This window comes from Panulirus ornatus, chromosome 39 (genome assembly GCF_036320965.1).
Source record: "Panulirus ornatus isolate Po-2019 chromosome 39, ASM3632096v1, whole genome shotgun sequence".
NCBI classification, from domain to species: Eukaryota; Metazoa; Arthropoda; class Malacostraca; order Decapoda; family Palinuridae; genus Panulirus; species Panulirus ornatus.
Genome location: NC_092262.1, coordinates 7859221 through 8003399, shown reverse-complemented (window position 1 = coordinate 8003399; position 144179 = coordinate 7859221). Strand labels below are relative to the sequence as shown.

General features: G+C 40.1%; 5 protein-coding genes and 1 pseudogene across 23 annotated transcripts in view; 1 reads left to right on the top strand and 5 right to left on the bottom strand.

The window, feature by feature from the left end:
• Positions 1-4420, top strand: part of LOC139761093 (interleukin enhancer-binding factor 2 homolog) — a 41552-nt gene extending 37132 nt beyond the window's left edge. For all 11 annotated transcript variants that reach the window (XM_071684961.1, XM_071684956.1, XM_071684965.1 and 8 more), the window contains one exon: positions 1434-4420. In XM_071684961.1, coding sequence (XP_071541062.1) covers positions 1434-1582 — 149 coding nt within the window. In that variant the 3' untranslated portion in view covers positions 1583-4420. The remainder of the gene's footprint in view (positions 1-1433) is intronic.
• Positions 4421-27000: 22580 nt separating this feature from the next.
• Positions 27001-49690, bottom strand: Tasp1 (Taspase 1). Its single transcript, XM_071684954.1, has 10 exons — positions 49131-49690; positions 44782-44849; positions 44314-44431; positions 39887-40040; positions 34708-34787; positions 33985-34094; positions 30750-30906; positions 29813-29956; positions 29310-29461; positions 27001-27992 (listed from the first exon to the last, which is right to left on the bottom strand). The coding sequence occupies exons 1-10, from the start codon at positions 49156-49158 to the stop codon at positions 27789-27791; spliced, it is 1215 nt and encodes a 404-aa protein (XP_071541055.1). The 5' UTR covers positions 49159-49690; the 3' UTR covers positions 27001-27788.
• An 8054-nt stretch (positions 49691-57744) lies between these two features.
• Positions 57745-91124, bottom strand: LOC139761088 (uncharacterized). 4 transcript variants are annotated; one of them, XM_071684945.1, is made up of 12 exons: positions 90926-91065; positions 90196-90343; positions 87800-87912; positions 87336-87451; positions 86691-86873; positions 85642-85840; positions 84012-84181; positions 79450-79526; positions 78916-79003; positions 75123-75298; positions 66882-67386; positions 58052-58309 (listed from the first exon to the last, which is right to left on the bottom strand). In XM_071684945.1, exons 2-12 carry the CDS (start codon positions 90321-90323, stop codon positions 58172-58174), a joined length of 1893 nt encoding a protein of 630 aa, XP_071541046.1. In that variant the 5' UTR covers positions 90324-90343; positions 90926-91065; the 3' UTR covers positions 58052-58171. The 4 variants fall into 4 exon arrangements, with proteins under 4 accessions (XP_071541048.1, XP_071541046.1, XP_071541047.1 ...); XM_071684946.1 differs by having other exon boundaries at positions 90196-90371; positions 90926-91058; XM_071684944.1 differs by lacking the exon at positions 90196-90343 and having other exon boundaries at positions 90926-91096.
• Positions 91125-92450: 1326 nt separating this feature from the next.
• On the bottom strand, positions 92451-101017 carry LOC139761089 (pancreatic triacylglycerol lipase-like; annotated as a pseudogene).
• An 8981-nt stretch (positions 101018-109998) lies between these two features.
• Positions 109999-140324, bottom strand: LOC139761087 (uncharacterized). 4 transcript variants are annotated; one of them, XM_071684939.1, is made up of 3 exons: positions 139928-140324; positions 123537-123641; positions 109999-120735 (listed from the first exon to the last, which is right to left on the bottom strand). In XM_071684939.1, exon 3 carries the CDS (start codon positions 120185-120187, stop codon positions 116285-116287), a length of 3903 nt encoding a protein of 1300 aa, XP_071541040.1. In that variant the 5' UTR covers positions 120188-120735; positions 123537-123641; positions 139928-140324; the 3' UTR covers positions 109999-116284. The 4 variants fall into 4 exon arrangements, with proteins under 4 accessions (XP_071541040.1, XP_071541042.1, XP_071541044.1 ...); XM_071684941.1 differs by lacking the exon at positions 139928-140324 and adding an exon at positions 134233-134387; XM_071684943.1 differs by lacking the exon at positions 139928-140324 and adding an exon at positions 129750-129829.
• A 150-nt stretch (positions 140325-140474) lies between these two features.
• Positions 140475-144179, bottom strand: part of l(3)neo43 (cytochrome c oxidase assembly protein COX16 homolog l(3)neo43) — a 9317-nt gene continuing 5612 nt past the window's right edge. For all 3 annotated transcript variants that reach the window (XM_071684951.1, XM_071684952.1, XM_071684953.1), the window contains exons 3-4: positions 143454-143568; positions 140475-140958 (exon numbers count right to left, since the gene is read on the bottom strand). In XM_071684951.1, the coding sequence (XP_071541052.1) occupies positions 140830-140958; positions 143454-143568 (244 nt within the window). In that variant the 3' untranslated portion in view covers positions 140475-140829. The remainder of the gene's footprint in view (positions 140959-143453; positions 143569-144179) is intronic.

Sequence of the window (144179 nt, the reverse complement as noted above, 5' to 3'; positions counted from 1 at the left end):
CGCTGGTGGCTGATTCATGTGAGAAACTGCAGAAGCTGGTGACTGAGTTTGGTAAAGTGTGTGAAAGAAGAAAGTTAAGAGTAAATGTGAATAAGAGCAAGGTTATTAGGTACAGTAGGGTTGAGGGTCAAGTCAATTGGGAGGTGAGTTTGAATGGAGAAAAACTGGAGGAAATGAAGTGTTTTAGATATCTGGGAATGGATCTGGCAGCGGATGGAACCATGGAAGCGGAAGTGGATCATAGGGTGGGGGAGGGGGCGAAAATTCTGGGAGCCTTGAAGAATGTGTGGAAGTCGAGAACATTATCTCGGAAAGCAAAAATGGGTATGTTTGAAGGAATAGTGGTTCCAACAATGTTGTATGGTTGCGAGGCGTGGGCTATGGATGGAGTTGTGCGCAGGAGGATGGATGTGCTGGAAATGAGATGTTTGAGGACACTGTGTGGTGTGAGGTGGTTTGATCGAGTAAGTAACGTAAGGGTAAGAGAGATGTGTGGAAATAAAAAGAGCGTGGTTGAGAGAGCAGAAGAGGGTGTTTTGAAATGGTTTGGGCACATGGAGAGAATGAGTGAGGAAAGATTGACCAAGAGGATATATGTGTCGGAGGTGGAGGGAACGAGGAGAAGAGGGAGACCAAATTGGAGGTGGAAAGATGGAGTGAAAAAGATTTTGTGTGATCGGGGCCTGAACATGCAGGAGGGTGAAAGGAGGGCAAGGAATAGAGTGAATTGGAGCGATGTGGTATACCGGGGTTGACGTGCTGTCAGTGGATTGAATCGGGGCATGTGAAGCGTCTGGGGTAAACCATGGAAAGCTGTGTAGGCATGTATATTTGCGTGTGTGGACATATGTATGTACATGTGTATGGGGGTGGGTTGGGCCATTTCTTTCGTCTGTTTCCTTGCGCTACCTCGCAAACGCGGGAGACAGCGACAAAGAAAAAAAAAAAAAAAAAACTTTAATTCCTGTTTACAGTTATTAAATATATGTCAAGCAGAAAGAGGTCTATAGTAATAATTAGCAAGTGTTTAATACTCCCATCCCTCGCTCTATGCAGGGGTTGTGTTCTGCAAAAACTTCGCACAGAGAAATTGCGTGTAGCAAACCAATAAACATTGAGAAAAAAATGGGATGTGGGCTGCAACTTCGTGGTCAACACTGGGAGTTTCTCCCATTACCTTGACATTGTGTTGCTTCTGACATCAAATAATCTTATCGAGCCATCCTTCAAATGCTTGAAATTACTCTGGCTCAGCCGCATTGTCTTCTTAGCATAAATGCTTATAAATCTTCCATGCATTAGATCTTTGTCTCATGCTCCATCTTTCTCATATGTAGATTTCTCAATGTGAAATTTTGTCTGTGGCTAAAGCCTCCAGCATATGAAAAAATGCATGTTTGCTTCATCAGTTGTAATGATGTTACTCTTTCCAGGTATAGCAAGTGAAATGTCAGTTTGGGATGGTGTTGTTGTATCAGCATTGGAAAAAGCATATGAAAAACCACCAGAACGACCCCCTCAGGATGACGACACTGATAATATGGATGCTGATGATGATCCTATGGAGACCACAGATAATTAGAATGAAGAACCAAACAGAGGATTCCTCTCTAATATTTAGAATAGGTAACTCTCTTTTAAGATATCTTTGCAGGGTTTGAAGTCATGGGCTAAAATTTCAACATGTTTTAGCAGTTATCAGTTAAAGATTATGCCTTTGAACAGTAGTGAAGGCCATTGCTGAAATAAAGGGAATGCATCAGTTCAGCTTTACTGATAAAGCATCTAAAGCTCTTGACTTAATGGAAGATTTGATACAAAATTATGGTAAAATCAGGAATATGCTGGATAAATTTTGGTAGAATAAAATCCTTTTCACCCACAAAAAATGTAGCTGTGGTGTTGCTGGTTGCCCTGTACCACAGACTCCCTCCTGGCTTTAAATGAATTTTTCTTCTCGGCATCTTCAGTCATATCAATGTCTCACCTGACTAAAGTATTATCCGTATTAGAGGGTCATAATGCGTCATTTGAAGGCATTTTATTTAAAAAAAAAAATTAAGAATCAGCAATGTATTCAGAGTTAACATGGTTCTATTTTTCATTTAATGTTAACCTCTTTATTTAAGGAAGTTGTTGTTTTCATATGATATAATTTTAAAATGGTTAACTACATGATAAACATGTTGCAGTTCCAATTCCTGTGCCCTCTGCTGTGTACATTTATTTAGATTCCACTTTTGAGGAGGAGTCTTTTATATTATCTTCTGCATGTGTGTTGAGAGGTCAAGAGTGTGATGTTGTGTGTAGTTCAAATTGTTAGTCATCTGTGAGTGAAATTGTTGTTCAAAAGACATCCTTTGTTGCTAAAATATGAGAATCCAAATTGCTTTTTAAACTGTGTATAATCCTTGGGGTTTTGACATGCTGTTTTAAGATCAAATTTTGATGCAGATACTTCTTATAAGTTGACTTCATTAAAGACCCATGGTTGAATAGTTTATTTTTAGATTAATTTGTCATTATCTTCTGTCAAGTAATGCAAACTTCTGGCTCAGACTTTTGTGACGAGGCTTATCCTCAGTTGTTTTGACAATACTTTACATTTAATTTTAATTAAAAATCTGTTGAACTCAAAGTAAACGTATTCACTGTTTGGATTCTGAGAATTTGCAGTTCGGTATCCAATCTCGAATATTAATGTTCAGAATTGTAGCTTGGTGGGCCACATTCTTATACAGTTGTCAAGGTACTGTGCACATGCCATTGGAAGTTCACTCAAGAACATTAATATCCAAGTAATGACAAGATTGTATGGAATTTGATGCTCATTTTTAAAAAGGGTGATTCGAGTTATTGCCAAAAATATATTAATTGTATTGAAACATTAGGTAGGAGTAGTAGTCAAAAGGAACATTAGAGAGGAACCTATGCAAGCACTGTGCCAGAGTTGCCTTCTGCCACTGGCCTGTTGAGGGTGTGGCACTGAAGGTTAAGAAGCAGCACTGGAGTTCACCAGTTATGGAGACGATTGCTGTGGCAACCCCCTTGAGGGAGTTTCAGTTGGGAACAAGCGTCAGAGATATAGATAGTGAATTTATTAGCACTTGTACTGCCTGTGCTGTCATTCGGATTCTGAATAGAACTTAAGTGGGAAAAAGAAAGTGGTTTGCTTAAATAATTTTGTAACAAAATATTTTGGTAAGCTGTTAATAATTGTAAATGGGTAGTTCTTGTGAATCATCACTATTGCTGTGTAAACATAAGATCTCTATTATATCAGGGTGGTCATTGTCTGTAATATCCCATATTTCAATACTATATACTGTTAGCTATTTCTCACTAACAAGTATTTGAAGAATTTTGAATTTCATTATAGATAACTTTTATTGCAGATTAATTGCTTATTGCATAGTTTTCAGTATATATTTTGTGAACATTATGAAAAAACAGAGCTTCGTCATCCAATTAGTTTATTATAGCTTTCAAGAGCCTCAGTAAAAGATTTTCCGTTGAGGTTTTGTAAATTTGATAATAGCATTTACTACGCTTCTCAAACAGCCTATTACTGTTATTCAATAGACAATTATTTGAAGGTGATGAAAGGGATTGAAATAGGTTCTTGATGGATTGAAATAGGTTCTTGATGTTCACTTCCAGTCACTGTGAATAGTATAGAATAACAAATTGTGATTATATGGGTTCACTTTGATGAACATTAGTGTCAGAAATAGGGCTGTTATATTTGCATTACTTTCTTTTTCTTTTAAACTATTCGCCATTTCCCGCGTTAGCGAGGTAGCGTTAAGAACAGAGGACTGCATTACTGTGACTGGTAATATATAATTCAGTACATATAGGTTAGTTACACAAGGTGATTTATTTAAAATCATCTGCTGTGGCAATAACTGGAGTCATGGGTGAGCATATAAGTTGAAATTGGTAAAGCTGACTGTATGTACTTCCGTTTACATGTAACTTTATGAGTAAGAATTCTTTGGTGTGTGGCTTTCATTGAACTATAATTTATCCGAACATTATGTTCAGTTTTTATAAGTTACTTCTATTCTTTGCGAAAAAATGCACAGCAACTGTGTAGATGGAGTTCACTGAAATGATATCACTGCCACACCCTCTGTTGATGAAGAGGGACATGAGTTGCATTAGTGTGTGTATTTCATAAAGGATGTTTTTTGGTGGAGATTCCACTGTCGAATGAATTGAGAAAGTTGAGCATGTAAGTCTTGTGAGCGTGTTTGGGAACATGATTGATACTTTAATGCCGTGCAGTTACACAAATGACAGTAAAGAGTGGAAAACATCAAATGATTTATGCATTACATAAAGTTATATTTATTTCTGTAAATCATTTTGCCACCTATGGAGACATCTGTTCCATATGAATAAAACGAGTGTTGTATATATGTTTCTGTGACGAACTCATTAATTGGCATCATTTACCAAGTATTTAGATGGTTAATTTTTCTCTTTTATGTATTACTGAAATATCTAACACATTACTTCTCTTTATATCTCCAGTCAACATACAGAGCTTGCCTAGTATATATTCTGTACAAACCTAAATATCAAAACATTCGCAGAGAAAGGATGAACTGCCTCTTCATAAAAGCACAAACAAAACGGTGTTTGCTCATAGCATTACTTCCACATGCAGATTCTGTTTACACCACATGCATTCATATATATCTCTGGGAACTCACTCAAGAGAGTGGCCATTGTAAAGTGTATCCATAACTGGTGAACCCTAGTGCTGTTTCTTAGCTTTAGTGCCTCACCTTTAAGAGGCCACTGGCAGAGGGCAACTCTGATGCAGATTCCAGAGGCTCCTACCTAATGTTTGTACCTTCTACTTTTACTTGTTGCTCCTATCAGGCAGGTAGTACCAGTAATATACCTAATTGGTCAGTGGCTGCAATATCCTTTGTCACCAAATCTCAATATTCCACTTGCACAAATTTGTGAACATTTTCACAGAATACTAAAAGCTTTTTCGAATATATATTAATCATGACCATAAAAGAATTGTACATAGTAGATGGTAGGCAATCACCAACCAGGGAGGTATGTCACCAGTAATACCCACCTGGGTTTTGGGTGGGCTAGTGATGGCTGTGTGTAGTGAGCCAGCACTTCAAAGGTCTTTCAAGTTGCACTGCTGTGACCCAGGTAGCTCTTTCTTTCTGCCTCACCTAGACTACTGGCATTCTGTCCTTAAACATAGTCTCTCTTTGTCACATATAACACTTAATTCACACAACTCATTCTTTGCAACTCTAGATTTTCCTGCTGCAAGTACGATGTGCTAACCTTGCCTTTCAGCAAAATGGTAGGAGCAGTAGACAGAAGCAGGAAAGTTAGGAAGAAGTAATAGCTGGGAGCATTAGGTGTAAGGTAGGAACATTAGATCATGGTAGTTGGTAGAAGCCTTCTGCATACGGTGTGTTAAGAGTTGCCCCCTACCAGTGGCCTATTAAGGGTGAGGCACCAAAGGCTAAGAAGCAGCATTGGAGGTTACTAGTTATGGGGACTCTATCGCTGGGGTCTTCCCTTTGAGGTAGTTCCAGAGAGGGAACAGGCTTCATAGATAGATAGATTCCTGCCATAATACTTCAACAAATGGTAGTAGCTGGTACACAGCCAACACTCAGGGAGGTACATTATTGGTACAACCTCCCTGGGTATCGGGAGGGTTAGTGAGGCTGTGTAGTGAGCCAGCACTTCTCCAACCTGGGTGTCTTTTCTCTCTGCTTCACCCAAACGTAGGCTAGTGGCATTCTGTCCACAAGCATACAATCTACCCTAGTCACACATAACATGTAACTCACACAGCTCATTCTCCATAACTAGATTTTCCTACGGTGAGCACTGTGTGCTAGCCTTGCGTTTTGGCGAAATGGTAGGAGCAGTAGATGGTAGTAGTAGGTAAGAATATAAGGCAGGAGCATTAAGTAGAGGTATTAGGCAGGAGCAGTAAGTAGTAGTAGTCAATGGCAGCATTAGGTAGGAGCCTCTGCATACACTCCACTAGAGTTGCTCTCTGCCAGTGGCCTGTTAAGGACGAGGCACCAAAGGCTAAGAAGTGACACTGGAGTTTACTAGTTATGGAGAGACTATTGCCACGGCTACCCCCTTGAGGGAGTGCTATGAGTAAACAGGCATCAGAGATAGAGACATAGATTAGGTAGTAGTAGTCTATCTAGTTAAATATATCATCTAATGCCTGGATCCAATTAGAGTTCCCCCAAGCGGGTGGCCACAGCAATAGAATCTCCATAACTAGTAAACTCCATTGCCACTTCTTAGCCATTAGTGCTTCACCCTTAAAAGGCCACTTGCAGAGGGCAACTCTAGCACAGTGTTTGCAGAGGCTTCTACCTAATGTTGCTACTGAATACTACTACCTAATGCTCATGCCTAATGTTCATACGTACTACTTCTGCCTAATGCTCTTACCTACTATGTCTATCTGCTGCTCTTACCATTTCACCAGAAGACAGGGCTAGCACATAGCGCTCACCACAGGAAAATAAAGTTGCAAAGAATGAGCTGTGCGAGTTATAAGTTGTCAAGTGATTTGTAACAAAGAGATACCGTATGTTTGTGGACAGAATGCCAGTGGTGCAAGTGTGTGTGTGTGGCAGAAAGAAAAGACAGCTACCTGGGCCAGAGGAGTACAACTTGACAACCACTGAAGGGATGGCTCAATACACAGCTGTCACTAACCCTCCTGATACACAAGGTGGGTAGTAATGGTATTATACATACCTGGCCATTAGCTGCCTCCCAACTACCACCTAACTAGGCAGGAGTATTAGGTAGTAATATTTGGTAGGAACATTAGGTAGGAGCCTCTGCAAACACTGCACTAGAGTTACCCTCTCCAATGGCCTATTATGGGGGAAGCATAAAGGCTAAGAAGCAGCACTAGAGTTCAAGTTATGGAGACTTTTGCCATAGCTACCCACATAAGGGAGTTCCCTTTGAGCATCAAAGATATAGACGGATAAGTAAATGAACAACAAAGATCACTAACATACATCAAAAAATCCATTGACACATTTATAACAAACCAATCTATGCTGTAAACTAAATATATATGTAGACAAGTATTGCTGACAGTGTACAATTATACTTTAAATATCTGGTACAACTGAAAATATTTAACACGGTGGATTTTCTCATCTTTTATTTTAAAGCAAATGCAAAATTGGAAAAATCACAAAGTATAAAAAGAAAAAATACAACAGAACCAAATATGGCTTCTACAAAGAAGACATCTATAATATCTACGGAGACATCTTTAGTAAACAAAGACATCTACTCAGTTCTGACCATCCAGAATCTGGACTCTCAGCACTGAGGCAGAACAGATGACGTACAAGTAAAGACGAGGTGAAGTAAATCAATCCATTCCAAAAACTGACATGTATGTAAAATTCATATGCAGTATAAACAGTATGGGTACTCAAGAATCAACAATTCAAAAATAGCATACACAATATTTAAGGGTAATCATTACAATTTCAATCATGATCCTATTTCTATTTTTTGTTTTTGCAAGATGGATTTTTTTTAAGAATCTTTTGAAATACTACAATACCATCCTTCTGTTCTACCTCTGAACTTAATCATACATAGTTTACATGACATAGTTTACTTGTGACCTAAGTCCAACAAATTACTGTACATACAATGTCAAACAAAAATATAGGCTCATTAAAGAATTAAAATGCATCCACAACGAAACAAATTCAGATGCACTAAGTGGCACAAATTAAATGGCAAATGCAAACTGACTGTACAAATGTAAAAAACTTTGGTCTATGGGCACGAGGATAGATGCACAGCCACCAAGAGGATACAAAGTTAGATTGCAGATAACTGAGTTCTGCTCCAGTTTCTGTACTTTCAAGATACATTCATTAATGATTAACAAGTGTACAAAAATTATCTTTTTCAAGATATCCTAATCTGTTTTACTTGCAATTTTATTTATTAGTCACAAGACTAGAATATTTAGTATAAGCAATATATTTGGTATTAAATTTACTATAAATCATCCCCTTTAGGTGGCTGTGACATCTACCATAAAAAAATGGTGGGACATGGATTGTCAAGTTAGCTGGTGTGTGTGGTCTGGCTCGGTAAGGGACTCGGTGCTTGAGGATAACCTAAATACAATATTATTTGTAAGAATATTGTAATAGAAAATGTTTTGGGACTTACAAAGTAGGCTTTCACTTCTGCAAAATGACAGAGACAATAAGCTGAGCATAAAAAATGACATTCATAACAGTTGATGAATGAATTTTATTTGGATAGGATGAGAATTTCTATCCTCTCTCAAGTATATCATTATTATTAATATTATACAGTAAAACTCGGGATCTCATTTATGGAACTTCCACAGCTTCAAGGCTGCATTCCACGCAGATGCAGGGAAATGATGGATTCCTGTAGAGCAAGAAGTTCCTTCATGAGACTAATCTTTTTCATCCGCTGACAATGATGCAACCTCAATGAAGGTGACTTCTCAATCACAGTTTAACCCTTGCAAAGCAGTGTTCCGTTACACCACTTGTAATGACCTTCCAAAAAGCATCTCTATCAACCCTATCACGTGCCTTCTCCAGATCCATAAATGCTACATCTAAATCAATCTTTTTTTAAGTATTTCTAATACATTCTTCAAAGCAAACACCTGATCCACACATCCTTTACCACTTCTGAAACCACATTGCCCTTCCCCTATCCATTCATATACACACACACATATATAACAAATGGCCATACACGCGCATATACCCATCAACATGTACACACGTACATACACAAGTACATACTCATGCTTGCCTTCATCCGTTTCTGGTGCTACCCCCTGCTCTAGCAAGGTAGCGCCAGGAAAACATACAAAAAAGGCCACATTTGTTCACACTCAGTCTCTAGCTGTCGTGAAATGCACCGAAACCACAGCTCCCTATCCACATCAAGGCCCCACAGACCTTTCCATGGTTTCCCCAGACGTTAAATATTTGGGGATAATGGAATAGAATACTGCCCTCATATTCCCTGCATGTCTTGTAAGGTGAATAAGGGGTGGGAGAAGTGACTGAAAGTCTTCTCTTCCTGTATTACTATCCAAAAGAAAATGCAGAGCAAGGAGCCAAGTGGGGATTTTTCTCTCTAAGGATCTGTCACCTGTTCTTGACGTAACATCTTTCATAAAGGAAATGGCAAGCATGTAAGAAAAATTGTGTGTGTATATACTGTAAACCCTATTCTAAAAGACTTTTATGTATCGAAATCTAACTTCTAACTGGCTCTCAGGACTCTTAAGAGACTGACTAAGTTTCAAATCTACCAGAAAGTTCAGAGAATATCCAATATATCACAAATTTAGTCCAATATTGCAATGACTTTGGGATGTAAGAGACTAGTATGTTAGATATGGACCCAAGTCTGGAAAGCTCCTCGACTGCTGAACAACACTATTCTATCAGTTCCCGACCTCAATCCTGGATGCTTTATAAATGTCACCAAGATCACTTCTTAGCTGCCTAACTACCATCAATATTCAACACCTACTAAACAAACAAAACTATGTCCAGTACCATCTCAATATCCTTGGCAAGCTATTCTTTGCAAAGTACATTACATGAAAATTGGAATGTTACAGAAAAATCCATTAAATACAGACTTAAATCTGAGCCCTTAGTCTACTCCTTGGCTTACTAACAACTACATTACTTTGTTAGTTCTTGATGTCAATCCAATCCAGGACACCCTCTATATTTTTAAGTGCTGTTAATGGACTGAATGAGTGCATGTGAAGCCTCTGGGATAAACCATGGAAAGGTCTGTGGGGCCTGCTTGTGAATAAGAAGCTGTGGTTTCAGTGCACTATCCATGACAGCAAGTGAACTGACGTGAGTGGACGTGAACTTTCTTTGTATGTTACTGGCATTACCTCACTAAAGCAGGAAACAGCAATCAAGTATGAAAATATTTATAGTGTGTAATATAGATCACTCCTTAGTTGCATTACAAACCACAAACATTCAACACCAGCATAACGAAACAGAACTGTCTTATACAATCTTACCTTGATATGATTGGCAAGCAGTTCTTTAAAAGTGAGCTAGACAGACCTCCCCTCCCTCCTTTATAACCAACCACCCTCGTATATAAAAAAGTTCACTTTGCTGTACATTTACCAGCCTATAATTAGAGATCCTCACATCTGAAGTACACACAACATAAAGAAAACATTCACATTGTAGTGACTTCAAAAGGACTAAACAACTGCCCTAACCCAGTCTTAAAAGATCATTCAACTAGAAATGCACCCAACTTGATACTAAACTCCCCACGCAAAAACGAGTTACGCATTATCATCAGTGGTCCGGACACAAACCATCTATCCAACATTAGAAACACTATCACAAGAACTTTCATGCAAGATGCACTTAAACACAATGGTATCATGGAACAATTCTTAATTGTCCCACTTTCGCTCCACAAAGACAAACATACGTTTAACACACTTCTTGACATGTGGTCCAGCCAAGTGGGTGTGGTAATCTTCCTGACTGCTGTGGGAGCTCCACGGAAGAGAAACCTGGGACATGAAGAAAGGGTAAGTTTAGATCTAATAATTATTATTATTATTATTATTATTATTATTATTAGTATATAACTCTAGGACCCATTTATGGAGCTCCTGTGACTTCAAGGCTGCACTAAAAACAAGAGGAAGGAAATGATGGACTTCTCGGAAGTAAGAAGATCCTTGAAAAAACTACTTTTTTTGTCCATTCATGATACAGCCTTGCTGAAGGTGACTTCTCACTCATGGTGTTACACTTTCCATTAAGTCCAGCAACACCCCCACCAACTTTTTTTCATACTGGATTGTCGTTTCCCACACTGGCACTGACACAGAAGGGACGGCAATCAGGTGTGGGGGAGAAGAGGAGGATGTATATGTTATTTTTTTCTTTTCTTTCATGCTGTTTCCTGTGGGGCTGGGTGGCATCAGAAATGGATGAATACATACGTGTATATAGGTAGGTGTATGTATATGTATGGATGTTCATGTAAGTAAATACATGTGAACAGATGTCTTTTTTTCTTCCATTTCCTGGCGCTACCTTGCTAATGCAGGAAATGGCGATCAGTTATGAAAAAAAACATGCTCGTCATCTTCTGCATTAGTGGGGCAGCACCAGGAACAAACAAAGAAAAGACATCATTCACTTGCATCCATTCTCCAGCTGTCCTAACCCATGAATCACTTCAATCTGATGGAATTTTCATAGTGCTCAGGCACAAGGCCACTAAGCAGTAAGCATTCAGTGTCAACAATGTGGCAGTTGCATCAGAGGCATGAAGGGACCAGAGCATAAATGGTTAAGTGTGATTCATATTTGTCTAGGGAGTGTGGCTTCAGATGGGTGTATGTCTGGTGGTGTGGTGTTTCCAAATGAGTTGAGAGGAAGGTGGTTTTGAGTTGATCTGATCATTTCAATGTGTATGTTTTATCAATATAATGTTTACTGATGGTAGGGAGATTTGTGAGTGATGTAGGGATTGGCTTTTTATTTATACCTTGGGGTAGGTGGATGGTTATGAAGTGGCTTGGGCGGAAGGGGGTCTGGTGCCATTGCAAAGAACAGCGAGTGCTATGCATGTCGAAGAGATAGGACTGTAGTAAGAGGATCCTTGTTTGCGTGTAACGTGTTTGTGGTTGATAGGCAGATTATGTCTGCAAGTGGTAACTACACAACCAAGAAGTCACTTCTGACAACTCTGTACCAATGTTAGAGGACAGATAAGAGAACAGCACTGTTTAGGGCCTTTTCACCCTAAAGAAGTCCACCTGATGCTGCTCCCATGTGAAATGCAGACTTGAAGCCACAGAGGCCACATAAATGGAATCCTTGAGGTATATAAGAATAATAATATAAAATGTGTATAAATATGTAATATTGATGACCTTACCTGCATTATAAATAATGTCCCACCTATACTTTTGTACTGGACACACCATAGAAAGTATTCTGAAGTTTAATGATAATTTATCCTCCAAATAATTATATATTACCAGAACTCATAAAGACATACTATTGAAAATATTCCAGTACCAAAATAATGTAATATACTTTTGAACACCCTTTCACTTTCAAAGATGAGAAAGCAAAGGTCGGTATGAGGTCCAAACATTCGTCACCTCCTTACATACCAGAATATCTAACACCATATCTGTTCTCTTTGGGTTTAGGCCAAGTTTTGGGGTCTCATGGACTGTAAAAACAGTGGTTCTACATTACCATGGCAGCCATAAACACTTCTTTTTGTTTAAGTGGTACTCACTGAATATATCCTCATGACAAGATATTAACTAGTAATTACCAAAATAGTTTAGTCCATTTTCCAATTTAAGTACACAATAACCAATGAACTGTGTGTGAGACTCTACATAAGGTCTTGAATCCACAGCTTCCAACAGTCCACAAAGTTTACCATATTGACCCCCAAGAAAACTTATGTAGAATCATATACTGTCATCAGCAGAAGTGCTACATATTCATTAACTGACAAACTTTTCCTAAAGCTAAACCTACCTGAACCGAATCCCCCACACAGCTTGTATAGATCCACCAGCATCCAGCTTAGAGGAGGCTTCTGGAGTTGCATTGTTACATATTCTATTTTATTCACATAACAAGAAGTGGCAACAACCTACCATATAAGAATAGTCTCTGGCCAAGCAATTACATTACCTATTTACTTGTTCCATTTTCAAAAAAGAAAAAAGTTCTTATAATGATGAAGACAGAATAACAACACTGTATCTATCATACATTACAAAACTTAAACATTCACAGAATCTATTAAGTACCAAACTTATCCTGATTATATATTGTACACCTTCAAGGAATATGTTATGCAAAATAACAATTGTACTCACAATTAGCAAGCACTCATTAACTCAACTTGCTATGTCAAATGTTCAGCTGAAGCAACAACTGACCTTGATAGGTCATATGCTCTCAACAAGACTTACAATCAAACTCAGGCAACTAGACTTTGTAAGTTAAACATAATATTGGCCAGTCCTTAGGAACCATCAGCATAAGGAGTTCACACATTAGCTTTTTACATTTGAAGTACAGAGGGTAACTTTTCTCTCTTCCTATAACTTTCAACCTGAACTGCAAATCAACTATCAATATACAGTAAAAGCCAGATTTGTTTCCACCTAACATCATGACACAATATTAATCATTGTTTTCACAATATGTTTAAAGAATACACTTTATCTCTGATGTGAAGTGATCTCAAAATACGATAGAGAACCATTACTCTAATATTTAAAACTCGATTCCTGGCATATACACAGAGGGCTGAAAAATCAAAATTTTACAATTGCTTGTAAACTTATACAAATAAGCTTACCTCTTGCATGAACATCTCTAGAGAATATACTACACTTCTGAGAACTGCTTAAACACCATAATCACCTTAAGTACAAATAATATATTCTTATCCATTTGTGCTGTCTTAACTGCCTCACCATGAGATACTAAAAGGGTCTAAGGCATAAAATTTATCAAGTTTTTCTGTAAATGATGGAGAGAACAGTATTTTGAGTTAACCTTTAACATAATAATTATAATAAGAAATGGAAAAACTTTTTTATTAACAACTTATGGTTAACTTTGTTGGAGAAAGTTTCTGTACATATACCAAATATGTATAAACGACAAAATTTTTGCATAGCTGTGACTTAAAAGTTGACAATTAGTACATCTAACACAGGACCAAGAAATTTCTGTATCTAACTCACAGCATATATACAGAATATTTCAAATATGTTTCTGCCAATTCAGTTATAGAGATGAAAATCTGCTAACATAAACAAAGGCATAGAAAATCAGGAAGCAACTAACAGAATGAATAACAATCTATTAACGTCTAATTAATGTGGTATGTATTTGTTATAGGCAACTTGCATATCTACAAAAAGGCTATTAAAAGGAAGACAGGTGGTAGTGTCAGAAGGAATGGAGTGTTAAAGTACCTGGAAAATGAGTGGTATCACTGACAGTAATGTAAAAATCAGAGAGCTACTTACTTGTACAGATGATGCTTGCACAAAACCATTACCCTGCAGATAAATCAGATTAAACAAAAAGAAAAAGATGTGTTAGTCAAGCCTTCAAGTTTAAAGAAAAGATAAATCCTCTGGCAAATACAAGAGTTAATCTAGAACAAACTTCAAAGCCATAATACTGCCAGGATGAAATTTTCTGTTCGTCGTTATCCTTTCCACATTAACAGCATACATTATATTTTTGTCCTCTATAAAAATAAATCAGTATTCTTAACATGTAATGATGGAAATATTCCTTTACAAATGCTGTGAAATGATTTAAGTCTACAGCATATAATGAAACCATAATCTGTACCCAAATTTTGCTTGTATGAAACTGCTTACTTTATTCTTTACATACTGTAACACAACATTCATTAACAAACAATCAATGTAATGCTAATGAAGTTCATAATCAAAATATAGATAAACAGTAATAAGAAAGTCTGAACACCGCAATGAATGCCCGTAAAAGTGAAAACTGAGCCATATATTGAGACAGGTTGTGCTTTAATACCTGTAATTCACAACGAATATTTCAAAAATACTGACAACAATCTACAAAAAGCCTGTCTATCATTACTTGAGTCGTAAGCCTCAAACAGCAGATAATATCAGATCCTACACTTAAAGCATCATAAATCATCAGATCCTACACTATGTGAATGTTGCCATTGCTCATCTACCATTAAGGTAGTCCAGAACATTCACTTCTTACAATTAACACTTCCATACTTTGTACAAAGGAATCCCCCAATATACATAGGCAACTTGATAAAAATTCATAAATATCCTGTGTTCTAAAAGATTATGTTCCTTCTGAGTTTAATGTGAACTAAGCTCACGGCTAATTAACACGTATGAAATTTTACAAAAAAATCACCGTGAATTAAGAAATGAGAACAAAAAAATGAAATCTAAAGATCAATGAAATGTAAAACCATTCTCTATAATTACAGAAAGCTTCAATCCAATACTTCATGAAAAAGATGAAAAAATATATGAACAAGGGAAATGACATTATGATAACATTTAAAGCTAGTGAGAAAGTGGTCTTTCCATCTTATTCTTTTGTTACTCTAATTATTTCAGTGTAATTGAGGAGTTTCGAAATTCCTGCCTCATGGCAGAAGGAAAAGATGGGGGTAAGGGTAGGATAAGGTATATGGCTGTTTAAAGCACAGAAAAATACAATTCAATTCAGACCCTCACCTATGAGCTTATAAGCTACAATCATTCATCCAAATCTCAGCTCAAAGTTTAATTTCTTGTATATTAAACACAAAAACCTGTAGTACACTAATACCATTACTGCACTATATCAGTCAGCAAAAGACAAACAGAATAAATAAAGCGATGACATGTTTCTAAAGCTTGTTAACAGATGAGAGCACCCTACTTCCATAACTTTCCTATTGAGACTGCACCTGATCAGGCAATATGAACTATAAATATAAAGCAGTGGGGGCTGGTTAGTGCATCTAGGATTAGAAATGAGTTCTTGGAATTAAAATCCATTTACAAAATAAAAAACAGAGCCAAGGTTTCCAAACCTTACAGTCAAATGGTCCAAATTCAGGGTGGAAGCAATTCATGGTTCCTGTTTAGTATCAGCATTTCGCACAAACTGGTACACTTAAACATGTGGTCTATGGCCTAAAAGTTTTATACTGAGATATATAACTTTAGGAATTATGGAAAAAAGGGAATATAGGAAAGATGAGGAATATTCAACATAACCAGGTAAGATACTTAATAAAACACTCAAAAATCTGACACCCTTATTCTGTATGATCAGTCTGCAAATCTTGCATCGCGAACATACATTGTAACCAGTTGAAATAATGAAATTAACAAGAGGAAATATTACCCAAATTAATTTCCAGATAAGATACATATTTTTTTTGTCAAAAGGATGAGTCCATAATATTATTATACTTTTTTTTATTATACTTTGTCGCTGTCTCCCACGTTTGCGAGGTAGCGCAAGGAAACAGACGAAAGAAATGGCCCACCCCCCCCCATACACATGTATATACATACGTCCACACACGCAAATATACATACCTACACAGCTTTCCATGGTTTACCCCAGACGCTTCACATGCCTTGATTCAATCCACTGACAGCACGTCAACCCCAGTATACCACATCGCTCCAATTCACTCTATTTCTTGCCCTCTTTTCACCCTCCTGCATGTTCAGGCCCCGATCACACAAAATCTTTTTCACTCCATCTTTCCACCTTCAATTTGGTCTCCCTCTTCTCCTCGTTCCCTCCACCTCCGACACATATATCCTCTTGGTCAATCTTTCCTCACTCATTCTCTCCATGTGCCCAAACCACTTCAAAACACCCTCTTCTGCTCTCTCAACCACGCTCTTTTTATTTCCACACATCTCTCTTACCCTTACGTTACTCACTCAATCAAACCACTTCACACCACACATTGTCCTCAAACATCTCATTTCCAGCACATCCATCCTCCTGCGCTCAACTCTTATCCATAGCCCACGCCTCGCAACCATACAACATTGTTGGAACCACTATTCCTTCAAACATACCCATTTTTGCTTTCCGAGATAATGTTCTCGACTTCCACACATTCTTCAAGGCCCCCAGAATTTTCGCCCCCTCCCCCACCCTATGATCTACTTCCGCTTCCATGGTTCCATCCGCTGCCAGATCCACTCCCAGATATCTAAAACACTTCACTTCCTCCAGTTTTTCTCCATTCAAACTCACCTCCCAATTGACTTGACCCTCAACCCTACTGTACCTAATAACCTTGCTCTTATTCACATTTACTCTTAACTTTCTTCTTCCACACACTTTACCAAACTCAGTCACCAGCTTCTGCAGTTTCTCACATGAATCAGCCACCAGCGCTGTATCATCAGCGAACAACAACTGACTCACTTCCCAAGCTCTCTCATCCCCAACAGACTTCATACTTGCCCCTCTTTCCAAAACTCTTGCATTTACCTCCCTAACAACCCCATCCATAAACAAATTAAACAACCATGGAGACATCACACACCCCTGCCGCAAACCTACATTCACTGAGAACCAATCACTTTCCTCTCTTCCTACACGTACACATGCCTTACATCCTCGATAAAAACTTTTCACTGCTTCTAACAACTTGCCTCCCACACCATATATTCTTAATACCTTCCACAGAGTTGATAGTTGATAGAGTTGATAGAGAGTCCATAATGTCAAAAACAATTATCCTAAGAACATGGCATAGTGCCTCAGCCTTAGCAGTTATCAAAAAAATAAAACAATCTTACCCGGCAATGTCAGAAAAACAATAATTAATCATCTGTAGACCCTGTATATCAGTACTAATTATAATATTTTACTTATTTAGCAGCTATTCAATTAACTGTTTAAAAGAAAGACTGTAGAAAGATGAAGCAAGATGAAGTATTTCGAGGGCTACTGAACAATTGTGCGACTGAAAGGTTTGGAAGAACAATCTGAATGAGAGAGTTAACAGGGGTGTGCTGAAATGGTTCAGACATATGAAGAGTACAAGGGATAAAAGACAAAGAGAATCTACATGTCAGAAGAGGAGGGAGCAAGGAGGCGGGGAGAGGGAGACTAAGAAGATGGGAGGTTTGAGTTAGAGAGGCTTTGGGGCAACAAGCCCCAAACATTCAGGAGGATGAAACTCGTGCATAGACTGAATTGGATCAATTAGTTATATGGAAGGTAGGGGGCACCATGCTGTAAAAGGAAACCCACAGAATTGTTTCTGTGACTTAGCTGTACATACTAGACTTAGATTTCAGTACATTATACATGACAGTTACAGAATAAATGTGTGCAAATGGGACCTTTGCTCATTTGATCCTGATGCTACCTTACTACGGCAGGACAAGCAATTTGGTATAAAACAACAAAACAGATGAAATATAAAATATAAGTAAACCACTAAAAGGTCTGTGGGACCTCGATGTGGATAGGGAGCTATGCTTTTGGTGCATTACACAACATGACAGCGACAGAATAGATGTGGGCAGACGTGGCCTTTCTTCATCTGTTCCTGGTGCTACCTCTCTAATGCAGGAAACAGCAATCAAGTATGAGCAAAAATATGGTCTTTCCCCAGCCTCTTCAAATGCCCAGCTTCAGTTCATTGACAGTATGTCGAACCTATTATAGCACAACATTCCAGTTCACCCTCTTGCATGCCCCTCACTCTCCCGCATGTTCAGGCCCTCACCCTCCTGCATGTTCAGGCCCCAGGCAATCAAAAGCTTTTTCAATCCAACCCTCCATCTCCCAGAGGTGGAAGGCCAAAGCACGAGAAGCCTTGAGTGATTGAGACACACACATTGGGAGGAAAGCATGAGGCATGCACAGGACAGAGCAAACTAGAGTAATGTGGTACAATGAAGGTCATGTGCTGTTAACAAGCTGAACTGGGCTCATACAGCAGACCTGTTTTATGGGGCTCCTGCAGCCATAAGACTGCACTGCATGCAGGAGCAAGGAAATAACTGACTCCCTTGGAGTGAAAGTCTTTGAAGATACTGTACTCCTTTCTGTGTACATGTCTAGTGGAGTTAGGTGGGTGGCTGTTTAAGTTCTTTATGAGTTATTACGAATAGAATTTTGTTAATACTATGTTTGCTGAAGATGGGGTATATGTTACATTGTAAGGTATGAGTAAGCTTTCCATTTCAGCTTAAATGCTAATAGTTGGCTATGAGGAGGTTCAGTGGTAGGAGTCATGAGCTGGTCAAAGAAGTGGGTGCAAGGAACGTTGTAATAGTACTATCAGAGGTAATTCTATTTTGCTGTCCCTGGATGTTTGTGATTACTAAGCAATCAGTGATAGGTTACAGTGTTCTGTTTTGTGTGGTCTGTCGCTTTGTTTCATTTGTTTTTGAAAGGGTGGATAATCAGGCAAGTAAGACAAAGTTTAAGGAGAAGCCAAATTATCTGTAGATGATACTGAAGGATTCTTTTATTTTTCTGAAGCTAGTGCTAAGAAGGGTTTCAAGGGCAATTAGTTTGTTTATGGCCTTTACGTTGATGTTGTCTAGGGTGAGGCTGGTGGTATCAGACTCCACATACACATAGTGACACATGAAGTGAGAAGTCACCTTCAATGATGCTATCTCATTATCAGTGGACAGAGGAGTATACAGTATCGCTGAGGACCTTCTTGTCCAGCAGAAGCCCACCCTACCTTCCTCCCACACATGAAGCAGAGGCCCATAATTGAAGAAGCCCCATAAAAGAAATCCTATATTGAAATAATAATAATATGATGATAATAGATACACTACTTTGCATACATAACTGCCACACTAAAAAATTCTGAAAATGTTTAACACTGCTGTATAATATCTGACACTCGGATGTTCAAAGCTCTACAAAGGAAATCCTGCAAGCATCACCTTGCTCTGAAAACGATAAATGATAAACACAATACAACATAAATGTTTATGAACGAAAATATGTATATTAATAAGACTTTATACTTGCATGCAGTACATCAGGCTGAAATCATGCTTGACTGCATTAACCATTAAACACTGAAGCTGAGAAAGCTAACAAGGTTCCTATAGATTTTCCTTCACTAGAACTGAAAAGGCAGTCTTTATCACATGTGCTCAGTACTTACTCCTATACGTGCTATACTACTTGTCATCTACACATCTTAAATCATCCTTTAGTTCTATCAGCAATTCTAAAGAACAACACACTGACTCACTTATCATTATGAAACTCCGAACTGGAACTCAACTCTGAGTGTACTTCAAATCTCATGGTCTTACATGCATCAAAACACTGTAATACGAGCAGCCTAAAACCTGCATTACAGAAAAATTAATCAAAATTACAAAAAGAAAAAAAAAACACAACAGCAAATGACACTACATTAGACATCAACGATTAATACATCTCCACTAAGAAACTTTGCCTCTAAGCTGGTATTGTCTATTACTATTGCTGACTGATTGAGGTAGCTGGATTCAACAACATGGCATGGAATCATTTGGTCAATGGTTGAGCAATGTGGGTTCACAAAGCCTCTGAGGAAGGGTTCAGGAAGGACAGTAATAAAAGACAAACTCTTCAAGGATCAGTATAAAAAGTTTTCACTTTTTGTACAGCTTGTGAAAATCTTGTTAAGGTACTACTCTAATGTGAACAGTAATGTACTGTTCCTTTACCCTTGTCTAGTCTGGCATATAAAACTGCCCTCACTGACCCCTTCACATGTGGCTGGCTGGCCATTGCTGCATGTATAAATATGTATGACAATGAAAGAAACATTACAGATTAATATATTTTTGAAAAGTATACACTTTTTGCTTTACCTATTATAATGAATTGTAGCTCCAAAAGATACTGGGTGGTCTTCCACGAGACAAGCTCAAAACAAGCGACCTAATAAACAAAAAATAAATCATATTTAAGCTGCAGGCAGCACTATATTCCCTGCCTCTCAGAAAATGCTTCACTGAATAAGCCCATTGCAGCTTCCAATTCCTTTTCTTTAAGAAGTAACTTTTCCAGGTCAATAATGAACTGTTCCAGTTTTTGGACCACAATCATATCTTATACTGAATGGTTTTGCACCTCTGCATATCTCACATAAATACAAGTTGGTGACTCAAAGTCCTCATCTATTAGCTTTATCTTTAATGATCTAATTCCCAATGACTGTAATTATTCTGTCGATCTATCTATCTATATCTGACACCCATTCCCTCCTGGAACTCCCATCAAGGGAGTGGCCATGGCAAAAGAGTCTCCACTTACCCCTGTCCTTACATGCCCCTCTCGCATACACCAACCTATGCATTCCGCCCCCATTTCTCTCCCTTCAGTAATATTCTATTCCATTTTCCTATGTCACGAGAGATCTTCTAATTACAATATCAAACCCTCTCCTTGTAAACTCCCCATCTTGCATTCTTTCCACATACCCAAACCACTTCAAAGAAGTACATTCCATATACTCTACAATTCATTCTCTTTCGTACCATATCAAATCTCTAATATCACCCCTCATTACTTTCTTCATTCTATATAGTCATACCAGATTATGGAAAATAATGTTATGGAGCAATTTTTAAAATTCAACATATATTCCCTTCCATGAAAATAATAAAGAAAAAATTAACACAAGGATTCCTACTTCAGGGTAGGGTATCCTCAGCAACCAACTTCTGCATTTCCAAAAATGTCCGAGTTCATTTATCATTCCTTCTCAATACAAAGCATCATTACAGATACCCTAGTCTACATGAATGACAAACTCAAGATATGATACAGTAAGAAAAGAAAAGTGTAGGTGTTGATCAATTTCAGAAGAATGTGTACCACTTCTTACTTGCCCATCAAAAATCTTTCAATTCATTCTTGTATCTGCTGTGACATACTTTTGATTTTAGTTTAGTGAAACGAGTAATCTGGAAGAACCTCTATATCTAAAATGTTACACAAAATTTCCAAAATTCACATGAATGCTATCAATAAGGTCAGAAACTGAATTTTCTCGTCATGGAAAAGGACTCAAACTGGAGTCAATCATGACTGACTAATAGTTTAGTATTACTAATAAATGGATTCTATACAAGTTGTTACTAATATTAAGAAATGTCCACCATTTATTATGATTAAATGCTTCCTAGTAATGAGCAATTATGATCCATATGTACAAATTACATGCAACAGTTAAAAATTTTGCAATAGCCAGCCAGCCCTATGATAACTTAGGCTACTAAGAGTATGTCTATTACCATTCAAAATGCACCTAAAAATCATTTCCGAGTGTCTAAGAATCACATTTATTTTCTAAGCTACAGAAGTAGCACCCCAATCACAAAATGAAGTTACCTTACCCTAGTCACTGACTGGAGTTACCTTACTGCAGTTACAGACTGGATTTACCTTACTTGTCACTGACTGGAGTTACCTTTCCCAATCACTGACTTGAGTTATCTTACCCCAGGCACTGACTGGATTTACCTTCCCTCAGTCACTGACTGGAGTTACCTTACCTCGGTCACTGACTGAGGTTACCTTACTCATCACTAACTGGAGTTTTACTTATACATATACACTTGTACATGATGAAGCACTCACTCTATTTCAACATCTATATCCACTATCTTTTTTTTTTTTCTCAAAAAGACTGGCATTCAATTCTGCATCATAATCTTTCTGCACTTCAATGTAATTTTATGCATTTCTTAAAAGTGACATTTCTGAAAAATATCTACAGTTTATTATCAGCTACTCAAAGCAAAAATATGATAAACCAACATCAACTGAAAATATAAAAAGTTCCAAATCAAAAGTAGTGCATCAGAATGACATTTTTAAATTCATTGCTACTGCATAATACACGGGCAGCTTCTTCTTCACCAAAGTAACCTACATCCTGGACTTCACTGATTCTACATAGTGTACATATCTCCAAGCACAAAAAGCCAGAGAAAAAAAATAAATGCAAAAAATTGACAAATTTTCTTTTTTCAATTTTTCTTTCAGAGGGTTAAGCATAATCAATCAAAACCTATAGTACATGATATCAGTTCAGGATAAAAATGCCAGTAATTCAAATCACCATGCATTTTACACGAGACATCACAAATTCAAGGATGTCACCAGTACTACAAACATGCTGAATGGTAACCGACACCTCTTATGGCAATTATTGTACAACTGCCTCACTCTTTGGATGTGTGTGATATGATGGTGGGATATTGGCCAGAGCTTTTGATGCAAGCCCACTGTTTTGGCAATACTGAATGCTATTGCATATTTGATTACCTACCTAGAAATAATTACAAGAGAAAGTTCACCACAACACCTAATTTACATTTCTATATCAAAACATTATTCTTCACTTGTCTCAAATGAATGATGAGACAGTCCTGGAATATGTTTATATGAGCATTCACTGCTACAGGTTATACAAATCTTCTGAGCATCAAGTACAAAATTTGGGGCACTTTCTCTTGGAAGGCATCAGCCATATAACACGCAGAACAAGACTTCAAGCAATGCCTGAGCCTTGGGTTACTTTGAACTTCCTTGACACCTTCTCACATACCTATTACAAAGAAATTGGGCCATGGCCACTTATGTTAAGATTAAAGTAAGCATAAAAATAAGCTCAAAATCTACAGATACAAGCTACAGTTACAGCTATACCCAACAGGGCAAAATAATAATTAAGTTTAAAGGAAGAATGTCAAAAAATACTTAATATATAAACACAGGATAATGTATGTTGGTTGGAAAAATACAATGCTTCACACCAGTTACTACTGGTTAGCATTCCTAAAAAAGGATTATGAGTACTGTGAGTAAGAATTGTATGTTACCAACCATAACTTATATGAGAACTACTGTGGGTAAAATGGTGTGGAGGTCTGCCATTCCCTTAAAAATTGAACAGGTAGCCTCACGTAGTTCCTTACAGGCAAAGACCTCCACCTATGATTGGCTAGGTACGGGCACAACAAAACTCCTGATATGGGTCCACTGGAATGAGTTACTATGGAGATTTTTGAGGTATAGTGGTTCGACAGGCACTTGGTGGGGCTCAGGGTGTGCAAGACTAGGAGGAACTGTAAACTGTTGCTGCTGCTCAGGCTGCAGATGCATAGGTACACATACACTGACATATGGGGAACATATCAATAGAAATGTGCATCGGCAACACATGGAATGTATGAAAAACATGACTATGATTAATTAGTCACTAAGGGGAAGCAATAACAGCTGGCAGTGCTGGTCATCACAGAATCTACAGCTGTGATAAAGCAAGCCATCCAAGGATGGCTTATACCATGACACAGACAATGAATATTATCGTTCTTGCAAGAAGGTACTCATTAACCTTTTAAAATCTTAACAGCACAAGTAAAACTCTTTCAGAAAGGGATAAAATCTTGAATATGGATTCCACACTTAACTGTAATAAGAGCACAGGTAGTAGCAGCATGAGCAAGAGAATACACCATTAACTGTCGCAAGCCCACCCTGAGCAGGTCAGTCCCTCAGTGGCCATTAAACATACATCCAGAATAGCTGCCTACTTTTACCATATAATAACAATATTACCATTTGCAATATGCCGTAACAACAGCAGACTCATATTTAACCAACAGCTTAAAGGTGACTCTATGGACAAATGGTAATACAAAACCTATATATGTATGTACATTAAGATGGAAGTAACCATTTCTTTCAACAACTTTGTGATGAATGTTATATGGGCAGTGAGGGACTGTTGGTTGGTGGCACAACTGAGGTAGTGTATGGTTCCTGTGTGGCAGTTAAATTGCCTGTGGTACCTGAGTAAGGTTCAAGCAGTTTCTGCTAAGGTCATACACTTCATACACAATCTTTCTTAAGTCTCTCTAGAGTGAGCTTTGCCCAAGTAGGTATGTGGCAAACCTACAGCTCCTACATTGCATGAAATACTGTGTTTGTGTTTGTGTGTGTGTGAGTGTAAAAACACACATAATATATATATTGCCTATTTCTCTACAATTGTTCCAGGACACTTTTCTCAGAAAGGGTCCTGGTATCAACACAGGATAATGTTAACACCCTTTTCTAACAAAAGATACCAGGACTTCCCTTCCACAGCCTCCTAAAGCCTAAGGCTGGACTACGTCCTGCAGCAGGGCAAAGATGAATTCCTTTGGAGAGAGGTTCTTTGACGAGACTGTACTCCCAATGATGCAGCCCTGCCGAAGATGTTAAGTAATACTCCATCCTTACACAGGTGTTACTAATTTTGCCTGTTCACAGTCATATCAGTCACAAGGCTGAATCATTGGGAGTAGAACTCACCAAAGATCTCTTCACTTCAAAGAGTTCATCATTTCCCCACAACTGGAAGTAAAGCAACCTTGGGGTGCAGAAGCTCCTGGAAAGAACCCTTCCTTAGAAAATGATCCAGGGACAATCATAATAATAACACTGTAATGAAAAACATCTTTACAAGCTGACATTTTGAAACTATCTTATTTGATCTTCACATAGTGTAAAGTAAAAGAAAAATTTTTGACAAAAGCCAGTAGAATAGATTTGATGGTAAAAACACAGAAAACCATAACTAATGCTTGATATACGATTCTGTTGAGGCTACTCATGAAACCTAATGTTTGTTTTCCAATAATGGGTCATACATGTAACTCGTTTACAGAAACTCTAAAATGGATAAGACAATCCATTAAGCATAAGATAAAACTAGAAACAAGTACAAAGATAAATTGTATTTATCTTACTACTGTATAAAGATATCTATGAGACCATTCCAAGGCAAAGAAAGTACAGGAGACAGGGTGGAAGGAAAGAATGTCATAGATGAGAGCAAAAATGGGTATATTTGAAGGAATAGTAGTTTCAATAATGTTATATGGTTGCAAGGCATGAACTGTAGATAGGGTTGTATGGAAGAGGGTGGATGTGTTGGAAATGAAATGTTTGAGGACACTAAGTGGTGTGAAGTGGTTTGATTAAGTAATGAAAGGGTAAGAGAGATATGTGAAAAATAAAAAGAGTGTAGTTGAGAGAGCATAAGAGGGTGTGTTGAAATGGTTTGGACATGTAGAGAGAGTGAGTGGGGAAAGATTGACAAAAAGAATATATGTACCAGAGGTGGAGGAAACAGGAGATGCGGAAGGTCAAATTGGAGGTGGAAGGATGGAGAGAAAAAGATTTTGAGCAATATGGGCCTGAACATACAGGAGGGTGAGAGGCATGCAAGGAATAAAAGTGAATTTGACAATGTGGTATACCATGGTCAACAAGCTGTCACTGGACTGAACCAGGGCATGTGAAACATCTGGGGTAAACCATGGAAAGGTGTGGGGCCCGGATGTGGATAGTGAGCTGTGGTTTCAGTGCATTACAGATGACAGCTAGACTGAATGTGAACAAATGTGGCCTTTTTAATCTGTTTTCTACCACACTTGATTAAGTACAGCAACCACTGGTTATTTTACAAATAAGTTTTTATAGAATTCGGTAAATCCCAAGACAAGACATGCAATTACCCACATTGGCCTACAGGCACTGTCAGTGACTTATCCCTCGTTTGGGTTGCCATCTATGGCCAGCAACAATGCACACAGAATTCAACTCGGGCAGGAAATTATGTGTGCAGTTCGTCATTCACTGCAATCTGACTTTTTTATGAGCTGCGTACACAACCCATTATTGGAAAAAGTACACTGTATTAGTTTTTCCCATCAGATGTGCATAAATGTATCCAACATCAGCTATCTACTTATAATTCTGTACATATACCATCAAATTTGACACAGTGGTATCAAACAAAATCTTCAGGCACTGAGTATGCAACAAAGTTTTTCAAAAGTTACCTGATAAATTCTTTTCATTACAATGGCATTTATTTTCATAATCTGACTGTACTTTTCATTAAAAGTCTCTTTGTTTATATATATGATGTGTACTGGACAAGGAGTACATGATAACAATTTACCTACTGGCAAAGATGATTTGCCCAAAGGTAAATCATTATCATACACACACACATACATGTGCGTGTGTGTATGTGCGTGTGTGTATGTGTGTGTGTGTGTGTGTGTGTGTGTGTGTGTGTGTGTGTGTGTGTGTGTGTGTGTAGTGTGTGTGTGTGTGTGTGTGTGTATGCATGAGTATGCAATTGCGTACAAAAATGTATACAAACACAAAATACACAGCTGCACACACAGACACATACACACATACATTCATATATATATATATATATATATATATATATATATATATATATATATATATATATATATATATATCCACAATGACAATCACACTTATGCAATATATGTAAACAATATCAAGAATTACACAATGTAACGTGTTAACACAGTATAGTATACATCAATCAAAACTGTAAAATCTAAGTCCCCTTGGAGGCATATCTATACATTCAAGATGAATATTGCAACTTTCAGTTTGCAAATGCTGGGTCTGAGGTATGATCTGTTCACCCAGCTACCACAGGCTTGTAATGCACTCTCCGGAAATAATTGTTACTATGGAAATGCTGGGAAAATACTGGTAAGTGGCTGTGCACGTCTGGCAGTGACAGTTGTGATGAGCCTTAACTCTAGTGATCTGAAATGCTAGTCTGCCAATAACATGGCATTTACCCTGAAGAGCTAAAAAATTATCTTAAGAACACCTAATTATAAAAGGTTCTGGGCAGTGGTATTATCAACATCACAATGCTATAACAAAAAAAGTAAAAACCTTAGTTATAAGGAATTTTCTCTGACTCTGTGAAGCTCAATGTCTTACCCTGAATGAAAGCTGCAATACACAATATCATTACCATGGGAACATCATTATATTTCTTGATCGTCATATCCAATATATAAAGAGAGGCTTCTAATTTCTGACTTCCTATTCCTCAAAAAATTTCAGAAAATAATGTTCCCAATAAAATCACCTAATCAACAGAGAAAGCAGCTTTGTTTACTTTAGTTCAATACTTGCAAAAGAAGGATGAAATAACTCTGAATTTTGTGATTCAATACTTATTCCTACTTCCTCAAACTGCGCACTGCTCATCTCCCTCCTTCCCTGTTATCCAGGTTCTTCTTCTTCATCACTGGAGTCACTTTTTTCCCTCTCTTCTTCTCCTTCCATGAGGCCAGACACCCCTGCATGTGATGGACCAGGCTGCATCTCCCCAGCTGTTGTGACAACTGGGGCACCTCCTCCAAATGATTTACTTTGGAGGTTAACTGAGATCCCAATCTTTTCCTCAGCAAGTTCCGAAAACTGAGCCTTTAAAATCCATGGAGAAAAAAGGAAATTCTTATATCACGAAAATTAATCACTCTGGTTCCTAACTATATATACACATCCAGAAGAGTACCTATCTATGATTAGATTTTGTTATCATGCAGAGTTGGTGCAGAATCACATCATACAAAAAGTTGCACAATACTATTAATCTTTGCTGGTGATCAAATTGCATATCTGTTAATCTTGGTTTTGTCAATCTTGGATTCACCTGGAAGTATTTCTAACCCATATCTACTCTTCTTTTATCATACTTAATTGCTGTTTCCCGAATCAGCAAGGTAGCACCAGGAAACAGACAAAGGATGGTCCATCCACTCATATGTTTCTGTCCTCACAAAATGCACCTTATTTCACTGAGCAAATATTAAACTTTTTTCATCTTTCTTGCTTGGTTTTTTATACATACACATTTATATACATATATGCACATACCCATATATATACATATATTCATCTTTTCTTTCATACTATTCGCCATCTCCCGCGTTAGCAAGGTAGCGCAAGAACAGAGGACTGGACCTTTGAGGGAATATCCTCACATAGTCCCCTTCTCTGTTCCTTCTTTTGAAAAATTAAAAAAAAAAACGACGGGGGAGGATTTCCAGCCCCTCACACCCTTCCCTTCTAGTCGCCTTCTACAACACGCAGGGAGTACGTGGGAAGGATTCTTTCTCCCCTATCCCCAGGGATAACATATATTCATACATCAATATAATATACAAATGTACATATTCATACTTGCTAGTCTTCATCCATTCCCAATACCACCCCAACCAACAGGAAACAGCATCACCATCAGTGGGGCAGTGCCAGAAAACATACACAAGCTATATGAAATGCTTGGTGCATTTTCTAAATTTTCCAAGACAATCATTGACTGAAATAATGTTTCTTTCATGTTGATTAGTTGCTAATTCTAGTACGTTCACTGCACTTCCTTCAATTTGTTGGTGGGAACAAATTATCATATATCTTTCTCCTCTTCTAAAATACATACTATAGTTCAAGTTTTCAACTCTTATAAGTTTCAATATTTTGCTCCTTTAATTCTGCACTAACAGTATTTCTGAATTCTCACCACTTTATTGGTCTCACCTTACACTAAATATACCAATACTCAGTTTTGCTTCTTGAACAAACAATGAACATTTTCGTAATCAACTTTTTATCTCTTAAAAGTTCTCCTTAGAGCACCACCCACAACCTTATCAGCTAGCGCAGACATACATGCATATATGAGCAACTCTATAGCCTTAGATTATACAGTAAAAAAAAATACATATTCCTAACACCCACCTGTGGTTTGCGATCACTGGTGGTCATGTAGCAGACACCCATTGTGCGTGTGGTGTGGAGCCAGTAAAGGTCACTGACAGCTCCTTGGGGATCATGTCGCAAGATAAGTGCACCTGCCATTCTTGGATGAACACCCTCTAAAAAGTCAGATTCTGCAATACAATCAGTTAAAAGGTTTTCCTCTTTCCATATTGGCTGAGAAATTTACGTAAGTCATTTCATACCTATTTCTAAGAAAACATCTAATTTGATGAGGCAGTATTTTCTTTTAAACATTTCAAACAATGTAAAGGTAACAAATTACTGGTTAATAACAAGTTTTAAACTTTCTATTCAATCAGTTTACAAAGAAGTACTAATATTACTTTATCAGAGTACAATTTACATGCACAGCTACAATCCTTAAATTAGGATGGGACACAGAAACCCACTGAAAAATACAAGTTGTTGGCAAAATATCTATAAATTCAAAAGTTTTTTGGTCATAATCATAGACCTCTTACCCAAAAAATGGGTGGTGACAGCATGAGTGATATTACTACCAAGCTCAGGTGAAATGGCAGCACGGGCACAAAGTCTGGCGAACATGGTCCGGATCAGGTGCTCCCCACAACCTGTCGTGCTAACTCCTATACTTACACCGCTACCTAGCACAAAGCAATCCACGTTAGTCATGAGCATATTCAAGAGACATAATGTACAATACATAAAATACAGATGAATTTCAATGATTTGGAATGTAAGTGAGGCAAATTTCTTCATGAAAACACTTTTTATAAACAACTGCAAGATATTCAGAATTATATCAAAAGCTTTGAAAGCGTGAAAAGTAAATCGATAAAAAAAATCTGTTACAATCACATACAGGTTAAACAGGCATGGTGACAATAAACTCCCTTGCCACAAACCCATCTGCATCTGGAACTACTCACCCTCCTCTCATATTTACATACACACCTTTCTTAATAAATCTCCTCTGATTCAGGTATATATGCGAAACAAATCCATATATAAAAATGTACAATGAATAAAACTTTGTGTCAATAGCTGAAGCTCTATATACCATTAAATTTTATCCCTTATGTCTTCTTTTACAAAATGTTTAATTTTGCAATATAAATCCTATGTGCGTTACCACTATAGAAAGGCATCCTATAAATTACAATCATCATCAATAAGCGAGGTGAGGGAGCTGTGGTCTTACATATGTACCCTTTAATTTCATTCATTACTTAATTCTAATTTTCTTTTTACATATTATCAAACCATCTTTCCACTAAAAAAATAGCCTCCAAAGCAACATGAACAGCACACCACCAGCATAAACTTAAGCAGAAATTCAACAGAGGAAAATGAAAATAACAAGGTGATATAATCAGCCCCTGTTGACCTAGCAAGGACTTGGTATACACAACAGAAAGAATACATGGCCATACATACCATCACAATTGTTCTCAGCCCAACATCCACAACCATATACCGCAGCCTGTCCAACTCTCCCTGTGTGCTTGAGGAGAAGACCACCACTTGACACAGCACTAGCAACATGGCCAGAACTATCAACACACACGGCACCAACTGTATCTAAAAGTCCACCCTGAAAAATGACCATTTTATGTTAGCTACATGGAACTCATTTTATCTAACCTTATAAGAAAGAATAGGAGCAAATAGAAAAAGATAATGAAGAAAATGAAATGAAAAAACAAAAAGAAGACTGATCTAAATATTGGATAAGGGAGAAAGCCACCACTGGAAGTAATGAAGATAAGAGGCCATCTAACTACAAATGCATTATAAGAGAAGAGGTCTACAACAGTGTTAAACACAAATCACCTCCTAAAAATCAGAAGCGACTTCATAAGAGGATATAAAAGCCTAAGCAAGTAAAATGTCAAGGGGGATGTTACAAAACATTTTCTCTGGAATGTGTGAGAAAATGGATAAAATGAAGACATGCATATAGCACTGGAAATTCAATCGTCCGCATAACAGAAATGTAAAGTTTAAGATATGGGGACCCATGTGAGTAGAGCTCTATCCCCATATGTAAAAAAACAAAGTGGCACACCCACACACACATATAATCATGTAAGGAGGCATCATCCAACTTGAAAGACACACTTGGTCAAGATAATCCAATGATGGGCAACAAAAACTGTATCTGTGGTTAGAGGGTTATGTTGCAGGGAAGACACTAGCAATACACTTGTCAAAGTCAAAAAAGAAAAGGATGGAGAGACACGATCCAGTTATAGCTTTCAAGATCTTCAAACAATCTGACTTTATAGATAATGAGCAGATTTTTGAAATAATAAGGAAAGAATCAACTAGATGACATGACAAAGCTTCTAAAAGAAGTTTGGAAAGATGTGGCATGAGACTTCAATGTGTCACAGAAGTGGACGAATATATATAAGAGGATATGGCACATGCTGTCAATATAAATCTCAAGAAACTGTATACCTGAAAATGAGAGGAAATATAAAGGATCCCACAAGAGGGACTTCCTTCCTGTGTGCACAAACATGTAATCTTTATCTGTCTGTCTAACATGCAATTACAAAACCTACATATAGCAGGAAAAGCTGAAGTTCAGAGCAGTCTTGTGAGGTTGAACTGGAGGTGCACTGTGGGCTCTGGTAAATAACCAGAATTATTTACACGTTCAGTGTGAGGAATAATCTCGCATGATGGACTGCTTTTTACCCATAATGCACGGATGAGTTTTTTGTGTTAAAGCCAATATAGCGAATAATGCAGAAATTTAGAGATGGACAACTTTTATACAATAGTATAGCTGGAATTAGAAAGATCGAGGGAGTTTCAGGTGGGAACAGGCATCAGTACCTTTAGACAGACAGATAGATATATGCCACACAAAATTTTTTATTATTTTATTATACTTTGTCGCTGTCTCCCGCGTTTGCGAGGTAGCGCAAGGAAACAGACGAAAGAAATGGCCCAACCCCCCCCATACACATGTATATACATACGTCCACACACGCAAATATACATACCTACACAGCTTTCCATGGTTTACCCCAGACGCTTCACATGCCTTGATTCAATCCACTGACAGCACGTCAACCCCGGTATACCACATCGCTCCAATTCACTCTATTCCTTGCCCTCCTTTCACCCTCCTGCATGTTCAGGCCCCGATCACACAAAATCTTTTTCACTCCATCTTTCCACCTCCAATTTGGTCTCCCTCTTCTCCTAGTTCCCTCCACCTCCGACACATATATCCTCTTGGTCAATCTTTCCTCACTCATCCTCTCCATGTGCCCAAACCACTTCAAAACACCCTCTTCTGCTCTCTCAACCACGCTCTTTTTATTTCCACACATCTCTCTTACCCTTACGTTACTCACTCGATCAAACCACCTCACACCACACATTGTCCTCAAACATCTCATTTCCAGCACATCCATCCTCCTGCGCACAACTCTATCCATAGCCCACGCCTCGCAGCCATACAACATTGTTGGAACCACTATTCCTTCAAACATACCCATTTTTGCTTTCCGAGATAATGTTCTCGACTTCCACACATTCTTCAAGGCCCCCAGAATTTTCGCCCCCTCCCCCACCCTATGATCCACTTCCGCTTCCATGGTTCCATCCGCTGCCAGATCCACTCCCAGATATCTAAAACACTTCACTTCCTCCAGTTTTTCTCCATTCAAACTCACCTCCTGATTGACTTGACCCTCAACCCTACTGTACCTAATAACCTTGCTCTTATTCACATTTACTCTTAACTTTCTTCTTCCACACACTTTACCAAACTCAGTCACCAGCTTCTGCAGTTTCTCACATGAATCAACCACCAGCGCTGTATCATCAGCGAACAACAAATGACTCACTTCCCAAGCTCTCTCATCCCCAACAGACTTCATACTTGCCCCTCTTTCCAAAACTCTTGCATTTACCTCCCTAACAACCCCACACAAAATGTTCTACCTAAATCATCACATGGGAATTAAAAATATACATAGAAATTACTAATAAAGTATATCATTGACTTCTTACTCAATTTCCCATTGAAAAAAAATTACCCTATTAAAATTTTGTATAAAAAAAAATCATCACATGGTATTTCTAAACAAGGTAACTTCAGCTATTTTCGTTCCAGTAACAGAAAATAAAGAAAAATATAATATTTCAGTGTATTTATTATCATATTACTGAGTTAGGTGAAGTGAAATCCCTTGTCTTTCCATAAAAGTAACTAACTTAGTGGATCACACGGTAAGCAATAGTCTGCTTTGCAACTAGATTAAACTATCAGTCTCAAGGTATGAAATCAGCTCATTAACTTTGAATCTTTCGCATAACTCGAAAATTCCTTTTTCTTGTCTCCCAACATATCACTTGTCTCCCATCATATCACATAATACAACAGAACACATAAACAATCACATACAACAATACAAACATACAGGAAAAGTCTGAATGATTCCCTAATGGAACAGGGAAAGAAAAAGAAAAGTAACTGAATATTCAAGTGAATATAAAAAATGAAGAAAAAGGGATCAGGTGCATAAGTCCTAAATATATCATATCACTTTCAATAACATCTCTTATCAAATACAAATGTTTACCTTAAAGCCTGACAAATTTCTCCCTAATAATTCATAAAAACTTTCATCTGAATTTCTTTACCAACCTGCATTTCCTCCTCTTCCTCCGGTAACGCATACCTTCGTCTCTTGGCGCCACCCTCTTCCAGTCTTTGAATATTTCGTAAACTTTCCTCGTGTATTCGCTGAGATCTCTCTGGAAGAGACCAAGTGATATCAATAGCACCATTAAATTTATCATATAATAATACCAGCAGACCCTGAAACTTAAGTTTGGAAGATAGAACTACATAACTGAAGAAATATTAAGGTGTGGAAAGGTGAGTATGACAAGATCATCCCTTACAAAATGGTCAATGACTGAAAATCATCTGCATATCTACAAAATAAAGCTATGTTTAAATGCAGCATGACTTTTCATAAGCATCACCACATAATCTTTACTGATCATCCCGCACAGGGTGGTTACAGTACATGCAAAATGATCTTAAAACATTAACAAGTCATAACTAAACAACATTCACCATCAGTCCAAAATGAAAACCTGTAGCCAAAATATAACCCAAAGAAATACATATGAAGCAGTAGCCTTCACAATGTATATCATAAAACAAGATATTTACAAAAGGAAAGGTTCAGCTATTACATGCATACACATACACATGTACATGTTCATACTTGCTCGCCTTCATCCATTCCCAGTGCCACCCTTGTATCAGTGGGGTAGCACCAGGAAACAGACGAAAAAAGGCCACATCTGCTCACACTCATTCTCTAGCTATCATGTGTTTATGTGTATGTCTTCTTACCAGCAATCAGGTCACCAGGTTGACAAGTTTCCACATTATTTGAGGCTGCCCAGATCTGTGCTCCAGGACCTGCCAAGAAACTGGAAAGGAAAGGAAAATGATTATAAAAATAGTCAGAACTTGATAAACTGCAAGCACTGATCATGTGACCTTCTATAATTATACTGATAGTTATGCAAAAAAATGACAAAACAAAATTATTTAAAGCAAACTACTAAATTGTTGCCAATGAGACGGAGGACTCAAGCAGTAACAGCACCAGCCCCTCCAAAAACTTTGCTCTTCTAACAGATCTGACTTTTTCATTTCACGAATATTCATAATTTTTCCTAAGAACTCAGTTCTGTTAAAACACCTTACTTTCTATGAGATCCATCTTTTTAATGATGTTCTCCCTAATATGAGACTCATCTATCCAATGATGTTCTCCCTAACCTTTTTCACAACTCCAACAAAAGAACCTTCACTCATAATTCCATTTAAAAGGAGGAATCCATGCTTATGCAAATATCTTCATGCCTACTGCATGCTTAGTGGACTCTGAATCAAACTCCAAAGTCATTTGGTTTATGATTTATCTCCCAACAAAAATTTTCCTGTTTCATTATCTGATCTCTTAACTCTTCAAACTTTAAATCTTTCTTCAACTAACTAAATTCCTCTAATTACGAGACTTCAACAAACACAACAGGGAATGGATGAAGTGAACTCTTCCCATACAGATAGTGGGGCTGCTGCATCCTAAAATCTTCCATTTCTAATGATCAAAAGCATAACATTAGCTACCCTATCCATATCAAAGTTCATCACTCATAATTACATGAATCTGTTTTTTCACCATCAAACCCTCTACAAATTGGGAACAATCTAGCCCTGAATTGCTTCACTTGACTGCAGTCATGCAACTGTATCTTTATTACCTGCACTTTATTCGCCAGTTATCCCTTACAAATGCAAATACTGTCATTCCAACAGATCTGACTGGACTAACTTTCAACATTAATTTTCAAACTTTCCAAGATAGATTCTCTCTCCTCTAGTGATATACCCATCAGATGAGCATGAAGAAGCGTTTGTTGTCAGACTGGGAACGACATAACCTTACTTTCATTCAAATTAACCCTCATCTTTCTCCTTTTACACACACTCCCATACTCAAACAACAGCCTCTACAGTTTCTCATTCAAGTCTGAGTGGTGTCATCCTCAAACGGCTACTAACACTTCCAAGTACTCCCCACAGCACACTCTGAACACACTCCTCTCTCTAAGACCCCTCACACTTACCTCTCTCACTACCCCACCCATAAACAGAATGAACAGCCACTGTGAAATCATACCCCTGACACAAACCCAGCTTCAGCCAGGACCACTTGCTGTCGTTTCTACATGCATCATGCCTTACTCTCTTGCTGTTTCTAGCTGCTTTCTACCCACACCATATATTCGAAGCACCTTCCACAAGGCATCTGTATCAACCCCATCATACGCTCTCTCTAGATCCAAAAATCCATCTCTCTAAGCATTTCTCACAGACTTCAAAGTAAACACCTAGTACAAACATTTTCTACCACTCCTAAAGCCACACTGCTCCTCCCCAATCAATGCTTGTTAATGCCTCCATCCTCTCAATCACTCCTCTCCCAAACTACATATCTGGTACAAATAATACTATACATATGTAATTCAAGCATTCACCTTTGGAAACACTGTTTTATAAAATGGTACTATATAGGCATTCCACTAGCTCTCAGGCACCTCACCTTGAGCCATTTACACACTCAAAATCCTGACTAACCTATAAACAATGTTGTTATTCCTTTCTTGAGAAATTCAACAACAATACAATCCACTAAAGCAGCTTTTACCAAACTTCATCCTACACAAGGCTTTCACCACCCTTTTTTCATCACACCATTCATCATTATTCTCTCTCCATATACAGTAATTATCTGTTCTAATCAACTATGGTATACTCTTTATGGACCCTCTGGATCCCACCAAACCAAGTTTGCAATGTAACAGAAATTTCTGTAAGATCACATGACATAAATTTAATTCTGTCAGAAAAAGACCCATTGGACTGAGTAATCCAGTTGGAAAAAGACTGACTGGACTGATTCTGCAATTTAGTACAATAAGCCATTCATTCATGACCTCAGTCCAGAACGCTGGGCATCAAGAGAATAAAACAGTGTGCATCACCTTAGTGCATTTTTCTTTCTTTGCAAACATCCTGTGTTATCCGTGCACAAATACATATAGGTTTACAATGATATACAAGAACATTCCATTGAATGCTGATTTGCTATAGAGCTCTTGGTTTTTCTATAATCAAGAAAAACTGCAAATTCAAATAAACTGGTCAAATCCATCATTTCATTTACATTTGCTCAGCCACTGACAAACAGTGTATGTATGTAGAGCACTCTGAGCCAATCAGCACTTAGCTTCTTGCGTTTCTCACTTTACACATACATACATCCTTGATCTCTTGCTTCATTCATCACTTTAAAGAACATCTGTGAAATGTCTGGGAAACGGTCTACAAGTGATAAGCACACCAAAGCTGATGTGAAAATGGATGTACTCAAAGGTAAGAAATGATGCTGTCTGGAATGTATCTCCATATCATATATGTTTTAGTGACCCTACTGAAGGCTGCTTCATTGAAAACTCTTTTGCTATGAATGCATCTTGAGTATCCATGTATGGTGTAATACTATCTCTTGTAACTTTACACCAACGAAAATATATTAAGTAGAAATCTCATAGACAAAACAAGATCTAGCTTGGTCACTGAATGCTGCGAGATCATACGGTCAACACATAAACCCAGCACCCATGCCCTTATGCAACATTTTTGTTCTTTGTGTACAAAGGCCTGTCTTTTTTTATCAAATCAAAGTACATAATAGTGTTATCAGTGTTGCATATGCCAAGAGGTTTAGGAAACAGCAATGTTGAAAAGCTTAAAGTGACTGAGCACCACGACCATTTCATCTCATGCATATCATGAATGCTGCATTTCTGACCAGGAAGTGATTCAGGTGACTCCACATGACCCTGAAGCTATTTCCTTCTGATTCACAGTAGTCTTTGCAACATCGTAAACATCTCCAGCCTTGAAGGAAGAAGGTAGATTTCCATTACACTTGTAATATTTCATTTATCAAAGTCTCCTTCAAAATAAAAATTGGGATGGAACAGAATTTGCCTCGTGCACACTACTCTTTCTCCTAATTAGTCCCCTAAAATAGGTATTGACTGCACCTCTATGTCTTAAACACTCCATATCTGCTACCCTATCATCGAACACATTCAACAGTCCTTTAATATGTTTACTCAATACCCTCTTTAACTCTACTTTGCCTGTCTTTCCCTAGAATATATGTTATAATTTTGAATTTTCTATCATTCAAAATCTCTACTGGGAGTACCTATGGGGTAGGTGCGAACCTTCTGCCATGTATTCTTGAGTTCTTATGCTAACAAGAATATGTCAACAGACATATGATGTCTCATATACACTACCTGTTGTGGCAGGACTTAAAATGCAAGGACTTCACTAAATAAATGCAGTTCAACTGCTTCTGATTAGTTCTATGCTTTCAGGTCAACATAAAACAAAATATTTGATAAAAATCTTAAATCAAATTCACTGCACACTATATCATATGACTGAACAAACACAATATTCTACTACGAAGATTACAGCTAGATCGTTTAAGGAGAGAATATGGATGGTGAGTGATAGGAAAAAACCCTGATGGACATCTGTGTTGACAGAGTAAGAGCAGAGGTATCACTCATTCACTGACTATGCTGGAGTGACGAGCGGGAAAACTATGCATTTGAGAACAGAGAGGAGCAAAGGGGCAAAAAGTAATTTAGTAAGCAAAGCAGTGTGCAACACCCTGTTTAATGCTTTAAAGATATCAACAGTCATAAAAAACCCTTCACCAAAGTCCATACCATATTCATTAAACATTCTGTGCATTCATGCTTACACAAAGCAGTACAAGTCCCGTCAAGACCAGATAAAATATGCGTTTTGATTATCCACCTACACAGGGCAGGTTAAGGGTACAACACTCACCTCTAATGTTTTGCTTTCAATATCATACTAAAGGGTAAAATTCTAAATACCTTCATGATACTAAACCAAATGGCAGTAGTTACATCTGTACTGCAATTTCAACTTTTATAATTCTATCAAGGATGTTATGGGTGGTCTCAATTAATAGAAGGGTGGTTTCAATTAATAGAAAGGTGGTCTCAATTAATAGAAGGATGGTCTCAATTAATAGAAGGGTGGTCTCAATTAATAGAAGGGCAGTCTCAATTAATAGAAGGGTGGTCTCAATTAATAGAAGGGTGGTCTCAATTGATAGAAGGATGGTCTCAACTAATAGAAGGGCAGTCTCAATTAATAGAAGGGTGGTCTCAATCAATAGAAAAGATCCTTAAATGTCAGTACAGAATCAGCGGCAAGTTCAACTTTGTAGATCCTTTAATTCTGAGCACAAGTTCTGTTTAAGGGTATGTCCCTGAAGATAGTAGTTTTTAGTATGTTTGGGACTGAAATGTTAAGTTATTGTGTTTTCCAGGGGATAATTTATATGTGAAATAAGTCTTACTCTTGGTTACTTATGACGGCACATTAGAGTCCCTCATCCATTAACTGTTAGGTCTCTTATATTGTTGTTGCTATTATGTAGGGCCAAATGGCGAGTGCTACCACTGGCTGCTGTGACTTGTTGGGATATTTTATCAAGAACCACTTAAACTACAGGGCTACACCTTTGCATTTCTCAACCTAGGAGTAAGCTGGAAGTTTCAAATATTTGTTGGGACTGACTTAAGGTCCACTGTCAATAATAATGTTCAGGTTGTGAAAGTTAAGTTCTAATGATATCAAAGGTTTATTTGTTCTAATTTTAAGTTGATATGCATTACTGTGCTTTCCATTACAAAACTGTTACTCTTAAGTGTAACAGAATAGAAGAAAAGAAAAATAAAGATAAAGGAATGGATGAGAAGGGGAAGAAGAGAAATGTACTCTGAACTAGACTTTTTTTTGCATATCATTTTGCTGCCACCACTACAGCTAGGAGATACCTGTCTCATTACTAAAGTGAAAGAAAAAAATGATAATCGCACTTATGAAATGGTCTCACCTGGGAGGTACAAGGCCACCTGGTAAAGGCTGTGACTGTGCATCGAGAATCTGTCTGGCCAGCAGGACAGGGTTCCTTACACCTGGTACGGCTCCTACTGCACCGTGACGTAGCGTATGTCCATCCATTACACTTGCGTCACACTCTACTCCACCTGGCATTCACAATACTTAGGAATCACTTTCTTCATTAATCACATTTCTACTAGGAAACCTGAATAATGGGGAACTTTCTTAACACCATTTACACTTATCTTAATCATGACGAGGAACCATAATTGTTTTCTTTCTAATGTATATATCACACAACCCAGCATGCATCCCAATACACACGGGGAAAAAGGCAAAGAAGTTGAGGACTGGGCTTCTTAACAACGAACAGCATTAAGTTCAAGAAATAATGGTGGATGGCCCATTCAAACAGTACTTAATGGGAACAGACACTAGAACAAATTTTGCAAAAGGTGTTGATAATTAATGATTCTCAAACACATTTTAATGAACCAGAACAGTCTTTACAGATAACAATAAAGGAACAAAAAGGATGGTGCAAGAAGTATCAAGACAAGCACTACTCAGAGATGGTAAAGTTACAACAATGGTATAATTCCATTATATACACACACACACAGATATATATATATATATTTTTTTTGTATATACATGTGTATGTGGGTAGGTTGGGCCATTCTTTCGTCTGTTTCCTTGTGCTACCTGGCTAAAGCAGGAGACAGCAACTAAGTATAATAATAATTATAATAATAATAATAATAATAATAATAAATATATAAATATATATATATGGAGGGAGAGAGAGAGAGAGAGAGAGAGAGAGAGAGAGAGAGAGAGAGAGAGAGAGAGAGAGAGAGAGAGAGAGAGAGAAACAAAAAATTGAACCTAATGGGGATAGGAGGCCACGGAGATGCAGGTTCTTTGAGTGCATACAGAGATACCTTGACTATCATCCAAGATGCATTCCTGATCACAGACCATTAATCAAAATATCTGTTAAACAAGGAAATTGTAAAATGACTCCAACAGAGATGTGTCCAGACTATGATAATGCTTATAGGTGATACAGTATTAGATTGTGCACACAAAAAATGTATCAAATAAATTTCTAAATGATAATCAATTTTCAAAGATAATAACATCATAAAAACACCAAAAGTTATAGCACATTACTTACCAATGCATTTAGTCAGAGCAACATAAAATAACCACTGTCTGCATGCCTTAAAATCTGCATTTTCACATCTAAACTGATGGTTTTTCCTTGAATGCTAGTCCACATTTCCAACAATAACACCAGCAGGCCTATTTCCACACATTATGGGTTCATTGCAAACTTAGTAGGTAAAAATATGAGAAATAAACCTACAATGGTGCTGTAAACACAAATGTGAGGTGTCTCATCTTGCCTTTTAAACTGCAATTTCATATCTAATGTGTCAGTTTCTTTTAAATGCCCACATTACCAACATCAGTTGGCCTTTTTCTCAATACTTTGGTCTCTTGAGCACATAAAAGTGAACAAAAATAAAAAAAAATATATCTATCACACTGCAAAAAATATGGCCACTGGGAGTGTTCTAAAACTGGCAGCTCAAGGCAAATGATCTGCTGAATGCTGATCAAAACATGCTGTTCCTATTGGTTGAGTTTGCAGCCAAGAGAAAAAGAGACTGATTTGTGTTGCCTTTCTTAAGCGTGACTTTTGAACCACTAGGTAGATCATAATTTCTTTATTCTGTTAAGTGCCAAAAATTACTGAGAGAGCAATGCTAGGCACTGCAGCTTTAATCAAGGTATCTCTGTACAGAAAAACTTTTTGCATCAACCAGAGGGGTTGATACACCATTACTAGATCTTATCATTACACAAAGCAGCATGGAAATTGAAAATATAGGTACAGTGCACCTGGTAAAATAGATAATGTAATGCCTGAGTTTGATTCGGTGTTTAATGAGGACATAAAAATATCATGAGGAGAACCACACACAAAGAGGATATATAATCAAGGAACTAAACAGAGCTATACAATCAGCATTTCTTTAAAAACATGAATTGAGTAACAAAAGTTCTGAGGGCATATTACAGACCACTGTTACAAAAGATTCTGCAACATCTACAGGCAAGTTAGAACATGGGTACAGTTAGGTAAAAACAGAAGGGGAAGATTTGAAAAGAGACTCATAGTACAATAAAAGATGTCAAAAAGCAGAGCTTAGGGACATACCATGTAAGATAGAAGCAGTAAAACAGCTGGACAACAGTAAACAGGAATAAGAGAGCATGGAACGAATACAACAATATTAGGAAGAAGCAGAGAAACTTTGAAAGGAATAATGTGGACAAGACAGGGGATACTCCAAAACTTTTCCTTAAATTCAGAAAAAGTAAATTATTGGTTAAAAAGCATCTCATCAGGCTAAGAGATTCAAAGAAGAGTTGTAGAAGACAATGTAAAGATATGCATGGAAATAAACAAGTTCAAAAGCGTTTTCAGACTGAAAGACATTATTGCCCAATCATAAGCAAGATGGGATGGGAAAGAGGTCTTGGAAATTATTGATATAGCTAAAAAAAAAAAGGGGGGACGTAAGTAATAACTTCAGGGCCTTGACCCATACAGAGATTTTGTAGTTTCTCCTGTATGTTCTTAAGTGTGCACATACATATCACAGGCTGTCTGAATATTATGCAAAGAATTGCTTGAGGAGACGGAAGTGGAAAGAGAATGGAAGGGGGCAAATTCTGTTCCTACTGTTGAGAAATATTGGGAAACGACACAAAACTTAAGACCAGTCTCTCAGATGGGTGATGTCTATAACACTGAAAAAGACAATTAGATAGCAAATGGACAACAAATTGCATAGGATACTCAAAAAAAAGTACTTGACACTAAACCATGCAAGTTAGTAAATAAGCTTGATCTTCAGGCAAGAATAATGGGTAGACGACTTCAACAGATGTCAAAGGAACCTCCTCAAAATGGTTTGGAATCATTGGGTTCAGCCTAGGATCAATGCTCTTCTTGAGCCATGTAAATGACATGCTAGAAAGACTGGAAAAATATCTGAATATGTCTATGGATGATGCTAGAGTCAAGAGGGAAGTAAAGAAAAATGAGGACTGCTTTAACTTACAAGAGGGGACCTTGACAAACTCCAAATCTGGCATGATGAATGATTGGTGAAATTCAACCTAAGAAAATGCAAGGAATGGGGATGGGACAAACAAAAAGAACTCAATAAAAAAATCATCAAGCAGGAACTTTTTGACAGAGGGACTTGGGAGTCAAAACTGTACCTGACCTCTCCCCAAAACTCCAGCAAAAAGAGGGACTGTAAAAGGAAACAAACTGTCTTCTGGCATATACTAGAAATGCATTCAAGTAAATGGATATGGATATGTTTAAAAAACTATTCAAACATATAATAAGCCAAAACACAATGATTCTTATGTACTTAAAATCAGCACATTAAGGTAGCATAAGAGACAAAGGAGGGCAACAAAAAAGAAAAATCAAGCTAGAGAGAAGTCGTAGGACATAAATATCCACACCATGGGATAGGAAAGAGTAAGAGGTGACCTGATTACAACTTTCAATTTTCTAAACCTGTCTGATGACGATGAGTGAAAAATTCTTCAGAAGTTGCACTGATAGATCAATCAGACATCATAACAAGACACTAAAGAAGAAACTTGTTAGTAGAGAAGTAAAAAAGTAGAATACTTTTAGGATATCAGAGTACTGGATGAATGGAATAAGTCATGAAACTTCATGTGCTGATAGTATCAAAAATTTTACATAAAAAACTATATGACAGTAGAGAAAGTTTATGAAGGGGGCCCATAAGTGCAAAACTCCCCTTCCCATACTGTAAAAACAGACAGTTACAACCACGGAATGTAAGCAACCATACAATCTACAGGTCTTGTAAAAAGAAATGTTTAGGGTTGTGCAGAGGAGGGTGGAGGTGTTGGAAATGAGATGTTAGAGGACAATATGTGGTGTGAGGTGGTTTGATTGAGTAAGTAATGAAAGGGTACAAGCCTTTCACAAAGGCTCTATCTACAAAATTTAGCAGATATGAACAAAAAATTTGCAGTTTATGCATCCTATTGAATCTTTTGTACATTTTCTTGTATAAAATCAAGGTTTAATTAATATTCATCTGTTCCTGGCACTACCTCACTAAAGCAGAAAATGACATATAAGAATAAAAAAAAAAGTAGGAAATCCCCGTACATGCATAATTCTACATCCATGCCCAATTTTTGAAGCCAGGGTGTAATGAAACTCCAAATAGTAACTTGGAGAACTTAGAATGCATCATCCCAAAACCCAAGAAATTCACTGAATACTGCCAAAGCACTACTGTACTTAATGATGAGCCATCCATGTTAACTTGATTAACTTACCGTCAGCTGTTAGGGATGACCCAAATCCTGCATTGGTTCGAGGCGAGTCTTCCAGTACTTGTGTTGCTGTGCATACAGCATCTACAGCATTCCCACCCCCCCGAAGTACTTCTATGGCCTGGGCAATACCAAAAGGATTTCATAATATTCTCATCAAAAGAAAGTGTACACAGTGAATCTACAAGAGATAATTCACAGATCATATCAAACACTACTTCCATAATACAAGCAGTAGCCATATGATTTATCTTTTATTCAATACATACATAAATATAAAAAACTCCTTTACCAAGAAGAGACAAGCCTTAGAATCCAAGCATTTCTCAGCAGGTAGAAAAACACTTCTGCATATATTCAAAACATACTTGTACAGTTCTTCAATTTCTTAAGAAATGCTACTGGTTGGAAATGAATCCTTAAAAATGTGCAAACCATAAAATACTTTACCACCAAAGGATAGCAACATACCTGATTGCATGCTTCCTTCATTAATTTTTTATATTCGCCTTTGAGGGACGAGGAGTGACTCCCAGCGCCTGCAGGGAAAGTCTTATCAATATTTTATCCTAAACATAAAGACCTCACAAATAAAAGAAAGATAGTACAAACATGTAATTCTATATTTTACATTTCTGAGACATTAGGAGCTTATCTACAATGTGTCATCCAGTTACCAACAAAGAATTACGATTTCACACTGCAAGCTTTGCAAAGCATATTTTTTTCACAAAGTTACTAAAATGACTGAAAGGTAGAGACATGCTGACCTTAATCTGTTCTCTAGTAGACAAAAATAAATCTCATGTTAACCAAACACAGTCCAAGAGAAGCATATTTACTCATAATGAGAGTCAACCTATACATGCTTCAAATATCGTGGTAACAAACATTTTTTTTATGATCTTTGAAGTCTATTAACTTCGGTCATTAAAAGATCAAGGAAGCTATCAATGGATATAATATATTTCCAAGAGAACTCAAGTTAAACTCTCTACCCCAAATATTGTATGTTGCAAAAAACTCTACACTTCAAATCTATATGTAACTGCTCTTCCCACCTTAGCATGGGAGCAACAGGATCAAACAAACAAAGGCCTCATTCACACAAATCCATTCTTTAGCTGTTACGTATAATGTACCTAAACCAGAGCCCACCATCTACACCCTAGCCCCACACACTGATCATGGTTTCCATATTTCATACATAATTACCTAAGATCTGTTTATCAATAAATCTTAAAAATGCCAAAATCATCTTTAGCTAAACTCAGCATTCAAAAGGGGTTAAAATGAATAAAATTATCATAATTCTTAATTTCCTGTGCTCTAAAAAACTGTCTCAAAACAGATATCTTTATATCGCTTGAATCTGTCCTACGTAACCCAAGATGTAACTGTTTGCAACTATAACATAAATTTCAAAAACTTTATTACCCTGTACAGTACATGTAAGTACAATTTATGTACAGTGAACAGAGATGAAAAGCACATGAAAAAACAAGAATCCTTGCATTTTTGTTACATAAATAAACAAATCATAAGCTACAGAGTTTGCCTTTAATCCTGGTAAAAAAAAACTGAGAATAATTAAGAATCTAATGAATAAGAAATCTAATACATCTTTAGCTCATTTTTCTCCTTTCTGTCACCTGTTCCTAAAACTACATTGCATGTAGAGATATAGAGCACACTGTAAAAAGATATAAAAAATAAAATTCTGTACTGAATAAAATATCTGTATATTACAATCGCCACAAGGAATTATAATAGTACTCATAACAACAATTATAGTCAACAACAGTAAGTCTTGCACAGTGACAGTATCAAAACCTATGAGGTTACGAGGTGCTGCTACTATGGTTCGGGCTCAAAAGTTGGGAAAAGTTTTCTGAAGTATTCAAGCTCATCCCACCTCCTTGGGTAGACCTCATTATTACACTTTTAAGGGTGGAACAGAAGAGGAAGGCACTGACCAATTCCATCAGAGAAATATATTTTCAAATACAAACAAACACTTGAGGTGTGTTGGAGTTTTCGTTTCTCCAAGAATTTAAGAGCCTCACAACCTCAGAGAAACACCATGCTGCAGTTGGCCTCTCAAGGGTGAGGCACAAAAGTTTAAGAAGCAGCACTGGAGTCCACAAGTTATGTCAGTGAGTAAAAGGAACGGGCAATTGAGGGTAATAGCTCTGAAAGTAAATGGGATGACTGATGAGAGTAAAAGGAAGGAGATTATGGAGAAAAAGTCTGGATATGCTGAGGATTGGGGAAACCCAGATCCTTGGGCAGGGTGTATGGTGTATGGAGTGAAAATGGAAATGATGAATGTAAGTTACAAGATGGCACAGGAGGAGGTGGTATGAATGGGAATGAATGAAAATTATCATGGAAGAAGGAAAGAAGGATGTGCAATGGTGCTACCACCAAGAGTATGGAAGAGTGTTACAGAATATAGATGGAATTGATCAAGAATAGTGTGGGCAAAAGAAAAGATTGGAACTATGGAGTATGTATGGGTATGCATAAATGCACCTGTGAATAAGAAAACAGTGTGAGGTAAGGATGAAATGAAGCATTTCTATACTAATTTGAAAGACTGTATTAAACCATTTTGAGAAGGGGAGGAAGGTGGTTGTAATGGTTAATATGAATGCAAAGATGATGTGATGAAATTGGCAAGATATTTGGAAAATGGGGAGTGCCTAGAGTAAATGAGAATGGAAGTTATCTTGTGGATGTCTATGTTAAGAAGGGCAAGAAATTAAAACACACTAACATTTTTTTTCCGCGATTTCATGATATCTTGTTTTCTGGTTCTCACATATCAGCCATCTCCTGAGAATGTTTTTTTATATCAAAAGTGGTTTTTCAAGAAGTATTCTACTTCATAATAACACAGAGAGGGCTGTTGATGTACAATTGTTGAAAAAAAGGAAAGTTGCAAATCTTTCATAACCATAAAATACATCATTAGCGCTACTGCATTCTCTCGGTTATACTTAAACAAAATTTTTGGTATTTATCAATGCACAATTCTAGTTAATATGGTACAGCTTAAACAGAACATAAATTGAAGTTCACATACTTGTTTCATCTATCCTTCTTACTAAGCCATACATATACAGCTTGCATTAATTTAGACTGTAAATTAACAGTTTGATTTCAAACGACTATTCACACAAAAATGTCAAAAACTGCTTAACATATGTCCAGACCTTTTTTTCTTACTATTTCTGAACATTTGGATCCATACTTTGCGATTAACGTAAAAATATATCCTTACCACAAAGAAAAATCTGACATCTGCCAAAATCAATAACTACATTAGATTTAATTCTGAGAATTCAATCACTATTGTTCTTGGTCAGGGCCTATTTTAAGTATACAGTATCATGAATAATTTTTACATAAAATGGATGATTCCTTGATGTAGATCAATACTGCACATCTAAATGTTCTCTTTCCTTTTGTCTGGATATAATAATTGCAGTAGTATGACTGCTATGATTTTTTTTCCCTTACACCTCATTGTCAATCGCACTTCAGCTAGATATCATAAACAAAGGAATAAGGTCATTTGCATATAATCACCCTTAAATCTGATGCTGTTTATATTGTCAGCATATAAAGAAGCACAAAATTTTTAATGATAATTATAAAGTTCTAAATACGGTACCCCTTGAATATATAACTGAGAATACACATCTCACCTGAGCCGAATAATTATTTTCATTAACAAATAAATCAAAGCAATAGCAGTCACCAACACTGAAACTTAGTATAAAGAACTAAATGTCACAATCAACAAAATAAAATTATTTTTCATTTACGGACATCTTTTTATATTGCAATACTGTAAAGGTGTGCTTATCTTCTATTTGAATTTTCAATATAAAAATGATTTAAGGCAAACATAAGACAAACTCAGGTTTCAACTTGTTAGAATCCACTCCTATAATTTTCTGTAAAGCAGTGAACTATCAAACATACGGATAAAGTGTTATAAATATATAGCCTTCCAAAAACTGGATTTATGAATAGTAAAAGCAGAGCCTGGAACACCAGGACTAAAAGAACAAATCAGACACTTAATAATCCATCACTTGTTGCTACAACCAACAACCAGAGGCCATAGTCCCGTAAAAGCCACAAGGATGCAGTTCTGATATCCCAAGCTTGGCAAACAAAGAAGAACCACCAAAACACCTCCTACAACTAACATCTACAAGAAACACTACTTACTTGACATCTCAAACATTTCGACAAACTGTGCATCTGAACGACCATATACCCTAGAACTCATAAAACAAGACGAAAATTACCCAAAATTATGAATTACCCGCAGAACTGCTCACTTTAAAAAGCCTTTAAGATCATATTTCTCAAGCAGGGCCTAGTCTATGAAACGGCCCACTACTAGTGATCCCTGAACATCCACTTACCTTGCATAACATTTCCAGCAGGGGAAACTAACCATTAGAAACAGAACTCACGTCATACTGGAGGGGTAATCCTAAATTGATAGGCCTACCCTTCTTTTCACTCGCTTCTACCACAACACTACATCTCTAACCGGTCACACTACGGCACTCCACACACACAGGAGTGGTAAATAACCCACAATGGCCCTTAAAAACAGTAAGGCAGGTCCTTCTTTCACCCTGGTGTCGGGAAACAGGTAATTCGGGGGGACCCCCCAAAGTTGTAGGGCCATGCAGCCCTGGGGAGGCGAAGTGCCCAGGCACCCGCCAAATCCCGCCGCTTCATTTCCCGCTTCCAACACACACTTTACACTTACTCTGGGAGTCCTAACTCACCTACATGCACCGCCACCACCCCTGACATGACTGGTCAACTACGCCGCGAGCTGTGACATGAGGTAGATGAAGATTGGAAGGGAAAAGACGAGAAGGACGCAGAGCGATTTTTGTTTACATCGCGCTCCGTAAACAGAAGACGAGCGGAAGCGTCCTTCTTAAAACATTTTTTTTTCGGGCCTCTTCTATTTTCCGAAAGGCACTCCTCTAATCGGATCACTTGGGGGATTTTTTACGGTAATAATCGATTAAATTTGGGAGTTTTCTCTCGGTTTTGAGGTATCGTTTCTCTTATTGGGTGTATGGAGTGAGGGGAGTGAGCGAGAGAAGCGGCCTACACTAGAGTACCCGGCCTAGGACTGCGTGCATTGATCTCTTTGACTTACAAACATCAACACTGGAGCCATTACTTCTTCCTCTCCCCATTCTATCTTATACCTTCTGGCGTGTAGGAACATCTACAATAACGAAATATATTCTACTCGGGTTATCTAGTGGGTTTAGCCATAATAATACTATGGCAAGTTATAGATTCTGAAAATGTCTTGCAACCACCCACTCGTCGCATGCCATTAATGCCACAGCGATTAATATCAACTTTGAACTCGTTTGCGGTTGAATTAAAGCATGACATTCAGTTTTCATTGACAAGATTAATATTGCTCACGTCCTTATTAACTGGTAATGCCGTAGTTAAAAATAAGTTACTATGTGATCAAGCGGCATGGTGGGATGGGTTCCTAGTTCACTATTCTTCGTAAGATATTGTAAATGTACACGTTTCGAGAGGTCGCTAACTGCTACTCTCTGGCCAGGGTTCACATTCTTAGCTCATAACTCATAAATATACGCAAGTGTGGGAGGGGCAGTAGAGCGTTGGGGTCCCTTTCCCCCTCCCAAAACTGAAAATGCTCTATCGATTTCTTGAGGGTTCTTTTTTTTTGCCCCCAGAAGGTTTGAAAATTCCTTGGAATACTAGCGTCCATGCAGGCATTCCATGCCTCCAAAGTTGAATGGCATTCCTTATGTATAGCATTACACTGGAGGGATTCTAACCCGTATTTAAATTCAAATGATAATGCAACCGAAATGTTTCTTTAGTGTGATTCATTTCCTGGGTGTTTAGGGTCCCGGGATATGATTCACTTGGGTATTTCATCTCAGTAACGTTTTTCTCGTATGGTAGTAACATTTCTGATTAATGTGCGCTGGGGTCTGAGCTGTGGCATATTCATGACTCGTCCTCATATATTATGGAGAGTCTACTCTCGTATATTTCTTAGAGAAAGAGAAAAAAACACACCATGTCGTGAACTTCAGCGTCCTCTGCCATCCCGCATTTTCAATCAGTTGTCAGTCGTGGCCGAGAGTGTAACCATGTTCATTTTTCCCCCCATTTTTTCGTGTGCTAGGCCATGATACAAACATCCTATCATTCAACGGTATCATGAACAAATAAGTTACTCTATTTTCCTCCACGGGCTGATAGAAGGTTGAGAATAACTTTGAATCTAATAATGAATGAGGGTCATTCACCCCCCACCCACCCCCCCAGTGGGCCCCTGCCGTTGGAAGTTCGCCTGCTTCAGAAATCTTCAATAATGAATGAAATCTTTCGGGAAACAAGAGGATTAATTAGTGCTTTCATACACAACCACAGAGTACGAATGCACTCTCATTTATCAATTAAATGCTTTACTATGGATTTTCGCTCACACAGTTCCCTTTGGCAGCCATGTGTATTATAATGTGGCCACAGGACAAAATTCAGTGCATCTCGCGCACCAGACACACTCGTATACTCAAGTAATTTACAAAGGAATTTATCATCTAACTGAAGCATGGATAGTTATCAGAAGTACCACTGAGATTATTCTACTCCATTTACTACTTTGGCATTCATCAAACAAGATTAAGACTTGAACTTGACGCCTATACGAGGTAAAATGTCCAATGCAGTAGTCTGAAAGTTCAGGGAACGCAATATGACTGGAAAATCATAAGATGTGTGGTGGTGCAAAACTCTAATGAGTGAAAACTAAGTTTATTTTACGAGTTAGTGAAGTACAGTAGCAAAGGGGGGGAAGGGGAGGAAGTTATAGGTCTATTCCTGTGGATATGATGGTACATTATACTATCATCTTTAAGTATCATCACTTTACGTATAAATTACTGGCTGTCAAGAGTCCATGGTGTGTTAATGGCTTACATTGTGGTACATCACCTTCCAACCAGCATTTGCCTTATGGAGAGTGGAAATAAAAAAAGTATTACAGTTTGAGAAGAACATACGAAATTCACAGTCTCAAATCATTCATAATAATACGAAGAATAATTGATTTCGTACCCAAGCGAGAGTCACACACATCAGATAGGATACTGACCTACACAGAGGTGGAGGGTGGGTCATCTTGGATGGCAAGTGTGTACTTACGGCATTCAGTATTTTCTCGTGGGGGAATAAATATGAATGGTTCCCAGTGTTTTTTATACAGGGATTACTAAGGTCCTATAAACTCAACATATTTGAAAAGTTATTTTACATTTGAGAAGCCCCCTTTTATCTTTATGAAGTTACACACTGGTTTCGCCGCATGCCACGCATGTCAGACATTTTTGCTTCTTGCCAAGTGTCTCTTGTTTACTATTACACTACTGTCTAGGTGGAGCTTAATTCAACCCGTCTGCTAAGGTATAGAATCCTCCAACAGACAAAGGGTTTTCGTACGAGTACGTTAACGGAGTCAATATCTGTCTGTAATCAGGAGGATTCGAAGGTTATAGGGTTTGGTTTGGCTATGGTTGGAATCCATGATAACTTGAAAGACTGCCTTAGCTGGATGAGGTTCGGCTTCGGGCGACATATTCAGTGAACCTTAGGGCGCCACAAACCATCGTATATATATATATATATATATATATATATATATATATATATATATATATATATATATATATATATCCTATGAGTCCACGGGAAAAATGAAACACGAAAAGTTCCATTTTTCCCGTGGACTCATAGGAATATCTTGATCACGCGCAAAATTGTGATCCTTTCCAACACACACACACATATATATATATATATATATATATATATATATATATTGAAAGACTGCCTTAGCTGGATGAGGTTCGGCTTCGGGCGACATATTCAGTGAACCTTAGGGCGCCACAAACCATCGTATATATATATATATATATATATATATATATATATATATATATATATATATATATATATGAGACTTCCGATTTCGTTTCTTAATGGTTGAAAAATGTTACAAAAATCCAGAGGATTTTACATGGTTTGCTTTGGGTTTCGTGTATGGTTATGTCGTCCGCTATCATATCTTCCAGGGAGTAACATAACATCTATGTGCATGTTTATTTATCTTTAATGCAGCTGTTCTCTTGTTTTCCTGATCATATGTCATTAAATACAACCTGTCACTCTCTCAGAGCTACGTTATGGTGTGTTGCTTACGTAAAAAACACCTATGCTTGTATTTCTCGGTTGTGTATGTTCGTGGTGGATGAGGAACAGGGGTGTGTTGCTAGGACCTCCCAGGACGGGGTACTGCTAGGACGCTGAGACCTCCAGGACGGGGTACTGCTAGGACGTTAAGACCTCCAGGACGGGTACTGCTAGGACGCTGGGACCTCCAGAAAGGGTACTGCTAGGACGCTGGGATCTCCAGGACTGGGGTACTGCTAGGACGTCCTACTATCTAAACCACTCAAACTTCCCCCCCCAGATATTTCACGTTCGTTATCACACTCCAAACCAACCTGTCTTACCCCTGTGAAACCTAATCCCCTTCTGTCTTTTCACATTAATAACACACAACCTTCTCCACACACACACACACTACCTCATACTTTAACCACCAGCTTCTACAGGTTCTCACTCGAGTCGCCTCCAAATTTGTGTCACTTCGTAAACAGCAACTGATGTTTACCCCGCCCCCCCTAGCCTTACCCCTATTCCAAGCATACGCTAATCTTTCATGCCAAAGGCACAGCAAACTTTCACACTCGCTCCCATGAAGAAGTGAGACCAGACACCACGCCAGCTGCCCCTCTCATCAGCATCTTCACATCCAAACGTCTCTCCTTTGCACGCCTATCAATAAATACATACGCTTTTAATACTAACTCTACCCTCCAGTCACCCACGTAGGCATACACCTTTTTTTAAACCAGATATTTCCCATCACTATTTTTTTTAAAGCACAAACTGACATCTGTTCACCATTTTCAGCTACACTTGAACCTAAATGTCCACTAATTATACTGTCCATTCTCACATTAACGGCTCTTTCATGCAAATTTCTGAGCGCAAACTCGATGCCTTGATCCAAATGACTGACGCATTTCGTCAGCTTCACCTTTCAAAACACCTCAGCTCTCTTCGTCACTTCTCTCACTGATAACCACATACCCTCCATCATCCACTTTCAGTTCACCCACATCAGTATGGAAACAACTCACTCTCTTTTCCATTCTTTAACACAGTGCTACAACTCCTTCAAGTGCCACCCCCCCCCCCCCACCCCATTTTCTTTGCTCTTGCCCTCACCCAGACTATGCTCCATAGATATTTTTGTAATTCTTCCCCTTGGACTGTGTTTCATTCAGAGCCAGAGCATCCAGGTTCACCTCCATCAACATACCACTTATCTCTCCCTTCTTCTCATCCTAGTTACATCAGGCACACTCCGACAACCCAGTCTGATCCTTCGAGAAAGATGAACGCGCTTCACTTGGCTCCTTTATCTCTTCCTAGTTCCAGACATCCTCGCAACACGCAGGAAATGCGAGGTTACTGCCATTTCTCCTCGAAGCTCATGGATACACACAAAGTAGCCCCGACGGTCCATGAAAAAGTACGGAAACCGGTGGATGTGTTGGAACGAAGTGTGTGCTGGAATGGTTTGGACATTTTGAGTGGATGGCTAAGAGGATGTACACGTAGAGAGAGAGTGTGTAAGGAAGAAGGAAAAAAAAAGGGGGGGAGGGGCCTGGTGCCAAGTAGGAGGTGGAGAGATGGAGTGAGAGATGCTTTGAAGGTTTGGTGTCTGGACGTGCAGGAGGGTGTGAAGCGTGAATGGGATAAATGGAACTGGAGCGATGTGGTATACAGGGGGCGACGTGATCTGTGGGCTGAAACAGGGCATATGAAGAGGTCAGGGAAATTACGGAAAGATTTGTGGGGCCTGCTTGTGAGGAAAGGGGCACTGCTCCCGCTGCAATATACAATGACAACTGTAAAGTGGCACTACCTCCATAAGGCGGGAAACACGGATATATGTGTGTGTGTGTGTGTGTGTGTGTGTGATTACGTACATGTTAGGAAGACCTTCAGTCATTACACCAAGCGGAAGTAAATCGAGAGTTTGTTATTCGATTCAAACCAGACAAACAGTGGCCATCTTTATGTATTTTGAACTGCAAGAAGTCGACTTAACTTCGCCTCCCCCCCCAATTGATATGTACCATAACCGACCGATATTCTATTTTCTTTCTGGGCTTGTGCCACGCCCAGGTAATACTATAAATCGATGAGGGATGGGGAAAGTAATCCCCGTGTGTGTGTGTGTGTGTGTGTGTGTACCAACGGCGAGGATGGGAGACACACACAGGAATCTCCCGTAATTTCTGCGCCTCAGTCAGCGACCCCCGCCCGGAGGGAGGAGGAGGAGGAGGAGGTTGGGTAGTAGTAGGGGTGTTGCCAACACGAATCCCTCTGGAACCTTCTCTCTCTCTCTCAACATAATTCAAATCAAGTTTTTTTTTCTCACTCTCTCTCTCTCACTCTCTTATCAGATTCAAAATAGCTAACGGTCCGCCATCATGCTGCCAAAAGTCGGGTTCGTTTTCTTTTGTTTATACCACCTGATTCAATATGGCGGGCGGTGTGTTGTTGCTTTTAGAAACATTAGCATTTAACGGAGCGAGCGTTAATCAGGGTCAGAAGACCAGGCCATCGTACCTAAAGGGTCGTACCGTCATCCTGAAGGCACTAGTAGTTCAGAAATCCAACTCATGTGTCCACAATTACGCCACACTTGTGGAAACTTGCGTCTACACAATGCGTATCGTAGTAATATATGGGCGTCACACATACCCCTATTTGAGACTTGCAGTTTCATTGACCTAACCATCATATGGGCTCACGCGAGGTATATAACTAATTTATATACTTGCTATACTTTATAATTATTGGATCCCTTGAGTATAACGAGTTCAATCTTTCGACCGCAACGACTTAAGGGTGTACAACAACTTACTCCGTCGAGTACGATAGTTTGAATTCGGTATCCACTCCGTCGACGCACCACAACCTCTTTGGTGTAGCATCACCTCCCTTATTTTTCCCCAGTTCGCAAGAGCTGGGGGACCTCGAGACTCACCAGTGGAGACGAGTCCTCGTCAGCAGTGGGTCAGGCAAGGGCACATCCGGAAACTTTGACTTTAAAACGCTTGGCTTGGAAGGCGCGGGAGAAGCCTTCGGGGTACTGTAATATGTACTCCCCGCTGGGAGGGGGACATGTCGCTCCTCCCCTCGAGTTGGTACAGCCAGCCTACCCTGTGTTGAAGACATAGGAAGCGGCGGAGCCCCCAGTACTCTCCTCTGGAACTCGCTAAAACCCTCACTCGCTATTTATCTTGTCAATTTTAACACCTTTCGTACCGTGTTGGGTCGCTAGTGCTCGAGGAGTGGGTGGGTGGGTCTGCGTCTCGTGTGTGTGTGTGTGTTCAGGCCTCACCAATTAGACCAGCACGAAAGGTGCAGACCTTGGCAAAGGGTGGTTTGGTATTCGCTCTGACACTTCAAAGATGAGGTCAAAGGTCAGGTCGTCATGTTCAAGGGTCGTACCGTCGTGTTCAAGGGTCGTGCCGTCGTGCTCGAGTCGTACCGTCGTGTTCAAGGGTCGTATCATCGTGTTCAACAGTCGTACCGTCGTGCTCAAGGGTCGTACCGCCGTGTTCAAGGGTCGTAACGTCGTTGCTCAAGGGTCGTATCATCGTGTTCAACAGTCGTACCGTCGTGCTCAAGGGTCGTACCGCCGTGTTCAATGGTCGTACCGTCGTGCTCAAGGATCGTACCGTCGTGTTCAATGGTCTTACCATCGTGCTCAAGGGTCGTACCGCCGTGCTCAATGGTTGTACCGTCGTTGCTCAGTGGTCGTGCCTTCGTTGCTCAAAGGTCGTACCGTCGTTGCTCAAGGGTCGTACCGTCGTTGCTCAAGGGTCGCACCGTCGTGTTCAATGGTTAACACACATCTACCTAGGCTACCATTCGTACCTCCATCTACCTCTAACCCCCATACAGTTGAACCCATCACCCTGTTCCATCTCTATACCTAACCCATACACCTCATTCTCTATGTCTCACGTCCTCCATCACCATATAGAGCAACTCCCTCCCTCTCTCTCTCTCTCTCTAAATCAATCTTAAACTAAGCTCTCGCTCGCTTCCATGTCTATGGCTTCCTCCCTCAACTCCTTTAAACCCTGAGCATCGCTGGGGGGTGGGGGTCAAACCCCGAACCCCCTCTGTCCTGACAGCGCCTGAGTCGTTCCCTCAACCTCCCATGTTCAATCATTCACACAACACACTCCTCTCCCTTCACCGCTTTTCCCTACCTACCTGCTTCCCAGCCAGCCAGCCTACCTACCCACACCTCTCTCTCTCTCTCTCTCTCTCTCTCTCTCTCTCTCTCTCCAGCACTAGTAAGGTATGTAAGAGTAAAGTGAATGACCCCCCCCCACCCCCGCAAAAATAAATAAATAAATAAATAAATACATGAGAAAATCATTTAGAAAAAATATCAAATACTGAAGAAAAAAAGATACATCGGATGTAAACATTTTTCGAGATTCAAAAATTCTGTAAATCACAAAAGAGTTGTTGGCAAGGTCAAGAGAGGCTGATGGTAGAAAAAAATTTACATTGAAAAAAAATAGAAAATTTACACTGAAAAAAAAAACCCTGAAGGATTCCACAAAAAACGACTGAAGGGGTATTGTAAAAACTATGAGGATCCTGAAAAAAAAGGGAGGCATGTAGTTTAAATTCTGATGGCTACTGTAAATGAAAACAATTTAAGTAATGTCACATTGTAAACATCTCCACAATATTACTACAGTAATAGAAATGTAGTAACCCTGTAGGATATAAATTCATTGCTGTATTTCTACTTGTATCTTTTTGTCATCAATACGATTTTTGTTTTTGGCTCAAAAGAAAACCAGACGTGTTTTTGTAGGTCGTAATCCTATGTGTGTATGGAGACTGATATACAAAGAACGTCTTGTGGTGCCTAACAGACAGACAGAGACAGACAATGCCACAGACACAATGCACCCTGGCTTATAATGTCTGTATCCTTCCTTACCCTGTCAAACTTTCGAAATCTTCAAGTCTTTCCTGTGACCCTATGACCGATGACCTGGCCCAAAAAAAGGTATGTTTCCCTCTATCTTTAAGAATCACTGGAGTTTCCAAACATTTATCAAGTTGCTGCTCGACACATCAAAATGTTTTGGTAGGGACTTTCTCAAGTGTGTACAACCTTAAGAAATAATGTCATATGAAAGACAAATCATCAAACATGAAATTTACTTCAGGCACAGAATTGACATGTCAATAAACTCTATACCGCAAGTTTATATCACAACATCGGGGGTCAAAGACGCCTCATCCTCGTATGTACGCCACCTCATATTTATCTCTGTTATTGTTTTCATCTCTTGACGATTGCCAGTGTGTGTGTGTGTGTGTGTGTGTGTGTGTGTCTTGTTGCCCAGGTCGATACTCGTAGGGCAGGTGTTCTGGCCCGGCGTGGCAGATGTGTGCATGCAAGATTCCCAAGCGAGGCGCAACCTCTGACATTGCTAAATAGCGTCACACACACACACACACACACACACACACACAGACTCCTCCATTCATGAAGACTGTGCCTTGCGAACACAGCTGGAGATCAGGGTGGTGGTGATGGTGGTGGTGGCTTCTTCTTCTTCTTCTTCGTTCACACCGGAGGCATGAGATCGAAGCCCGGCGCGGACTGGGAGGCGCGGGCGTGGCGGGCGTGGGGGCGCTTGGGCGTGAGACAAGGCGCGGACCCAGCCCAGTACTCCAGCAAAGTCTCCCAATCCACGTCGCGAGTCTGAGAAAGACAAAATGTCAAAGATGAGGAAGCCTCCAAGACTCCAAAGACGTCTTCCACTGATCGCCTCTCGTTCAACAAACGTTCAAAGACGCCTTCCACTGATCGCCTCTCGTTCAACAAACGTTCAAAGACGCCTTCCACTGATCGCCTCTCGTTCAACAAACGTTCAATGACGCCTTCCACTGATCGCCTCTCGTTCAACAAACGTTCAATGACGCCTTCCACTGATCGCCTCTCGTTCAACAAACGTTCAAAGACGTCTTCCACTGATCGCCTCTCGTTCAACAAACGTTCAAACTGCGCGTCGTGAACATTGGCTGAACTTCCGGTGGTGAACGGCAAGTCCAGGTCATTCGTGACTTCTTGAAGTTTTAAGTCACTTGAGTATTAGTTTCGTGACTGAAGTTGCCTCCTTCGGGATCTACTAAAGTTGGCTCCTTCGGCATCTACTGAAGTTGCATCCTTCGGGATCTACTGAAGTTGCCTCCTTCGGGATCTACTAAAGTTGGCTCCTTCGGCATCTACTGAAGTTGCATCCTTCGGGATCTACTGAAGTTGCCTCCTTCGGGATCTACTGAAGTTGGCTCCTTCGGCATCTACTGAAGTTGGCTCCTTCGGGATCTACTGAAGTTGCCTCCTTCGGGATCTACTGAAGTTGCCTCCTTCGGGATCTACTGAAGTTGCCTCCTTCGGGATCTACTAAAGTTGGCTCCTTCGGGATCTACTGAAGTTGCATCCTTCGGGATCTACTGAAGTTGGCTCCTTCGGGATCTACTGAATATATATATATATATATATATATATATATATATATATATATATATATATATATATATATATATATATATATATTCTTTTTTTATGCTATTCGCCATTTCCCGTGTTAGCGAGGTAGCGTTAAGAACAGAGGACTGGGCCTTTGAGGGAATATCCTCACCTGGCCCCCTTCTCTGTTCCTTCTTTTGGAAAATTAAAAAAAAAAAAAAAACGAGGGGAGGATTTCCAGCCCCCCGCTCCCTTCCCTTTTAGTCGCCTTCTACGACACGCAGGGAATACGTGGGAAGTATTCTTTCCCCTATCCCCAGGGATAATATATATATATATATATATATATATATATATATATATATATATATATATATATATATATATATATATATATATATATATTCCTGAGTCCACGGGGAAAATGAAACACGAAAAGTTCCCAAGTGCACTTTCGTGTAATAATCACATCATCAGGGGAGACACAAGAGAGGAATATAGCAGTCAGTTGATATACATCGAAGAGACGTAGCTAGGACGCCATTTGGTAAACATGCGATTGTCCAAGACAGAGAACGAGCGTATCATAATCTTATCATGTGGACCAGAAGGTGGATTGTTTACAAATCTTATCAACAATAAAGTTATCCAATTTGTAAAGACCATCACTAATATTAAGATCATTATTCTTTGTGTATTTAATAAGAGAAGATTCAATGCTATTTCTCGTGGTACTGGAGTTATTCATAACTGATATGACTTTTATTTCTCTCTTGTGTCTTTCCTGATGATGTGATTATTACACGAAAGTGCACCTGGGAACTTATTGCGTTTCATTTTCCCCGTGGACTCTTAGGGTAAACTTGATCATGCGCAAAACTGTGATCCTTTCCAATATATATGTATATATATATATATATATATATATATATATATATATATATATATATATATATATATATATATATATATATATATATATTGGGGCCTTTGTTGTCTTTTCCTAGCGCTACCTCGCACACATGAGGGGGGAGGGGGATGGTATTCCATGTGTGGCGAGGTGGCGATGGGAATGAATAAAGGCAGACAGTGTGAATTGTGTGCATGGGTATATATGTATGTGTCTGTGTGTGTATATATATATGTGTACATTGAGATGTATAGGTATGTATACTTGCGTGTGTGGACGTGTATGTATATACATGTGTATGGGGGTGAGTTGGGCCATTTCTTTCGTCTGTTTCCTTGCGCTACCTCGCAAACGCGGGAGACAGCGACGAAGCAAAATAAAAAATAATATATATATAGATAGATAGATAGATAGATATAGATAGATAGATAGATATAGATAGATAGATAGACAGATAGATAGATATAGATAGACATAAATAGATATATATCACCGCACATAGACCGTTTCAACAGACTCGGACTAAAAGCTGGGCCACCACTGGGGTGCGAACCAGGGAGAGCCAGAGTAGGCAACATTGCCTCGCTGACACGAACCCCTACCTTACATACGTTTTGGCTTCCATAACATACAACCCACACAGTCATCATCACGTGGACTTTATAAATTCATTATAAATCCCCACGGCTAAATCAGGTGATAAAAATACATCTGAAATCACAAAATTTCTCGTAGTTTTTCGTCAAGTCAAATTTGCAGACTGGGGTCAGACATGTTTAGGGCGGAACCGTTAGTTTGACAATGGACGGTAGTCTGTTCGTCTGCAAGTAACAATTAGGGTTTTGCACTACCCACAGGCAAAGCGGCTCACCAACGAAACGCCATGTTGCTCTCCTATGCACGACCAGGGCATAGAAGAAAGAAAGAAAGAAAGAAAAAAAAAAAGGGGGGTCACATGAGCAAAGAAATCTTTTAACAGGACGAGTTTTTTTTTTTTTTTGCCCAGCAGCAGCTATGGCACACCAAGCTGGACAAGGAATGGTTGAGGTGACAGGCCATACATCTTGTTCAAAAGGGCGCCCCTGCCACCACGTCAGCCACTCACATAATTACTACCATTATGCAACGCGACGCCATCTCACAAAACCTACTTTGACAACGAGGGAATTCTCATGAAACTTTATCCCACTTCTACTTCGCCACGTTACAGATCAAATAATATACATAAAATAAAAAATTCACAGAACTTACGGTGATTAAAATACTTAAAAAAAAAAACCTTTCAAATCAACTTCATCTTTAGCAAATTCTAATAATTCTGGGATTTGTCATACACATCATTTAAAGAAAGAAATAAAAAATCGTATTTTGCTATGTACGATTAGAAGAGTCGTATGCATCGAACACACCAGCTACGATTATAAATTCCCACATGTTCAGTGGTATAATGACTATGTGATACCACTTGGGCCATAATTCCCTCATCGGTAGCTTGATCATACTATTAAATACTACGAGGTCGACTTAAAACCCTGAGCGGTGGTGGTGTGGGCCACGCTGGGCGAGACCATGAAAACCTCAGCCAAACCTCCTCCCGCGCGCGCGCGCTGTGTGGTTGGCAACACGTGGTCGGAACATACATTAATACCATATATTCGTAGTATATCAAACGAATTTTTGGGTTATTTTCTCTCTCACTGTCTCTCCACCTAGTCGTATATATATAAACTTGAAGTGAGGAAGTTCCCGACATGGTGCGCTGTGGGATGGCCAGTGGCGCTGGGTCTCGTAGCGACATTTCAAGTCCAACCGACGCGCTAATGTAGGGGTGTATGGATGAATGGCGGAGTGGGGGGGAGAAATGGGGGGTGGAAATGGGGGAGTGAAGAAGGTTGCCAGCTGCTGGTTGTACCTTCAATAGTATACTGTATCACACGCTCCCCGCCCCCCTCTCTAAACTCCCCATACCCCCCCACTAGTACAGTACTACACACACACACACACACCTCCTCCCTGCCTCCCATGCCAACCTAACGCTCACTCCCTAGTTAGGTTTCAGCGTGGGTTTTCGTAGGTCAATATTTAGGGAATAAATGGGACTGGCGTTAAATAAATGCCATTCATAGTTTGAAAACTAATATGCTAAACAGATGCACGTTCTCCTAACACACAGAGTAGTGCTCTGAAATGCGTTTTCCCAAGACGAACGTTAATGCTATATGTTTAACCACAGATGTTGCTACAACGTACGTATTTCTAACGTACGTGTCACTAAACAAGATTCGTTAATGCGAATTTGATTTAATCGTTTCGCCCGGGCAAAAGCAAGGCGGATAAAGAAATACTACGAAAATGTATTCGTTTTAAACTTAGCTGTTGCTGCTGAGTGTATTACAGGCTATAACGAAAAACCGTAATTATAACGAAAAATTAGTTGAACATGGAAGCTGAATGACATTATAGAAGTATCGAAGGAGGAATAGGAACGGAAAAAAATAGAGGGTAACGCTATAAGGATACAGGGAGACTTAGACAGGAAGGAACAGAGAAACATGGGAGAAAAAACGGGATGGAAAATGGGCAGCCGGAGGGAGAAGGGAAGGCTAACTCGCCGGGAGGAAAGATGCCTTGCAGCCCCCCCGGTGGTGGTGATGCCGGGGTTAGACCAGGTCCACCATGTCACACGTCACGATTCCCGTACAGCGTACAACGAAGACGGTATGAAGACGTGAGGTAAAATGACGGAGAAGAAGGTAGTGAATTATAGAGGCCAAATGGAGGCGGGTGGGGCGACAGATGGATCAGACGACAGGAAATAACCCAAGGTACAGGAATATGTGGGTGCAGGATGAGGGAAATCATACACTGGCAGAGAGGAAACACAAAAAAAGGAAAAAGGAAATAACAGGAACGAAGGCAATGTGGTGTTGGTTTAAGCGACAGGAAGCGCGTACTAAGACGAGGATGGTAAAGACGTAGAGAAAACACGTACGTACGAGGGAGATGGTGTCATGAGGGAGAAATGTACGGAAAGAAGATGATGAAGGAAGAAGATGATGAAAGAAGAAGAAGATGAAGGAAGGACCAGTTTACGGAGGTTGCTGCCTCGCCTCCAACCCCGGTAGTGGGGTCGTGAATGGTGGGGAGGTGGGTCGTGAAGGGAAGGAGGGAGGGATGTGGAGGTGTGGGTAAGACGATAGAAATGGTCCCAGCGACTTGCATAGCCGCTTCCTTCCTTTGCTTACGACGGCAGACGCACGGTGCGCTCGTGCAACGTCGCAATCTCTACAAACCCTCCTGATGTACGACGCTCTTGCTTCACAACCCGGCTTCCCGACACTGAAGTTCCCTAACACCAATATGGTCTTACAACACTCCACAACTTTACGTTGATGTAAAGTTAAAGTTTCGCAACGCTTCTCCGCACAAATTCAAAACTCGACAGCTTAAATTCACAATCTGGTAATGACACATCACAACACTGCAATACAATATTTCGCACAACACTACATATATATATATATATATATATATATATATATATATATATATATATATATATATATATAAAACATCTCTTCACAATTCTTCCCACAATGACGTAACTTCCCACTACAGGAGTTTTACAACCCCTACAACTCAATACTTCAGTTTCACAACACTACAAGTTATCGAAGCTTTCTCGATCTAGCGAAATGACATATAATGCTTTAACTTTTACTGTGACAATATAAAAACTTAAACAGTAACTAAATTAAATCAATACACCATAACATTCTACAGAAAATTTCGTTTTGAAACTTAAAAATATCACGAAAACGAAAGGCGTCAGAAATGAATCTACTAAAAAGGCATTCATTCGTAACCTTAACTTTAAATTATTAGTATAGATATAAATAATCTAATTTGTTATACATGGGATGTCGACCGGGGCTTAGGGAAACAGACTATGGTCCTCATGGCTTCCTCTTACCTATTTTTGTGCATTTCCTTCCGCCTCCAGGTATACAGCAGATGGCCAGACAAGAAATTATAATTCATGTGTGTCTAGTGAGTGTAGTTTCAGGTAAGTGTATATCCGTTGGAGTGGATTCTTGTGTATGTTTGGTGAGTGTAGTTTCAGGTAAGTGTATATCCGTTGGAGTGGATTCTTGTGTATGTTTGGTGAGTGTAGTTTCAGGTAAGTGTATATCCGTTGGAGTGGATTCTTGTGTATGTTTGGTGAGTGTAGTTTCAGGTAAGTGTATATCCGTTGGAGTGGATTCTTGTGTATGTTTGGTGAGTGTAGTTTCAGGTAAGTGTATATCCGTTGGAGTGGATTCTAAGACATTATTTAACGCTTGTCGATTAATAACAGCACGAATTTCTCTGTTCTGTTTACTGACGAGGTGAGGGACAGGGAATATGCTGGAGTGAAAGGCGTTTACACGGTGTGTCATAATATGCTTTTAGTGGGATGTCTCATGTTCAAAAAATTGTCGATTATGATGAGGCACGCTTGCACTGGGATATATATATATATATATATATATATATATATATATATATATATATATATATATATATATATATATATATCATCCCTGGGGATAGGGGAGAAAGAATACTTCCCACGTATTCCCTGCGTGTCGTAGAAGGCGACTAAAAAGGGAGGGAGCGGGGGGCTGGAAATCCTCCTCTCTCGTTTTCAATTGTCCAAAAGGAACAGAGAAGGTGGCCAAGTGAGGATAATCCCTCTTAGGCTCAGTCCCCTGTTCTTAACGCTACCTTGCTAACGCGGGAAATAGCGATATATATATATATATATATATATATATATATATATATATATATATATATATATATATATATATATATATATATATATATATATATATATATTCGCCAAATTCTTTTAATAAAGATCTTGTTGCGAGAGCCGCTAACGAGACGCATTTCCAGGGTACAGAGTTGCGTAACGCTGGACCCCGAACCCGTGGCTCGGGCGGGTCTGTTAAAACTCATAGATCAAGTTGGTCTCTGCTAGAAGCTGCAGGTCGGCCAGGCATGTTAGCAATGTGAGGGTACACAGTGTGGTCCGAGAGAAAACAGCTTGGGAGTGGCGGGGTCTCTCTTGCTGGCAGATGCAGTTCGACCTGACGTACGTCTATCCCAAACTGCACAATTAGTTCGGTCGACCTAACGTGAAATTCGAGGCTCAGACAGCACAGAGGGTAAAGGTCATTATGTCACCTGGGATTTAGGGTTATCTGTCCTCTGGGTCACAAGAAACGTTCAACGTCAAGTTAAATATGACTATAATCGAATCTTTTTAACACTACAGAGCACTGAATATAATTATCATCAAACCATCTGCACTGTGTCCCGTAGGAGTCATTATTATCAAAACTAATATGGAAGATTAAATCCACAATTACATTAACAAAAGCAGGTATTTATGGCGGTAATATAATATACACGACCTTCCTTGCTAACTTAGATTTCTGGACACGACCTTTCTTAACTTTAAATGAAATTTCAGATCTTTAAGGTTTTCGATTCTTTTTTTAATAAATGAATTAATCTTTTTCTTTCCTTTATGAATACAGGAATATTCTCAAGACTTACGACTGCTCTTCAATTGATTAAATCTTTTTCCATGACTTAGTGAAGTCATTCCCAATTTTCCATACCACAGTTGTCCAAGTTCGAAATAGATTTCCATATCAACATTTTTCCGTTTTCTACACCATGATGACCATAATATTATTCTCAAACGAAAACCTGTGAACAAATGTTATTCAAATATATCCCGAGATTAAATAAGAATTCCATAACGCATATCACTCATTTTAGTTCAGTTATCAGTAAATCAGACACATCCTTCGTATGTAAAGGGAAAGGTTGCATATTTGAATAACTCTCGTTTTCATAACCTTATATCAATCCCCACCTCAAATCCGTTTGCAGAAATTCCAATCTGAATTCGAGCAGTTGAAGATTTGACGAAAATATTAACGGGGAGAGAGAGAATCGCAGAATTTCTATCCCTCTTCGAATATTCGGTAAAGGATAATATTCGGGCAAATACAATCTCTTTCAGCATTGCGACAAGAGAACAGCCAGGACCATTCACAGATGTAAGACCTGGTGGTCTGCTCGTACACGTAGATGCCACCATTAAGCAATCGTAGTAAAAAAATGACCACAGGAAATTCTATGGCAATATATACGAAATTACCAGCTTTCTTTTCCCCTGTTTGATTGGATAGTGTCTGATACAGCCATTTTTCCGACTTCGACCGTGAACTAGATTGTATATTGCAATCCCTTGTGTAGAATCGTGTCAAGTGGCAACTACGTAAACGAAAAATGGTGTGTTTTTGAAGAGAAATGATATTGAAAAGCTTACATTTGGCTGCTCTCTGTGTGTGAATGTTGGCCAGGGAGTCAAAGAGGTATATGAACAAAAAAAAAAAAAAATAGGGGGTTTACTTGACGTGTGTTTCTGGAAGCTACAGGAGCAGGTTCAATGGAGGCGATGCGAGAAGTCAGTTTTTGCAAGGCGACGGTAATACTGTTCGTGAGGTCCCAGTCCCGGTATCCCACCAGTGGGACCCACACGCGAAACCTTGCCCGATATCAAAAACCTTCCGTCCGACGATAATAATATTTGCAACTGAACCAACACCTGTTGCTGATCCTTTTCTACTCTCGCCAGGTTCTAAGTGAATTCAAGGCACGTCGGTTCGTCTATGGTTTAGAGAGATGCTATACGTTCGTCCATGAGAGAGAGAGAGAGAGAGAGAGAGAGAGAGAGAGAGAGAGAGAGAGAGAGAGAGAGAGAGAGAGAGAGAGAGAGAGAGAGAGGGATGGTAGGGTAGGTGTGTAGGTCGGTAAGAGCGTGGTACTCACCGCCAGGGGCCAGAACCTGATCATAGCTTCCACCAGCGACCGCTCTGCACCCCACCCAGCCACGTACCGCCACCCAACCATCTCCTCGGCCACCTCTCCCGTCTCCAGCGGCTCTGGATCCTCTGGAACATTCTCGCGCCTTCCTACGCCAAGTCCCTCACGTCTCCCTTCACCCGGCTTCCCCAGTGGGTTCCCTCCGTGGTCAGCAACATTCCCAGTGGTTCGATGTCTGTCGTCTTCCGATCCAGTTTGGCTGAGGTCTGCTGGTTCGTGCCGGGCGTCCGTGGCTTCGTCAACACCTCCCGAGGAGCGGCCGCTTCTGGCGAGCCCAGGCCAGATCACGAGGGGCTTCGCAGAACCGAGTTTCTCGGTAAGGTCGTGTCGGCGGAGGAGGAGAGGGTCTGCAGGAGGGAGGAGGGCTGGTGGTTGGTAGTCCCCGTGGATGCTGTTGACACACACCCACCGCTGGCTCCCGCCCACCGCCCGACGCCCAGCCGACATCCACCTGTGGAGCGAGAAACACACTACTCACTTAGATTGCCGCCCCAACGCTACGTTTATTTACAATCGTAAAAAAAAAGATGGGAATTTTTTGTTGGCAGGACTGAATGGGTAGGCTTTTGTTTTGGATGTTATTTTTTGTTTGTGTGTAGCGCACAAGGGAAGGATGCCCGTGTTTGTATGTGTGTTTTACTATATCTGTTAGTCCTTTGTTTAATGTCTTTGTGTAATTACTTGTTTGCGAAGGGGGGGGGGGGGAGATGTTTGATATTCTAGGGGCAACGTCTCTCAACCTCTCTATTCTGTCGCATAGCATGAAAAAAAAAATATGTCAAAGATGAATAGATTCGTCATTCCATCCCCTGCTATGACCATATACCCACTACTATACGAATATGTCTTCCCAATCGAAGGTTTCCAAGGATAGTCTGTTTGCTTGGCTCCCATCAGAGAGCTGGTCAACATGGGACGTATTTATACCGAACGAGCCACAGTCATGTTTTCCCTCTTGGGTTTAAGTCCTTGGCTGTCAGCCTCCGTGCAGACAGCCCAGCTTCCTTACTCGAGGTTAAAGCTTTAGTTGGCCATAATGGGTTCCTCTGCCACATATCTGTAAGTCCTCGAGCGACCCAAACACCGAAAGAACACGGATAATCTCGCTTCAACCTACGTGGTAAACATTGTCCTCAACACTTCTTTCTCCATCATTTTCTTTTTCTCTAAAGATAATTTTGGCATCATAATTATTTACGTGTGTAGATGTCTCATTACGTCGTGTTGTTCAGGTATGGCCGCCACATTAACTAGTTCTTTACAGTCCGATAATCGTCAAACTTGTCCAGGGAAGTGATTTCGTAGCCTGGCCCCCCCATGTCATTCTGTCCCATACCTTCATCCCTTTACGGCTACTAGCACTTCGCTTTCGTTCTCCATGTATCTGACCTGTTGCTGGAACCTCTTTAGGTCCATATATAAATTTAGTAATCCTCCGAACCAACCCTTTATTTCTATCTTAAGAATGAGGCCATCTCGCCCGACGGTAAATAATAAACTGAATCTTTCTCGGAAGTAATTGAAACTGGTCACAAACAGTAGAGGACCCCATGACTGATCCTTGAGGAACGCCAGACGAACTCGGGGTGAATAGGCATCTCTTGACATGTTCCCTTTTGCTCCCTTACACTGAGGGTCATTTTCGACCACCGGAGGGTTATACCTTATGTGTGTGTGTGTGTGTGTGTGTGAGAGAGAGAGAGAGAGAGAGAGAGAGAGAGAGAGAGAGAGAGAGAGAGAGAGAGAGAGAGAGAGAGAGAGAGAGAGAGACACGGCAGCCATTTCTTGTCCACGTTCGTCCGTGACTCCTTCCTTCCCTCGCCCGGGCTTCCTGTGGTTCCCTTGGCTGGTCAGGGTTTCAGGGAACTGGTCAACACACCAACCATCCCTCTCCTCCTCACCTCACCTCACCTCCTCCTGCTCCCACGAGAGATAATAGTGGCTGATCATGTCTCCTTGATCCTCCTCGCCTCCCACTTTGGACACTTCAATGATCACCTCTCGCTCATATTAATACATACGTCCCCAGCTAATCCCTCACCATTTTTCCAGGATTTTCAAGGATTACCTCCCGCTCATCCTAATACATACGTCCCCAGCTAATCCCTCACCATTTCCCCTGGATTTTCAAGGATCACCTCCCGCAAAATGGCGCCAAAATCCTGTCTCTTCGTGAATGCATGACAAAGAGTCCCAGATGCGTTTTCTACTTGTGGTCGAACATGACTCACGACCCATTTTTCTTGAGCTTCTTTTCCACGTACTTGAAGATCATCACTGGTGACGACCAAGGATGTAATCTACATGTCTGTTCCTCACATGTCTGTCTGTTCCTCACATGTCTGTCTGTTCCTCACATGTCTGTCTGTTCCTCACATGTCTGTCTGTTCCTCACATGTCTGTCTGTTCCTCGCATGTCTGTCTGTTCCTCGCATGTCTGTCTGTTCCTCGCATGTCTGTCTGTTCCTCACATGTCTGTCTGTTCCTCACATGTCTGTCTGTTCCTCACATGTCTGTCCCTCTTTGTGATGTGTTACAGCGCTGACTCCAAGATCTCTCTCTGTCGTGAGGTTAATTACGTATTTCTCTCCCATTTTACGACGGCCAGAATCTGGTCTGCTGTCACCCTTTTACATCTTGGTTTATTTTCCGAGTTTTGAGGATCAATTTCCATCATCTACTTGTATGATCTATGCTCCATTTTCCTGGGTCACGAAGCAGAACCCCCCCGGTGCATCGTCATTCGTGAGTTGGGCCAATATCATGAAACACAATGAAGTAAGACTCGATCGAAATATCCTAAAGGTATTCTACACAGATTAGAAATACTAGTGGTCCCCAACACCGCGCCCTGCGGAACCCCATTTCTTACTGTCAATCAACCCTGAGAGGGCGGTTCTTACATCAGTTCTCCGGTGTGTAGCAGGTAAGTAGTAACCTTCCACTCCATCTAACAAACCCTCCCCGTTAATCTATCAGCAGAAAGCCTTCTGGCAGACCGAATTACACAGTTCATCCTACCTCGAGGGGAAAAAAAACGTAATGATTTCTTTCTTATAGAAACCCTTTAAAGATTTGTTACGCTTATACTTTTTCTGAATCCCTTCTGTTGTTAGTATCTGATTACATATGTAGTAGTCTGTACACCACAATGGCCACACTGTCAGCCCTTCAAGCCACATTATTTTCCCCGTGTGATTTTTCTCGACCTCTTCCTTACTACAATTGTTGTTATCGTACTTCAAGGGAAGTCATCGTACTCACTAGGGTAAGTCGTCATTGGGGTAATGGGTTAGGGGCTGTCTAGTGTCTGTGTGGACCTCTTCATAACTACAAGTTATCGTACTCAAGGGAAGTCATCGTACTCAGTGGGGTAAGTCGTCATTGGGGTAATGGATAAAGGGCTGGCTAGTGTCTATGTGGACTACATCAGCGCACGAACACGCCAAACGCCGCACTGGAGACTAAATAAACAAGTAACTTATAAAACTGAACGAATCAATACTTGTAAATATAAACGAACTATACTTGATACCTACCATTACGGAATGTTACCTAACATGGCTACCTCTGTTCCCCCATGAATGCCACACACACACACACACACACACACACGGACAGTCGAATTATGTAACCCTGCCATGACTGAGGTGGGAGTAAACATGTGTACGTAGCGCCCTGGCCTCTCAGGTACACAAGTGATGGAGCCCCCACTGCCGCCGCACACCCGTAACACCTTCCCTGGGGCTCCACACACACACACACACACACACACACACACACAGTGGAGTGTGTCTCTTTAATGACCCCCTCCCCCCTCTTACCTACACATCACGCTACCGTACGAACACTACAGCCTTCCCCAACACTTCCAGCTCGTGCATAAGAAAGAATATAAGCCATTTTTCCCCTCCATAAACAAAGAGTTCAAATTTAAACTCAAGTATGCGGACAATATGACGAGGAACCCGACGAGCAGAGAGGGAGAGTAAATCACGGAGCATACGGGGCAAAAAAAGAAGAAAAAAAAAAAAAAAACCCTTCCAGATTCTGTCTTGGGGCCCGCTCGGGGTGGACTCTGGTTCCACAGTTCCTACGGGATAACTATTGACACATGACAACGCTGCCGAGTCGTATGCTTCCATACATGACTGCCAAAAATAAACTCTGAGGTCCTGCTAATTATTCTAAGACGATATAATATGGAGGAAATCATTTAAAAAAAATTACACATTCCTATTAATCCGGGTCATCAAAGATCTTCATATCGAAAGACAAAAGGTTAATTGTCGTCTTTCAATCGGAGTCAATCAACACAACACAGTGGTGTACGAAGGCGCCATATTTATAGACGAAGTGACCAATCTGAATTTGTCTATAGGGAACGTAACATCGCCAAACATCTCTCGCAACCATGTCAAAATCACCATAAAATGTACTAAATCAAATATTTATCCAAACCTATCCAGGCGCAAACTAAAGAGATGGGTACAAATCCATTTTTTTTTTTGAGAGGGGTCTGTCTTATTACGAAAAAAAATTCGTTGGCGCTTCTTAAGTGTGACTACTGTAGGCCAACAGGACAAGAACCATTTCCTGCCTTACAGAAACGACTGAGAAGCAACAGAGCGACGCAAACAGTAGTGATTACCGCACAAATTTGAGGCTTCCCTTGGTTCTGGGAGGAGGAAATGTGGCAAAAGTTCTCTCCAGTATATGGATCTGGGATCGCCACACTTCATATTTGGCTTCAGGTTACTCTTTCAGATTTCTGAAGACTCTAACTATTTTACGATATCAGTAATCTTCCTCAGTCGATCTTTCTACTTCTAATGGTTAAATAAGCTATACTCAGAATTTAGAATTAAATAAACTATTCTCAAAATAAGGTGACCCCTATTAGAGAGCCATACACTCCCATACAATGCACTGCCTTGTGAGAGCTGGACGAAAGAACATGGGAAGAAATGGAAAAAAATAATAATACTGAAGGCTTGCCAAAACATGGGACTCGGAGACAGAGGAGAGGCAGTGTCGCTGTCAGTATATACAAGGAGTAAAACATGAAAGAATTAGAAATGAGTTCCAGGAAGGGAGAATATTACACATATCTACCACAACTCAGTTTCCCGCCTTCTGTAACTTCGTGCGGGAGACGGTAGCCCGTCCCTTTTATATATGTATATATGAATATTATACTGAAGATCTTATCCTCTTCCCATAAATATCCAGCACAATTAAAACAGAAAAAACCATCGACTATATTCAATAAATGACGTAATGCAGAAACGCTGAAACCAAAGCTATTGTTCACGGACCGCCTTGATATGTGTTGCCATCACCTTTTTTTTTTTCTTTTCTTTTACGACATGAATTAAATCTATTTTACCCTGTCCATTCACACATGATTAATAAGATACATTTATCGTTTTCTGGTACAAAATCTACACTGTATTACTTAAACTGGTGCGTATATTCTTTGAAAAGCTTATGATTTTTAAGGGTAATTTGGGTATTGGCAACTGTCCACCTTCGCCATCAGATCCACTCATACAAATCTATGCACATTTTATACCCCAAATGGCCATATTGCCTCTAATGGTACATAGAACTCTATCATTCGTCTTACTCTACATATATCTACGAAAGAGATTAATTGCCAAATTAGACACTATTCGAGAAGTATTAGTCTTCCGAATCCACGTGAAGTTTAAGGAACTCGTAATACGTTAGCGAAACTCGTAATACGTGAGCAAGAAAAGAATGTCCTCCCACCCCTTCACGTCTTTTTTCACTACATGCATTAATAATGTGGATTTCTTGCCCCTCTCCCCCCCCCCCCCCCCGGTGCGCCGTCGTAAAAATGTCGATATCATGTTCTAATTAAGCCATTAAACTGTCGGGTTTGGTAATGCGAGGGCAAGTTCTTAAATGGCCAGCGTTCTCGCCCGTCATTTCCATGGGTTTAATAGAAGACTACCTCAGGAAATAATTATATGTATATATATATATATATATATATATATATATATATATATATATATATATATATATATATATATATATATGTATTATACTTTGTCGCTGTCTCCCGCGTTAGCGAGGTAGCGCATGAAAACAGACGAAAGAATGGCCCAACCCACCCACATACACATGTATATACATACACATCCACACTAGCACATATACATACCCATACATTTCAACGTATACATATATATATATAAGTACACAAACATATATACACATATATACACATATATATATATATATATATATATATATATATATATATATATATATATATATATATTATCCCTGGGGATAGGGGAGAAAGAATACTTCCCACGTATTCCCTGCGTGTCGTAGAAGGCGACTAAAAGGGGAGGGAGCGGGGGGCTGGAAATCCTCCCCTCTCGTTTTTTTTTTTTTTTTTTTTTTCCAAAAGAAGGAACAGAGAAGGGGGCCAGGTGAGGATATTCCCTCAAAGGCCCAGTCCTCTGTTCTTAACGCTACCTCGCTATCGCGGGAAATAGCGAATAGTATGAAAAAAAAAAAAAAAAATATATATATATATATATATATATATATATATATATATATATATATATATATATATACATTCTTTCTTTCTTTTAAACTATTCGCCATTTCCCGCGTTAGCGAGGTAGCGTTAAGAACAGAGGACTGGGCCTTTTTTGGAATATCCTCACCTGGCCCCCTTCTCTGTTCCTTCTTTTGGAAAATTTAAAAAAAAAAAAACGAGAGGGGAGGATTTCCAGCCCCCCGCTCCCTCCCCTTTTAGTCGCCTTCTACGACACGCAGGGAATACGTGGGAAGTATTCTTAATCCCCTATCCCCACGGATACCCTGGGGCACGATGGTGTACGACTACCCTGGGGCACGATGGTGTACGACTACCCTGGGGCACAGCAGTGTGGGCTTTCTCAATACGACGACCTGGCCTCTGATCCGACCTTATTGAGGGAGGAGTCAGGTCAAATAACATGGCCATCGTAACCATGTGTCGGAACGCTGTCGTAGCTTCAAAGGTCGTACCTTCGTTCTCAAGGGTCGTACCTTCGTTCTCAAAGGGTCATACGTTCGTTCTCAAAGGGTCGTACCTTTCTCAAGGGGCTGTACCTTCGTTCTCAAAGGGTCGTAGCTTCGTCCTCAAGGGTCGTACCTTCATCAAGAGTCGTATCTTCGTTCTCAGAGGATCGTTCCTTCGTTCTCAAAGGGTCGTACCTTCGTCCTCAAGGGTCGTAACATCGTTCTCAGTGCTCGTACCTTCGTTCTCATGAGGGTCGTTCCTTCGTTGTCAAGGGTCGTACCTTCGTTCTCAAGGGTCTGTACCTTCGTTCTCAGAGGGTCGTTCCTTCGTTGTCAAAGGGTCGCACCTTCGTTCTCATGGGTCGTAGCTTCGTTCTCAGAGGGTCGTTCCTTCGTTGTCAAAGGTCGTGCCTTCGTTTTCAAAGGGTCGTAGCTTCGTTCTCATGGGTCGTAGCTTCGTTCTCAGAGGGTCGTTCCTTCGTTTTCAAAGGGTCGTAGCTTCGTTCTCATGGGTCGTTCCTTCGTTCTCAGAGGGTCGTGCCTTCGCTCTCATGGGTCGTTCCTTCGTTCTCAAAGGGTCGTGCCTTCGTTTTCAAAGGGTCGTACCTTCGTTCTCAAATAGTCGTACCGTCGTGTTTAAGGAGACGCAAGTTCAGGGCTTCTAAGGTCGTCGAGGAATATCATATATACTCAATATTCGCCCTTGTTTTCCACTACGTCATTGTCCATCAGAAAACGTGAGCAACGTATTATTGTCGCCCTGAGGGACGCCCGTTTTCTATTCTTATGTAAACCCTATACCGGGGGCAGGTTTCGGTCCCCCCCGGACCCGTCGAACTGAAGCTTCGAACGCGCGTCTCGAAGCGACTCGTATGTTCGCCCTTAACTTGTTTTCCACTACGTCATCGTCCGTCAGAAAACGTTAGGAACGTACCATTGTCGTCCTGAGGGACGCCCGTTTTCTGTTATGTAAATCGTATTCCGGGGGCAGGTTTCGGTCCCCCCCGGACCCGTCGAACTGAAGCTTCGAACTCGCGTCTCGAAGCGATTCGTATGGAGCCATGGCCGACGCCTCACACGTACATCGCCTGTCATATATAGGGTAAGTCTCCAACCTCCACACGCACGACCTACCTGTAGAAGGTGGGGAAGACCTCCATGTCGTCCTCCAGCGTGATGATGAAGCTCGCCCTCGGCTTGAGGATGAGGGTGGCCCTTAAAGCCGACTCGTACAAGCGCGACACATGGAGACCCAGGCAGTCCGATGCACGACCCGTGGCCTCCAGCTGTACCCCGTGGCTTTCACACACCTGCCGGTCGTCATGATAGCTGTAAGGGATTGGGGTAGAGGGGGGGGGGTCGTACCGTCGTGCTTAAGGGTCGTAACGTTGTGCACAACGGTCGTACCGTTGTGTTCGAGGGTCGTACCGTTGTGCGCGCAAGGGTCGTGTCATCGTGTTCAAGGGTCGTACCGTTGTGTTCAAGGATCGTACCGTCGTGCTCAAGGGTCGTAACGTTGTGCTCAACGGTCGTACCGTCGTGCTCAAGGGTCGTACCGTTGTGCGCGCAAGGGTCGTGTCATTGTGTTCAACGGTCATACCGTCGTGCGCAACGGTCGTACCATTGTGCTCAACGGTCGTACCGTCGAGCACAAAGGTCGTACCGTCGTGCTCAAGTCGTACCGTCGTGCTCGAGGGTCGTACCGTCGTGTTCAAGGGTCGTACTGTCGTGTTCAAAGGGATCAGAGAGACCACGACGATTTTCCTAACGTACGTCAAACCGAGCCATGGAGCGACACCTCGAGGGCCATGGTGGAGTGTGGAGGCGGAGGATGAGGGAACCACAACCACCTCCTCCACCACCTCCACACTCCACCACATACTCCTCGTCCTTCACACTCTACCACCTCCACACTCCACCACATCCTCCTCCTCCTTCACACTCCACCACCTCCTCCACCTCCTTTACACTCCACCACATCCTCCTCCTCCTTCACACTCCACCACCTCCTCCACCTCCACACTCCACCACATCCTCCTCCTCCTTCACACTCCACCACCTCCTCCTCCTCCTCCTTCACACTCCACCACCTCCTCCTCCTCCTCCTCCTTCACACTCCACCACCTCCTCCACCTCCACACTCTACCATCTCCTCCACCTCCACACTCTACCATCTCCTCCTCCTCCTCCTTCACACTCCACCACCTCCTCCACCTCCACCGACAGGTGCATGTGGACACCAAGCCACTCCTCCTGCTCCATCATCCCATCTTCTGCCAAACATTACAGTGGCCGAGAACAACACGCCATATTGTTGACGTCATGCGATGCAACATGGCGCTTAAACTCACCATTGTCAGAACCCATTTTTTTCCCCCATATGAATTATTTCCTTTCCGCCATTATATTTCACTGTTTATTTCTTACGCCAGCCATACCATATTTCACCTCCATCTTCCCCTCCCTCTCCTTTGCCCTCAATCATAACATCTGATCCTGATAGAGTCAAATATATAGAGGTCATAACATCTGATCCTGATATATAGAGTTCATAACATCTGATCCTGATAGAGTCAAATATATAGAGTTCATAACATCTGATCCTGATATATAGAGTTCATAACATCTGATCCTGATATATAGAGTTCATAACATCTGATCCTGATATATAGAGTTCATAACATCTGATCCTGATATATAGAGTTCATAACATCTGATCCTGATATATAGAGTTCATAACATCTGATCCTGATATATAGAGTTCATAACATCTGATCCTGATATATAGAGTTCATAACATCTGATCCTGATAGAGTCAAATATATAGAGTTCATAACATCTGATCCTGATATATAGAGTTCATAACATCTGATCCTGATATATAGAGTTCATAACATCTGATCCTGATATATAGAGTTCATAACATCTGATCCTGATATATAGAGTTCATAACATCTGATCCTGATAGAGTCAAATATATAGAGGTCATAACATCTGATCCTGATATATAGAGTTCATAACATCTGATCCTGATAGAGTCAAATATATAGAGGTCATAACATCTGATCCTGATATATAGAGTTCATAACATCTGATCCTGATATATAGAGTTCATAACATCTGATCCTGATAGAGTCAAATATATAGAGGTCATAACATCTGATCCTGATAGAGTCAAATATATAGAGATTCCGATCTTAAACCATTTCCTCTGCTCAGTGTAATGGTGTCTATACACAGCGTAGGGTTGTTTACTGCCGTGAACCATCTAATTGTCGTAAGTTGTTCCAATACGAGTGGATAAAGTTGCCTATTATATCAAGAGCGAGTGATTACTATACGAGGTGGAAGTGGAGTGTGGAAAGTCTATGGTGAACTCCCGCCTTAAACAAAGCCAATGGTAGAGATCCATTGAACACAATCTTTGAACACGAGGGCAGAACCATTGAACGCGACGGTACCATTGAGCTCATGGCTCGTACCGTCGTGCTCGAGGGTCGTACCGTCGTGCTCAAGGGTCGTATCGTCGTGCTCAAGGGTCGTACCGTCGTGCTCGAGGGTCGTATCGTCGTGCTCAAGGGTCGTATCGTCGTGCTCAAAGGTCGCACCGTCGTGCTCAAGGGTCGTACCGTCGTGCTCGAGGGTCGTACCGTCGTGCTCGAGGGTCGTACCGTCGTGCTCAAGGGTCGTATCGTCGTGCTCAAGGGTCGTACCGTCGTGCTCGAGGGTCGTACCGTCGTGCTCAAGGGTCGTATCGTCGTGCTCAAGGGTCGTACCGTCGTGCTCGAGGGTCGTATCGTCGTGCTCAAGGGTCGTATCGTCGTGCTCAAAGGTCGCACCGTCGTGCTCAAGGGTCGTACCGTCGTGCTCGAGGGTCGTACCGTCGTGCTCAAGGGTCGTATCGTCGTGCTCAAGGGTCGTACCGTCGTGCTCGAGGGTCGTATCGTCGTGCTCAAGGGTCGTACCGTCGTGCTCAAGGGTCGTATCGTCGTGCTCAAGGGTCGTACCGTCGTGCTCAAGGGTCGCACCGTCATGCTCATGGGTCGTACCGTCGTGCTCGAGGGTCGTACCGTCGTGCTCAAGGGTCGTATCGTCGTGCTCAAGGGTCGTACCGTCGTGCTCGAGGGTCGTATCGTCGTGCTCAAGGGTCGCACCGTCATGCTCATGGGTCGTACCGTCGTGCTCGAGGGTCGTACCGTCGTGCTCAAGGGTCGTATCGTCGTGCTCATGGGTCGTACCGTCGTGCTCGAGTTGTACCGTCGTGCTCAAGGGTCGTACCATCGTGCTCAAGGGTCGTACCATCTTAATGAACCCAGGGACCTGATATCAGAAATTTCTTTGAAAAAAAAAAAAATTTATTTCCACAATTGGAATCCTTACATTCAGTCAACAGATCTTAAATCTACTACGGTTTTGCGAGACTGGGCGACCTGAGCGTAGAACCAGTTTGGGTACGGAGGCAGCGAGGAGGAAAACGAAGCAACAGCGAGGAACTCTCAGGTTCTCCCTTCTCCTCAACCAGTTCCTGAGACGTTTTCGAGCACAATGAAATTCTTGGCTCCTGCTCCCCGTTTTCTTTGCTGCCATTTACCCCCTTCGCCGCCGTATAGAAAACCTAACCCCGTCGCAAATCAAGTCGCAATCACCTCACCGTTAACAAAGTTCATTTTCTTTTGAGATTGAAACCTTTTTTTTTTTTTTCACATTTTTTGAACAACAAAAAACGGGTGTACAGAGACGTACATGGGAGACTTAAGCATATTTTAGTAAGCTCATACGACGGCTCGTTAGTAACTACGAGGAACGAAGAGGGTCAAAGTTAACAAAGTCCATTTTCTCTTGAGAATGAAGTTTTCTTTTTTTTTTTCACAATTTTGAACAACAAAAAACGGATGTACATAAGCCTACATGGGAGACTTAAGCATACCTTGGTAAGTTCGTGCGATGGCTCGTTGGTGAATACGACGATGGAGACATTCTTTCCACCAGCAGCAGCCGCCAGGGACACCAGTAACCTGAAGGTAGCGTACACATCTGAGGTCACCACGGCTGTTTGGGTCATGTCACGTGACCTCTAACCACCACCCCCCCAACCCCCCTGCCTCACGTGACCTTCGTTAATCATGTATCGCGTGACCAGCTCTGTTTGCATGACCTTATGGTAGCATAAGATTGATCAAAGATTTAACATCCTAATATCTGAGATAGAGGGTTCCAAAGGCAAATACGCACGCGCGCACACACACACACACACACACACACACACACACACACACACACACATAAACACCCACACACAACACACACACACAGACACACACACACACACACACACACGTACATAAACACCCACACACAACACACACACCCACACACACACGCACATAAACACCCACACACACACGCACATAAACACCCACACACAACACACACACACACACACACAGGGAGGGCATCTCACCTGTGTAGAGCGTCAGGTCTGGTGGCCAGAGCGAGCGTCACTACGTCGGTCAGGTCTGGTGTTGTTGTCCCCTTGACCTGAAGAATGGTCACACATCTTCATTACTCTGTGCTCCAGCCAGGATCATCATATTACATATAACACATCTTACTATTACATTACCTTCCTTCATTATGCATAATTACAATGATAAAACTTCAAAATCGACTCAGGAATACCTCTCCATTGTTTATATAATATATATATATATATATATTATCCCTGGGGATAGGGGTGAAAGAATACTTCCCACGTATTCCCTGCGTGTCGTAGAAGGCGACTAAAAGGGGAGGGAGCGGAGGGCTGGAAATCCTCCCCTCTCATTATTTTTTTTTAAATTTTCCAAAAGAAGGAACAGAGAAGGGGGCCAGGTGAGGATATTCCCTCAAAGGCCCAGTCCTCTGTAATTAACGCTACCTCGCTAACGCGGGAAATGGCGAATAGTTTGAAAAAAAAATAAAATATATATATATATATATATATATATATATATATATATATATATATATATATATATATATATATATATATATATATATATATCTTCTTATTGAGTAAATATAATATGATAAATGAAATAAAATACATCAAAGAAATACCTTATTTTCATATATATATATATATATATATATATATATATATATATATATATATATATATATATATATATATCTTTTTTTTTTATTTATTTTGCTATGTCGCTGTCTCCCGCGTTAGCGAGGTAGCGCAAGGAAACAGACGAAAGAATGGCCCAACCCACCCACATACACATGTATATACACGTCCACACACGCACATATACATACCTATACATCTCAACGTATACATATATATATATATATATATATATATATATATATATATATATATATATATATATATACACAGACATATACATATATACACATGTACATAATTCATAGTCTGCCCTTATTCATTCCCATCGCCACCTCGCCACACATGGAATAACATCCCCCTCCCCCCTCATGTGTGCGAGGTAGCACTAGGAAAAGACAACAAAGGCCCCATTCGTTCACACTCAGTCGCTAGCTTTCATGTATAATGCACCGAAACCACAGCTCCCTTTCCACATCCAGGCCCCACACAACTTTCCATGGTTTACCCCAGACGCTTCACATGCCCTGGTTCATATATATATATATATATATATATATATATATATATATATATATATATATATATATATATAATGTTGGATGAAGGCCTGCGTGTCGTAGAAGGCGACTAAAAGGGGAGGGAGCGGGGGGCTGGAAATCCTCCCCTCTCGTTTTTAATTTTCCAAAAGAAGGAAGAGAGAAGGGGGCCAAGTGAGGATTTCACTCAAAGGCTCTGTCCTGTGTTCTAAACGCTAACTTGCGAACGCAGGAAATGGCGAATAGTATGAAAAAAATATACATATACATATTACCGACTTTGTCTTGAATTAAAGTTCATATATATATATATATATATATATATATATATATATATATATATATATATATATATATATATATATATATATATATATTCGACCACTATTGAATGAGAGACAAAAGCTACTGAAAAAATTCCTAAATAAAATTCAACGTTCAAAATAAATAAACCGTAAAATTCAAGAGAACATTGGCAACCCAACCTGCATCCCGAAGGGCGGGCGTCTGCTGGCGGGACGAGCCGGGGCGGGAGGGAGGGAGACGAGACATGGAGGGAAAGTACATGACCAACGACGAGAGAAAGATGGAGGGAGGGAGGGAGGGAGGGGAGGGAGGGTGGACGGTGGGTGGAGGGAGGGGAGGGAGGGGGAGTGAGGGGTCGACGGTGGGGAGGGAGGGAGGGTGAGGGGCAGACGGTGGAGGGAGGGAAGGAGGGAGGGAGGGTGAGGGGCAGACGGTGGAGGGAGGGAAGGAGGGAGGGAGGGTGAGGGGCAGACGGTGGAGGGAGGGAGGGGGAGTGAGGGGTCGACGGTGGGGAGGGAGGGAGGGAGGGTGAGGGGCAGACGGTGGGGAGGGAGGGAGGGAGGGTGAGGGGTGGACGGTGGAGGGAGGGAGGGAGGCTGTGCTGACCCCCCCCCCCCATTGTGTGGGCCGGGGACACTTACAATAGTGTATAAAGTAGCGCTCAACACAACCTCCCCTCCCTCCCTTCCTCCCTCCCTCCCTCCCTCACTCCCTCCAGGCTAACAATAGCGTGAAAGTGCTGCCGGAGGAGGGGGGAGGGAGGGAGGGAGGGGGGGTGAGTTCTACATGGAGACTAGGGGGGTTGGGGGGTCTACAAGGAGGCAGGGGGATTCTACAGGGAGGCAGGGGGATTCTACAGGGAGGCAGGGGGATTCTACAGGGGGTTGGGGGTCTACATGGAGGTAGAGGAATTCTACAGGGAGGCAGGGGGATTCTACAGGGAGGCAGGGGGATTCTACAGGGAGGCAGGGGGATTCTACAGGGGGTTGGGGGTCTACATGGAGGTAGGGGAATTCTACAGGGAGGCAGGGGGATTCTACAGGGAGGCAGGGAGATTCTACAGGGGGTTGGGGGGTCTACATGGAGGTAGGGGAATTCTACAGGGAGGCAGGGGAATTCTACAGGGAGGCAGGGGGATTCTACAGGGAGGCAGGGAGATTCTACAGGGGGTTGGGGGTCTACATGGAGGTAGGGGAATTCTACAGGGAGGCAGGGGGATTCTACAGGGGGTTGGGGGTCTACATGGAGGTAGGGGAATTCTACAGGGAGGCAGGGGGATTCTACAGGGAGGCAGGGGGATTCTACAGGGAGGCAGGGGGATTCAACAGGGAGGCAGGGGGATTCTACAGGGGGTCGGGGGGTCTACATGGAGGTAGGGGAATTCTACAGGGAGGCAGGGGGATTCTACAGGGAGGCAGGGGGATTCTACAGGGGTTTGGGGGTCTACATGGAGGTAGGGGAATTCTACAGGGAGGCAGGGGGATTCTACAAGGAGGCAGGGGGATTCTACAGGGGGTTGGGGGTCTACATGGAGGTAGGGGAATTCTACAGGGAGGCAGGGGGATTCTACAGGGGGTTGGGGGGTCTACATGGAGGTAGGGGAATTCTACAGGGAGGCAGGGTGATTCTACAGGGAGGCAGGGGGATTCTACAGGGGGTTGGGGGTCTACAGGGAGGCAGGAGAATTCTACAGGGAGGCAGGGGGATTCTACAGGGAGGCAGGGGGATTCTACAGGGGGTTGGGGGGTCTACATGGAGGTAGAGGAATTCTACAGGGAGGCAGGGGGATTCTACAGGGGGTTGGGGGTCTACAGGGAGGCAGGGGGATTCTACAGGGAGGCAGGGGGATTCTACAGGGAGGCAGGGGGATTCTACAGGGGGTTGGGGGGTCTATAGGGAGGCAGGGGGTCTACAGGGAGGCAGGGGGATTCTACAGGGAGGCAGGGGGATTCTACAGGGAGGCAGGGGGATTCTACAGGGGGTTGGGGGTCTACAGGGAGGCAGGGGGGTCTACAGGGAGGCAGGGGGATTCTACAGGGGGTTGGGGGGTCTACATGGAGGTAGAGGAATTCTACAGGGAGGCAGGGGGATTCTACAGGGGGTTGGGGGTCTACAGGGAGGCAGGGGGATTCTACAGGGAGGCAGGGGGATTCTACAGGGAGGCAGGGGGATTCTACAGGGGGTTGGGGGGTCTATAGGGAGGCAGGGGGGTCTACAGGGAGGCAGGGGGATTCTACAGGGAGGCAGGGGGATTCTACAGGGAGGCAGGGGGATTCTACAGGGGGTTGGGGGTCTACAGGGAGGCAGGGGGGTCTACAGGGAGGCAGGGGGATTCTACAGGGGGTTGGGGGGGTCTACATGGAGGTAGAGGAATTCTACAGGGAGGCAGGGGGATTCTACAGGGTGAGAATAGGGCACTGTATAGAGGGGGGAGGGTGTTTTACAAGATGAAGACTGCTACATGGATAACGGTACGACCCTTGAGCACGACGGTACACGACCCTTGAGCACGACTGTACGACCCTTGAGCACGACGGTACACGACCCTTGAGCACGACGGTACACGACCCTTGAGCACGACTGTACGACCCTTGAGCACGACGGTACACGACCCTTGAGCACGACGGTACGACCCTTGAGCACGACGATACGACCCTTGAGCACGACTGTACGACCCTTGAGCACGACTGTACGACCCTTGAGCCCGACGGTACGATCCTTGAACACGACGGTACACGACCCTTCAGCACGATGGTATGACCCGTGACCACGACGGTACGACCCTTGAGCACGACGGTACGACCCTTGAGCACGACGGTACGACCCTTGAGCACGACGGTACGACCCTTGAACACGACGGTACGATCCTTGAACACGACGGTACACGACCCTTCAGCACGATGGTATGACCCGTGACCACGACGGTACGACCCTTGAGCACGACGGTACGACCCTTGAGCACGACGGTACGACCCTTCGTGTGGCAGTTACCCTAGAGAGCACTCACGCCTCTACCACACACACACACACACACACACGCACACACCACTCGGTCATACCCACCGTGAACGCTGGCGCAGACTCCTGGCCAGGCCAGGGTTCGATTCCCGTGGTAGGGGGGCAAGAACACCACTCGCCATAGCCATCATAGAGGCTACACAGCTCCACCCGCGCGGCCCATCTTGTGTCGTCCTCGCTGGCCGGGCGTGGGGCCCCCGCGCACCACGGGGTATCTGAGGGTAAAAGAGACATGAGTGCCTATAGCATAGTCGGGTCAGGACAACAACTACAGATTTGTATATGAAGGTAGTTCATGCAATATATATTATATATATATATATATATATATATATATATATATATATATATATATATATATATATATATATTCCTATGAGTCCACGGGGAAAATGAAACACGAAAAGTTCCCAAGTGCACTTTCGTGTAATAATCACATCATCAGGGGAGACACAAGAGAGAAATATAAAAGTCAGTTGATATACATCGAAGAGACGAAGCTAGGACGCCATTTGGTAAAAATGTGATTATATATATATATATATATATATATATATATATATATATATATATATATATATATATATATATATATACTCTAGCCTAAGCCAGGTACCCAGTTTATCGACCAACCCCTCAAGGTGGATGAACAGCTGGATTAACTGTGGACCGACTGTCGTAAACAGGATTCGAACCTATGCGCTCGACCCTGGGCGGCCCGCGAATGCGCCACGGTCCCTTGCTCACCCTTTGAGCACGACGGTGACACTCACGACCCTTAATCAGGGGTCAGGTCAGGTCAGGTCACTGTACCTAACGATCGTCAACACTTTGTTCTCAAACGGTCGTAACGTCGTGGTCAGCTGGTTCAGGGGAAAACAAGACAGACCTCTCTCTGATCAGCAACATGTAAACACACCGACACCAACACACATTAAGCCCCGCCCCCCCAACACCTCCATACGTCCCCCCCATCTTTAGAGGGGGAGGGGGGGGTCCCCACAAGGGGGGGAGCCTCATTTGCATACATGACCTTCTCGACCGCTGAATATATGCGTAAGGCCGACGCCTCAGCAAGGGTATGGGAGGGTAGGAATTCCATTGACACTTCACTTTGGACGAAAAACATGTCTATGTATGGATAGACCTGGGGAAGCCATCTTGTGTGGCTGTAATAATAATAATACTAATAATAATAACTACACCCACACACACACACACACACACACACACACACACACACATATATATATATATATATATATATATATATATATATATATATATATATATATATATATATATATATTCTTTTTTTTATACATATTCGCATTTCCTGTGTTAGCGAGGTAGCGTCAAGAACACATGTATATACATAAACGCCAATACACGCACACATACAGACACAGACATATACATACATACACATATACATATCCATACTTGCTGCCTTCATCTATTCCCGTCGCCACCCCGCCACAGATGAAATAGCATCCACCCCCAACCCCCTCCAGCGAGGCAGCGCCAGGAACAGACAACAAAGGCCATATTCGTTTACACACACCCAGTCTCTAGCTGTCATGTAATAATGCACCGAAACCTAATTACCACTTATATTCTCCAACACTTATCTCCACCACTGCCATGTTCTCCACCACAGTCAACACCAACTTACCTGGTACCCTGGGCAAGTACAATTCCAAATGGAGCTTTCGCCTGGTCCCGGGAGGCAAGACACCGCCCACTTGTCCTAAGGTGGACCCGCCCACCACGCCCACCCACGCCCACGCCACCCTACTCATGGTAGGTGACCAAGGTATGGTGACCCCGAGGTCACTCAGCCATGACCTGATGCTTGGGTCGACCTCGAAAGCCTAAAAAAGGAAAACAAAAATTTATAAAGTATAAATTACTTGTTCAATTATGCCCATGAACTACCAAGGGTCATTAAAGTCGACTAATTAGGGCAGTTTTTATGACCATATATAAATTAAGAACTTACAATTCTCCCTCATACGTTCATAAAAATCATAGCACTGTATTCACAGACATTTTTTTGATCCTTTTAAGAAATGTTATAAAACAAAATTTATGTTAAGTGTAAAATTAACAAATTAACTTTATGTTAAGGTACTAATTAATACTAAAAAAAAATCTTGGGTATCGCAATTTTTCTTTTAAAAGACCACTAAAATCTTTTAGGCAAGGGAGTACGACCCTTGAACACGACGGTACGACCCTTGAACACGACGGTACGACCCTTGAACACGACGGTACGACCCTTGGATATGATGACATGGCCTTTGACCTGGCCCTTAATTAAGGGGCAGGCCATTCATCATTACCCACAGGTCGTACTGTCGTGTTCTTAAGAAGGTCATAACACGAGTAAATTTCAATAGCCACACATCACCAGGGAAAGGCAATATAAAATCAAAGAAAAAAAAATATTACAAAATTACTTCTAATCGAGCAAGAGAAATACGAAATATATCCCAACAAAAAATATATATGTGAAGCAGAAGTCTGGTACAGATGTCTATATCAAATTCTAAATTCGAGCATTCAAAAGCAGTACATATCATACAAGGATGAATACTGAAAGAAAAAAAAAATGTAATTCTTAGATTTTTCAATTAATTCAGTTACCAAATTAATATATAGAAATATATATAAAGGCTTTAGAAGAGTTAAATATTATAGGAGATTTGTGACGGGTCTCACCGTGCCAGCAATGAGGACCAGACGCCCATGTTGGAAGGAGGCCATGAGGGCGCGCAGCGGGCGCGCGCTGGCGTGGGAGGCCACAAGGTACCGGCGGAGGGCGCGCCCGGTCGTGGGATGTACCACCACCACGATCACAACCCCAGCAGGAGTGCGCAGGTCCGCGCTCCTGTACAGCTCTACCTGCAGGAGGAGGGTCGGGTGTGAGGGGGAGGAGGGATGTGAGTGAGGGAGGAGGAAGCTGGCCTCCCTCACACTACACCTCATCACCATTCACCTGATATGTTCCGTAATATATATATATATATATATATATATATATATATATATATATATATATATATATATATATATTTTTTTTTTTTTCTCTCTTATCACATCAGTACAATGTACAGTACACTGAACACCCCCTCCTCATAACTCATAATCACCCTAGAGCTCCTTCCTCATAACTCATAATGCATTATCAATAACCAATACAAGACATAAAACTTTTTACCTAAAAAAAAAAAATAATAGAAAATGCCATCTTAAGTTATATGATACAATGAAAAATTAAACAAAAAAGGTCATGAAAACATTCAATGCCAAAAAAAAAAAAAAAAAAAAGGAATTTGAGATCATCGTGGATCATAATATACCGACCGGGACGCCGTTGAGGTAGGCCATGGCTGCGTGGCTGGCCATCTCCACCATAGCGACGATCTTGTGGCTCGGGGGAGGGCGTCCGTCGAACAGGAATTTCACCACCTTCTGTATATCTGCCGAGAAACATGGCCTAGCTCAAGCATCTTCAAGTTACCCTCATGTCAACGGAAGTACCTCCACAACAACTTTATGCCAAAATAAAGTATTCTAGCACAAGAGAAATAAGCATTAATGAACACTGTGTATATACATCGGTGCGTTCAATAGCTGGATGGGGTATAAATCCATTAACCACAAGAGTATATATATGACCCTTGCTCACCACGACGTGACCTTTGACCATACTCTTAAGAGTCAGTGTAAAGGTCACACACACACACACACACACACACACCCTCATCATAACATCGAATGATCCACACACACACAAAAAAAAAGAAAACAAGAGAAATAATCCATACCAGCTTCTTCCTTCCTGGGATCAGCGTTGGCCAACTTATTGGTGCACATCTCGCTGTCTATATGGAGGCTCGAGCGACCGCGGGCGTCCGTAGACGCGCCCCGGAGCTGTGACCTGTAGACGAGGGACTGTGGTCATTACTGGATGGTCGTACTGACATTATAAACTGACTGGTTGGTTAATTAGGCTACAACGGTCATTACTGCAGAGGTTAGAATCACCTCTCGAATATACTTGAAGATATTGCATCCTGAAATACAATGTTTTTGTGCTATTGTAAATATATATATATATATATATATATATATATATATATATATATATATATATATATATATATATATATATATATATATCTTTCTTTTTTCTTTTAAACTATTCGCCATTTCCCGCGTTAGCGAGGTAGCGTTCAGAACAGAGGACTGGGCCTTTAAGGGAATATCCTCACCTGGCCCCCTTCTCTGTTCCTTCTTTTGGAAAATTAAACAAAATAAAAACGAGAGGGGAGGATTTCCAGCCCGCCGCTCCTCCCCTTTTAGTCGCCTTCTACGACACGCAGGGAATACGTGGGAAGTATTCTTTCTCCTCTATCCCCAGGGATGCGATATATATATATATATATATATATATATATATATATATATATATATATATATATATATATATATATATATATTACATTTAACGAGCTTAAAATGAGATTAAAATCATTAAAAGAAGAATTCAAACCACCGGATCAATTGCATGTATTGATACAGGTAATCCTAATGTGAATGTATGATGCGCGTGTGACTGAGGTAAAAATAATAACACGATTCATATTGGAAATGAGATAGATCGAGGCCGTAAACTCCAGTGTCATGCGAACTACCACCACCATGAGCACGACGTAACGATCATTGAGCATGATGGTGCGACCCTTAGGGTTTGACGTCCTAGACTTTGACCTGAGCCAAAAAGTTGAACTTAGAAAACTGCAAAAACGGGCCTAACCTACCACAGTCGTGCGCTAACCAAAATTTTTTACCCTAAATAATGCAGAATCAGGTGTTTTTTTTTTTCACAAATATCTCTTAAAAATATGACTTTGTAAACTCACCTTTGGTTCCTCCTGTTCATAAAGCAATATTATTCCATGAAACTATATATATATATATATATATATATATATTGGATGATGCGATTAGTACACGAAAGTGCACTTGGGAACTTATCGTGTTTCATTTTCCCCGTGGACTCATATATATATATATATATATATATATATATATATATATATATATATATATATATATATATATATATATATACGTAAATAGTGCATATGAACGCGCACTACCCTATAACACCCTAACCTCCAACGCCCAGAAGGTTACAGGAAGATGAACTATAATAATTTGTCATCATAGTTTTCAGTTCTGATTTCATTCTCGATATCAAGTGAAGTTGCCAGCTCTGTGATACACAGTAATTTTTTTGGGGGGCTCCTTATTGGGTACACCTACGTCATGGCTTACTTGGTAGTCCGGAAAAATCTTAATATGAATAATAAAACTGTCTTCGTAAACCATAATGTCAAAGTGATTCCAATTCCCAGAATGGAAGTCGTGGGGGCTGGCGCGGGGCGATACAATTGTTGTTACCTTACGTGAGAGGGGCGTAGCCTATATTACCTTGGCCCTCCCTGATTGCCTCAGATTACAAAACTGGTGACCTCTACCTGATTTTCAAATGGGTTATAACTTAAGTTATGTACAACAGGTGGGAGATCTTTAATCTACAGTAGGTTTAATGGTAAAAAAATGACGTCTTTGGGTTATATTTTGCCTCTGCCATATATATATATATATATATATATATATATATATATATATATATATATATATATGGACGTGTATGTATATACATGTGTATGTGGGTGGGTTGGGCCAATCTTTCGTCTGTTTCCTTGCGCTACCTCGCTAACGCTGGAGACAGCGACAAAGCAAAATAAATAAATAATAAATATATATATATGCACTTACATTCAAAATGTACTGAGAGGGGAATCTAATACCAGGAACAAAATATACACTCTTGTCATAAAACATTAATAAAAAAAAAAAAATCCAGAAACTATTTTCACGAATAAAAAACACAAAAATGGCCCAACATACTTAAACAAACTATTACAGTTAAGGGTTGACGTTCCAATATATATGCAGTCAAGTGCACAGCCAACGATCACATATATGGGATGGGCCATATCGGTACAGAAAGAATGTTCATGGTTAATGATTTTGAACACCAGAGGGATAGTAAATTTCTCCGATGACGACCTTATGGAACATGCCATCGAAAAAGCTTAAATTTCAAGCAAAAGACGAAAAAAAAAATAAACCATTTATGTATACGTACCTAAGTGAGGGTCTAGGAGATGCTGGCGTATCCCGCAGACTCTGCACAATGGGGTGTGGGGTAGCCGGGTGCCTTACGCCCACTCCGCCCATGCCGCCCACGCACAACATCCACCACCACGCCCACATCACTAAGTCCGGCGATCACACTGGAGGCATAAACCCGCTAGCGAGTTTCTTTTTTTTTTTCCGTGAATAGTTTACGTAACAGTTTGATAACAATGATCTATCAATAGTGTGTTTTCTGCAATTGTTTCACATTTTCCCTAAGGTAAAGTTCGTGTACGACTTGACGTATAACCTTTGACATAACCCTTTACGGTTAGGTCAAAGGTCAGGTCATTAGAGCCATGGGTCATGCCATCGTATCCAAATGGGTTAAATATTAATATATTCGCGACCCCGTCTTGTTCCCTCCAGCTGACACCGACCACCCAGGACTTGCAAGTTAGCCTATTACCCTCCCACACAACCTCCTGCGGAACAATGGAAGCCCCCTCTATCGTTAGGGTCTTTATTTCAGCCCCCAAGAATCACAAGTAATAATCTAGTTCTGTCATTCACTGTACCATGGGATTCCGCCATTGTCTAATGCACACCAATTGTCTTGCAATGTCACATGAACATCTGTCAGGAAATTCCACACTCTCCACGCAACTTATCCTGCAATCTTCTTCACTACACACACATATTTAGGATCAATATCTGCAACACGCGCTGCTAGCACCTACCCAAGGTTCTGGTCCATAAAAAGGACAAGAATAAATGATTGCTGGGAGCCTCCACGGGAATTAAAACAGTAGGCCAACCTCAGACCAGCCATTCGGCATCCAACGTCCACGTAACCTAACCCTCCCCCACCTCCACCGCCTTCTCCAGGAAACTCAGATATAAAATAATTTGTTCCACTTCCCGCCATTTTCCTCATATCAGAGCGAAATTATAGCGCGGAAAAGATAACAAGCAATTGTTCCTTCTTATAAAATGTTGCATTATTTGTCATTCAGGAGTAGCATATATAGTATTGTTTTGTTTATAGCTAGGCACTTATAAATTCCCGTTTTTTTCATTTGTTTACCAAATTTTAAATGCCAGTTTGACACAGTTTTTACACTTTAATGTCTTTTCCATTATTTCTAGACTGATAAAGTAACTGTAAGCAAACACAAATTAAAGTCACTGAATAATTACAACATTGTTTGTAATGCTAAACACGAGTAGAAGATACGAGAAAGAAAACTTTATTGATTTATATTCTGATCACATTTGAAAGTCAGGAAATAGAAATATTCTCTTGAAAAGCAATTCAGATGTTTCCTTCCAGTTTTAATCGTCCAACCCTTAAGGATGGGCTAGTTAAAGCAGACTCTAATACAAAAAGCAGAATACCTATTACACATAAATGACAGTGACGAATTGGAACAGGTTACGACCATTTATAAAGGTTAATGACCATTCTGATACGAAATTGCCATTTAGAAGATCCGGTCGCCATACAGGAAGTCCTGTAACCATTCAGAAAAAAATTTTTTTTTTTACCCAATGGAAATTTCACTTATCACTTCTGAAATATCAAATATTAATCAGTAAAATCAGGCACGAAGGGAACTGTTGTTCAGCATCAGGAGAAAATGGGCATTAAGTAAAAATTAATTACCATTAGTATCAGATGCGATAAAGCTAATTATAAATGATGGTGGTAGCTTAAATAATTACTGGTGGAAGGTTAGTTAGGTAAATGGTAATGGAAGGTTACATAAATACGGGTGGAAAGTCAATTAGATACTTGCCGGTGCAAATCAATTAGATACACAAGGGTGGAAGCCTAATTAGGTAATTACTAGTGGAAGCTTAGTTGAATGTTAGTTTTGGTAGATAAATACAAGCAGAAACTAGGGGATGCTTTGTCAGATAAATATGGAAGCCTAACATTAAAAAACAGTAATGGAAGACCAGATGACGTAAGCTTTTAGTCTGTGCAGAAAAGTTGAATGACTTTACAAATGTATAGACTACATATCTAATTGGACCGAGTACAAATACGAATTGTACATTTAGATTCTTTCGTCTGTAAGTCATCTAACAGTTGTTTTAAACGTATATAGAAACGGTAACTTTGCAGGACACTGTAGAACTCAGTAAAATCTTGCCAGGTATAGGTAGCCTAGGATTCTTCATGTCTACAAGTGTCCAGAGAATAGAACAAGGTTGGGACAGGCATGTATGTAGTGGAGGTAATATAAACATGCATCAGAATATGGTTTTCCAATGTTTATTTCCTCGTCGTATTTCTTCAGCAGCGATGTCTAGGTTCCAAGGGCATCTCTCAAATGTCCAATAACATACGGTGTTCAGCATCACTTGACCTGAAACTCCTATAGATAATTTCCTTTTCTGTATCATTTAACTGTAAATGACCGGCACTGCATTACTACCTTAAGTTTAATGGCCGTTGCAGACGTTATCAAAGAACTGACTTCAGAAATAAACCTCCAGCTCTTAAAATCATATGAAATAAATAGACAATATAGTCTTCTGGGCCTCCTGTTTACGAAATGTAATAGGTGAGTTTATTGGGAACTGTAGGTGGTTATAGACAAGGGTTACAAGTTGAAGGAGGGCTTCCATAGCCTACTTCACACTTCGACGATGCGACTCCGGGAGCGAGCTATGCCGGGGCGTGGCTACAGGGACCATTCCTGACATATTTCCATGGCTACGAGATTGGCTACGCCGCCCGAGGGCACCATGGTGTTTTGCAGCCCACCACACAGGAGCCTGGTGTTGGCCTTCCGTTTACTGGGTGTATAAATAAACATTTAACACCTTGATCATGGCGCTACGATGCTTGAGGTCCACGGTACGACCCTCGACTACGAAGGTACTATCCTATGGGTATGATGGTAAAGTCTCTGACATGTCCCAAAAGGAAATGGTCAAAGCTCCGACCATCATACCCAGGGGTCTGTACTGTTGTCCTCAAGTGTCGTAACGTAGTCCTCATAACTTAGTCTAGTGCTATAAATTAGTCTAGTTTCCTATCTATGAAGGTAAATGCAAAGAATAAATTCTCTAAAAGAAGTTTAGACAGTAATAAATATCAATTATCTAGAGAGTGAGTTAGCTGCTAATTCTAAAGAGACATATCCTCTACATTTCTAACATGGTGAACAATACTGGAATTCCTACGGAAATTCACAATACTTTTCAGAACTGACAAATGGTACACAAAGGTAATAAGCTGAAATAGATGTTTCAATTAAACAGTCAACTCAACTGTATGAATATCGTTTGGTGTAAAGATATGGTAATAACAGATGCAAGAAAGGTGATTTTCAGGTTCAAGAATATATAAAAATATCCTTGGAGAGGATGAATATAGTAGCACCAGCAAGGCTTATGGGAAACCTAGAGAGAAACAGAGAGGAGGAATTGTGTTTATGTGATATATGAGACCGCAGTGTTGTCATATAAAATGGGCGGTGAGAAAATATATTGAGAAAAGCTAAAGCGATGTAGAATAAACTTAGTCACTGTAGTGCGTGTAGGTTAAGACCGAAAACTTACCAGTAATTAACAAGAATTCGAGGATAACGAGTTAATTAATCAAACCAGTGAACATTTTGTACCTTTCTGGGAGGTAATTGATGGGGGAGACCTTGAGGGTATGGATGTAAAGGTTTGTGTTGCACTTCCGGTGATGACACGGGCTGAAGAGGCTAGGATCGAACTCCCACCTCACCAGCACCTCCTGCACGGCACCTAGGTCCTCCTCCATCACCAGGACCCAGCCTCGGGACTGTCCATGGTTTAGCAGGATCCGCTCCCTACAGTACGATATAGATTCCATTACTTAATTCCTTTCTTAAACAAGTAATCCATTTCATTCACACAGACAACTCAAAGCTGCATGCCTGCATTTTCTTTTTTGTTTGATTCGCTACATCTTGTCTTACAAGCTCTCTGATATGGACAAAATTTTCCCAGTGATGATGTAGTAGTAGTAGTAGTAGTAGTAGTAGTAGTAGTAGTAGTAGTAGTAGGGGTGGGGAACTTAATCTAGTTACCCCAAAGCCTTTAAAACCCTAATTTTCCTTCTAACACTTCTCACAACCCTCCCTTTTCCTTTTAAAAACTTTCTAAGTCCACGATCTATCATCGTGTACAAACCTGGTATCATCGTACCATGTCTATACTGTTGGGTAATGAACACATCTATATTGAGAAAATATACCACAAAACGACCAAGAATCATTGAGGCTCACCCTGGGATGTTGGTGGTGAGGGAGGAGTTCTGGCCCTTAAGTGTGAGGTACAGGTAACCCTCGACCGCATCCTCAGCCACTTGAGGGTGGGCAAAGTTGAACCAGACGAGGTACGGTGTAACTGAAGGAAATAAAAAAAAAATTACAATTATCCCATTTCAACTTACAAAATCATATTATCAAATTATTGGAATAACTATAAATCACACTAATACACTGATGACATAAAGTTCTAAAAATATAGCTGATATGAGTCTTCCTGTCATCTTTATTGAATAGGTATTTCTTAAGAGCTACGTTAGTTTTACTAGTGGCAGAGGGAGTGGTTACCTGAGTAGGGAGGATCGCCCGAAGTGATCAGGTGGAGCGGAACGCGATCCTTTCCTTGGCTCAGGAACTCCTCAGCCCTCATGCCCAGGTACCCACACTGTGTGTTGGGCTCCCCGCACGAGATACACATACCCTGAAGGATCAAGAATTACTGCCTCAGGGTCACACGTAAGACATAGATCTTTAATTCTACCTGCAGAACTGTTCAATTATGACATTAGATTTTAGTCTAGGTTACTATATTCAACTCCTTTTTCTTCTCACGTTGGCATATAAGTATTCATCGGAGCACTGGTGTCCGAGAAAGCAGTCGGGACATGTAAGGGAAGCCAAGAATAAGTCCACCGCACGCAGTCTGCTGCATTTCTCGAGGATTTTCATACCACTGGTGTTTCCCGTCGAAGATTCTTCGTTTTCTGTAGCGCGTCTTGTGCACCCGGGCTGCTGACCGCCACCGTTGGGGTAGAAATCAACGGTGCCACATCCCTGCGAGTAGCCATGGCCTGTGGGGATACAATGGGTCGTGCTTGGTAAAACACGAGACATTGTGAATCATGGCTGATATTCAAATTCAGTGGATAAACATCACCTTGTTTCGCTCAGCAGTTTTTTAAGAGGGGTTGGAATATTTCGTATGAACTCTATATCACTGAATTCGTCCACATTTTTTTAATATCTTAATATGATCGGGAATATATGTCAGTGTGTCATCTACATGTCTTAATTCTAAACGTCACTGTGACGCTAACTCAATATGGAAATATCACAGAACCTAAGGGGAAACTAGTCTTACATAATAATTCACACACAACCACCTTCTTTCTTCAAAATGGCGGGAAAATAAATAAACCAACCGTCAGTATTGGTATGGACGACATCAACAAACGAGGCGTCATTCTCGTCCAGGCGCACCAAGGGCGGCAACCCTTCGAAGTACAACGCCGAAGGTGATAGTCCCGTGATGCGACCCGCGCCAGCCACCCGCTCTCCAACGTACGCTGCAACACAGGTTTGACAGGGATCGTAAAGCTACCTTCTTGGAGGAGCGAATACCTCAATTTCCGGTTTATTTATATTAATTTATTTTACTTTGTCGCTGTCTCCCGCGTTAGCGAGGTAGCGCAATGAAACAGACGAAAGAATGGCCCAACCCACCCACATACACATGTATATACATACACGTCCACACACGCAAATATACCTGACCCCAGAGACTAGGCCGGTACACCCAGTCGTAAATTTGTCCTCGGTGTGTTTATATTGATATATCATCTACATACTAATAGACATCCAATGCACGTTCGTATTAAGCTGATTAATAAGCTTCACAGTACACACGATATTACAGTCCTAAGGATGTCATGTAATTGGCAAGAAGCAGACTTGCAGGTAGATTTAGACTCACCAGCAACATGGGCCCCGAGGGCGTAGCCAATGATGTGCACGGAGCTGGGCGAAAGGTTGAAAGTGGCCACCTATGTTGTTGAGGAGGTACGCGGTTTGAAGACCAACCAACCTAGCATTCGCCACCGCCTGTAGAAAGGGCGATAACTTCGAACAGTTGTGTACAAAATTATGGTAATTGAGCATCATCTTTAAGTATGGTTTTTGTCTTTGACCTGACCTTCATCACACCCTTGGGTCGTAAAGTCGTACCCAAGGGTCGTTATGTCGTTCTCAAGAGGGTGATAGTCTGTCCTCCTGAAATCTGTAGTCGGTATGATCATTTAGGTATGATATTTACCCCTGACCTTTTAGTTCAGCCTAAAGGTCACGTAATGCCTTAAGTGCCTGAGGCTCGAACTGTCGTACTTAAGTAACAGCCTATCCGCTATACATCTCATACACAATCCTAATTGTTGCGTGATCTGCTAAACTACCCTTGTGTTTCTCTGCACTAGCCTGTTGCTATGAGCGGGGGTTCGTGACAAAATGTAATTTGTTAATATACCAGCTAGGGGAGCCGCAGTGGTAATCTACAGTTAATGAAAAAGAATAAGGCTAACCCAGCGAGATTGGGATAACTTTCATTCTACGATGATACGGTAATTGTGGTAAGGGTTATGTACATGGAAAATAAATGAGGCTGAAGTAACATTAAGTAGAAATTAACGGAAACCTATGAAAACCTCACCTAACTTCTAATAGTGTGCAAAATTTCCCTTACATTTCAGTTTTCAGGCCCTGTATGTATTAACGACTAATCTACAGACATAGCAATGAACTCCTCCCCACCCACCACTTCCTCTACTGGTCCATAAGAAGATTATCTGTCGGGGAATAGCACCCATGGCCTAAATTCCTTATCTCCCCAGATGGAAACAGGGTAGTAAAGCAGTTGGCTCCCACCACCCACCATTCCCTTAGGCATATGGCCACTGCCCGTGGCAGCTTGGAGGCATGAAGTATTATAACGGATTACCTGTGTATAAAGGGCTTGGCAGCCGCCCTCCCAGTTGACGACAATGATGTTGTAGTCACCGTACTGCTGCAGCGCCTCCGTCAGCTCCTGTGGAAGATATGTTGTTACCACAGCACTCACAGAGAGGGCAGCTCGCTGCACCCCCAAGTTTCTTATCCACGAGCACATCTTAGTTAATCTAAAGGTGTAATTAACGGTAATGTAACCTCTTGATTGCACGAACCACAGAATTTCTCTATTTACTTGGGATAATTCATAAACCTAATACAATTCTCTTTGGATAATTCATAAATCTAATACAATTCTCTTTTTTGATGATAATCATACGGTGAAAAAATGGAGGCAGACAACACTAAAACTATTTCCCTTTTGACTTACCACGACCCATGGAACCTGGGCGTCCTCCCGGTAGCCATGGATGATGACTTTGGTTGGCTTGGTGGCGTCCAGCGGCGACAAGGTTAGCGACTGCTTGCTGAACGGGTCAAGGCGGACGATCCGGCTCGTCTCCTGTTAAGTTAGGAAATACCACAGGTTACAGGGTCAACACGAATACTGTTTGCTTACTAGACTGGAGGCAGGTATTCGTAGAAATGATAACAAGACAGGGAAAACAAAATAAGGATTGATAACACAAAGGAAATGGTGTCGTACGCACATAATTGTTGATGCTACATGTACGAAGATAAAGTCTTCAAATATGTTGCATAAGTTACCGACATTATTAATCTTTAATATACTTCACTGCATCACTTTGAAATTTCAGGTTAAAGTGTTCAGAAGAACCCGGAAGCATTCATTGCGTTAATCCATGAAGATATTCACCTACCTGAAGTACCCATTGAACTAACCTTTTTGAGCGAGACCTTACGACCCTAGAGCACGACGGCACGACACGTCGTTATCTTTGACGCTAAAGACCAAAGATTACTCCCACCACACCCTAGGGTCATGGCGTCGTTCATATCATTGTACTAAAGCGTCAATTTGTTATAGAGCTTAATTACGCACGGATCAAAGAAATCTGATTGGGAAGATGTAGACGAAGGAAATGCTATGCCAAAGTTACTGTCCATATCTCTTCAACAGTGCCTAGAGACTGTTATCTTATATCTTTACTCTCCGTTTATCTGATATACCAAGTCTAATCATACTTTAACTTCCAGAGGTAAGGATGCCAATGGTCCAGGGAACTAGAGAGTTTAATTAACAAATTATCTCGGTGTTATCAACGCTGTTCTTAAAGTTTGTCAAAGTTATCACCACCAGCCTCTTCAATATGCCTATCGTAAAAACTTCAGCTGGAGATATTTTTACTCTGTAATGTTTCTCTCGAACTGTTTCTGTTTCCTCTGTGAGTGTGTATATGCCTTATGTAATAATAATAATAATAATAATAATAATAATAATAATCATTATTATCATTATAATCAGTGTCAGTTACAGTAAGTCAAAATGATTGCAGCGAAAGGTTGAAAACAAAGAAATTAGATATATACATCACATAATGTGCCACAGATAAATAGTTACTCTGGACACATACACTAGGAGTAGGTAAAGGTTCATACATAACATACTGGTTATCGAAGATGTTCACAAAAGTTAAGGATGAGGCTATTCTTGTGGTCGGGTGGTATACGAGTGTTGGAATAGCGACGTTCTGTATGCAAATTTGCTGTTTGTGGTAACCTCTATGCCTGGCGTAGTGTAAGTGTGTGTGTGTGAAGAGAGACCATCAACTCCTGAGTGAGTGCGAGAGAAGACCTTATCTGTCCGTGCTGGGGTGTGCATGAAGAAGGTGGTGTTGACCACCGTCGGGTCCTGTGGCCAGAGGTTGACGGGTCGTAGGAGGGGATCCCACCAGCTGTCGTCCAGCACCAGGCATCCTACCTCACCGTAGCACCGTTCCTCACTACCTGTGCACACAACACATCTGTATATATAAATACTCTATCGACCATGCTCCCGTTTGCCTTATATCAACAATAATAGCATTATTTCAGCCAATGGCGTTATTTTATACGTAAAATCGAAGTCTAAGTTTCCTACAAACTGTTATATCTACATTATCCTTGTTCATCTTATCTCTGCTTCTGATATACTCCATTCATACCAATTTACGCTCAATTTACCCTAAAAATGCGTCTTAGTTCCACTGCCTCAACACAGTTCTTGCTACACTTCCTGTTGTCATACGCATTCTTGTCACACACACCATATGGACAGCCTCATACGTGCATTTCCCATATTACTACATGCAAAGAATTTTTTCCTTCAGGCGATAAAACTTTCATAAGCTATAATAAACGCTGGTATCTAAAAAATTAGGTTTTCAGGACGGAGCGATATTTTGCCCACTATTTATTCATTATATAATTATAGCCTATGTCAAAATGCAAATGGTATACTTCCATAAAGTTACATTACGATTAAACGTGTCAGCTTGCAGAATAGGCAAAATATTTGAGCCAAAAACCTTAAACCTAAAGCACCATGCTATGACTCTTGGGTATGATGGCGTATATAGCCTTTGAACTGACCCTTAAAGTTCAAGTCAAAGGCTGTGCCGTTGTGGTCAAGGGTCGTAACGTCATACACAAGATGTTAAACATTAAAGGGGTCGTCTTAGGGTAGTTATTCAGTTATTACCCGTGAGGAAGACCACTTTATTATATAACGAAACGTAGCTCAACCGACGCCAACCTATCCTTCCATCAAGAAGTTTGTAAAATTAGAAAGCCAAGTTGGATGATGTAAATGAGATAATGCATTCTTATTTAGGTGGTCTACTTTCATTTGTTTAAGTGTGGACAAGGTTAAAAGTTCGTTTCACTATATCAAGCAGGCTCTCACAATATATCTATGTTTATCAGACATTTGTATCTGAAAGTCGGATAACAGACGGATACCTCTTCTTCCTGTCGATAAAATTAGAGAAAAAACCTGGAAACTTTTTCGTATGAACAACCTCTACTACCCTAACCAGAGTACGACCCGCCGCCTGTAACCACAGTAAGGTAGTTAATGCCTAACGATTCGTGCATTGCCAGACATTTCTGAATGATATACTTATATTGGCAGCAGTTAAGCTCGATTTTCAGACAACACAAGGAAACAGATTTAAACTATGGTTCTAACTTATTTCTGATTTCTACTTTTCATCTAGTCTTCATTTTTGATGTTCATCTCCATAACTTCAGGTTTCAGTTTATCTTTCTGTGACCGTCTACTGTCCACCATTTCCCATTGTCTGAGACAAGCTACATGTGGATGAAGAAAAATCTGTCTTTTACAAAGCAAATACGTTGAACCGATTTATTAAGAATTAATGTATCCATACCAGTAAATGATGTGTGAAACGCTTGTTTCTCTATGCTATTACCAAGCCAAAACATCGTTCCAAAACATCTGTTTGAATTACTTATAATGAAACCTTGTGGTCGAATACGACAGGCCTTTGTCTTCAGCTAAAGATACATACACTCAAAGAAATCAATTTACACTTACCTCTTAAGGTCTTATCGCCTTCAGAAGCTACCAGAGTCGCTCCCAAAATCAAAAGGAAAATGTTAAACATCTTCGATAACCAAAATAATCAGAACTCTCTCTCCTCTTCGTACACCCAGCGATAGGTATACCAAACTCAGTCTATTTTCCTCTCCGTACACCCTAAGAGATATATGTACCAAAAAGCTCAACTTTCTTTTTTGCTTTAACGATAAATATTTTCCTGTGTGGAGGATGTGAAAGCGAGCGCCCTCGGACGTCTGTCTCGAGGTGTGCGATCCTATGATCTGGCTGCTCTAGCGGCAAACACTTACCCTCCTTCAGATAAAAGCATTTTTCTTGCAGGCTGCAACGATAGCTGTCGTCGTCATAGTCTAACTATTTATAAACATGAGTCAATACACAAGACAGAAACAGTGCAAGTCTTTTTTTTTTTCTTCTTTTCTCGTCGTAGTCTTCCTGTTTATAAACATAGTCAATACACAAGACAGAAATTGCAACTTTTTTTTTTTTCTTGCTTAACCCCCTGAGCGGTAATCATAACTAACTGGCAGTAAGATCCTCAACCATGACGGTAATCCAGCTGTACAATTCTCGAGAAGGGATTCTTCATTAGTATTTGGCAGAAAACAATCCTCAAGTATGATAACTTAGCCTTTGATCCGATCCTTGTTAGGCATGTCATCATGTAAGTTCGAGATAGCATTCGGTTTGCTGGGGTCCCAGGTTGGAGTTTTAAGGACCCCTTTTTAATAGACTTAACTTAGATGATTTTATAAACAAGTCGAACACACTCCATTTCAACTTCACTTTGCCATATCCATGAAAATACAAATGAAGTACCTAAACTTTGTCATATCCATGAAAATACAACTGAAATACCTAAACTTTGTCATATCCATGAAAATACAACTGAAGTACCTAAACTTTGCCATATCCATGAAAATACAACTGAATTACCTAAACAGATTATTGCAAACAATCTATTAAAGCTGCCGCAACGAGTCTTGCAAGTGTTCCTCAGACATCTTGTATTGCTCCTTTGACCAAGATCATCAGCGGTGTCATGGATGGAGGTTGCAGTGAGCTTGCAGGTGCTCTATCTTAGTGTGTCCTCCTGTCTGACATTGAATTGGAACTGTTCTCCTCATTTCTTTTTTAACAGCTACTACCTGATCCTTTTTTAAAAGGCAGGGTATTCCAACTCCTCCAAAAATAAAATATTTTTCTTTATTTCCCTGTCTCATTTAGCTCACTTTTCTGTTTTTATATTATTCAGAGCTGTGCTTTGGTGAAAACTTTTTATCCATGACTGGAGCCATAAAAGAAAAATCAGCATTGGCCTTTGCTATTAGTTTTCTTTCCTTTTCCTTTAGGTGCATTTTGTAAGAATTTGTAAAAACTTTGCAAGTCTGAACATTATGAATTGAATGTTATAAACTATGCTTTGTTTTCCCTTTCACTTAATAGATGATCTGGTATCTAATGCATCTATCAGAAAATCATAATATATACCTGACCTTGGGTTATCTACACAAAACATGGCTTTATAATAAGACCAACACAAATATAACATTTGGTATGAGGTTTTAAAGTCCTCAAGTAAACTACCTCCATGATCTTCCTTCATAACATACACAATGCCCTATTTGCAGTGAAATACAGATTCCAAACGTACCTGATCCTTGACAGGAATAATTCATGCCACAGAAGTTACATCATGATACAGTAAGAGTTGGCAATCTCAAAAATCCACCTCACTGATACTGTTACTATTCCTCCAGTTTGATCACACTGTCAAAAAAGATAAAGTGCACATAAAAGTAGGAATAAAGAGCTACAAGATTAAAATTCTCTCAACACTTTTTCTTCACTGGCCCATTCCATTCTCATCCATCCACTGTACTGTGAAAGAGCCTCTTACAATAGTAGTAAAAAAAATCTATACTGTTGGGCACCATTTTGTATACCTGAGGCTACAGTACTGAATTCTACAAGATATATGTGCTAGACATAACAAATGGGATATCAGACAGAACATGCAGGTGAATAATGAGAAAGATAGATAAATTGACATAAACCTGAAACATATGTGCTGTTAATACAGAACCTTTGTAACTGCAGATCCTTATTAGAATCCTTTCTATTAAGCCCTATGGTCCCACAATAAGCTGACTATAAAGCAATAAAAAAATCTTTATGCCATATCTGTCTTTGCCAAATACATACATGTTATACAACTGAACTTCCCATCATTCAGCACTCTTGAATTATACCATTAGCAATATCAATCCGTTCTTCCTAATTGGCATGTAAACTAATGTAATTAGTAACCCAAAATCCAATAATTTCATAATGCCCATGGGGGACTCCTATAGCCAATGAAATGTGTAATCATATATCATTCTTGAGTGGTTGTGCTAACATAGATGGTTTACAGACATATCAAGATGCAGGGGTGAAGACATAATGTTCCATACACACTATGAGTAATGATGGGACACAAAAACAGTAATGCCTCAACTAAAGTACTGAATTTTATTAAAGGAAAACAAAAAGTCCTGGACACACCGACAGGGAAATAAGACAAACATGATAATGTGGGTAGTTTATTGTTTTGCTGGGTGGTCACTACCTGGCTATCACAGTTCAACTGATGCCTCGCCACCACCACCCTGGATGCAGCCCCCTCACCCAACACAGCTGCTGTGTCTCCTTGTATTGATGGTCCCATGTGGTATGTTCCACCACCCAACATGGGCTCCTTAGATGCACACCCCAAAGCATCAATTCACAGAATACAACTATGAATCCCACACCCACCTCCCTCCCTCCCATAAACCTAGGTAAATATATTTCAAACTGAATGTGTGTATAAAATCATATATATATATATATATACATATTCATATATATATAAAGAGCCTCAGGACCAATTCCATGAAAGAGTCCTACAGCGCAAGGCTGCACTACATCAAGTAGCAGGGGAATGCAGACTCCTTTGGAGTGAAAAGTTCTATGACGAAACTGTATTCCCAATGACATGCTCGCCAAAGATGACTTTTCTCTCAAGTTGTAACCTCAAGCAGGTAGAGTCTGTTAACATCTGTTTTATATATACATATATATATACATATACATACATACATACATATATATATATATATATATATATATATATATATATATATATATATATATATATATATATATATATATGTGTGTGTGTGTGTGTGTGCATCATCAATTCTAGGATGTCCCTACACAACTCCAAATTTGCCTTACATTATGGCTGACCACCACCATCACCACACGGCTACACACAGTTGTACCAGTTAAAAAATTTTCTTTACTTAAATACATTATAGCATGATTTAAACTTCATAAAATCACTACTTTTCAATGTACAGTACTACAGCACTAAGAACTTATATTAACTGCTCACTTACTGCAATATTTATGGTTATCACATATGCCCACCTTCTCTTACAATATACAGCAATAAATAACACCATCGACAGTAAGCAGCAGTGCCTATGTATTCTTAAGAAATAAATACTTTCATAATATAAATAGCATATAATCTTATGGATAAATGAATGTCTTTTATAAATAACAAGATCAACTAATGGAAAGTAAAGCCTTATGGAATCCAACAGGATTACAGTTGTGCATGTTAACCTCACCAAGTATTTTGTGGCAAGTTTGTTCAAAATTATGATGAAGTTGTGTGTATGTATGAAACTGTTCTACTCCTAATGCAAACCTAAATGTAAATCATACATTTTCAAAGCTGGAAAGTTTAATGTACAATTCTACTCTCACTAAAATGAAGTTGCAGAATTATCATATGTGAATGCTTATTCTAAAAAATATGCTCTGCATTTTTAAATGTACCTTCCTAAAGACTTTCATATTCAAAATGACTTTGGATAACTGTTACAAGAATAATATAATATTCTCATGCACAATTAAAAAGAGATCAATTACATTTGTCATTGTGAGGTAAACAAACAACATTAATTTAAATTGATGTAAACCGAGAATCAACTTCAATCATACCTCAACTAGAATAGTAAGAGGTATTGTAAAATGTCAACATAAGTACCCTGTGATGACAGTGTTTTTCTATGTTCCACAATAAAGGGAAGGAATCATGTAATATGGAACTGTAACAGTACACTGCAATCAGGTACTCACAGTGTATATGTGTAACTTACATGAAACTGCTTATCTATAAGATATCAAGTCATTTATGATTGTTAGATGAAACGGATATGCAGTTAGTGAATGTATCATGATGATGATTTACTAACTATTTGAGATGATCTAAGTGCATCTTTATAACAATATGAGTGCTAGTGTTAGACCAAGTGCCTGGGTGAAGTAATGGCTTAATCCTAGGTAACATAAATTTATGAATTAATTAATGTCTACGGGGAAAAATTGAACCTGAACTTAACACTGAGGGGTGTGCAGACATCTATGAGGCTATGAAAATATGTATTATTTCAATGATATATTTCTCTAGTGATAGTATAAAGGGATGGGCACCATCAAGTCTCATACTGAAAAAACTCTCCCTCATCAAAAGCTATCATTGAAAAGTTGTGGGGTATCACCTAAAGTACTTACAAAAAGCTGCTTGCAAAAATACATTTTCCATGAAAAGGACACATACTCTCAACCCACATCTCATTCACATGAGACTAGTGGGTGACTGGTTCTTCATACATCTTGAGCTAAAACAGAGAATATGCACTGAAATGGGTCCTGAGTCAATCTATAGATCTTGGAAGTCCTCCTGAGAAAGGCCATTAATGTTCTAATACCAAGGTAAAATCTCTAACAACACTTATTGGCCTGGGTTGGGGGAGAGGGGAGAGTGAAATAATGAAGTGATCATGAAAAGTGATGATAATGAATCCAATGATATTTATTCCTATTCTAGGCAGTAGTTCTGTGCAGATAATATCAGAAATATCCTTAGAAACTCTTTTGACACCGCCAACTGCTTACACGGTTCAAAACTTCTTTATACTTTCAATACACTGCTTTCTAGTATTCTCTGTGAATGATCTGATATGAAAAAAGGCAGGTAACATTCTTTATTAAGGAATTATTATCTCTCTTTGCCTCATTCTTTCTCCCCTTTATTTCTGTGTGTGTGTGTGTGTGTGTGTGTGTGTGTGTGTGTGTGTGTAAGATTATCATTTGTGTGGTAAAGGGAGAGTTTCACACTTGCACTGTCCATCTCTTAACCTTGTATATACATACTATATCTTTCCTCCTATGCATGTATGCACACACATACATCTCAGCCTAAGCCAGGTGCTCATTTACTGACCAACCCCAAGGAAAGGATGAACAGCTGGATTGACTGTGACCAACTGCTTCATCCAGGATTTGAACCCATGCAGGATTGTTCCTGGGCAGGCCTGTACTGAGTAACAATCAGTAACACTAACTGCTACACCATGGGGCCTGTGTGTGTGTGTGTGTGTGTGTGTGTGTGTGTGTGTGGAGAGTTTTACATTAGTGTTGCTCCATCTCTTAACCTTGTACTGTCAGTGACTGTATGGTATACATTCTTTACTTGTATGTGGGTATTCACACACAAATACACACCCCAACCTAAGCCCGGCACCCATTTACTGACAAACCTCAAGGAAAGGATGAATAGCTGGGAAGACTATGGACTGACTGTCGTGCCCAGGATTCGAACCCATTTGGCCTGTGATGACACATGTGTATGTATGTGTGTAATTAACTCAACTTTTTGTTGCTTAATAATTTTGTAAAATGAGGTGGCTGTCAATCTGTCAGAGCAACCCCAAGTCTTTTACACACATGATGAATACTCATTGATTAACATGAAAAAGTAAAATCCACTCCTCACTTTTGTTTGGATCAGGATCAATGTGATTTTGATACTATCTCAAAACATACAAATTCAGTTTAAAAAGCATGGTATCACTTCATTTAGTACACACACCATTTCTACATTTTTGTTGAAAACTTAAAAAGCATCACCTATGAGGGTCGGTGGTCAGGAACTGACAATCTAAATCATACTGGCAAGTACATTGTAAGAGCAATTTCCTAACATGTTGTGATATGAGTAAAGTTACAAGTCACAAAAAAGAGAGGTTACACGCCTTTCAAACATCTGAAAAAATTGATGATCTAATCAAATCAATAAACCTGTATATAAGTGGGTAGGTATGTCGTATCACTAAGGATGAACACATCCTTTGCAAGAAAGTGGTATCTAATCATCTTAAGGTAAAAATATATATAAATGACAACAATAACAAGCAATCTACAAATCCTCCCTATAAAGCAGCTCTGGGTGAGGAAGGCCACCTAATCTGTGAAGGTCTGGCTGACATTAACATCAGCACACCATGTCATTCATACCACCTGCCTACAACAATCCTGTCCAGTTTCTAGCATCAACACATTGGGTGCAGCTCCTAGAAATGTTCAGTCACACCTATTATAGTGCTATATATAAACATTATTATTATCATTAATATCATTATTATTATTATTATAATGTGCATGTGTGTGTGTGTGTGTGTGTGTGTGTGTGTGTGTGTGTGTGTATTACTGGACTTCACCTTCATGAGGTTACACTGACTGAAAAGTCACCTTTGATGAGGCTGTATCATTGGGAGTACATTTACATCAAAGAACTTCTCATTCTAAAGGAGTCTACATTTCCCAGCTAATGGAAGAAGCAAAGCCCTGGGATGCAGGAGCCTTTACAGAGATCCTGGGGTAATAATGAATAAAAATCAATACATACATAGATAAGCACACACACACATATACATTCATATATATATATATATATATATATATATATATATATATTTGTGACATTACTGGACTCTGTCTGCAAGAGATTACACTGCCAGTGAAGTCACCTTTGGCAAGGCTGAATAACTTAGAGTGGGTCTCGTCAAAGAACTTCTTACTCCAAAGGCGTCATTTCCCTGCAACTGGAAATAGCTGACTTGGGCTGCAGTAGCCTTTTGAAAGGTCGTGGGTAACACCAGGACTCTCATAAAAACTGGGGTAACTAAAAATATATGGTGACTAAGTTTGGTAAAGTGTGTGAAAGAAGAAAGTTAAGAGTAAATGTGAATAAGAGCAAGGTTATTAGGTACAGTAGGGTTGAGGGTCGTCAATTCGGAGGTAAGTTTGAATGGAGAAAAACTGGAGGAAGTAAAGTGTTTTAGATATCTGGGAGTGGATCTGGCAGCGGATGGAACCATGGAAGCGGAAGTGGATCATAGGGTGGGGGAGGGGGCGAAAATTCTGGGGTCCTTGAAGAATGTGTGGAAGTCGAGAACATTATCTCGGAAAGCAAAAATGGGTATGTTTGAAGGAATAGTGGTTCCAACAATGTTGTATGGTTGCGAGGCGTGGGCTATGGATAGAGTTGTGCGCAGGAGGATGGATGCGCTGGAAATAAGATGTCTGAGGACAATGTGGTGTGAGGTGGTTTGATCGAGTAAGTAACGTAAGGGTAAGAGAGATGTGTGGAAATTAAAAGAGCGTGGTTGAGAGAGCAGAAGAGGGTGTTTTGAAATGGTTTGGGTACATGGAGAGAATGAGTGAGGAAAGATTGACCAAGAGGATATATGTGTCGGAGGTGGAGGGAACGAGGAGAAGAGGGAGACCAAATTGGAGGTGGAAAGATGGAGTGAAAAAGATTTTGTGTGATCGGGGCCTGAACATGCAGGAGGGTGAAAGGAGGGCAAGGAATAGAGTGAATTGGAGCGATGTGGTATACCGGGGTTGACGTGCTGTCAGTGGATTGAATCAAGGCATGTGAAGCGTCTGGGGTAAACCATGAAAAGCTGTGTAGGTATGTATATTTGCGTGTGTGGACGTATGTATATACATGTGTATGAGGGGGGGGGGGTTGGGCCATTTCTTTCGTCTGTTTCCTTGCGCTACCTCGCAAACGCGGGAGACAGCGACAAAGTATAATAAAAAAAAAAAAAAAAAATATATATATATATATATATATATATATATATATATATATTTTTAATTTTCCAAAAGAAGGAACAGAGAAGAGGTCCAGGTGAGGATAATCCCTCAAAGGCCCAGTCCTCTGTTCTTAACGCTACCTCGCTATCGCGGGAAATAGCGAATAGTATGAAAAAAAAAAAAATACATATATATATATATATATATATATATATATATATATACATATATATAAATATAAGTTAAACCAGGGTATTTGAAGCTCCAGGGTAAACCATGGAAAGGTCTGTTGACCCTGATTGTGAATACAGAGCCATGGTTTTGGTGCATTCCACATTACAGTTAGAGACTGGATGTGGCCTTTCCTCATCTGTTCCTGATGTTACCTCACAAATGCAGGAAGTGACTATCATGTACAAAAAAAAAAGAAAAAGAAAAAAGAAAAATACACATGTATCAACTGTGCCTGCTTGAGGTTAATCTGCAAGTAAACAGTTGCCTTTGGTGAGGCTTTATCAATGGACATACAGTCTCCTCAAAATACTTTTCAATGCAAGGGAGTCTATGATTCTAAGCAACTGGAAGTAATGCAGCTTTGGAGATGCAGGAGCTTCTGGAAAGTAGTCTTCATCTACACCAAGGCCCATTCTTGGAAATGAGTTCTAGGGTAAACATAAATACAGTATAAACAAATGAAATATACCTCTTTCTTTCATACTTACGATTTCTGAAGACAGAGACAGTGCCAGGAACAAGAAGAGTAGCCTCATTTACCCACATCCACTCATTAGCTGTCATGTATAATACACCAAAACCAAAGCCCCCTATTCAAAATCAGGCACCACAGATCTTTCTGTGGATTCCCAACTCTCCCTGCCTGAGGTGAAAAGTCACATTTGGCAAAGTGTATATCTGTTAGTTGATGAAAAAGAGTAGTCTAATCAAGAACTTATTACTTCAAAGGAGTCCATCCTATCTCTACTGCTGAGTGTAGTTTCACCTGCATGGAGGTTAAAACCATATATGAAAAGTCATCTCCACTGAAGTTGTCTCATTCAGCACTTTCTGTACCAAAAGAGTCCATCTCTGTCCCATCAAAAGCAACCCTGAAATTGCAAGGGCCCCATAAAAGGGTCCTAGGGTTGTATAATCAGTCAATCATATTTTCTTTCACATATGTTAGATATTTCCCAAGTGAGAGAGACCGTATCAAATACAGATGGCTGAGCCTTAAAGAAAAAAATCCTTGCTTGGCTCCTTCCACTGTTCCTTCTTTTGTAAAGTGATTAAGGAGGAGAGGATTTGTAGCTTTCAGCTCAATCTTTTCATAATTACTCTAGGACCTCTTTGTTTTAGGACAATGATGTTACCTAAGACCCTTTTCCCTGAGGTTCCTGAAACTCTAAGGCTGTATTACACAAAGTAACATGGAGAAAATGGATTTTTAAGTGAAAAGTTTTTTATCCCTCTCCTTCACATCTTTATCCAAAGTCTTTCTCTCTTCCAAATTTTTTCTCTATTTCCTAAGTTAATAAGGAACATGTTCTATCTTTTTTTTCCAATTCAGTTTTGAAATGTGTACTGATAATAAAGGCAACACAGTGAATACAAAAGTAATCGTAAAAAATAAAAAATTCCCTTTTATGCAGATTACATTGTAAAAGACACTAGAAACAACAAATAAAACTACCTTGATAAAGAAATGCATTAATCATATTAGTTTATCATTTTTGATAGGGCACCATTTATCACTTCCATTATCCAGTAACGCTGCTGTCAACCTTTACATACCTGCTGGTCTTTTCAACTGTCATGTCAACTAGATCATTACTGTATCAAGGAAATTGTAGAAATACAGCTACATATTCTGATGTTCATTATCTACATAAATGACTATCAATAACAGCAAAAGTAAATAGTACATTGGTCCAACCTACAGCATCAGCTGGACTATCTGAGGCAGAGCTGGTATTATATTCATTTGATATCTGTATAGTTGTCAAAATTATATTCATCACAGCATATTAAAGGAGAAAAATAGAAAAGCAAACAGAAATAAGCCAGACACTTGCATCTCGTATGGGAGACACCTCACCATACTGTTGTCTGATGCTAATAAGTGCTTGTTGTGCCACCTAATGAGAGAAAAGACATCTACTATGATTTCACCTACTGGGAATGATAGAAAACATATCTGGAAACCCATATGAGTGATCCTGGGATAATAATTTTCTAAATGCAAGTGACTATGGTTAACTTGGGATAATACATTTTTGCATAAAGACTAAGCCCAAGCATACTTGGGAAATAAGGGAAGTGGTTAATGAAACTATATTCTTTTTCATCAACTGATGATAACACAGTCCCACCAAAGGTGACTTTTCAAACACAGTGTAACCTCAATAAGACAGAGTCTGGTAACGCCTATATATATCTATGTTATATCTATAACTACCCCAGGACCTCTTTCTAAAGGCTCCTGCAGCCCATGGCTGCATTACTTCCAATAGCAGGGAACTATGGACTGCTTTGGTGCGATAAGTTCTTTGATGAGACTGAATTCCCAACAACCCAACCACTTTGCAGTGTAACCTTAAGCAGGCAGTCCAGTAATACTTCACCTATATATACACTGATATTCATAATTATCCCAGGCTCTTATTCAAAGAGAGTTCTGGTTTTCCTTAGAACATCTATCCAGATGCTCCTGCACTATTTCCAGTGAAAAATGTGGATTCCACTGAAGTGATTAATTCTTTGACAAGCCTGTACACATAGTGATACAGTCTTGCCAGAGTTAAGTTGGAGTCCTTGGGGTGAGAAGGTCCTCAATATTATTGCACTCTTTCTGTCCACTGATGATGATACAGTCTAAATGAATGTGACACCTCACTCATAATATTGCCAATAGCTGGTTTTTCATATTCATTCATAGTTTCCCAAATGCAGAAGTAGAGCCACGAACAGAAGAAGAATGGCATCATCTGCTCACATTCACTTTCTTGCTGGTGTCCCCTCATCTTATATGCTCTGGTTCAGCCCACTGATAACATATCACTACATTTCAATTTGCTCTCTCACTCTATACATATTTACATACTTAATCGCCGTTTCCCATGTTAGCGAGGTAGCACCAGGAACAGATGAAGAAAAGCCACATTCACTCACATCCATTTTCTAGCTGTCATGTTGTGTAATGCATATAGGGGAGAAAGAATGCTTCCCACGTATTCCCTGCGTGTCGTAGAAGGTGACTAAAAGGGAAGGGAGTGGGGGGCTGGAAATCCTCCCCCTCTTGTTTTTTTCCCCAAAGAAGGAACAGAGAAGGGGGCCAGATGAGGATATTCCCTCAAAGGCCCAGTCCTCTGTTCTTAACGCTACCTCACCAACACAGGAAATGGCGAATAAAATGAAAAGAAAAGAAATATATGTATATATATATATATATATACATATTTTCTTTTTCTTTTTCTTTCAAACTATTCGCCATTTCCCGCATTAGCGAGGTAGCGTTAAGAACAGAGGACTGGGCCTTGAGGGAATACCCTCACCTGGCCCAATTCTCTGTTCCTTCTTTTGGAAAACTAAAAAAAAAACGAGAGGGGAGGTTTCCAGCCAGCCGCTCCCTCCCCTTTTAGTCGCCTTCTACGACACGCAGGGAATACGTGGGAAGTATTCTTTCTCCCCTATCCCCAGGGATATCAATAAACGCCCACATACAAACATATACATACCTATACATCTCAACATATACTTACACAGACATACACATATGTACACATGTACATATTCATACTTGCTGCCTTCATCCATTGCTGTCACCATAACGCCATACACGAAATAGCACCCGCACCCCAAACCCCCTTCCAAAAGAAGGAAGAGAGAAGTGGCCAAGTGAGGATATTCCCTTTAAGCTCAGTCCTCTGTTCTTAACGTTACCTCACTAATGCAGGAAATGGTGAATATGTATGAAAGAAAGATATATGTGTATGTGTCTGTGTGTGTGTATATATAAATGTACATGTTCTATCCCTGAGGACAGAGAAAGAATACTTCCCATGTATTCCCTGTGTGTTATAGAAGGTGACTAGAAGGGGTGGGAGTGAGAGGCTGGAAATCCTCCCCTCCTGTTTTTACTTTTTCAAAAGAAGGGGCCAAGGGAGGATTTTCCCCCACTAAGGCTCAGCATCTGTTCTTGACACTACCTCGCTAATGCAGGAAATGGTAAATAAGTAGTGCGAGGTAGTGTGAAGAACAGATGAAGAAAGGCAACATCTACTCATATCCATTCTCTAGCTGTCATGTGTAATGCACCGAAACCACAGCACCCTATTCACAACTTAGCCCTACACATCTTTTCATGCTTTACCCTGGAAGTTTCACATGCTCCGGTTCAGTCCACTGACAGTACGTCAATATATATGTGTGTGTGTGTGTGTGCGTATATATATATATATAAAATGGAAGTGTGTCAAACATATCAATGGGTATATTTAATCATGCTTTATGGTTTCATATAAGTTTATCAATATATGGTGAACATGGAGGTGGTCATGATGTAGGTCAGGATATTTGTAATGGCAAGAATTGGCTGTTTAAGGCCATATAATCTAAAAAGTATCATGTACCATCCAGGTGAGTGGTGGAGCTCAGCTAACACACCGTGATCACAGCACTACATATTCTATACATATGTACATGCAACGCATTAGTGCTGACACCAACACCAATTCTGATCCTTAGTTGAAGTCCTCCAAACATAATGTCTCACCGGTTGTGAAATGGAGCGGAGAATACTTAAATTTCCGAGTGGATCAAAATAGGTGCTCTTGTCAAACAAGTCATCCCTTAAAATTGTACAATGAACCTTGCCTTGAGGAGGCAAAAGCAAGGGTCTATAATTTAAGGAGCTATTCATTATTAATGCTTTAAATATATGAATGACTGAAGTGTGTCTTCACTCCGTAAACACAACACTGGTAAGACATAAGGTACTTCATTTACAAAAAACTTCTTTAATATAAAATGCACAGGTCTGATTACTGAAAATGGCTTGGAAATTTACAGGGATCTGAACATGCCATCTATTATCAGTATGAAAAGTACAAAATATTTAAAAACAGGCAATCAATATAATGTTTATAAACATATTACAAAGTATAGCACTCTAAACACGGAAACAATGTACTTGTGAGAACAATTTGTAACACTGCTTTACATGTGACAAGACACAGGAAAATCATTCCTACACTCGACTTCAGTAACAGGAAATTTTACTTCCCATTGAGGTGAGCTGAGGTTGTATGACCACCTGGCCTAATCATGATGGATTTGTACCACAGTCACTGGAGCTAAGCATTGGCAGACACACAACAGCTACCAGTCTGTACAAAGAAAATGTTGCCCTATACCTTCTTCTGTATCATTAGCCTGATCACTGATATAACAACTGAACTAGTCCCTCTACTAGTATTTCCTTAGAACTCCTCACTGCTAATAGCTTGAGTTTCATTATGAAAAAAAGCGCTGAAAATTTTAAGTATCCAACAATTAGCACCGGAATTTCAACCAACCAGTCACCTCTATCTATCTGTAAGGGTCATCTCGCTAGACTCCATGAGCCAAAACTGGTGCTGGCAAATATTGGCCTACTAGAATTCATAACTAACCGAAAGTGTGGCAGTCTTGCAGTTATTACAAATACTGTACATAACAAAGCAAGCAATAAGGTTCTAGTAATATCAAAACATCTGCTTTGCTGTGATATCAAAATCTTATATATATATATTATATATGTTTATATATATATCATTTTAGACTATGTATGGTCATAAATCACTGCAAATTAGAGATTAATTAACAATCTACTGCCATAAAAGGTATAGTACAATCCAAAAGCAGGCTTGGCTACAGCATTCTTAGCTAAGCTAAAATTGTTTAATCAGGACAGCTTAGAGTATATAACTAGGCTAGGAACATGGTTTCAATGCAGAAGCATCACCAGTTTCTTCAATAATTTAATATCATATACAACAGTCAACTGCATATTCCTTTACAAGGTAAGAGACACAAGTCCAAAGAAGTTTATCAGCATATTATACTGAAGTCATGCACACCTGATTCTAATAGTATGGATTCCTATTCAGCTTTTCTACAAAATCAGTTTTACTGTGCATCTGAAGCTAGGTCCAATGCGTTCATTATAAATTCAAAGCATTCGATACAAGTTGTTAAGAGAAGATTTCCTGGATTTTCTAGAATGAACAGTATATTAGTTTCAATACTGCCTTACAACTTTTGTACTTAGGAGCACATACATTTTGTTAACATGGCTATTTTAAGCTAAAACCTATACTGCGTTTGTCCTTAATGTTCATTTTTGAATGGTTATCTTTGTAATTTCTTTGTCAACATTAACTGCAGTCTGCCTTTGTCATATTTACAAAACAATCGCCTGTACAGAATTGGACTAAAGATGTCCAAAATCTTGACAAAACATAAAGAGGGGTATGGATTATGACCATACCCTTTTTTGACAGTATATTGGGCACACATGCTTAAGCACATTTCGCCAATTACACAATGTATATATCAAATGTTTTGGAGGACACTGAGGAGACTATAACTTGCAAACTGCAGATAAAAGCTTACTCTTGATTTGTGATTTGAACATTTATGTGTACAAGGGGTTATATTTCTATGGCACAATTATGATGATCTTGTCAAATAAGATGTTCATTTGTGATTAAAGCTACAGCATGAAAAAATTTTACAATTATTATTTGTTTAAATATGATAAAACATTGCTCAAGAAAAACATCAACTTGAATGCAAATCATCATAAACAGATGATCACTGTGTGTTGATTTATGGGGCTAAAATAAAAATTATAACCCAATCACAAGGCTATAATACTAAAGCAGCTTCAAACTGAGGTAATACAACATATTTATCACAACTAACCACAATATACTAAATGGAGTAACAGTTAAAGCTAGTTTGGATTTCCTTTAATGTGCTGCAACTAATCAGTAGTAACAGTTCAAATGACACAATGTACTACCATAATGAGAATGAAAGAATAACATTAAATCAGTATTAATATATAATTCATCAAACTGAGAACTCTATCACAAGCTGTGGATGAAAATCCTCTTCATAAGTTAATGGAAATGGTAATTATATTACTAACATCAATCTAGACCACTAATTTATCAACAATTAAGTTAATTCTGTACACTAAGAGGAAGTTTACAAACAAATTAAAAATTTGTATGTCTACGAACTAAAGGTACACAAAATTTTCTTTTGATCTTTTAAAATGAGAGCTGATGAGGTAAACAATGTATGATTAATACATTAAAAATGACACTGGTCATACAAGTGACAACTAAGTTATCACAATGCCTGTGAACTTAGTAGCTGGCTACTGGTATTATTAACATATGCCTATGTAACTGCCTGGTCACACAACCATACATAACTGCTGCTGCTGAGATGAAGTACAAACATTCCTGCTGTCAGTAAATTCTTGGGCACTGGAGCCACTACATGGTCTTCTATCCAGTTCCTGAAGACCCTGAGGTGGTCAAAGCCTCAGAGTTAACAGCAACTTCTGTTGGCTCTGGTTTTGATCCCCAAGCAGGTCTTGGTTCATACTGTTCTGTGGTGATACGGACCTCATCGCTATGGGTGGAGTCTGACGACTGTGTTGTCAGCTCACTGTCCTCACTATCAGAATCAAAGCTACCATTTTCCATAGCAGCTAGTGGAGCCCTTTGAGGAGGTTCATTCAAAGAACACAAATCTGACTGCTGTAAAGTGGAAGTGAGTAGAGGAATGGAAGGTAATGAACCTTGAATGCTACTACTGCTTATGGACAAACTGAGACCTGTGTCCTCCTGACTGGTACTGTCCACTGAGGAGCTCAGTAATGAATCTCTGTCACCCTCAGGATGTGAGGTGCTTGGGCTTGGTGAAAGACTGCCACTTCCCTTCCCACAAACACCCTCATCAAGAAAGCCACTATCAGTTAAGTCACTAGAACTAAGAGAATCAGAATCCTTTTCATTCTTTTGACTCTCTGGGAGGTTGCTTTTATATAAAGTTGTGCTACTTTGTGTTACCAACTTTTGTCGCTGGGACTCTAACGAAGTGGTACTGATGTTGACAGCATCTATAAAGACATCATCACTATCACCATCTGATTTTAATCTGACAACATGACCGGATAATTGATGTGGCCGGATCTGATCTTCTGGAAGACCAACTGATTTGCATGTTACAGATTTACTTAGCTCACACTTTGCTTCTTTATCACCAGATTTTTCCACGACTAACGGACATGAATTTTCATCTATGCTGAAGCCTCTTTCTACCCTAATTGGAGATGAAATAACAATCTTTGGCCCTGATGAAGCACTTGTATTGGTGAAACTGGTGGCAATACTAGTAACTTTCTCTTGGTCAGCGGGCAAGCTACAAGGACCAGTTGGTTCAGCCACCCGAGTAACAGTGAAGCGGCCACCAATACTGAACCTATTAGGCCGCACAGTTGTCTGCTTTTGTGGCTGACTAAGATCTCCTGCGGACATACTTCTTCCTGACTGAGAGACTGGAACTGAAGTGCACATAACTGTAGTTTGGCTTGTGCTTGTAATTAATTCTGGTGAACTTTTAGCCGATTCTTGTACTCTGAAAACTCTGAACCGATTCTTTAAAGGACTGGGTACTGGACTGGGAGATGGACTAGCACTTGGACTGGGAGAAGGACTTGGAAGTGGACTTGGTGCTGGACTTGTATACTTTTGCTTCTCTTCTTCTCGGTATGGTCCTTCAATTTTTTCTACAACTGGTGTCTTAGTGGGTGTAGTCTCACAAGTGAGTGATATTTTTCTTATAGCTCCACTGACACATGACCCTTCTTTAGTTGATTCTGCCTGACTAATATCTTGGCTATCTACTTTAACCTGATCTTCTGTTGCTCGCAAATGGCTTCGAGTCAAGTTACGCTGGCAGTATTCCTTTATTTCCTTCTGAAGTGCAGAATGCTGTTCAGCTAATTCCATTGCTGGTTCAGTTCTAGGGTCAGAGTCTATGTCCATTTGGATGATGGTTGAATTAAGACGTAGTGAGTGTGCTAAAGCCATGAGCCCTGCCACACGTATTGGATTCTCCCTTAAGTCAATATGCTGAATAACTGTGTTATCAGCTGTGTATTCAGCAAGGGCAACAGCTCCCTCATCAGCTATTCGGGCAGCCTGAAGACCCAATCGAAGTAAGGCATGATTTCTCAACAGAGACTCCTTTAGACGCAACACTCCTTCACTGGTTAGGTTATTACGTCCTAGATTTAAAGTTTCTAGGGCTCTTGTTGCTGCAAGCATGCCAGCTAGGTGAGCTGCTGACTGCTGGGTGAGATGATTATTCCAGAGTATCAGAGAGTTGAGACCTTTACAACTAACCTTCTCATTGGAACCACTACTTAATGTCTGTTGCTGCTGCAATTGTTGCTCAGTTATACCTTCACACACATGACAACATCCAGCATCTTGAACATTGTTGTTCCGAAGGTCAAGAAGACGTAGCGTACTATTTGCACGGACTAAGTTTCCAAGCTGTATGCAATCATTCACACCAAGTCTATTTTCTGCTAAATACAATTCAGCTAAAGTATCATTTTGCCTAAGTGCAGCAGTCAACATGATGAGTGGTCTACCAGTCAAATTACAATTCTCTAGGTGAAGTGTGTGCAGTCGAGCTCCAAGTCGCAGTGCTCTTCCAAGTATAGGCATGTTGGTTTCATTCAAATTTGTACTGCGAGCATCTAAATACTCAACAGATGGAGTTCTCTTCAACATTCGTGAACAAGCCTGCCAACCACGAAAGCCAATTTTTCCATTACAAGAAATGTTCAACTGAGTTGCAGAATCATAAAATTCTATCATATCAAACAGAGGTATAGCAGTATCATCATCTAAACAACAACCTTCCAAATCTAAGATTTTGAACTGTACTCTTCTGAAAATTTCTTCCAAACCTTCACACTGACTTCCTTCTAACCTTTGTCCCCGAAGACTTAGGCATTCCACACGTCCTCCAACAGCCAATGGCAGAGCCTTAATTTGCTGGAGCACTGCAGGAAGTGGCTGCGTACGATGCCGCTCACATGATGACCTGTAGGCTGCTGCTATTTCTTCCACTGTAACTCCAGCCATTTGCTGCCATGGGTTAACTGGTTCCAAGTAGCTGGATATGAGATGGGTTTCATCTTCAGGAAATGAAACTCGTCGACCTCGACATCCCTGAGATCTGAGTATTTTCCGGGCTGTCCCAGAAGCAGAAGGAACTGGGGTGGAAGGAGCAGAAAGTGGCTGACTTTTCAAACCTTGTTCATCACCACTAGTCAATAACTTATTCTGTTCTCTATCACATCCATGGTACTCTATCTGTCTTGTAGAGGCAAAAATCACTTTACCTTCATCAAACTGATTCTCTTTTTCTGTCTTTATAGTTTCTTCATCATTCTCAAGTATTCTAACATCTTTAAATAAATCTTCAGTTACTTCTTCTCCTACTGTTATGTTATCTGTTTTTTCATCACTTTCAACACAAACACTTGAATATATATTTATACTACTAGACTTCACTGTACTACATTCAAAATTGACATCCATGTTCACTTTCATAACATCTGGTTCTGGTGTGCCCAGTGTGTGGATCTCTTTCTCACTACAATCTGTAATATCAGCAACTGCATTCTCAAGTTCATCAACAACTAAGTTAACAGTTTTTATCTTTGAACCAACAAGAAAAGATTCCCCCTTTTCCACAAAAGTTTCTTTATCTGAAATTTCACTTACAACTATGTCCTTAAAATTACAAGTATCATCACGTGAAGAACATTCATTCTTTAATGATAAAATATTGCCTTCAGAATCTCTTCTGTCATTACTATAATCTTTAACAGCTTGTTCAGGAGCACCTAAACTGAAATGAGAAGAGCCTGTAAGTACATGGATGAGTTCACTTTTACCCTCACACTCAGCAGTGAGACGTTCACCTTGAACATCTTTAAATGCATGTTTTAACTCATTACCAACACCTTCTACATCTACAAAGGTTGATTCTACTTCATCAGCAGCACTTATATGTACAAAACCCTCTGGCTTTTTTGTTTTCTGCCCATCTTTAAGTTCTCCAGCACCTACAGCAGGTTCATTCACTCCTCCATCGGTAAGTTTTTCTTTTTTCACACTTAAATCTACTTCATTTTCTTTTATTTCTTTTATTCCCCCCTGACAAGCATATTCTTCTCCAACTATTCTCTGTGTCACCTCTGTTGGACTTTCACTGTGCACCTCTTGGGTATCTTCTTTTGTGTCCACTGAGGCACCATACAGATGCTTTTGGTCTTCCAGTGGATCATCACTAGGAGCTCCAGCCCTGCTAGTACTGCTCATAATGCTCCCAATTTTGCATAAGTTCAATGCAACGCAACTGTTTACTACACTTAATAAGGTCAAGATGATTCTGTACGTGGCAGTATTTTCTTAGCTCAGTTATATTTAAGGGATCACAGTGGTGAACATGATCAGAATAATGAGCAAATTCACGTTGATGGGCAAGTTCATGTAAATACACAGAGTCATAAAGATCCCTAACTTTTGACATGTGCCTTTCTTGATATAATGTAAAACTCCTGGTATTAGATAAACTCGTAGTTCTCATGACAGAGAGTAAGAATCTCCTTGTACAATATTCATGGGTCAACTGCCTAAGCTCATTCACTGACCAAATCATAGAACCAACAATAAAATAAAGATTTAAACTCTTCTACAGACAATTTCTTAAAATATTTAATAACTACTTAACTACTCAACACTAAAATTAAACTGTAAATGATCAGGAGACTTGCGTGTTACTTGAGGATATGTGGGAAGCGGCGGCGCACAATCTCGACAGCACAATTATTTTGCTGCAAATTCAAGTTACTGCATTCACGGATAATCTGAAAAGAAAAATACGCATATGTTAAATATGTTGTAACAAAAAAAATTTTGTTATGCAAGTTTTTCTTGTGCAGAACAAAATGTTGACAGGTATACAAGTTAGCCTAAATGTAAGACAAAGTCAGATCAAATGCATAATTCAACCATGATAAACAAAGAATACACATGCACGTACAATAAAAGTATAGAAATGAAGTGCAGATAATGTATGTGTATTTTCTTATTTAGATACAATATAAAAAGGTTGGTTGAGCCAAAGAGACTATCAAGTTCCTATGATAAGAACCATCTGAAAAATCTTTCCTCCTCCTTCTGGTGCTGAAGATAATTCTAAGACAACATTCACTTTCAGTATGTATACAAGCCTAGAGTCTACAGTGTATAAGTGTAGTTAAAAAATAAAAACACCACCGAGGAAGGAATGATAAAATAAAAAAGGAATGGTTGATTAATGAAGGAATATTTAATGGTGGGATGAGCATCAAGAAATAAGCTGGCTGCTGACTGCAGCAAAGAACCACAACACATGTGATTCCCAGGGAACTGTAAACTCCAAATAATTACTGGGGGTAAGCTGACAACATCAACTTGTGTCAGTTACTTTCTGGCCCAGGGTGGCCCCATCTATAAGCACTGGCTGCAGACATCTTTGTCATTCACAAAGGGTGGATGAAGGTTGTTGCTTACTCATCAAATCAAGAAGGTGCAGGCTGAAGCCTGACGTGTGCACTCCCAGGGAATACATGTTTGTGAGACAGACCATGAAACAACAGTTTTTTTTTCACATTATTCCTAATGTCTAAAGAAATCTTTTCTCTTAATAATAAAATATGTCAGCATACAAATGACAAAATTCATTCGTTTGTGTTCACTGCTACCCCATCTTTCACCCTACCCATACTAAGTGCAGGCATTTCAGTATGTCTGAAAGAAATATCAAAAATACTCAGGAATGTGAAGGAAATGAGGATATAACGACTGAAATTAAATCTGAGGTGCCTGGAGGTATAACACTGTTTAGAAACTCGTTGTTATGGGAAAAGAAAGTCAACCAGGAAATACATTACAATGGAAGAAAAATGCTGGACATTTTAAACGTATGCAAGCCCTTGTTAGTATTTCAATCAGAAAACCCCAGGGATATGTAAAGTAAGCATTCACCTGTGATTAGGCAATAGTTGCTTTACAAGATAATTCATGGGTGACAAAGATGTAAAATCATCTCATCTCACTCCAGCAGCGCCTCAAGCCTCTATCACCATCATTTTCACTAAGTATCCATAGAATTTCGTCAGGATTATTTGTAGTATGACAACAGCTGATGCATTAAAAATTTCAGAGGACTATGTACACAAGCCTAGACTACCTCCCTCTACTTCCTAGTAATCTTCACTCCCTCCACCTCACAGTCTTACTATATTGTATTATGGTGAGTATCCATAACATTTTGTCTGCATTACACGTGATATGGCAACAGATGCTAAATCACATAAATTGGGGGGGAGGGGGAGGATGTAGACAAGCCTAGTTCATCTCTCTTTACCTCCCATGAAACCTTATTTCACCCAATCCCACCCCAGAAGCACCTCAGGCCCTCACCACTATGTTTTTCAATCAGTATCTTAAAATTTTGTCCGCATTTCTTTTGATATGGTAACAGCTGCTAAATAAAGTATTTCAGGAGTGATACAGACAAGCCTATTCCACCTCCTTTTACCCCCTAACAACACTCACTCCATCTAACTCCAACAGCAGCACGAGCCCTCTTCCCCATCTTTTTCAATACCTTTACTACGAGTTTTTATTAAATATTGTCCAAATCACATCATGACAGTGTGTGATGAGGGTGGTAAGCAAAGATGTTTCAAGCATATAAGGGTTAGAGTGGGAAAATTTTTATCAGATGCATAAACCTCCTTATAACAGGTTTCAACCACTCAATTTACAAACTCTTGACTTGCAATAGGTTGTCCAGGAACATAATGCCATTGCTTGTTGGGGTACTGGTGTACCTCTTCTTGTATCAAAACTTATTTCTCAATAATGATTTATCATAGGATGCTTTAATTCAAAATTTTTGTGATTTCATCGACAACATACCAATTCTAGGAGGAAGGCCCTAGAATTACATGACTGAAATTATGTAATCAGTTCAATTCCATCTTAGACAAATAAAGGGTAATTAAAAAAAAAAAAAAAAAGGTAGGGGTTGGGGGAAATACATATATAAATGAAACAAATCCTTATTTACTAAATAAGGGTGAGGGGAGAAGTATATAAATACATGAAACCAATCATTATTTATTAAGTTCGTAATACAAAGTACAGCCCATGCAAAACCTACAGCAAACATTTGTCTCACAGCAATATTCCTTTACTCTCCTTCAACATTTGTTGTCCATCCCTTGCCCCCTGAATACAAGAAAAAACTAACCCCATTTATTATCCCTACAATCATTCTCTCAGCATGGCCAAAAGCCAAAACTCGTGCCCTTTAACAATAAAACAGTATCAGTAATGTTACTTACCACCCTCTGAGGCAGAACAAACCCTTCTACACAAAGTCATTGATTTACACAGTTGATTCAAACATCTTACTTTCTAAATGCTTGAGAGGTACTCCTTTCCTTTAGTTGACTTTTTTCTTGTACTAATATTAGAAACAATTACTTGAACAGTAAAATATCCATATCTATCAAGAATTCCCATGATCCATTTACCAAAGTTATCTCTACAGCCAATACAGCAATACAATCAACTTTCACATTTACAAGTTGTTTGAGACAAGAAAGCAACTCACCTTTGCTGTCAGGAGTGGGGATCCGTTTAACACACTTAGTTCTCCAAAGATGACAACCTGACGATTATTCTGGACACAAAAGTGGTCCAGAGACTCAACATTTACCTGCAAATAAGAAATGCACTTGTAACTGAAAATATACTGATAATGTCCAATGTGTCTATCAATCTACGTAACTATCATCTGTAATGCACCAAAACTACAGCCCCCTATCCAAAACCAGGCCTAACAGATAGATGGAGTAGCCATGGGCCACTTCCCTGCCCCAGGAACTCCTAAATATCTTCCACACCAAACATGAATTTGGCCATGTCCATTGGCTGGGATCACAGGTTGTGACGCTGTGTATGTCTTTGTGGGATGAGCACAAGAGAAATGAGGAATAGATGTTAAGTGTCTTCTGCATGGAAGATGAACATTTGTACTTTTTACAATCATAAGACAAAGATAAGCAACTTAAGTTCTTGCATAAATCACTACTCAAAGTAGACCATAACAATATAAACATCTCCAGAAATCTTCAAGGCCAAATGATGTGTAACCTGAGAGCACCAAATGATGTATTTACAACAAAAGCAAGAGCCTAACCCCATGGGCTTAGACAGGCCATCAGAGAATTACACTTCATCAGGATCTCTTCACCAAGCAAAACAATCGGCATCAACCGACTGAAAGTAGGAATGATTTAAGGAGGTGTAAGTACCAGACCTACCATAAGGAACTGGGAGCTGATTTAATGTGTGTGTGAATGTGCGTGCGTGTGTGTATGTATGTAAGTGGACAGGACTTTGTCTGTTTCCTGGTACTACCTCGGGAGACAGCAATTAAGAAAAAAGGTGTAGTAATACAGAGTATGGTTGAGAGAGCAGAAGAGGGTGTTGAAATGGTTTGGACATATGGATAGAATAAGTGAGCAAAGTATGACAAAGAGGATACATGTGTCTGAGGTGGAAGGAACAAGGAGAAAATGGAGACCAAATTGGAGGTGGAAGGATGGAGTGAAAAAGATTTTGAGTGATCAGGGCCCGAACATACAGGAGGGTGAGAGGCAAGCAAGGAATAGAGTGAATTGTGGTATACCAGGGTTGACGTGCTGTCAAACAACTGAACCAGAGCATGTGAAACGTCTAGGGTAAACCATAGAAAGTTCTGTGGAGCCTAAATATGGATAGGGAGCTGTGGTTTCAGTGCATTACACATGACACCTAGAGACTGAGTGTGAACAAATGTGGCCTTTTTTGTATACATGTATATATATAAGTATATGAGTGGATTATATACAGCAAAAGTCAGGTGCCCAATTCTTTAAGCAGATTATTGGGGGGGGATGAACAGCTACAAAGACTGCAGACCAACTGCTGTGACCAGAATTTGAACCTAAGCATACATGAACCCAGGGCAGCCCATGAATTCTACATGGTTAACAGCTCTAACCTCTAACCCTGTATTAAATGCTATGTGCATTATGGTAAGTGTTGCCCCATATAAATCAGCAGTGCACCCCTAGTGATGTATAAAGCTGAAGGTAAAATCTTGTAATTTACCATTATCTCCTGAGGTATTCAACATGACTTCTACACACCAAAACCTACAACTGCTACTAGAATTTTGAACAGATTCAGAAGGGAAACAATAGAAAAGCTGAAGATATAAGGCTGTGAAATTCTCTCAACTAACAGAACAAGACAAGGCCTCTTCAGATAACGAGTAAATAGCTATTATCACAAGTGACTGTGCAAAAAAAGAGGACATCTTTAAAAGGCAGTTAATACAAGCTTATTGTGCAATCATGATCGGATGGATTTTTTTCTACTTACTCCCACAAGACACTTACATCTTTATGCAAAAATAACAGCCCCTTATACCTATCAAACTTTGCAGAGTGAATGTCATTTTCCAATGTGTGTTTCATTGCAGATCCAAACTTTTGTCCACTCTTATCTCAAACTTGGGGCCTTTAAGATTGAGCCAATTTCATCAGCATTGTGAGAGAAAATTCCCCAAGGTTGTGAGCCTCACACATACAAAGGAAAATGAAGGGATTACTCAGTCACACACTAAACATCAGAGGAAGGGCTCTGATCGCACTGTTGCAGCTGAACTTTACACAAGAGATTCTCATTAAAATGTTCATCAATATCATGCAAAATATATCTTATTTATACTAATAAATACTAACACAGGAAGTGAAAACTGCTAAGACTAAATGTTGCTTAGGTGTGATAGAAACAAGGAAAATGCAAAATCACGCCCACACATGTCGCAGCACTAACGGGTTGATATAATGCCTTACAACGGTGATACAATGAAGGGCATATAAAAAGTTTCTACATTTTTGTAATCATGTATTTACTGCTGTACGAAAACTATACTTCTCTTTAATTTTTGTTTCTGTCTCTTTTGAATGCACGAGAAGAAATGGACGATTTGTAAATATATATCAAAACGCAAAACTGTGATGTCTCCTCTGAACATAATACAAATTCCAACATGAAAAGTCTGATGAATAATAGCACTTACAAAAGTTTAGTTATGGTAGGAAGTGTTAAAAAAAAGAAAATGATGGCTAATGAATGCTGGATAAGAGTGGAAACAAATGATAACTGAGATGTTAATAGGGAAATGGCAAACAAACTACAAAACTTGATGAAGAAACCTGAAAGGATATAATAATTACTATAAGCATCAAGATCAAGAAGGGTCAGCATTTGAAAAGGGTGAGTTAAGCCATGATATACGGGCTAAATTCAGGATATAAGGTGCTTTAACTGGATTAAGAAAATTGTATGGTGTAAATAGATGGAATGTACGAAAACAAAAACTTGTTTGGACAAGCACTTGAGGACTGGTATGTGTATAGAGCTTCTTGCACAGACCACTACTATAACAGAAGAAAAGATTCTTGGAAAAAAAAATCGATTATTCAAAAGACAAGTAGACAGAAAAAGATGTTTTACTATCCATGCTACGATACCTAAAAAAAAGACTAATCCTACAACTGTAAAAGTAAACTGCACTGTATTGGTGTATCAACAACAGACAATTTCCTCACGTCAAATTCATTTTCAGCCCATCTCATGCAACTCAATTCACAAACAGCTTCCATACCTCAACCAAAGATAACTATGGCTTTAAGAAATGAGCAAAATTAGGGACAGAGAAATGATAAACACTTGCCAGAGAGGTGAACAATTATATTTTCAACAACTCTTTTAAATATTGTACACTTAATCTTCTTGATGTCTATGAAAATGCGAGTATTATGACATATCCATGTATAACATTTTTCTATATCCCAGAGATAATATAACTTACAGTGGCTAAAATTGTTAAAAGATCATATCATTCTTGCTTCCACTGGTCGAGGTTGCTGATCATCATGATCATCAAAGGACCATTTTCTCAAGACACCCATACCTCACCTATCAATAAGATTCTGGATCTATTCCATCAGTAGGAAAGAAGACACTGTATAAATCATAAAAAAAATGGCCACACACAGGTCTCAGTAGCAGAGCAGAAACACCTTACCAACCTTCCCCAAATGAACTACCATTAGTCTTCACACTCGTAATAGAATTAAAAAAAAAAAAAAATTGAGTGTTTTAATGCATCGGGGGGGATATACATCTCTAACCAGGAGCCAGAAAACTAAAAAAAATCAGCTCTTGAGAAATGGACGTCTAAGAGATCTTGCCCCAACAAAGCATTGAGAAGGACATGGCCAACAACGCTGTGCCTTTCATTTGATCGCACTCCACCAAGATCACTCCTATTTACCCAATATTACGTACACACATCAGAGCAGATGCACAGCGTTCACTGAAGGTAATTAGGCTCACTCTCCCTTCAGACCCCTGGCTTATTTTTGTTGTTGTTTGGTTGTTTTCCTGATCAGCTGTTCGGCTGGAAAACTCCCAAGCTGGCCGTCGACCTACGGCCCCCCGCCACCACCATCACCTCAACCATTATTTACTTCTAATATTTTCCGCCATTTTTCAAGGGTTTCAGCGGGTGTATCCCCTCTGTAAACATTAAGGACAATTCATAGGAAGATCCGCGTGACGCACTGTAATTGAATTTGTCCTTACCGAGGTAAACATTTGCAATAAATATTTGAGGAATTATAAAAAATTGGCAACTATTCCCACTGTTGCTATGGCAACTCTGGGCGGTGTTGCCAAGTCTCCACAGTTATGGCAATATACTACTACAATGATCACTTACTATACAGGAAATTACGATCACATCTACTTATTTACTACCATGACATCATCTACTTTAATACGCCAGTAGGTTAGTCCCTTAACGGGAGAGAAGTGGAGACAGAGAGCAGAAGAAATGAGCGTGAATTCAAGCCTTCAACACCTTGAGGAGCGAGAACGCCAGCACCTGCGTACCCCCGCAGACCTCAATGACGAAATAGCAGCACCTTGTCCCATTCACTTCTTACATATACTCTCATTCTTCTGTCAAGATTAGGTGCATGACGTAAAAAAAAAAGGCAAATGAGAGGTTGGGCAAGTAGCCAGGCAAGACGCGAACACACACACACGCATTTTCTAATTACGTGACATACATCCCTTCTCTCGGCCAGGATAGAATAAAGAATTAAATTTCATTTGACGGATCAACTTAGGGTGCACAGTAAACATGAAACTCTGTATCATTGTGGAACACTCTTACTTCATTACACATTAGCTGAAGGTGTGAGGTTGTCTATAGCTGAGGGTGTGAGGCTGTCTATAGCTGACGGGGTGAGGCTGTCTATAGCTGAAGGTGTGAGCTGTCTACAGCTGAGGGTAGAGGCTGTCTACAGCTGAGGGTAGAGGCTGTCTACAGCTGAGGGTAGAGGCTATGATTACAGCTGAGGGTGTGAGGTTCTCTAAGCTGGGGCTATGTTTACAGTGAGGGTGTGAGGCTATGTTTACAGCTGAGGGTGTGAGGTTGTCTACAGCTGAGGGGGTTAGGCTGTCTATAGCTGAAGGTGTGAGGCTGTCTACAGCTGAGGGTGTGAGGTTGTCTATAGCTGAGGGATGAGGCTGTCAATAGCTGAAGCTGTGAGGCTGTCTATAGCTGAAGGTGTGAGGCTGTCTCCAACTGAGGGAGGAGGTTGTCTACAGCTGAGGGTGTGAAGTTGTTAACAGCTGAGGGTGTGAGGTTGTCAACAGTGATGGTATGTGGCTATGTCTAAAGCTGTGGGTGTGAGGCTGTCTACAACTGAGCGAGTGAAGCCATGTCTACAGTGAGGGTGTGAGGCTATATCTACAGTGAGGGTGTAAGGCTATGTCTACTCTCTCTGGGATGTGGGAAGGAAAGAAAAAAAAAAAACTATAATGGGAAAACACTGATAATCTTACATCTTAACTAAGTTTCCATCATTTCAAGAGAAGGTCTGAGAGAAAGACTTCGTTAACTGCTGGACGGGACTACCGCCAGGGGCAGCTGTTACAAGTGGTTAGGTGAATAGCAACACTTGCTAGTCCAATCACACACGATTATCCTAACCCGTTGCGGGAGGAACATGAAAATATCACTATATCTACTTTAACGGTGGACAAGAAACTACCATATACATATTACAATAAAGCCCGTGTTGTATACAACTACAGACACTGCCAGGGGGTTTCAAGAAAGAAGAAAACTATCCGACGGTGAACTGGTATATAAATTAATAGCATGGTTAAAAGCAGCGTTTCCCTAACATACGTACCGACTCGTGCCAATGATGATTCATTACACATACTAAGGGAAAAACAAGTAAAAGTAACAAATTAGGCTGCTTGTGAATCTAGTCTTCCCCCTTCCTCATTAATCTTAGTCACACTACTCTATATAACTTACTGGAACTCAGATGAGGGCATCTAAATGTATCAAATCTCCATGATTCAAAAGAAAGACCCTTAATAGTTTTCCGAACAACGGATAACGTAGATTAAATTTCACTACAGAATAATAATCACATATAACTGTACAACTGTGTGTGTGTGTGTGTGTGTGTGTGTGTGAGCACATACATGTACAGACATGGTACATACATGCAAATATACGAGGCGGGGCAACACAAGCGTAACCCTTTAAGAATGTTACTGATAGTGAAAAAAAAGAGCGAATAAACGTTTGAAATAGTCATAAATCTCCATCTTAAATGAGCATGTAATCAAGCAGGGAAACTCTGACGATACATCTACCAATCTAACAACAACCACCTACGTTAATTGAACGTAATTCCACTTCGGATGACCCAGTCATCAACGAGACAGCGGCGAGATGCTCCTCCAGCAGGCAGTGGAAGATGACAAGAAGGGCAAGAAACACAAGAGGACCTCAGCACTCACTGCCTGGGAGATATTGGTGCACACACCCACACACAAGGTCTGCGTGCACCACAGGTTCCACCACACACCCCCACCACACACACCCCCGTGCACTAGAGCGGGAGTGAGACAGGCGCTGAGATACATGTACACTGCTACCATGTTTCCACGAATGCAAGAGGCGAGGCGTTTCCTTCGTCGAGGGTTAGATCAACGGGGTACAATCCCGCCGAAGAGCTTCTCACTCCAGATGAGTCCATGCTTCTCCTGCTACGTGTTGTAGCGCAGTCACGGAGCTCCAAGAGCCCCTGAGGGTGGAGTTATATAATAACTAAACCATCACACAAGAGCTGGGAAAAGCGACCACTAAACGTTGAGGCATGAGCGTATGTGGTCAGTGAGGTGGGAATCAAAGATGAGCCTCATACGCAAAGACGTCATCATACAAGGGATATTATTGTCATAATATTTTTGTCCCCCATATTGCAATCTAGGCCAAGTTCCGCGTTTGAGGTTTTATGATGATGGCATTGGCGGGATCAACCCGAACAATGTCACATGACAAGGTAAAGATAAATTAAGGCATGTATATGCACAAGAAAGAGCCAAACAGAATTTGAAAAGTATGGGTAGGGTGATCAACAGATGAAAATCTATTGAATGGAAAGAACCTGAGGAAGATGATAGGTTCACGTGAGGGAGGTTATGATTGATCAATCTTTTAACTTGTCCCTTAGAGTATCACCCACACCTGGAAAAATTAATCACATCAGAAAGATGCTAATGCGAGCAAAAAATATTCTCCTAAGAGTTAAAACTATCCATTAGTACCTCAAGTACATGGAAACAATACCATAAAACACTAATTCCTTTGTGACCCACATTGAACACATATTGGTACACCGTGCGCCTCTACTTCTGGGCCTCCTACCTAAGAAAATACATAATGGTGCTTGAGAAACATAGTAACAACAGAGTCAGAATTAACACGGTTGCGTGACAGGAAGAGGAGGGGGCTTGGGGGGAAGCCCTAACCATACCTACACAAGAGTTATGGAGGCTAAAAGGAGATTATAATAAACACCTTTAATGTCACCCACTAACATTGCCCAGTTCTTCATGGCAAAGAGGCAAGCATCGAGAGGCCAGCAAACAACTCCAGCAGGAGAATAATGAAGTAGTGAAATAAGGTAAGTGAAGACAACTTCATCTTATCTGTAAAGTGAAATCCACACAAAACCCGTATGACGGAAATGTGACCTTCAATGACAACATGACACATGTAAAGCTCTCAAGACATGAATAGCTACACATACACGCATACATCCACTTTTACACGTACAAGTGTAGTGAATGAACGGAATAACTTTAATGAGGACACGGTAAATGCAGACAGCATACAGAAATTTAAGAGAAGGGACCTCACAAGTGTAGAACTCCCTCTCCGTACAAAAGAAATAATAACGGGTAGATGTAGGAAGCCATAAACACCACATCTAACGTAAAACTGTTCTCATAAAATACTAACTCACAGACAAAACTAGAACAAATTGACTTTAACGAAAAAAAAACAAAGTTTCATCATTGCGTTCTACCGTGTTGTGACGACTTAAACCTTTGACCTAACTCACAAGGACTAGGTAAATGGTCAGGGCATTATAGCCTAAGAACCAAAACGTGTTCAAAATGACCACATCGCCACCCCTATGTGTCACACAAGACGTACTTGAAGATATTATCGTCAGTCTCCAAGGGTCAGCAGGGAGCCGTGGCTTGACACTCCTGGACTTCCAGGAACTAGGTCACATCTCTGAGGCTCCTACGTGACAGAAAACTTGAGCAAGGACTTGCCACAGTTGGTTTAAGTGTACATATTAAAACGAGCTCCCACATCTAAATTCATCTATGCTGCACAAAAGAACAAACCCATCTTGACATAAATAGAAAAAGCAGGTTATCATCATCAACAAGCAGCTTTTTTTGAATACAATACGCAATTCCCAAGACAATAAAAGCACAAGTCTGTTCGAGTAAATAATTCTGTTTTTCATATTTTCTTTACGTCAACTCAAGACTTCAGGGTGAAATTATTTCCTACAGGACAACGGATTCTCCACGCCGTTTGCTCAAGAAGACACACAGACATTCACTTCACTCCTGACACGTAAAAAGTGAGGCGGAAGAAAAAAATATAGTCCATCACTTGCTATACATCTGCAGCGGTCAAAGTGATCTCAGAAGTACTCTACGGGGCATGGCTATGCATAATGGACTCTCGTTTCGGGTACATTACGCATGACGGAATAGATGGGCTTCTACATCAGCCTACACGAACATGGGCTGAACATACGATGAGTAGCGATGTAGAGAATGAATATTAAAATATAAATAAACGAGAATACATGACGGCCAGGCCGTTGGGTTGGGAGGTGAGTTACACCGACCCGCCAACACCCGCTAGGCTCCAACCTGATGATATTTACAGTGGCACGCAGACTAGCTTACACCCCCTTGCCTGTGTCCTCCACTCACACCAACACCATCCTCCCTACACTCTCAACACTAGGATCAACCTAAAGTTAGAACCTTTATATAAGCACGAAAAAAACTCATGCATCTACTACCAGTCCAGTTTCTTAAGCAAATGGTCCTTGCATGTACTTAGAGGGAATCTGGTTCGACGAGTGAAAATACTTGAAGATGCTGAGCTTTGCAATCAAATCAACCTAACCCTGACTCTAGATTTAGGGTCAGAATGGCTGGTAGCAAGAATGTACACTGAGGAAAACACCCATTTCCAATCATACCCAAACCCCATCTACTGACCCGCATCCACCCAAGTCGAGTGGAGTCAAGAACCCCTTAACTAAGTGCTATTCTGAAGACAGTCCCGTATTCATGTTTTATATGTCTGGTTCTGAAGGCATAGCCACCATGTTCTAATATCACGTGTGTATTTCGGAGAGGGAAATTCTCGCATGTGACTTCCCTCCTGTCACCAGAAATATACCCACTGGAGGCAAGAATCTACCTATAGCCTGGTATACTGTTGGACCCACAGGGAAAGACCATACGAACCTCGGATAAAAATGGCCCGGTCTCTGATCTGACCTGAAAGGTCATTTCAAAGGTTAGGCCATCACACAGTCGTGCTCAAGGGATGTGGCGAGTGGTTTTCAAATTCCCATTCAAACAGCTCTCTCTCTCTCTCTTTCCCTCTCTTATCTGGCAGTTTCTATGTGTATTAACATCGGTAGACTTAAGGAAAATAAAGATACCAATCAGATGCAACCCGTGATGTCTTATACGCCTAGTCAATCATTGGGAACCTTGGGCATTTACAGGCATCTGGCCAATCAGAGGGGACCCGTAATGTCATAATATAACATATGCAAACAAGTAGCAACCTCGGGTATTATATCCAGCCAGCCAATCAACTAACACCATCTGAATGTTTTAAATATAAAGAAATCGATCGAGCACTGCAATCATTCGACACATGATGTCACAAGCACCAATTAATGAAAACCTGACATTACTACCTTCAATGGGGTCCTCACATCACAGATCAACGGGGGGAAAAAACGATTCACACTTGCTGCCGAGGGAAAAAATGGTCAACCAGAATCCACTTCTGCAACCCATGTAATCACACAACGGGAACATCTGATGTCCAATGTTTTCAGCTCGTCACCACATTCCTTTGTTCAATACAAGCAAAATCTACCATGTGGGACATCTGAGAACCTACGTGTATTGCTCATTGCCAACCAGTCAAGTTCCATCTCTGGCTGGTTCTTGATGAAGAGAGAGACCCTCTACTTCACATACAAATAATTAGCCATCATAATTAATCGTTGGGAACTTGGGCGTCAAAGACCGACATCTGATCCTATTACGTCAGAGACAATCGATAAATCAACGAATGCATTCATGTGGGGGGGCGCCCGCCACTGCACCAGCCTCAGCCCCGAATACTGAGTGTAGATGACACAGAGATGGAATGTCCACAGGGGAAACCCCAGAAAGAAATCTACGAAGGAATGATCAAAGCTCACCGTCTGGTCGATCTACCTGGCAATCACCTCAATACTTTGCCTGACCTTCAACCTGTGACATTCATATCCTCTCTCTCTCTCTCTCTCTCTCTCTCTCTCTCTCTCTCTCTCTCTCTCTCTCTCTCGTACTCCCAGGAGCTGGAACTTCACGGAAGTCCCCGAGAATGTGGCACGCCACAGCTCATAAGGAAGTACCGAAGCTATCTATCATCTATCCCTGCCCGCCCTCACAACCACGCGATAAGATTAAAAGTAACAATCCATTACTACATACTTAAGACAGTCTCTACCAAGCCCTCTTCTTAACAAGTGACAACTCACCATGATCCCCAACCACCCGCGAGAGAGCAGTGTTGAGGGAGGACTCGGGGTGTGTAGTATACTGAGAGACTTGGGTTTAAGTGATGCATGGAGAGAGGACCCCTCGTCGCTTTGCACCACCACCACCACCACCTTACCCGCTCTGCTACCCAGCCAACACTCAACCATGATAAAAATGATAACGAAGAGCCATATCGATAGAGGTCGACACCTACTGCGTTATTGGATGCCACACATCCAACGTACGTCATTATGAAGGCGTTATAAAGAACAAGCGTTACACACTGTAGTTCAACAATAACTGTGGCAGGACGTTTTGACTGTATATCTGCACTTAAAAGTCCAAGATACTAACAATAAGTTAAGACAAAGATATATATATATATATATATATATATATATATATATATATATATATATATATATATATATATATATAAGTAATGTAAGGGTAAGAGAGATGTGTGTAAATAAAAAGAGTGTGGTTGAGAGAGCAGAAGAGGGTGTTTGGAAATGGTTTGGTCACATGGAGAGAATGAGAGAGGAAAGATTGACCAAGAGGATATATGTGGCAGAGGTGGTCGGAACGAGGAGAAGTGGGAGACCAAACTGGAGGTGGAAAGATGGAGTGAAAAAGATTTGGAGTGATCGGGGCCAGAACATGCAGGAGGGTGAAAGGCGTGCAAGGAATAGAGTGAATTGGAACGATGTGGTATACCGGGGTCGACGTGCTGTCAATGGATTGAACCAGGGCATGTGAAGTGTCTGGAGTAAACCATGGAAAGTTGTGTGGGGCCTGGATGTGGAAAGGGAGCTGTGGTTTCGGTGCATTATTACATGACAGCTAGAGACTGAGTGTGAACGAATGGGGGCCTTTGTTGTCTTTTCCTAGCGCTACCTCGCGCACATGAGGGGGGAGGGGGTTGTTATTCCATGTGTGGCGGGGTGTCGATGGGAATGAATAAAGGCAGACTATGAATTATGTACATGTGTATATATGTATATGTCTGTGTGTGTATATATATGTGTACATTGAGATGTATAGGTATGTATATTTGCGTGTGGACGTGTATTTATATACATATGTATGTGGGTGGGTTGGGCCATTCTCTCGTCTGTTTCCTTGCGCTACCTCGCTAACGCGGGAGACAGCGACAAAGCAAAATATATATATATATATATATATATATATATATATATATATATATATATATATATATATATATATACATATATATATATATGTGTGTGTGTGTGTGTGTGTGTGTGTGTGTTTCACGCGTTAGCAAGACAGCGCCAGGAAAAGACCATATCCACTCACATTCTCTGTCATGTGTAATGCACCGAAACCACAGCCCCACCATCCACAACCAGGCCCTACAAATCTTTCAAATGGTTTGCCCCAGATGCTTCACATGCCTTGGTTCAGTCCACTGACAGCACGTCGACCCAAGTATACCACGTCGTTCCAATTCCCTCTATCCCGTCCACGCCTTTGACCTACACGAACAGGTAGGTTGACTGTGGATTGCATATGATTACACTGCTGGTCCAACCAAATATCGCGATAAAAAGATTAGTTTATAACCTCACATTAATACAAAGCTAGGATATGGGTAGCGATAGAGATTTTAAGCTTTTCTGTTTTATCAAGAGTGAGGTTCGGTTTACATATCCCATTTGTCTCAACTGAAACATCAAAAAATTACCTCCCTGACCCTGGGTATCCATACAATGTCTCTATACAAGCACCAAATGTCTGAATTACCATATTCTACCGAGTCTGAAAGCAAAATTCAAGTTGAGCGTTTCCTTACAAAGTGTAAGAATTATTCCCAAGATAAGCTGCCTGTAATAACTCAATCTTCCGCCATTTGAAGTAGAAATCCTTAACAGCAAGAGAGAGACATACCACGATACAAAAGTCTTAAAGAAAATTTCATTGAAAGACTCCCTGACAGTTGGTTGGATTCATATTCACAATGCGTATGGGATACGCAAACTCATTTTGACCGGAATAGACGCACGGGCCCAGTAAGATTCTAAACCCTTTACAGAATCAGCCATCAATGACTTTCGCTGGAACGTTAATATGCAAATATCATTTACGATGATTAACCCACGAAAACTATGACAAGGAAATTTATGTCAAATATATAAGGCGCAAGAACATGCTTCAAATTTAAACGCACGAGTGACATCTGGCAAATTCTCAGTGAATGAAGGGGCCACGTTCATCTAACGTTGTCTTCTGTCTACAGCAGACTAGTTTAGGGTCCTACAGCACTCATCTTCACTCCAGCCACTCTAATAAAGTCCACATGAACCAAAAGTCTGTGTGTGCATCTGTGTGAAGGTAAACGTGTGTGCTTGCAGTTTTCTAAGTAGACAAAGACACATATGTCTTTCTACGTGTGTAACTGTCTTTGTACATAGTGCATGTGATGAGAAAAGTCTGCTTTGTGAACCAAGTAAATATAAATCTTTACCAACAAGAGTCGCATCTCTTTCCAGACTGGGGTAGGTAGGGGGACACTGGTCGAAATGTAATGGAAAAACGATCGATAGCAGTTTTGAGAAATAAAAAACGGGCAACTGCATGCATCCAACAATCTCAAATTCTTTCATAAACCTAATCTTTCAAAGCGCAGCCTCAACAGAAACCACATCCAATCCGTGCATGACTTCATTTTACTTGCTTGCCTCATACTCTTGCTTGTTCATATCACTGTTCACCACAGGGGGGGGGGGACAAAAATAATATATCCCATTCTGTCTACACCCCCGCCTGACCTCGTCATTTTGCGAACGTTTTCAGTTAACTACGTTCACTATTGAGGTCCCCCACTCTGACATGGGGTGACTGAACAAAATAAAACCCTCATACTCTCCTTGTGTTGGAGGTGGTGGTGGTGGTGGGAGGGGAGATAGGGGCGAGACTGGTTAGAGGCATTCATAGAGTTGTGTTATGTGTGTGTGTGTGTGTGTGTGTGTGTGAGGGGGGGGTTAGACTGGTGTGTGAATGGAGAGATGCCCCAGGGGTAAGAGCTGTTGGGTAATAATCTTCACACACAGCACGGTACCCCACACCATACCTCTCTTGAACCCTATACCTATCTCATGTTTCCCCAGCTTGATCTCAACTAACGAACCTTTCATCTACTTTAACTAATAAAACTTTTTTCCTACCAACCTAACTAGAAAGTCTGCAAAATGAATACTCATTGAGCTAAGAAAACAGTTGTGCCGTATGACTGTCTTTGCCAAATACGTTTATAATGAATACTGAGTTCCTAGCAATCATGCCACAAACTCATAAAAACAAAAAACCAGTCCAAATCCATGCAACTAAGAAACCTAAAAATGCAATAAGTTCGTCATGAATGGGATATTGAGGTTGTAAAAATGATATGATTGCACCATCTTAATTCAATGCGATCACAAAGTTTGTGAAAGGAAACTTCTTAAGTTCACTGAGGAACTTCTTAAGTTCACTGAGAATGGGCACATGACCATGGATAATAAAATATAGTTACCCTACATGGGATGGGCAGGTGCATAGTAAAGGAAATAATTAACCAATAAATCCAAAAATCATCCCTTTGTCAATAGTAAAGTGGTCCCTTCAACAATGTACTGTCAAAACTACCTGTCCAAAACCTTTTCATATTTTTACATTATCACATGAATGTACACCCTTGTCATACTGACACAGAACACTCATAATAGGTCCAAACAATAGCCTACACACATCCAAACTTACACATACACCAACACATAAACCTAATCACATATAAGTCTAAACACACACTGTTCCTCATGCTAATGCAACCATACATATAAATTCAACCTGATACCTGAATACAAATGTAAAATCCAACCTCTAGGAAACTTTAAACAAAAACCTGAACAAAGACTTACAAAAAACGTAACTACACATGAAAAATACTGAATGTAAATGTATGTACAGACAATCTGAAAGTGTTATCAACAGGTTACAGTTACAATATATAACCCCAAGACCCTTCCTCCAGGGTCTCCTGCAGCTTCAAGGTACTGCTAAGATCAGCAGCAGAAATGGTGGCTTCCTTTGCAATGAAAAGTTCTTCAACAAAGTTATACTCCAATGAATAACTATAAATAATAATAGTAAAATCCTTTCATATATAATAATGAGAAGACTAAGTTCATTGAATTAACTTTAACCCAAAGCAAGAGTTATACCTACAAACTGCACATTATACTGTGAGCAGCATGTGTCCAATCCACTGAATATGGTCAAGATTTTTATCAAAAAGAAAACTCCAAGATCAAATTGCCTAGTATCGTCAAATTACGTGGCACATCATTAACAAAATCTAGCCTTTACTTGCATCTCTCTTTTTCCATATATCAAACTGTACAGGAGTCAATGAAAGGTAATGAGGTCCATATAAGTGATGGATAGGAACACATCAGCTTATCTATTTCTCCTGCATGGTTTTGGTCAACAATGTGGCACTACAATGGTGCTCAGTCAGCCTTATGGGGGAAAAAGAATTATTCTAATTCCTTCTTCATAAGCAACACATTACAAGGCTTCACATATTGATGCGAGTATGAGAGGCTCTAAACATAATCTATTCTATCTATCTATATTCTCTGATGCCTTTTCCCACCCTGAACTACCTTAAGAGGGTGGCCTCAGAAAGAGTCTCCATAATTGGTGAACCCCAGTGCCACTTCTAAGCCTTTGGTGCAACACCTGCAACGGGCCACTGATAGGGGCAACTCTAGTGCAGTATTTGCAGAGGCTCCTACCTAATGTTCCTACTGATTAGTTCTACCTTACACTCCTGCCTAATGTTCCTACCTACTACTTCTACCTAATGCTTCAACCTAAATGAAAATAAGAACTACTTCTAACTATTGCTCCTACCATCTTGCCAAAAGGCAAGGCTAACACACAGTGCTCAACGCAGGAAAATCTAGAGTTACGAAGAAAAGCTGTGCGAGTAAAGTGTTGTCAAGTGTTATGTATGACAAGGAGACACTGTATGTTTGTGGACAGTGTGCCACTAGTCCAAGTGTGGGTGAGCCAGAAAGAATCGGCACCTACTTGGGTCAGAGGAGTGTAATGTGACAATATAAACATATTAATGACTAGATATTCCCTCATGGTGACAAACATAATACACTGACTATCAACTATATATACTTTATTTACACAGGCAGATAGGTCACCATCTTGTTCAGCACTACATTCACACACTTGTTTCAGTTCATACATCTGTCAACCGTTAAGCTTTGATTATTTACATTAATTTTCAATTATTTAGGGCATTATCCTGCTAAAGTTGAGGGAGTTCCAGTTGGGAACAGGCATCAGAGATATAGACGAATAGATAGAAGTTGAATTCCTTCACTTACTTTGTGAATTTCTTCCAGATGAAGACAATAGTTTATAAACAGTTATATGATCATGTAGCAGTCAAATACAAAAACAAACTTTTGTAACTGACAGTCATCCAAATTTCGGAGTCGTACAAATTCAGGGTTGATAATGAACAGCCTACATCTCATGGTCTCTATTAAACAATTACTGTAAAATTGCAAACTGAAGGGACTCACCATCGCATGGGCATCATAATACACTCGTATGCTATACCAGACATAAGAATATGATACTATTACAATGAATAAAATAAAAACTCACCAAGATGTGGAAAATTCCTTCTGGCTCTCCAACAGACTCCAGCAAAGCAATACTCCTAAGTGGGTAAAATTCACGTAGACAGCCAATGACTTTGACTTTGTTATTGACCCATTGTTTCAATGAAGTAACAGCTGCTAATTCTGAAACTGCGAGGCATACATGAGGTGATGAACATGCTGGCACTTGCATTCTGATTCTTATTTCAGGACTGACACTGCCATTTTCAGTTCTTTTTCTCATGTTTTACATTAAATTTCATTTTCTAGTCCTTTAATAATTTTTATTTATCTACAACACTGAGTCACTCATGAGCAAAAGCTGAATTCTTTACACTTTTAGTTTTGCTTTTCTATCACAGTGACTTAATTACTTTTTCAATCTATGTTTCAGTTTCCAGTGTATTCAGTTTTAATAGGTATCACAGAATCATTGATTTCCAAAACACTCTTTGATCACTTATCATATCAGCAAATTCTATCAATGACACTTCAAAACTTAATGTCCCTCTTTTTCAACATTAAAGGCTCATATAAATAAAAGTCACAACAATGATGTCTCTGTATTTCACTAATATTTACACCCATTTCCTTAGGCTAAATGTTTTTCAAGTAATCACCATTGTTATTAAAAAAAAATTCATTAGAATTCTTCACTAAAATAAGCAAGAGGAAGTTTGTTATCAATGCATAAGCTTAATAAAAGTAAAAAACTTCCTCTAACACAGTCACCAAGGAAAGGATTATCAACACTGCAAATTTTACTTAAAATCACACATGATTTGTCATTACCTATAATTTTCATCAAAGCATTATTTCCAAAGGAAGTACTATACTTCTTAACAATAAAAAGGATCATATGAATGACATGATTCCTTAATCACTGCTGCATCAGTTTTGATATCTTTAATTTTTCACCATTTCTGAGTCCTTCTTGGCCATTTTACCTGAACGCTGCAAAGCTTCTTCATACAATCGGTTCCCTTCTTCCCATGGGCGTGGCCCTCGTACATTTTCCCAGCTACCAGTATCAATCTACAAGACAAATAAAATGAATGATTAAAACCTAGGTCCTTATAACTTAAAAATACATCCTGATAAATGATACTCATGGGCAATATACAAATCCTAACTTGCATTAGTACATTTACAATAATAATTAATCAAAACTGAAAAGAGAATACTTTTCTTTATTCTTTTTCAAACTATTCGCCATTTCCCGCATTAGCGAGGTGCGTTAAGAACAGAGGACTGGGCCTTTGAGGGAATAATCCTCACCTGGCCCTCTTCTCTGTTCCTTCTTTTGGAAAAAAAAAAAAAAAAAAAAAACGAGAGGGGAGGATTTCCAGCCCCCCACTCCCTCCCCTTTTAGTCGCCTTCTACGACACGCAGGGAATACGTGGGAAGTATTCTTTCTCCCCTATCCCCAGGGATAAGAGAATACTGTAGCAAGCTATTCACATGGGGGTAAATAAGGATAGTGAAGAGATATGTGTAGGGAGTAAACATACACAGGAGAAGTCTGTGACAATGCTACTAACAAATAACATTTGTAAGAGACAGTGAAAATATCTTAGAGCAGATCTAAGTTGGTGAAAGAAACATATCTATTTGTATAGTAGAAAGAGAAGTAAGAAGATATAGAGATTTGTATATAGGTGAGGATGACATTACAAAGGAAGAAGTAAGCAGATCAGTAAAGTTCTTGAATGGAAAAGCTTGGAGCATGAATGAAGTAGAGGCAGTTGGTAAATTGCAATTGTGAAACTCCTGTGGAGTGGCTCTGGAAAGTGTGTATGGAAGAATGCTAAAATGGTCAGGTGCATGGTGACTGGACTAAGGCAATAACTTATCCAATATATAATGAGAATGAGGCTAAAAGCGAGGGTATGAATTACAGAGGACTAAAAATTCTCAGAATACATGGCACAGTACCTGTCACGACAGTGACTGATCATGTTAAAAGAGTTAGTAGATCCATTAGTATTAAAGAAAGGGCATTTAGGTCAGGAAGAGGATGTGTAGATCAGATTTTTGCACTTAAGCACATAGTACAAAAATCTTAGAGCGGAAAAGAATAGGTGTATGCATCATTTCTGGATTTAGAAATAGCTTATGATAAACTGAGTAAGAAAGCACTTTACGGATCCAGACCTTATATTATTGTATGCAAGAGAGACTTCTCAATGCTGTTAGCTTTAATAATGTATGTGGTATGTGTGTGTGCGTAAGAGAAAATGATAGGGTGAGTGAGTAGTTTGAAATACAAGTGGAAGAGCATCAAGGTTGAGGAAAATCACCATAAGAGTCTAATGATCTTATGGATGGAAAACTATATTAGATGATATTGAGGTAGGGGTGACTGTGGTGAGATACCTAATGACAAAGGATCAGAACGACACTTGCTTTGGTTGTTGAATACTGAAGTTGCTGTGTTGTTAACATGATCAGAGGAAGAGTTAGACAAGATGGTAGGCTGGTTTAATCATACATGTAAGAGGAAGATGGTCAAAAAGAATACAAATTAAAGTAAGAACCTGATTTTTAAAAGGGAAATGTATGTCAAAGTGTTTGATCAATTTGAACTGAGAAATGAAAGTGACATATGAGTATAAATACTGGAGAAAAAAGTTAATTACAGAAAGAGGGAAAGGCTAGAAAGGTGTTAGGATGAAATGGTCACATAAAATGTATGGCAAAAGATAAATTTTTAAGACAATAAATAGCAGTACAATCATAGGTCCATGAGGGAGAGTTACACCAAAGAAAAGATGGGCAGTTATAGTGACAGAATGTACCAGGGTTATGAATATTTCAGATGAAGATGTGAAAGGAATGACTGGGAATCAAAGGAATAGAAGCATTTGTGTATAATGATGGTATGAATGGAAACACTGGTCTTCCATTAAGTAACTTAGTACAGAGAAAAAGTAAGAAGCATTCTTATAAGTGTGAAAATTCATGTTTCACTTTAAACACATGGCATGAGTTATGGATATGCAAATACCATACATTCCTGAACCAACCCAATGAACTGGGAAGGGAGTACTTATACAGAGAGATTGTCTTTCCTACAGACGAGTGATATCTCCAGACCTAAAAGTAAAGAGATTTTTCAATCATGCCCAGCACAAATTCACTCTGATTCCCTACTGCAAGGAAAGCATGCTATTCAAGCATTATCAACTTTCCAAGAAGATAAGCTTAAGGTGTTTGGTGGGGTTCTACCATAATTCATCTTGGGTAAAGAGTGCATTTCTGTACAATACCATTATAACGTTAAGGTGATACATTTGAAATTCCCGTACCCGAGTGACATCAAAGGGGATCAAAGAAAGAGGAATAATGTGTCAAATATTCATATATATATGCTGGCCATTCACAGCCATGAAAAAACAACCAAAACAACTTCTGAGCTTGTATTACCTGGTTATATCCACTATTGGAGCAAAGGATCTAATTAAAGTGAGAAAGTAATCAAATACATCTTAAGATACACACACACAAAAAAAAATGTCCACAACCCATACCGTTTTAATTTTTTCAAACTCTGTTTCCAGTGTAACTTCTCTTTGATCTTTCATTTCTATACCCTGCTCTTTTGCTTCTTCCTTTGTTAAACGCTTTCCACTTCGAAAGTCATACCTGAAACAGAGAAAAAGTCCATGTATACATTCACCTACTCACTTGCTTTGAACAATTATATCAGAAGCAAGTACAGCAAGCACAATTTGCAACTAAACTTCATGTATAGCCTACTTATTGAAACACATCTTGTTTCTCATACTGATGTTCCTTGTTCCATATCTATAATAACCTTTATCAATATACTCACTTCATTGTTTTCAAGCACTGTAAAGGATGTGATGCTATGTAACTATAATGTTTGGCTACAAACATCACTGCATTTTCATATAGGAAGACAAAACATAAACCGAAACTGTCAACAATTCTGTTATGATCAATACTTTAAAAAATAAAAAGCCATTATACATAAAATACAGATACGCCTCCAATCATACAATCATACACCTAGACTTTAAAATTTCTACCTATCTGGTATCTTTAACACCATTTCCACAAACATGGTGTGGATCAAGAGCACACAGCTTTTCTAAATTCAAAAATCACATCATACATACCTGCATACATGTCACTTAAATCCACAGCCACATGTGGTACACTTTTTGCAGGGATTAATAAGCAGACTGGGCAAAGGACAACAAAGAACAATATGGATATGCACACTCTATATT

Coding starts and splice junctions, on each gene's coding strand:
- Tasp1 (XM_071684954.1), bottom strand. CDS start 49,158: ATGTCAGGGGTGGTGGCGGTGCATGTAG. Junction 34,788..39,886: donor GGTGGCCTTGTACCTCCCAG/GTGAGACCATTT, acceptor TTTCCTTTCCAG/TTTCTTGGCAGGTCCTGGAG. Junction 30,907..33,984: donor AGGAAGAGGAGGAAATGCAG/GTTGGTAAAGAA, acceptor GTCATTTTTCAG/GGTGGACTTTTAGATACAGT.
- LOC139761087 (XM_071684939.1), bottom strand. CDS start 120,187: ATGAGCAGTACTAGCAGGGCTGGAGCTCCTAGTGATGATCCACTGGAA.
- LOC139761088 (XM_071684945.1), bottom strand. CDS start 90,323: ATGTGGGCGTGGTGGTGGATGTTGTGCGTGGGCGGCATGGGCGGAGTG. Junction 85,841..86,690: donor TGGTCCTCATTGCTGGCACG/GTGAGACCCGTC, acceptor TTCCTTTTTTAG/GCTTTCGAGGTCGACCCAAG. Junction 79,527..84,011: donor AGTCTGCGCCAGCGTTCACG/GTGGGTATGACC, acceptor ACCATTCTTCAG/GTCAAGGGGACAACAACACC.